We start from the raw sequence: 144,179 nt of genomic DNA on the forward strand, positions 1-144,179 counted from the left end.
TGGACTCAGATGTTTATTTTTAAAGCCCCCTTATCGCTTCCATACAGCCTTTAGTAGGCTCCCATGTGTGGTCACCCACTCCCTTGCCTACAGATTGGACTACTCTGGTGGAAAGTCCGCCTCTCTACAAAGGTAACATTTCAACGAGCGCGCTACTGATTGTATGTGATGCTCTGCACCAGGTCGTCTGAGAAGCTGTCGATGGGTTGTGCAGGGCCTTCATCATCCCAGTAGTGGATTAACCAAGGTTGCCCATTGGTGATAATCATCATCGTGTCCCTTGAGCTAGCAAACTCGTAAATGCCCTTTGCGAGTTGTTGACCACAATGTGTCCAATTTGATAAAACTGGGCCGATGGCTGGCTCAGTGTCCCACCGAGACACACACAGAGAAGGTAGGTGGCTGTTTTAACTTTACCAGGTAAGGCCCACTGCACTATATAGCTCTTTTTCAGAAGCGACCTGGCCACAAATGATTGCTCAACAAATTGGCTCATCATGTGGAAATTTATCGCAGCCAAACACTCTAAACGCATTTTTCTAAATGTGGAGGAAAAAACAGGAGGACCCAGAGAAGATTCCACGTGACCACTATAAGATAGACACGCAAACTCCAAATATACAGGCGTCAGGGTCGGGATCGAACCCACGACCCTGTATACCAGGCGACGTATTTAACATATCCTAGCCACTGTGAAGTCAGAGTCGAACCCACGACCTCCTGCATACCAGGCGATATAGTTAACATCTTGCCACTAAATTTCGATTTAAAGCTTTCGTGACTGCAGGGATACATCTTCTTGGTTCTTTCGGTAAAGTCACGTAGAATGGAAATAATAAAATAATTAAATAAAACATAATAAAATAATTCTCACGACGTTTCGGCCACAACGCAAGCAGCCGTCCTCAGGTGAAGACCAGATCTGTCGGGGAGACAGCGTCTTGCCACTGTGTAGCCCAGCTGACTCAGTCTGTGAGCGAGGAGCTGAAGTCGAATTATAAATATGTATATGAGTCAAGGTGTGGGCTGCCTTGACCAAAAGCATGATTCATATTTGATTTTTTGGATCAGATCTCGTAAGTAAAATGTGTGTCGTACACACCCCTCCATCTGGCATAGCCAATTATAATAATTTTCATGTGAACAAACAATGTAAGCGCATTACTGCTTCAATACACCATTGTATTGGAAAGTAATCTCACAACATTCCCGGTCACGACCAACACCTATGACAATCATCTGAATGGGTCCCTGGGCATCCTCTAGGTCGACTCAGGCCTCAAATGTGTACCTTCTGCGGTGTGTAAACATCGCCACTGGGGAGCCAAAGGCGGACAGGTGTGGTGATGGCCACCCACCTACACGGGAGATCGTTGTCGCTCTGTGTGTGTGTCTGTGTGTGTGTCTGTGTGCGTGTCTGTGTGCGAGTCTGTGTGCGTGTCTGTGTGTGTGTGTGTCTGTGTGTGTGTCTGTGTGCATGTGTGTCTGTCGGTGTGTGTGTACGTGTGTGTGTCTGTGTGTGTTGTGTGCGTGTCTGTGTGTGTCTGTGTGTGTGCGTAAATTGTGGGGACTCCGTATGTCCCTTCCGACAAGCAAGCCAGCTTCTCACTCACCATATGTAGCGAACCGTGTTAATCGGAAGTGATATATTTTTTATTATTATATTCCATGTTACTTATTACGTGGAAATGTACAATGTTTATTTTTATTCATGAGTTTTGCAATGCTTCCCTTTTTTGTTGTTGAACCGTTACTCATTGTAGAACACGGACCATATGTGCACTTAAATGCAGTACATTGTGTTACGAACGGCTCTCAGGAACGGAACCCATTCGTAAGTGGAGGACTGCCCGTGTATAAGTTAAGAGACAACGAGCGAGTGCATTTGCTATTACATATGAGCATAGTCTCATATTTTGAATGAGAATATTTGTCTATTATTATAATGTTATCAGGATATAAATGTGGCTCCAAACACATCTCCGTGCACGCATGACCGGGCACGGCCATGTCCTGGGTTCGACCCCGCGCGCGTGGTTTGTGGCTTCTGGGTTTAGCTCACCAGGTGAGAGTGCAACTCTGACAGCCACTGCGCTCACAACCATTGCTCAAACTAAACCAAACTATTTACATGGCTACCTAATGAAGGCCGCCTTTGTTTCCCTCGTGGCGATGTTTACACACCACACCAGAATTTCATTTAAGGCATAATAGATTTAGGGGAGGCCCAGGACCGGTTCAAAAATCATCACTTGGTGGTGGCCGTGAGCGGAAATCGAACTGTGGTCGTCGGGTTTGGAGCAGAGCACGCTAACTACTACACTATCGCTCACCCCAAAACACACGCACACTCGCTCACACATCGCCCTGCCCTTGGCTGTGGTAAATTACAACACGGCGATTTTTCCCCGATAGGAAATGGAATTTCTCACTGACCGAGTGACGCATCTGGCTCGACCACACGCCGTTGCTAACAGCGGCTATTGGGAAGGAGCTGCAGCTTGGAGCAAGACGCCAGGGCAGACAAAACGAGCGCTGCGCGTCCGTATGTATATTGTGTGTATGTTGTGTGTATGTTGTATGTATGTTTTATGTACGTGTGTTGAACTTCTTTGGCACCGTACGTAGCCAACCGTGCTCATCGGTGGTGCAGGGGAAGGACAACAAACTAAAGACGAAAGCAGTTCTAAAGCAATGAGTCGTCAATCTATTTGATTTAAAGTGCATAGCTCCAGTGGCTTCCTAATATCGGAAGGAAGAGCGTTCCAGACGGCTGCAGTCGCGCGATGCGGTGACCTTTCTCTATTCGATGGCTAGCCAAAAGTGTAGTTTATAGTGTAGTGTATGTCGTGTATATTGGTGTAGTATATAGTGTCGTGTAGTTTAAATAGCATCTGAAAGCGTGCGATGCGATGATCATCTTTGTTCGATTGCTATCCAAAGTCCGCTACTGCGAGGTTGAATTGAGTTCGTTTGATGTTTTATGCTTTTTGACGAGATCAGCGAGGTATTTTGGTTCATTTGTGGCAAGCACTTTGTGTGTGTGTAATGAGTGCGGTGTTGTCCACCCATCTCCTTCATAGGCGTTACTCGCTACGAGCGCACACTACAAATATATGGCAGGCGTTAGGGTCGGGATTAAGCCCACAATCTACTGCATACCAGGCGAGGTAGTTAACATCTCACCACCGTGGCGCCAAAAATGTCTGCTGACCACTCAGCCTCCCCACCCCTCGTGACAAAACACATTCACTTCTCTCTCTAAATACCAGCAATATAACAGGATTCATATTACTGGAACATCCTTATAGCTGTGTTTTTTCACAACTATAATGATATATTTCTTATGGGGGGCATTTAGATATTTGGGTTCAGGTAGTTTTATTAGGGTAATTTACCGCACTTCGTTTCTTTATTATTACTAAATATAGTGTTAAATTATTATTCACGTCTGAAACAAAAGTGTCTAAACATGTTCATTATGGACATCTGTGACAAAAAGAGCTTTAAGGCTAATCGGATTTCCTCCTGCAGTGTAAATTAAGATTTTGATTCTGAACCTGTGTTTGTATCTGTAGCCGGTCTGCCCTGCTGTCCCCTCTCGTCCCATGTTCGTAAATCCTTGCTAGGGAGGACAGGTAGGCTAAAGAGACAGCAGAAACAATAACAACAATACAACGAATATAGTTCTGAGACGATGATTCGATGTACTTTGCGTTGTGGAGGCAACTCCACAACAGCTGAGCCACCAGTGGTGGTGGTTGTTTGTGAAACGGCAACACTTTTTTCAAAAGTCGTCTTCAGAAGGGATATTGCCTATCTGCAATAGTTGATCAGACACACATCGAATGAGGGCACAGACTAAATAATTAATCTGTCAGCAGTAACGACATCTTGTCCAGCTGCGGCTGGGTAAACTACGCGTGAAGCAAATGGAGTGACGTGACAGTGGCCGTATTAACATGGGCAGTACCAAGTGTAGAAAGTTATCACTGAAAGCCTATGAAACAGAAGTTCCTAGGGCCTACAAGAACATTCATCCAGGCCTGAGCTGTCACATGTGCAGTTCACCAGCACAAAGTCCACGCAAATCTAAATTGGGGACGTAGCTCGTACTCTGCTTTGGACGTGGGGGGCTCGTGGTCCAATCGCTGATCACCGTTGGCATTCACTTACATAATAATAAAAAACACCTGCCTACCCGTAGCTATGATCAGAGTGCACACTTATACGTGTGATTAATCACAGGCGAGCTCATACCCAGCTACACTTCCATTGAAAGTGTTTTTCAAAGCGAGGCTTTTTGCTGACGTGCAGTGAACGTGGGGCGCCGCAGTGACGAGTATTTATCCCCCTTGCCTGGTTTGCAGGAGGTCGTGGGTTGGATTCTGACTAACGATTCCCGTTGTATATGTAGTGGGTTCACTGATAGACACACTAACTCAGGAGGCAATACTTTTATTCTACAACCACAACGGGATAACTACATAACCGATAACCACCACGGGTAACTACATAACCGGTAACTGCCACAGGATAACTATATAAACGGGTCCGGTCAGTAGGCACACTGCCTGACCCACGATGCCGAGCACGAAGACCGAAGACCCAGGGGAAGACGTAGCACGGCGAGTACCATTCCAGCAGACAGCCCCGGTGCAGCCTCAGAACCTCTCTTTTATACCCCCCAACGTGGCCTGGCCACGCCCCCTTCTGGAACCTACCAGAAGGTTCTGGGCCATACACCACGTGTCCCTTCTGTCACCTTTGGCCCACTTCCCTTACCCTGGCCTATCACGTGCCCTTGCCAGCCAATGGGGCTGCTACGTCGTCAGACGCCCCTCTCTGCCAGTCACCAGAACTATGCCCCTTTGGGACCCTTTCCATGACATTGCATACCCTGCTGGCAGAGAAAGCTACTTCACTCCAAGTTCCCCTCTCTATCAGTAACTGGCGCTCGGTGCCAAAGTGACCCATTATATGTCACTACATATATTTAGAGTTTGCATCTTTCTATTCCTCTCTTCCTGTCTCTGGGGTCCTCCGGTTTTTCCTTCCAAATTTAGAATCAACATGCCATGTAGATTATTTGGCTTCTGTAAATGTCCACATGACAAGTAACTTAGGTTGAACTGCTATCATTTGTGATGGCCAGGTGAGCTCACACCGGGCTACACATCACAGCCACTCCTGGGTTAGGGGACCGCACCTCTGAGAACCACTGCGCTAGAGAAACAGACACGCGGGCAGCGGTCGTGCAGAGCAATGTCGTTCTTCTGCACCAGTCCCTGGAGACAAGAATACAATGCAACGCAAGCACCAACTGTTTCATGCTATGCTTATGTGTATGTATTTAATAATAATAATCATTATTATTTCATTTCAAATAGCGTAATTCATGCAATTGCATCCCACAACGCTGCACATCTATTATCCAGTTCCGTACAAAAAGACGAAAATAAAACCCAACTACTTATCAAGTGAATGCGTAAACAATGAGAAAAAATGCAGATAACAAGAAAAAATCATTCGTTCTCAATGTAGTACAGTGCTGTAGTGGAGTGTATAATCGCGTAGTGTATAATAGTGTAGTGTGTTGTGTAAATTAATGCAGAGTATAGTAGTGCAATATGTAGTGTAAAGTGTAGTGGATAGTCGTGTAGTGTATAGTAGTGTATTGTAGTGTAAAGTGCATATAACTGGTCACAACAGGACCCTGTGTGTTGTGCTTGCCCTGTCCTCATCCCTGTCTCTTGTAACCCGCCCTAGGAGCTCCCAACCATGAACCACCGCGAGTCTGCCTTCCTCGTAATGGTAATGGTGGTGGCGGTGCACGTGACTAACTCAGGTAAGAAAGATGGAGTGGAACGTTCGTGAACAACCGAATTCAGCGCGCGTGCGTGCTCTCCAATGCGATAGTAATGGTCGCGCCCAGTGCCGGATTATCCTAGTGTAGGGGTCTTACGGAGGGAATATGTGTCGAGCTGATATGTATGGGATCCAACGGGAAACTAGCACAGTGGGCGGGGCTACGTCAGTGCACGGGCAGGTGCCCTCTACGACGTCCGCGCTTCGGACGTTACGATCCCCCGGGGCCCCACCCCTCAGGTATAAAAGGGAAATGTATCGGGGGGCTAGAGAGAGTTTTGGTTAGCTAAGAAGAGAAGACGGAAGGCGTCCCAGATAGAGCCCTGGTCTCCCCCTGCTACGCCGTCCTTGTCAGGACCGCGCAGGCTCGAGTCAGTGGCGTGGTGCCAGAGCCAGAGCCAGGGTTGGTCTGGACTCTGAGTACCGGGCCCGACTGACCAGTGTCGGGCCAAGATAGCCTCCCCTAGTCCACGAGAGGAGGACTCTGAGGCAGGCTAGGTTTAGCCTAGAGGTGTGTCCTCAGATAGACGGGTGAGGGGGCCGATACCCCCTCAGTGTGTATGTCACAACGTGGGGTGTTAAATAAACAAGTGTGCCTCCAACTCCGGTGTGAACGAGTCATAAGAGTACTACATCTGGCGTCAGAAGTAAACAACGAACATGGACACGCGCCGAACAGCTCGGGCCGGGGTACAGGAGGCGGAGGACACCGCGGGAAGTGCGGTACCAGAGACGGCTGAGGGGGCCAACGAGCAGCCGGGACCGAATGAGTCTTTACCGGGCCATCGGGAGGAAGGGGAGTCGCTGTCCGACGGGCTGCGGCTGGCGCACGCGAGGTTGGCGGAGCTGCTATACGCTGCTGCCGCCACACTCGAGACCATCACTCGGCTGGGGGCTGCTGGACCACCGCGAGGCGAGGACAGCCGACGGCCGTTGCACCTTCCCGCCATTTCTAACGTCGGCACTTTTGAAAGTCCCGCCATCGCCGCAGCAGCTGCCGAGGGCGTGGCCAACCTCAACTTGGGGTCCGACATCGACTCCGCTGGAGCTGCCGCGTCACCGCCTTCGGACGGAGCGTCACTATCTGCGCGACAGGCGATTACAGCTGCCGTTCGTGCTGACGCTCGGCCGAGTCGCGGGGACATCAAAGTGCGGTCCTCCACGGCGGTCGCGGCACTACACCAAAGACTACCCCCGCTGAAGGAGTTCGTGGCTGAGGAGGGCGACTGGGGGGGATTTCAGCGGCGCTTCCTCGCGCATCAAGAGATGGCGGGGTGGTCAGACGACGAAGCCCTCTGCGCACTACCGGCGCTCCTGGACGGCGACGCCCTCGCCGCTCTTACGTCCGCATCGAGGGACAAGCGCTCTACTCTTCAGATGGCGCTGCAATTGCTGGCTGGGGTTTACGGACCATCGGCCGAGTGTAGGCAGCGATTCTACGACCGCCAGCGGGGTGCGAAGGAGTCGCCCCTCGCCTACCGTACCAGCCTTCTGGCGCTCGCAAAGACGGCCTTCCCTCGTATGGATGACCAAGGCGTCGACGCCATGGTCACCGAGAAGATCCTTCTGCTGGCGGACGACCTGGACGTCGCCATCGTCGCGCAGGAGGACGTGGAGATGGGTTCCCTCCAAGCGGCGCGCCTCCTCCACGCCAACCTCCTGTCGCAGCGAAGGAAGGCCAGCAGGGCAGCTGCCGGCCGTACGGTGGCTGCCGTCACCTCACCGACGGAGGAGGTCTACGCCGCCGACTTCCGACAGCAGCAACGGATGGGAGCGCGGGCGGACCGGGATGGCCCGACCCGCCCCGACCGCCCGTCTTCACCACCTGCGCTCCCGCGCTGCTATAACTGCGGCGTCCGGGGCCACGTCGCCTTGGGGTGCCGTTCTCCTCGACAGCGGGGGACGACGCCTCGCCGGGACGCCGGCCCTCCTCCTCCTCCCAAGCTCCACCGACATGACCCGGCGAGTCGCGGCACCCCACATGTTTGGCCAAAGCACACACCCGTTACACATGTACACACCGCAACGAACGGGGGGCCAACATTGCACGCCATGGGGCCAACACGAACCACTATGGGGACCAAATTCGAACCAGCCCAGTGGTCCGTGTTGGCCCATCGCGTTCTAGCTGCGCCGTCGGGCTCGTCGGCCGTAGTAGGGTATATTGACGGGATCGAAGTGCGTATCCTCGTCGATACAGGTGCGTCGGCAACCATCATTTCGGAACTAATATACAACATTCTCCCTGTCCAAAGTCGTCCCTTGCTACCGGTTAATGTGCCATTCTACGCTGCTAACGGGGGCTCACTGGGTATCATGGGGCAGATTCGCGCGCAAATTTCGATCGGTGATATTAAATTGTCCGGCCCTATTTTTGTGTCCTCCTCGCTGGCGGTTCCGTGCCTGCTGGGGACGGATTTCTTGGGCAAAATGCCGATTCGGATCATGATTAATCAGGGTTGCATTGAACTCCCGTCGGGACGGCGGATGGCGTTTTTGCCTTCCCCTACTACGGATCGTTCGGCGCTCGCGACGGTACCCGCGTTTGTAGTTCAGACGGTTCGCGTGCCGCCAGGGGCACAAATGTTGGTACCCCTGAAGCTTCGTAGGCCCTTCGCTAAGGGTCTTGGGGACCAGGGTGTCCTGCTCGGCCCATCTAGGGCTGGGGTTAGCGGGCCGCATTTGATTCCCGCTCAGACCATTGTGAGGGGGGACGGGGACCCCTTCATCGCGGTCCTCAATGTGGGGTCGCAGGCCGTGGTAATTCCCCAGGGGACCGTGCTTGCTCACGCAACGCCGGTGCCCTGTGAGGAGTCTGTCGCAAATCACGTGCATGCTGCCACTCTGCCGACTCCACATTCGGACACCGATGAAGGGTGGCTTGAGGCGCTTTGTGCGGGATCGACGGACCTGTCGGATGTAGAGCGTCAAAAACTTAGGACACTGTTGCGCGAATTCGCCGATGTGTTTAGTCAAAACAAATTCGATCTGGGCTGCACCCAATTGCTGCGTCACCATATTGATACTGGTGACAGCGCGCCCATACGCCAAAATCCCTTCCGGCTGAGTCCCGCCGAGAAGGAACATGTCAAATCGGCTGTTGATGACATGTTAGCCGCCGATATCATTTCTCCCTCTACCAGCCCGTGGGGAGCACCGATCGTTTTGGTAAAGAAACAGGATGGATCGTTGCGGTTTTGCGTCGATTTTCGCCGCCTCAACAAAATTTCCGTTGCTGACGCATACCCGCTTCCCCGTATTGATGAATCACTCGACGCCTTGGCGGGGGCGCGATTCTTCTCCACATTGGATTTGCTTTCGGGATTCTGGCAGCTTCCTCTGGATGATGAATCTAAGCCTAAAACCGCTTTCCGTACGCCACATGGTCTCTTCCAATTTAACCGGTTGCCGATGGGATTACACTCGGCGCCGGCGACTTTCCAGCGATTGATGGAATTGGTTTTGGCTGGATTGCAGTGGGATTCGTGTTTAATCTATTTGGACGACGTTATCGTCTTTAGCAGAACATTCGACGAGCATCTCCAGAGGTTGCGGGCCGTTTTCCTCAAAATGCGGGCTGCTAATTTGAAATTTAAACCCCAAAAGTGTCATTTGTTGCGCGAATCGGTACGTTATTTGGGGCACATCGTAGGGCGCTCGGGTATTGCTACCGATCCCGCCAAAACGCAGTGCGTCAGCTCCTGGCCGACTCCCACCTCGGTGGGAGAGGTCAGGAGCTTTGTGGGTTTCGCGTCATACTACCGACGTTTTGTCGCGGACTTTGCCACCATTGCTAAACCCCTGCACGCTTTGACGTCAAAGGGGGTCCGTTTCCATTGGGGACAGGAGGAGGAGGCTGCGTTTCGCTCACTTCGGGACGCTCTGGTTAATGCCCCTCCCCTGGTTTATCCTGATTTCTCAAAACCCTTTGTGCTCGATACTGACGCGAGCAACACAGGTATTGGGGGCGTGCTGTCCCAGGTGGTCGAGGGCGTCGAACGGGTGGTCGCGTACGGTAGCCGAGTGTTGTCTCCGGCGGAGCAACGATATTGTGTCACGCGTCGGGAACTGCTGGCAATTGTCTACTTCATCCAGCAGTACCGGCCGTATCTGTACGGACAGTGTTTCACCGTCCGTACAGACCATGCAGCGCTACAGTACGCCCTGCGAGTCCAACAACCATCGGGACAATTGTCTCGATGGCTGGAGGTTCTCCAGGATTTTGATTTTCAGACCACGTACCGTAAGGGCGTTCGCCACACCAACGCGGACGCCCTGTCACGCATGCCGACCACCCCCGAATGCGCATGCCTCCTGGGGTCGGGTCGGTGCAGGCATCCTGCTGAATTGCCTGTCCCGGTCTTGGCGGCTGCTGATGACGCAGCATCAATGACTAATTCTATCGCACAACAGGGTTCTGATTCCCTGTTGGGGTTGCCTGCTACGGAATGGGGCCGGTTGCAAATGGAAGATACTTCCCTCCTTGCGTTGCGCCGCCGCGTCGGGGACCGGGGGCGGGGGAGGGGTGATGCCGACGCATGGGAAATGCTCGGTGGGTTGTTAATGCATTGGGACGAGAAATCCCATCGCCACCGGCTAGTGGTCCCTTCGGGGTTACGGGGTAGGGTGGTGTGGGCCGCTCACGAGCGCCTCCTCCACCTGGGTACCCAAAAGACCCTGGCCTTGCTCCAACTTGATTTCTTTTGGCCGGGCATGACAAGGGATGTCGGGGATCTGCTAGCATCGTGCCCTAGATGTGCGCAGCGCAAACCACCAGCGAAGGAGTCGAACCCGCCCCTGCAATCTATCAGGGTTTCCCGGGTGAACGAACTCGTCGCGCTGGACATTCTAGGACCGTTCCCCGCCACCCCTAGGGGAAATAGGTATTTGCTAACCGGGGTTGAATATTTCACGCGCTGGCCTATGGCCTGGCCCCTGGCCAACCAGTCGGCGGCAGCCATCGTGGAGGCCTTTGTCCAGGGATACGTCCTTGACAAAGGTGCTCCCGAGAGGCTGCTGACTGACCAGGGTAAAAATGTTTCAAGCAAATTGCTCAAACAGGTCTGTGACATCCTTGGCACTAAAAAGATTCGCACCTCTCCATATCACCCACAAACCGACGGGATGGTCGAGCGGTTGCATCGTACCATCACGTCGATGCTGTCGCAGCACGTTTCTGACTCACAGACGGATTGGGATTTGAAAATTCAGGGGGTCCTGTCAGCATACCGGTTGGCCCCCCATACTGCGACGGGATTTTCCCCCTTTTTCCTTATGTACGGCCGCGAGCCGGAGCCACCTGTTCAGGCCCAACTGCAGATCCCGGCGCCGCACGGAAAGACTCAATTGGCCGAACACGTTAAATTCAACCTGGAAAAATTAACGGAGGCTCGGGATGCTGCCATGCAAAATTCTGCCAGGCGGCAGAGGGCTAATGAGCGCCTCAGAATGGGTCGCGCGCATGTAATACAGTGGAAGCCGGGGGACAGGGCGTGGTTGCACTGTCCCCAGGTACCGCTCGCGTCCTCCTCTAAACTGCTGCGACCGTGGCGGGGTCCCGTCGAGGTGGTTGAGGTCCTGAGACCTCAGTGCGTGCGCATTCAATGGGGGAGGCGCCGGTGGTTTGTACACCCTGCCAGGCTAAAACCCTTCGTTGCGGTGCGAGATCCCACTACACACGCGCGTGGCCAAGCATGTGGGGGGGCGTCCGACTCAGAGGGGTCTTCTCCGTTGCTCCCGCCTAACGTGCTGCCGGCTGTCCCACCCCCAGGCGCACCGGGAGTGACGGGCTCACGCCCGACGACCCCCGCAGGGGATGCTGAGGGTCTTGCGACGTCGGCAACAGACTCGCTCTGTGACGAACACCTGCCGGCCAACGACCTGCCGGCCGACGACCTGCCGGCCGCGCCTGTCCCGTGTGACGGGCCGGCGGCGAGAACGCGCGCAAAAATGCGCAGACTCTTGTGAAAAAAAAAGAGAGAAGAAAAAAAAAAATTTTTTTTTTTTGGGTCTTTTGTGCTTTCTCTTCCGGTGTACATTCGCATGTTGTGCTCACGGTGTGGGGCGTCCGTGCTGTGTTCCCGGCACGTGCCGCGCTGCGTTGTACGATTATTGTGTTGTGTGTGTTGTGTGTGTTGTGTGTGTTGTGCGTCGTCTGTGGGGGGGCTGGAGGGGGACTCCAGGTAAAGATACACGTGTATATACGCTCGTCCTACGGTTTTCGTATTTATTCGCGGGGGGGGGGTTCGTCGGATTATTTTTTTTTTCTTTCTTCCTGGTGTTATGCTCGTTGCGTTATTGTTAAAAAAAAAAATGAGGCACACGCTGGGGTATCGAGGGCTGAATAAACTTTTATTGTCGATGTTGCAGCCGGGACGGCTGCGAGCTGTACAGGGGGGGGTGATGTAGGGGTCTTACGGAGGGAATATGTGTCGAGCTGATATGTATGGGATCCAACGGGAAACTAGCACAGTGGGCGGGGCTACGTCAGTGCACGGGCAGGTGCCCTCTACGACGTCCGCGCTTCGGACGTTACGATCCCCCGGGGCCCCACCCCTCAGGTATAAAAGGGAAATGTATCGGGGGGCTAGAGAGAGTTTTGGTTAGCTAAGAAGAGAAGACGGAAGGCGTCCCAGATAGAGCCCTGGTCTCCCCCTGCTACGCCGTCCTTGTCAGGACCGCGCAGGCTCGAGTCAGTGGCGTGGTGCCAGAGCCAGAGCCAGGGTTGGTCTGGACTCTGAGTACCGGGCCCGACTGACCAGTGTCGGGCCAAGATAGCCTCCCCTAGTCCACGAGAGGAGGACTCTGAGGCAGGCTAGGTTTAGCCTAGAGGTGTGTCCTCAGATAGACGGGTGAGGGGGCCGATACCCCCTCAGTGTGTATGTCACAACGTGGGGTGTTAAATAAACAAGTGTGCCTCCAACTCCGGTGTGAACGAGTCATAAGAGTACTACACTAGTAGCAAAAGTAGCTATTACATATGTAGTAGCTACGGGCCCCTCACTTTCAAGGGCCCGCGCTAAATACTTTCAAGCTTTCAATTCCGGTTCAGTGATTCTGCACTTGCTCTATTACTATAGTACTACACTGCCCTCAACTTTTATGAACAAGTGGGTGTTTAAGGTTAGCGATTTGTTGTAATATATGGCTGTATAGCAATTACAATTACTTTACTATGAAAGTAAAAAATGTGTTTCAATATTTATGGTTTTTTTTATTTAGGGCCCCTTTATAACATATGCTACAGGCCCCGCACGAGGTTAATCCGGCACTGGTCGCACCCATACCATGGTGGCTAGGAGATGGTAATTGCCTCGCCTGGTATACAGGAGGTCGTGGATTCTTTTCCGATCCTGACGCATGCTGTATATTTAGAGTTTGCGTGTCTCTCTGATCATCATCACGATGACTAGGAGATGTCAACTACCATGCCTGGTATGCAGGATTGTCGTGGGTTCGATCCCGACACTGATGGCTGCTATATAATTGGAGTTTGCATGTCTCTCTCTCAGGGCCGGCCCTAGACTAGCTGCCAGCAACTGGCGCCCGAGGCGAACCATGCAATCAGCGCTCCCACCCCCAAGCTCCAAAGAGATGTTAACTACCTACCTGGTATGCAGGAAGTCGTGGGTTCGATCCCGACCCTGATGCCTGCTATATATGTGGAGCCTGTGTCTCTCTCTCTCTTATCATCATCACGGTGACTAGGATATGTTAACTACCTCGCCTGGTATGCAGGAGGTCGTCGGGTCGATTCAGACCCTGACGCCTGCTGTATATTTGAAATTTGCATGTATCTCTTTTTCCGTGGTGGACCTTAACTGGTAAAATCATATCTAAAAACACATCTCAGGCCCTGTCGTCCGCGGTGAGACCACAAGGCTTGCATAGCGGCTCCATTACTTTGTGCAACAGGCAGGAGTTGTGTCGGCCGTGTCACTCATAGCAACCACGCGCATTTTGATGTGGGGCATGGGATGTGAGTTAGAAATAGGCTACACACACCTAATAAGTTCCGTTCAGTCATAGCATCATTCGTTTCTACTGTAGATTAATGATAGAGCTGTATTTATATCAATACGTTTGTGATTAAAATAAGCCGAGTTAAGAGTGGTGGTGCAGTGGTTGTATGTACGTGTGTATGTATGTTGAGCCTCTTTTGCACCGTACGTAGTTAACTGTGCTAATCGGAGGTGAGGGGGAAGAACAACAAATGAAATGCAAAAATGTGTTCTAAAGAATTTAGTTGTCAATCTATATCATGTAAAAGTGCACACCTCCAGTGACTTCCCAATATCGGAAGGAAGAGCATTCCAGACGGCCCCAGAAGCCCATTCCAGACGGCCCCAGAAGCACATCTGAAAGTGCATGATGTGGTGTACATCTTTGTTCGATGGAGAGCCAAAAGCTGCCACTGCGAGGATGATCGGAGTTTGCGTGATGGTTTATGCTTTTTGACGAGATCAGCAAGGTATTGTGGTTCATTTGTGGCAAGTGCACTGTGTGTAATGAGTACTCGGCGAACACCGTGACTGACAGTGGCATCAACGGCATTGGCAGTGACGGCCTCCTCAACCGCGCGTGACACTTTTGTGTCTTCAATCGTTTCCCCCAAATGTGTTATCAGCGTAATATCACGAGATGCGCAACCTCACAGCTACCGCTAAAATCCCCCTTAAAATAACATATCACTATCACAATAGGGGGCAGCACTTCCCCACCCACTCTGCCACCCAGAGTAATGTTCGTCAGTAAACCCTCTCTCGATGCGCGAGCGTTACATTCTTGAAAATTTCTCGCAATTCAGAATTTTCCGAATCCAGAAACCTTGGTTCCATTTGGGGGAAAATGGGGGGAATGTTCCTTTTATGAGTGAACATTGGGTGAGAAATTGGAAAAGTTTAATAACAATGGCTAAAAAAACTGCACAGAACATGTTTTTTATTACCTTTTACGATGATTATTATGATTTGACAATGGTTCAAAAAATGTATAACCAAATCAAGTGTAAGTACGTATAAAGTAAAAAATGCACAATAGCGAGTTCAGGACTCAGCGGACCATTTCAAATGTAGTAAAATTCTGCGGTCTGTCGGAACTTTCATAGAACTCTCGAATACTGAAGTTTGGTAGGTTCGTGAAAAGGGAATTAATATGCATTTAGTAATTCGCGAATGTGCGAAACAAATTTTTTCCATAAGCTTGCGCATACGGAGGGTTATACTGTATTCATTTCCCAGAGATGGGATTTTGAAAAGGTATCTGTGTATGTGTGGAGATGGCATGGTTTGTTGACGCTTCCAGGCTGCTTATATACAGCCAGTTCAATGTTGACGGTCTCTGCATTCGTTTTGCACATTGGTATTTATGTAGCAAATAGCCCCATTCAGCACATGGCGGCTGTCGAAGGCGAAGATGTGCTCTTTAACTGTTCGACATCGTCCACAATAGACCGCTTGCGATGGAGATATGGACAGTCTAATACAACGGTGAGTATTGCAATATCTCTCATTGCACGTGGTGTTACCTATTTAGCACACTTTAGGGATTATCAGCCCAGTGCAATATCCGTCTGTATTGCTACACAGCGTGAATATACTAGTGCAGAGTGTGCCGTATTTAAAATAATGTTAACAAATACATTACGAGTAAATGGTCTTAGGCCAAGGTTCCTTTTAGAGATCTCTCTCGTTAGTCTAAGCCCGTGTTTCTTAACCTTTACTGCACCCCTGCTTCTCAATCGTTAAACATGTATACTGTTCATGAATACATAGGTTTGATGAAACAAAGTAGTTGTAATTACGTGCCCGTGCCTAATTTGTCTGTCGATGATTTACCTTCGAAAACAACCTGGGCATGTCTCACACCCCTAGAAAGAGCATCTCGCACCCCAGGTTAAGAACCACTTGCCTAAGCTGTCCAGAGACCCCATTCAGAGATGGGGGTCCGTTAGCAATGTTAACACGAACTCTGTGGCTTTTTGGCAGCAGCTGGTGGTACGGACATCAAGATGGGTTGACCTCCAACTTCCTTTGGGCTCAATGATAGCGAGACAGAGTTACTTCTAGCAGCACTAAAGATCAACTGCCCCCTGCTTGCCAGCGCTCCCAGGCCCAGGGATGGTGGGGGAGGGGGGATTATGGGGGCTGTTATCTGTATTGTAGTGTATAGTATAGTGTAGTCTGTATGTGTGTGTGTTGAACTTCGTTGGCACCGTACAATGCCAACCACGCTAATTGTAAGTGCGGAGGAAAGACAAAACTAAAACACAAAAAATGAATAAGTTGTCAATCAGCCGCATTTGTTATAACAAATGGACATGTGTGAAAAAGATCTCCATGGCGCATCAGATTTATTCTGTCTAAATAAATGTTTTCATTCTCTTAATGTTGCTGGCTACATTCATAATTTGTGCAAAGCTTTGACATCGCCATTAATATCAATGCTAATTTAGAGGAGTGATTCTCATTTGTTGTTAGCTCAGCTTTCTACAATTTCAGAAATGTAGCCCAATGTGCCCCTTTGAAATCAGAGCGATGTCGAGATTGTATGTCACGTGCTACTTTAACCTCTAGGAATCAGGATTGCAAATCGCTGTTTACTGGACTGCCCGAATAGCTTCTTGATTGGCTCCATCTTGTGCAAAATGCGGGCTGCTAGGGGTTCTTGGTGGACAAGGTGAATTGAGATCAAACATCCCCCAGTGCTCAGAGTTCTGCAATTGGCTACCAAGTCCCTGGTTTTGCATGTCAGTCAAAATACGTCTGTTAACGCAAGGGGATTTTTTATTGCTGCGAGGTGCGCAATGTAAAAGAATATACATTCAAATTTTACCGATGTTTTATAAGCGTTAAAAATAATAAGTCTGGCAACTGATATAGTTGCGTCAATGTTTTACTTGTAAAAAATCTAAAAAATATTAAGTTGTCGATTTTAATCCCAAATCCTTAATAAAATCTAGGGATGAAATACGTTTTCTTTTTTACACAATTCAACGTTACTTCCCAACAGACGTTGTGAATGGCTCAATCTGAATTTAACAGCAGATTGCCAATAGAGCTCTTCCGCATAGTTTTCGGGAGAGTGTGATGCCAGCCTACTGGTACGAATAAACAAACACTAACGTGCATCAATTAATAACATTGCTAAACGTGTAATAAATATTGTTCCACAGATATTATTTCGTAGCAATCAATCTGTCACACCCTGCAACCCACTTTTCTGCTACGTGGTTTTCTCTGGGAACCTGAGCAGTGGAAATGGTTCCATCGCTCTGATTTCAGTCCCAGTGAACGCGAGTGGAATGTACCTCTGTTTTCTGGAAACAAGCACAGCTGATCATCATCATGGCATGGTTTACAACTTGACGGTAAGCTCTAAAGGTAATGTCACTAAGCTTGAGCTATAATGAAACTCACTGTAATAAAACTACACACGCTGTGGTTTAAGTTTCCAACTATTTTTTATGATGCATCGATTAATATATCTTAACATCACGAAACATTAAGATTATTTGTGTGTGCAAGAATCGATTGTTTACCTGCATGTGTGTGATCTATGTATTCAGCTCACTTTTCCCTGGAGATACTAGAGACCGCTATATTCCCCAAATGTAAATAAAATTGATTCCTGAATGAAAATCGCGAACCTTTGAATCACAACAACACATCACACTATTACTCTTCATCATCACCATTGTATTTCTCTCTCCCAACGTTATCTCAATTGCACTGCAAAATCTCAAATTCGCTCGGGCGGCTTGGCACCCAGAGTGAGCAGCTCACAATCAGAAGGTCCCAAGTTGAAATCCTTGGTTGGGGGGATGAACTCAGCCATCATCCTTGAAAGGGTTGGCTAAATGAGTAGCACTTTTAACTTATATGCTATGTATTTCACGGTGGCGAGATGTTATCTTCGTCGCCTGGTATACAGGAGGTCGGAGGTTCAATCCTGACCCTGACACCTGCTGCTGTATATTTGGAGTTTGCTTCTCTCTCACCCTCCGTAGTTGCCTACATTTATCTCCTAATCCTCCACATATTAATCAACATCACGTGTTTAAATAATTTAGCTGCTATACGTTTCCACGTGATGAGCCCCTTTATTAAGCTATCATTTGTGGCCAAGTCACTTCTGAAAAGAATAGCTACATAGCTTAGTGGGGCCTGACCTGATAAAAAAAAGTTTAGTTTTCATATCCCCGTCAACTCAGGAAGGTTCGTTAATTTCTCTGCATGACATGGGCTCAGAATAGGTGGCACGTGGTTCCAGCACCACAATATTCACATGCCTGGAGATCAAATCATGGCCAAATACAGAAATACCATTGACTGCGTACTTTTTAACTCTTGATGGAAAAATCTGCCAAATCTTAGAGCATACTGTAGCCTGGAGTTTGATACAGACCACCGCTAAATTATCGTAACAATAGGTCCTAAACAGCGCCTATGCTATTATATAAATTAAAAAAAATCTTCAACATCAACTGATTCGTAACTCTTTAAAAATGAGCAACTAACAAACTAGGATCCAGTTTCTTCTCGACTCTGTAAAACAACAGTGCAAAGACTCGCCGCTCTGAAACTCCTGGCAATTATTAGGAAGGAATTAAGTGACGATGCACTGTGCTTAATTGAGAAAAGTAATAAAGCAAAACGCAAAACACGACTACAAGTCTCCACGAAAAACTTCACGAGGACCCGAGGGCAAAGCAAGACTCAGATCTGGGACGGCCGCCAAGGTGGGCAAGATGAGAAATCTGCAGCGACACGGGAGCGGTGACTCTCCGATGGGTAACAAAGCGAGCCATTCCCTTTAACTCACTTTGGGCATCTGTGGCCGGAGCCTACCGCAATGCGTTCCTACCACACTTACGAATGCGAAGTGGCCACCTGGGTCAGTGAGGTGAATAGCTTGCTGGGGGGGCAGGAGGGGTAAAGTGGGCGATGCACATGGCGGTTCTTTGCCCTCGCGTCTGTTCACCATTTGCCCTTGTAGAGAGCCGGGGATGATGACCTCACCATCGAACGAAGACAGTCGTATGCATTCATGTATGTGGAACTTCTTTTGCACCGTACATTTCCAACCGTGCTAATCGGAGGTGCGGGAGGAGGTCAAACCGCATCGCACGGCGCTTTCAGATGCTGCTGCTGCTCCTTTTGTGGGGCCTCTCCGGAACGCAGTCCCTCTCCTCCCTCTCCTCCCACCTTTGTTTATGAAACGTCTGCGCGATCTAGCCCACAACAGCTTAATAATATAATATTGGTCGCGGAAGCCTACGACGTGTTGAATCAAAGTAATACCGTGCACATGCAAATGGGTAGATTGTTTAAAGCTTGCCGATGCACATTTGTCCTTGAAAGTGTTTAATCAGCAGTACGGATCCTGTACTGGTATCTTCCAGGACAAAACACTACTTGCGATTTTGCAATTAACACTTTTTTGCTCTGGCGTGTACCTCAAACGTTTGTACACCACTTTTATACATTTCATTTTTTTCACAATTCGGTAAGCCCCTAATAGCAACATATAATTTTGCTGAAGCTTCGTTCATGTAGGATAATATTTACAAGGGTCGTCGTGTTACAGACAGGCAGAACGGGCTTATGCATTACTCCCTTCAACGTCAGTTGGAGAAATTTTAATCTAAACTAAATAAAAAAAAGGCCCACTGTGTTACGTAATATATATGCCAACCAAAGAGCAACAGTTAGATTAGAGTATGGGGAGACGCAAGAATTTGACATTGGGAAAGGAGTAAGACAGGGCTGTATACTGTCTCCTTACCTATTCAATTTTTACAATGAGCGTATTATGTGAGAGACAGGCCTGGATTCTATTGAAGCAGGTGTGACGATTAGAGACAGAAGAATAAACAACTTAAGAGATGCTGATGATACCACCCTACCATAATATAGCAAAGCTAAAATTATGACCCTTGGTAAATATTAAAGAAGCTATTGAGGAGGCTGAGCTGTGCCTCAATCTCCAAAAGACAAAGATTATGGCAATAGAACAAGTAAACTCATTTAGTCTGGAAAATGCATCAATAAAAGTTGCAAAGAACTTTGTATTCCTGTGCTCCTTGACTGCTAAAGACTGAAAATTTAGCCACGAGATCAGTAGGCGGTCAGTTCTCAGTAAAATAGCCATGTCACAGCTCAATAAGATATGGAGAGACAAGGGCATTACCATAAGCACCAAGAAGAGGCTTGTCAAAGCTCTGATATTTCCTGTTGCCATATATGGATGTGAGTTTAAGCGAGCGAAAGAGGATCAGCGCATTTGAGATGTGGTGCTGGAGAAGAATGCTACATAAACTAAAGGCTGCCAAAATATCACACATATATCCATCCTGAGAGAGATCGGTCCCGCTCTTCCACTCGAGGCCTTTTTCATGAAGCATAAATTAATTTACTTTGGACACGTTATGAGGACCTCTGGACTAGAGGAATCAGTCTTGTTCGGGAATGGAGAAGGTAGCAGGGTCAGAGGTCGACCTCAGAGATGGATGGACGACATCAAGAACACCACTGGCCTTACACTAACCAAGCTACGAGAGGCAGTGACAGACAGGTTTTGATGGGGGAGTCTGGTCGTGGATGTCACCAGAGGTCGATTTCGACCTGATGGCACAGGGTGAAGACGTGAAGGCCCACTGAGCTATATAGCTCTTTTTTCAGAAGCGATTTGGCTACAAATGATAGCTCAACAAAGTGGCTCATCACGTAGAAATGTATAGCCGCCAAATACTCTAAATGCGTTTATGTTGATTCTAAATGTAGAGGGAAAAATCTGAAGGACCCAGAAAAAAATCCACGCGACCACAGGGAGAGAAACACACAAACTCCAAATATACAGCAGGCGTCAGTCGAGATCGAACCCACGACCCCCTTTATACCAGGCGGTATATTTAACATCTCCTAGCCACCATCAATCGCGGTGTCCCTTTCTCTGCAACAGGTACCGCTGCTACGACATGTGCAGTGACATGGCCGGTGCCATCACCTGTGCCATCGACGGTTTCACCTTCGCGCGTCAAAGCGTCCCTCGCCATAACGGCATGGTCTCTAATCTTCCTTCTGGTGCTGATGGTGCTTCTCTACCGGTGCCACCACCGCTACCACAGCAGGAATTGGTGTTGTTGGAGGAAAATGAGAAGTAATTTCAGCCGTGGTGGTGATGGTATTGATGATAGTGGTGGTGGTGGTGGTAGAAGGAAGGGAGACTCGGGAGGAATGCAGCACCCTGTTGGAGAGACTCGTCCCTTGGATGAAATGGAGACGAGTGAGGTGCGTGAAATCTATCGATCTCATTCTTTTGAAGACTCTATTTTTCTTCTTCTTGGTTCTTTCGGTAAAGTCACGTAGAAGGGAAGTAATAAAATAATAAAAATAAAACATAATAAAACAATTCTCACGACGTTTCGGCCACAACGCAAGCAGCCGTCCTCAGGCGAAGAATGAGAACATTATCAAGCTAGGAGCTTATATAGGTGTAGCGAGGAGGAGCGCCTTAACAAAAGAATGTGCATATGAAGAGGAATTTAGCATACCAATGGGCAATGAGTAGGAGGTGGGCGGAGGGGTTTCAAAGTCCCATTATGCCCATGCATTATGCAGGATCAACAGCACCACGGGGGGGCGCAAGGAACAGCGTTAATAAAGGAAAGGAATGTTAATGATATGTAGCTGCATTTACCAAACAACCACGTAGAAAACCAAAGTAAAAACTACATAAAAAACTAAAATATAAACTGATACTATACTCTACAATAAGCTGAATTACTAACAACAAATAATAAATTACAATTGTACGTCGTAAGAAGTATATAATATACTTCTATCTAAACTTTATTCTCTTAGCATATACAGTACTATATACTGCCATAGATAAACCCAACATAAAATTATATACTGTATTGCTGTAAACCACCCTATTCTTTATACATTTTAATATAACACTATGTATTATTCAACTCACCCTAATGTGTATCGAAATGGTTTATTACGTCCTTCCAATGATTGCTAAGCCTGAATCCATCTTCTCGGTTAAAATTGTCTCTGTGTTTGTATATGTGGATCGCCTCATGAACGAATCTCTCATGATAGCCAGATGGCTTGCAGAGAACCTCCGTCTTGGAGAAGTCAATGTCATGTGAGCCCACTGAGTTGTAACAGTGGTCTGCCACGGCTGAGGTGTTTGTCCTACCGTGTTTTAGATCAGCTTTATGATCACGAATGCGGTCTGAGACGTGTCGTTTGGTTTCCCCAATGTAACTGCTACCACAGAGGCAACTTAGTTTGTAGACGCCAGGGTACTGTATGTCTGGAATCACATCTTTTACAGACGGTACCAGATCACGGATTTTATGTACTGTGTTGAATCGGACCTGGATCTTGTGTTTAATCAGGATTTTGGAGATCTTTTTTGTGACCCCAGCAATGTAGGGTAAGGTGATGGTCTTGAAAGGCTCCTCAACAGGATCTTTCTTGATGGTTGGAGTGATGGCTTTGCGGATTGTGTAGTCGGAGTAACCATTAGCCTTAAGAGCTTGGCGTACGTGTTTGAGTTCACTGGAAATGTGTTCATGGTCGGAGATGCATTGGGCTCTATGATATAGAGTCTTGATGAGGGAATTCTTCTGGGATGGATGGTGTTGGGAATCCGGTTTTAGATAAGCATCCGTGTGGGTGGCTTTCCTGTAGACAGAGTGGCTCATTGAACCATCAGGTCTCCTTTTGATTAGGACATCCAAAAAGGGTAGCTTGCCATCATTTTCGACTTCCATGGTGAATCTGATGGCTGGGTGTATGGAATTGATGTGGCCGAGAAATTGGTCTAGAGCAGGCCGGCCATGTGGCCAGATGACAAAAGTGTCGTCTACGTACCTCTTCCATAAGGTCGGGCGTAGAGTGGCAGTCTGGATGGCGTCCGTCTCAAATTTCTCCATGAAGATGTTGGCTACAACCGGAGATAGGGGGGAGCCCATTGGGGTGCCCTCAATTTGCTTGTAGAAGGTTCCATTCCAGGTGAAGTATGTATTGGTTAAGCAGTGTCTCACCAGGGGGGGTACCCCAGCATTTAGTCCTTGATGAACCAAGTCTTCAATGATTGCGATGGTGTCAGGCACAGGCACCTTGGTGAACAAGGAAACCACATCAAAACTGACAAGCAGGTCGTCTGGGGACAGGGCAATCCCCTTGATTGTCGATACCAGGTCAGTAGAGTTTAGTACTGCAGAGGTGGTTTTTCCAGTGAAAGGCCGTAGGATTTCGGACAAAAAACGAGCCAGTTTGTAAGTGGGGGAGTTGATAGTAGAGACAATGGGACGAAGAGGTGTATCTTCTTTATGTATCTTTGGCAAGCCGTAAAATCTTGGTGGCCTGGCTGCAGAAGGTTTCAACGAGAACTGTTTGGTCTGATCAATTAATGCGGTTGAAGCAGAAATTATGTTGTTGGTTTTGGAGACAAGGCTGTTGGTGGGGTCTCTTTTTATTTTTGTATAGCTGCCATCGTTGAGTAGTTCTTGAATTTTGTTGTTGTATTCTATTTTGTCCATGATGACAGTGGCATTGCCTTTGTCGGCTGAGAGGATGACAATGTCATCCCTCTTTTTTAATTGAGCTAATTCAAAACGCTCATCTTTGCTGATGTTGCTAGCTGGCATCTTAGCGTTTTTGAGGGTTACAGAGATTTCAGATCTTGCTACGTCTGCAGCGATGTGACTCAAGCCCTTGAGAGCTACATCTACTCCAGCAATTATATCATTAACTGGTATGTGTCTAGGTGTGACTGCAAAGTTTAGTCCTTTAGCTAAAACGGATTTCAAACCTTCAGAAATAGGACTGTTACTGCGATTAATTACGACTTTGTTAACATCTAGCTTTTCAATGTGTGGGTCCGGTTTCTTGTTTGAGAGGCGGTTGAATTTGGAAATCAAGTTGTCCTTACATTTAGTCGACATAGCGGCAGCTGAAGAGGCAGTCATTTTTTCCACGTGTTCCCAATCCGATGTGGACATTGTTGCACTCAAAGATAAGTGTGATTTGTAGAGTGTCTTGTCTAACTGATCTAGTTCGGTGCGCGTAAGTCTGATTTTCTCTGAGATAAGAGCTAAGCTAGTTCTAGACAGAATTCGTTTCGCATTAGAAGAAGTTACAGCAGCAGATGTTAGTGTAAATGCGTTTGGTATTACCTTAGAGTCGCGGCATCTCTTCAGAAAGGTGAGAGACTCGATTAGCTGAGCCTTCTTATCCCGGAGCTTGTTGAAGGATCTCAAAGTTATGTGGAAACCCTCCCCGTAGAGGCGGTTAAATTTCGATTTAAAGCTTTCGTGACTGCAGGGATTCATCTTCTTGGTTCTTTCGGTAAAGTCACGTAGAAGGGAAGTAATAAAATAATAAAAATAAAACATAATAAAACAATTCTCACGACGTTTCGGCCACAACGCAAGCAGCCGTCCTCAGGCGAAGAATGAGAACATTATCAAGCTAGGAGCTTATATAGGTGTAGCGAGGAGGAGCGCCTTAACAAAAGAATGTGCATATGAAGAGGAATTTAGCATACCAATGGGCAATGAGTAGGAGGTGGGCGGAGGGGTTTCAAAGTCCCATTATGCCCATGCATTATGCAGGATCAACAGCACCACGGGGGGGCGCAAGGAACAGCGTTAATAAAGGAAAGGAATGTTAATGATATGTAGCTGCATTTACCAAACAACCACGTAGAAAACCAAAGTAAAAACTACATAAAAAAACTAAAATATAAACTGATACTTACTATACTCTACAATAAGCTGAATTACTAACAACAAATAATAAATTACAATTGTACGTCGTAAGAAGTATATAATATACTTCTATCTAAACTTTATTCTCTTAGCATATACAGTACTATATACTGCCATAGATAAACCCAACATTAAATTATATACTGTATTGCTGTAAACCACCCTATACTTTATACATTTTAATATAACACTATGTATTATTCAACTCACCCTAATGTGTATCGAAATGGTTTATTACGTCCTTCCAATGATTGTTAAGCCTGAATCCATCTTCTCGGTTAAAATTGTCTCTGTGTTTGTATATGTGGATCGCCTCATGAACGAATCTCTCATGATAGCCAGATGGCTTGCAGAGAACCTCCGTCTTGGAGAAGTCAATGTCATGTGAGCCCACTGAGTTGTAACAGTGGTCTGCCACGGCTGAGGTGTTTGTCCTACCGTGTTTTAGATCAGCTTTATGTTCACGAATGCGGTCTGAGACGTGTCGTTTGGTTTCCCCAATGTAACTGCTACCACAGAGGCAACTTAGTTTGTAGACGCCAGGGTACTGTATGTCTGGAATCACATATTTTACAGACGGTACCAGATCACGGATTTTATGTACTGTGTTGAATCGGACCTGGATCTTGTGTTTAATCAGGATTTTGGAGATCTTTTTTGTGACCCCAGCAATGTAGGGTAAGGTGATGGTCTTGAAAGGCTCCTCAACAGGATCTTTCTTGATGGTTGGAGTGATGGCTTTGCGGATTGTGTAGTCGGAGTAACCATTAGCCTTAAGAGCTTGGCGTACGTGTTTGAGTTCACTGGAAATGTGTTCATGGTCGGAGATGCATTGGGCTCTATGATATAGAGTCTTGATGAGGGAATTCTTCTGGGATGGATGGTGGTGGGAATCCGGTTTTAGATAAGCATCCGTGTGGGTGGCTTTCCTGTAGACAGAGTGGCTCATTGAACCATCAGGTCTCCTTTTGATTAGGACATCCAAAAAGGGTAGCTTGCCATCATTTTCGACTTCCATGGTGAATCTGATGGCTGGGTGTATGGAATTGATGTAGCAAGATCTGAAATCTCTGTAACCCTCAAAAACGCTAAGATGCCAGCTAGCAACATCAGCAAAGATGAGCGTTTTGAATTAGCTCAATTAAAAAAGAGGGATGACATTGTCATCCTCTCAGCCGACAAAGGCAATGCCACTGTCATCATGGACAAAATAGAATACAACAACAAAATTCAAGAACTACTCAACGATGGCAGCTATACAAAAATAAAAAGAGACCCCACCAACAGCCTTGTCTCCAAAACCAACAACATCATTTCTGCTTCAACCGCATTAATTGATCAGACCAAACAGTTCTCATTGAATCCTTCTGCAGCCAGGCCACCAAGATTGTACGGCTTGCCAAAGATACATAAAGAAGATACACCTCTTCGTCCCATTGTCTCTACTATCAACTTCCCCACTTACAAACTGGCTCGTTTTTTGTCCGAAATCCTACGGCCTTTCACTGGAAAAACCACCTCTGCAGTACTAAACTCTACTGACCTGGTATCGACAATCAAGGGGATTGCCCTGTCCCCAGACGACCTGCTTGTCAGTTTTGATGTGGTTTCCTTGTTCACCAAGGTGCCTGTGCCTGACACCATCGCAATCATTGAAGACTTGGTTCATCAAGGACTAAATGCTGGGGTACCCCCCCTGGTGAGACACTGCTTAACCAATACATACTTCACCTGGAATGGAACCTTCTACAAGCAAATTGAGGGCACCCCAATGGGCTCCCCCCTATCTCCGGTTGTAGCCAACATCTTCATGGAGAAATTTGAGACGGACGCCATCCAGACTGCCACTCTACGCCCGACCTTATGGAAGAGGTACGTAGACGACACTTTTGTCATCTGGCCACATGGCCGGCCTGCTCTAGACCAATTTCTCGGCCACATCAATTCCATACACCCAGCCATCAGATTCACCATGGAAGTCGAAAATGATGGCAAGCTACCCTTTTTGGATGTCCTAATCAAAAGGAGACCTGATGGTTCAATGAGCCACTCTGTCTACAGGAAAGCCACCCACACGAATGCTTATCTAAAACCGGATTCCCACCACCATCCATCCCAGAAGAATTCCCTCATCAAGACTCTATATCATAGAGCCCAATGCATCTCCGACCATGAACACATTTCCAGTGAACTCAAACACGTACGCCAAGCTCTTAAGGCTAATGGTTACTCCGACTACACAATCCGCAAAGCCATCACTCCAACCATCAAGAAAGATCCTGTTGAGGAGCCTTTCAAGACCATCACCTTACCCTACATTGCTGGGGTCACAAAAAAGATCTCCAAAATCCTGATTAAACACAAGATCCAGGTCCGATTCAACACAGTACATAAAATCCGTGATCTGGTACCGTCTGTTAAAGATGTGATTCCAGACATACAGTACCCTGGCGTCTACAAACTAAGTTGCCTCTGTGGTAGCAGTTACATTGGGGAAACCAAACGACACGTCTCAGACCGCATTCGTGAACATAAAGCTGACCTAAAACACGGTAGGACAAACACCTCAGCCGTGGCAGACCACTGTTACAACTCAGTGGGCTCACATGACATTGACTTCTCCAAGACGGAGGTTCTCTGCAAGCCATCTGGCTATCATGAGAGATTCGTTCATGAGGCGATCCACATATACAAACACAGAGACAATTTTAACCGAGAAGATGGATTCAGGCTTAACAATCATTGGAAGGACGTAATAAACCATTTCGATACACATTAGGGTGAGTTGAATAATACATAGTGTTATATTAAAATGTATAAAGTATAGGGTGGTTTACAGCAATACAGTATATAATTTAATGTTGGGTTTATCTATGGCAGTATATAGTACTGTATATGCTAAGAGAATAAAGTTTAGATAGAAGTATATTATATACTTCTTACGACGTACAATTGTAATTTATTATTTGTTGTTAGTAATTCAGCTTATTGTAGAGTATAGTAAGTATCAGTTTATATTTTAGTTTTTTATGTAGTTTTACTTTGGTTTTCTACGTGGTTGTTTGGTAAATGCAGCTACATATCATTAACATTCCTTTCCTTTATTAACGCTGTTCCTTGCGCCCCCCCGTGGTGCTGTTGATCCTGCATAATGCATGGGGGCATAATGGGACTTTGAAACCCCTCCGCCCACCTCCTACTCATTGCCCATTGGTATGCTAAATTCCTCTTCATATGCACATTCTTTTGTTAAGGCGCTCCTCCTCGCTACACCTATATAAGCTCCTAGCTTGATAATGTTCTCATTCTTCGCCTGAGGACGGCTGCTTGTGTTGTGGCCGAAACGTCGTGAGAATTGTTTTATTATGTTTTATTTTTATTATTTTATTACTTCCCTTCTACGTGACTTTACCGAAAGAACCAAGAAGATGAATCCCTGCAGTCACGAAAGCTTTAAATCGAAATCTATTTTTCTTCTTCTGCAAAATTCTGGCTATCACCTGATGAAGCTGGTTGTTGATGTTATCACCAGCGAAACATCACGGTACTTGAATTGTAAATGTTGTGGCGTGACTTTCCAACACACCGGTGTGCTGAGGTAGTAACTAATTGGCACGTTTTGTTGACATGACAATCCTTAATATTTGGCTGTCAGATCGTGGCGGTTTTAATGACATTTATATTTAATCGATCTAACCCACAAATGTTTTATTATTGATAATATTGGTCGCGAAAACTAATTTCTTGAGAACTGCTTTTTGTATTTAGTTTGTTGTCCTTCCCTAGCACCTCCGATAAGCACGGTTGGCTATGTACTGTGTGAAAGACGTTCAACAGCCATAAATGCATAAACTCAATACTGCACATAGACGTAACACTGCCCATAGACTCAACGATTCCCATACACTCAACACTGCCCATGGAGTCAACTCTGCACCGCGGCAGCATCCTGCATCACATTGGAACCGTGTAGTTTGCTGTGCTGCCCTCTGCTGCCCTATGTGAATGAGTGGGTCAGTGAGTGGGTGAGTGAGTGGGTGGATGAATAGATGAGTGAGTGTGTAAGTGGTTGGGTGAGTGAGTGGGAGGGTAAGTGAGTGAGTTGTAGTGACCTACAGTGTGGTGAACATTGGGTGAGACAGTCAGTTTCTGGTAGACTATAGGTGGGGGGGGATCAACAAAGTGAGTCTTAGAGGCAACTATGACCATGTTCGTAGCTGGGAAAAGTGTTAAGGAGATGAGTGAGCGAGTGATTGGAATACATCAGTGAGCGCTGGATGATCAATAAACCTAGAAGCTGCTTTACTCTAAATTGTTAATGAGTGAGGCGGGTAAATGAACGGCTGACTGGGTGAATAAGTGTGGGTGAGTGAGTGACTGGGTGAATGAATGGGTGAGTCATTGTGTGAGTGGCTGAGCGAATGAGTAAATGGCTGACTCAGTGACTGGCAGTGCGAATGACTGGCTAGCTAGTTGAGTGAGGGAGTGATTGAAGTAAATCAGCGAATGCTGGATCATGAATCAACCAGACTACTGCTTTACTCTGAATTGTATGGGTGAATAAGTGGGTGAATGAGCTAATAAGTGACTGGGTGAATGAATAAATGCAGCGTGATTAAGTACAAAAGTGAATTAGTTAATGGGGAAATTGTTAAGTGCCTGGCTGTACGAATGACTGGCTGAGTGAGTGAGCGAGTGACTTGAGTAAATCACTGAGTGCTGCATAATTGGTCACCCCGACTGCTACTCCCATCTGAATTATACTGGGTGGAGCAGTGAGGTAGCAACTGGCAGCTCCTGCTGCTGCTGCTCCACCACTCGAGATACGGTGAAGCAGCAGCAAGATTCCATCTTCGGCCGAATTACTCCGTGTTGTGTGGCTGCCTAATATTGGAAGGAAGAGCATTCCAGACGGCCGCAGAAGCATATCTGAAAGCGTCCGATGCAGTTACGTCTTTATACGATAGAAAGCCAAAATCCACTGCATAGATGACCGGAGTCTGCTCCTTAAGGAAATTACCGAGCTATTGTGGTTCATTTGTGAGAAGCACTTTGTTTGTGTAATGAGTGCGACCTTATAATGTAGTTATGTGGCAACTGGAAGACAATGCAGCTCAGCGAGCACTGGAAAGACACGGTCGAATCTTGCAGTACCCATTACACTAGGAATTCAGCGACCCGAGGTCTATTACAGCTCACGGCCAACACGATTATTTGACCCTTAGATAGACTCAGTCTCAAATGAGTACCTGGTGTGGTGCATCAAAACATGGCCATTGTAGAGACAATGGCGATTGGGCGTGGTGTTGGCTACCCACCTTTTGTGTGCCTTCCCGGCTTTCACAGGTGCTGCTTGCAAAGAGTACTTGCCCTTACAATCTGTATATAGGCGATATCGAGGATCTTTGTCTTTGGACAGATCGTGTACGCAAGCCTTCAAATGGAGCATCTACTGCCTTGCACGCAGCCTCGCCGACCTCTCGGAGAAGACGTCACGGTGTACGTGACCATTGCGGCATTCAGTGGGGAGAACGAACTTCCAGACTGAAGGGAGTCACGAGAATAAACAACAACAGCAGCAGTTGGACAATGCCTTAACCACCAAACTGAACTTTTATTTTACCAGATGAGACCCCACTGAACTATATAGATAGCTCTTTTGCAGAAGCGACCTGGCCACAAATGACAACTCAACGAAGTGGCTTATTAAGTGGAAATATATTGCAGCCAAACTAAGCGCATGTTTATGAATGTGGGGGGGAAAAACAGAGGACTCGGAGAAAAATCCATCTGACCACGCTGAGAACATGCACACTCCAAATATACAGCAGGCGTCAGTGTCGAGATCGAACCCACGACCTCCTGTAAACCACGTGAGTTTGTTAATATCTCCTAACCACCACGGCAGGAAGAAGAACGACAATCTGCTGTCTACCGTCTGTCAAGAGACTGGCCAGGGGAGGCTCTCCTCCCCCATGCGGCCTGTTATGCACCATACTTTAAAGCTGTTCAACACCGGGTTTGGTGGAAGACTGGGAGGTGTCCACCACTGATGTTCGAATGTCATCAGCGATAGCCTCTGGACTGTGTGTGTATGTAGGGAGCGGTAGTGTAGTGGTTAGTGCGCTGCGCTATGAACCTGGCCACCCGGTTTTGATTCCTGATCACAGCCAATACCTGTAACGATTAATCTGAACCGGTCCTGGGCCTTCCCTAGGTCGACTCAGCCTCAAAACGAGTACAACGCCACCTCGGGAGACACAAGCTGCCGAACGTGGTGCTAGCCACCCACCCCATTGTGTACCGCGTGTGCTTTCATTAGGTGCTCGTTAACAGCAATAAAATAAAACAAATCACGACGTTCGATCGCAACACAAGCGATCTTCATCAGGTGGGACAACCACAGCAAGAAAATGCTGAAGTAATTTATTCAGAACGTAAACTTTACAATTTGGCCTCCAGAATAAACCCCCCCCTCATAGAAGATGTGAGTTAACCGGTTAAAACCGGTTATGAACAACTAAACACTGCGCTTTGCAGGTCGGAGGGTGAAAGTGGAAGAGGTCGCAGTAGCTCAGCCCGTGACGCCAGCAGACACTGAGCGAGGTCCCTCAGCCACTCTGTGAAACGTCTCAGGCACAAAGCTGCTGCTGCAGCTGCTGCTACAGCTGCTGCTGAAGCACGGCGACTCTCTACGCAGTCAGCACGCCACGGGCTTTAGGTGAGAAGGGTGCACGTGCTAAGACTCCTCAAACATAACCAGACAATTCTAACTTAGTGTAAAGGAGAGCCGACACAAGGTTGCAGGGGGTTCGTCTTATATTCCTTTTCTCCCATCTGTAATAAAGGACTCGATCACTGGGTCTGTCTCCGTTGTCCTTTATTTGGGTTCTTTACACTTGTCCCACACGGCCCTCGCTCAGAGCCTCCCCGCTTGGCAGCTCCACAGCTGCCTTAGCTCCCGTAGCCTTCTCGCTCCTGCAGCTCTGCTGCAGGTCCCCTGTGCAGTCCTCCGGCTGCTCTCACTGCAGCTCCACCGCTGCTCCTCGTTCCTCCGTGCTCGGTCACCGCTGGCCGACGGTGCCGAGTCTTACTCTGTGTGTGTGGCGATCTCGCCACTCTCCAACCTCCGCCCTGCGTGGCCTCACTCTATCTCTATCTCCAACACTCCCCCGTCTCTTCCGGTATCTCTCCCTTAAGACCTCACCCCTCTCTCACACGTGACCTAACTCCTCCCTCCCGTGACGTCATATCCGGGAGGCCGTTTACGCCCGCATTACACATCCACACCTGCCCCCAGCCGTCCCAATCTCGTTACAGGAAAGATTTCCTCTTTCCGCCCGTTCTCTCCCTTATATCTCCTCGCTTTCTCCTCCCCCTTCTCCTGTCACCGTCCCACTCCCCCTCCTATTGGTGGGAATCCTTCCCCTGACACCCCTACAATAGACAGATAAAGTCACGTAGGTAAAAAATAAAATAAATTCAAAATGAAAACAACTAAATTAAATCACTAATTAAATTTAGTTGTTTTTATTTTTATTTATTTAATTTTTTACCTACGTGACTTTACAAAAAAAAAACAAAGAGTATGGATCCTTGCAGTCACGAAAACTTCAAATCTAGAATAGACACAGATACTTATATATATATTTTCATATATGGATAGGCAGTGTATGGGAGTGAAGGAGGCCAATTGTCTGCTTGTGTATCGGTTTTGACAGGGGGATTGGCGTGAAGAGGGAGATGGTCTCACGCCCCGACCGTCAAAACGACTCCTCGACTCTCCTCGCGTTCACATCGATCAAGCGGCTTGAGTCACGGTAACGCAATGGATAACTCCTTGATTTGTCATTAAACCCCTCGATTGGTTTAATAACGTTGTGCACTTACCAACGTAATGGAACGTCTGTCACTGCGAATTGTTGATTGTGATAGCGGATGCGGGGAGAATGGGAAATTGTCGTGTCGGTGGGGGCCAAGTCGATTCTGGGAATCAACAACGAATGGCCTCGTTCTCTCTCACAAGCGTTCATCATATTCATCATATACAGATGGAGAAAGTTGTTTATATATAATTATCATTTCACATCTGGAAGACTTCATTGAAAACAACATTTCGTGTGGATTTTCTGTCGTCGTATTAAACATTTCTGTTGCTTGGGGAGCGATTTAGAGCTCAAAGTTTTAAATGAACTCGGCCCCTCAGACGGAGCCTGAATCGACGTTGGGCAACGATTGGCGAAGCTTTCCTCCAGCAGTGGACTGAGCTTAGCTGCTGCTGGTGGTGATGAATGGGAAGCGGTGGTGTAACAGTTAGCGCGCTGCGATACGAATCCCGTGACCCAGTGACGATTATCTGAGCATCCCCTAGGTCGACTCAGCCACAAATGAGACCCTCGTGTAGCAGTGTACAAACATCGCCACGAGGAAGACAAAGGCGGCCGGGCGTGGCGCTGGCGACCCACCCCGTCGCATGCCGTGCCGGCCTGCATAGCTGCTCGCTACGAACATCACTCGCCCCAACAGTCTGTTAGAGGCTGCACGGGAGGGGCATCTTTGGTGACGGTGAAGTCCACGGCTGGCGAGTGAGGAGCCCTGCAGAGGGCGAGGTAGCAGCGCGTCGTGGTTCTTCACCTCACGGAGTCGCCGTCTCGGCACCCCCGTGCAGTCGTGGCCGTGAGTGCCGCGCCGAGCTGGGGCCACGGCGCTCTCTGTGGGCGGCGTCGTCTTCGTGACGGGTGCCACCACCCGTGCCTTGCCGTTTGGCCATACTTCACCGCGCTGGTCGTGGATTAGTGTATTGTAAAGTACGGCAAAATAAGTTGATTATTTATGTTCAGCAGTCAGTGCGGTGGTGATGGTGATGTTGTGTCTAAGCTGCGTGCAGGGCCGGGTTAGCCCAGAGGCTCGTGAGGCCCTCTCGCGTTACGATGGCATCACTCACGCACGACTTTGCTACGGCTATGATGTCAACTTGTTTTGTTTGTTTGAAGAAATGGAGATTAATTTACCTGGAGTCGAATAAATGTGTTCATTTTAACATCGGCAAATACATATATTTGACCAGTTCGTTTTTTCCTGTATGTAATGCATACTTAGGCTGTAACTCCCTATCAGCTAGAGCCCCCTCGTAACTTCATTTCGGCCCTGCCTGTGTGAGTTGTCTAATCCACGTGTTCCTCGCTGTGATCCCACGCATGCATCTCTCCATGTTATCATCATGGTATATCCACTCCTGGATGGAGATAAACGTTAGGATGGCGTCTCTACCCTGCAAATACAATCTAATCCACGTGTTTACGTCTTTAAATTTAATAATAATCATGATCTATCCACTGGAGGATGGAGATCAATGTGATGAATCTACCCTGTGTGTGTTCTCTACTCTACGTGTTCCTGTCTGTCTCTCAGTGTAATTTTTTATGTTAATGTTTCCACGTTTTTTTGCGTCCTTTTCAGCTTGTCAGAGAATACTGTTCCCAATACCTCATATATATTATAACAAACTTAAATAGGAAAATATCACCTGTTTAATTTAGAATGAATTGCATTTCACTCGATATTATTTTTCACACACTGTCCTGCTGATTTTTATTGTTTGATTGTTTAATACCTAGCGTTATTAGAATATTTGCTTTGGAGTACATTGCCTTTATAATTCCAATGTACATCGAGTTCCTCAGACTAAAAAGACAAATGTGTATAATATTTTGTCTGAGTTTGCTTTCCATACTGATTGAACCACGGGTTAGGAACACTGGCTTAGGGCATGTGACCTAACGAAATGGCCACGGTAACATCAATCAAGGGATGTCACAGGGGATCATCGTGAAGGTGACTGGGCCCAGCAACAGCTCGTTCACCACTTGTTGGGGAGGTTGGCGGTTTGATTCCAGCAGGCCGTCCTGGTCATAACTGCGGTTGTATGCAATATTACTCTCCCGTCTGATTCAGAGTGGACATCAGAGATCCCCTGACGTAATTAGAACCGAGTGAGCCATTGTTTGCCAGTGTCATGCTCCAAATTTGAACAATTATCTGTAAGTGTCTTTTATAATAAAAAATAATGTGTTTAGGACAGTGTATTATCGGTTATCATCATTATTATAATATCATTATTATTAGTATCGTTATTGTTATTATACGTTGAACTTTACCAGTGGGCAGGTGTAGTGGCAGCCAACCAGGATAAGTGTTCTCACAATAATGTTCCACCAAGCACCAATGATGACATGTATCTCGTGTAATTCGAGAAGAATTAAATAGAAGTCAGGGCATTTCAATGGCTTTACCACAATAAAAGGTAAATTTGTAGCTCTGCAATTAATTGCGAATGAACCTCCATGATAGGGAAATATTCAGAGCCCAGCTTGGGTGCAATGTTCACAAACTCTTCCATGTTGGCCAGATGTCCTGGAAGAGGTGGAAGTAGCCACACTTTACTCCACAGCACGCGACTTGCTGATAGACTGTGGTCCACCTATTTATACTGCTGATATGTGAACCCACTATTTCACCTAGTAAATGGAATAGAACCGTGACCCTTGGATTGCAAGTCTAGCGTGCGAACCATTGCACCACAACAGTAGCATTCTGACAGCAACTTCATTTCCCCAATGTAGCTGCGATGAACTGGCAGCAGGCAGTGACGTGGCCCATCAGTAGCGGCCTTGTTAGAGGATTGCAGATTGAGCCGGGCGGCCGCCAATCATTACAGCTGCAGTGCTTATCAACCACAAAATACGGCTTTGTGCCGTCCGCTTCACAATGGACAATAAAGATCCCTGGCAACATTCAGGACCAGGTCATTGTGTGTCGGCTACATTGTCCAAATTTTCCAAGTAAAAAATTTGCCCACAAATTACACAGCAACATCGCCCCCTGCTGTGAAACTATTGCAGCCTGTATCTGTGAAACTTTAGTGCCTTTGTGATAGCCTTCAAACATGTGTGACATGGAATGGGTCACTGTGGCTATGGCGCATAGCACTGGTTGCTGGAACAGAAGGGGATCGGAGGTGTAGTAGTCCTGCCTGCCAGCATGATGTGATGAGCCGGAGAAAGGGACGTGAGGCAAGTGGGACAGGGGGGTACGTGTGGTAAAGCCCGGGAACCTGGTGGGTTCTAGAACGGCGGCGTAGCCGATGGTGGAGCGCGGACATGCTGGGTGTATAAAAGAAAGCCCCGAGCGAGGGTTTGGGGCTGTTTGGAGTGGAACCGTCGTGCTGCTGCAGTCCTCGTCACCGTCTACACCTCGTCGGCATTGTTGGTCAGGCAGCCTGTTAGCTGTCCTGACTGTAGCACAGTTATCTCTTGTACCTGTGAAGGTTATAATAATTATAGTGCCTCCTACTGTTAGTGTCTCCGAGTTATACACTACACATGCATGAACAAATGTACTAAATTACTTTTTCTCAACTTGTCCCGAGTCGTGCCAAGCTCAGAAGTGGGCAGCAGTGAGCCTCTCAAGATGGCTGCTTCCGAATGTTCACCAACAAGGTCAGCTGTTTGCCAACGCAAAATAATCTAATACCTCTGCAAGACAGTTTCCAGTGTGTTTCACCTACACACCATTGCAGACAACTACGAGCTAAAAGTGCATCTGAACGCCCGGTTGCTAATGTAGGATGCAGAGCCTGGCTTCTTTGGAGTTACGTTGGAGAGGAGTCTTGACATTCCGTCAGCTTAAAAAAAGAATACAGCAAGTTATGCTCACGGAATGGTCTGGCACAACTGGCCGGCTCAACATCGGGCGGGCCTCACTTTGTGCTAATCTGTAGAATAATGATTATCACCCCTATGGCTAACAGACAATCGGTGGACATTCAACGGAAGGTCACCATGAGAACAATCTCTGGTGCAATGGCGACAGCCCCTCTAACGTGGTTGCCAGTTCGCCACCAAGCGACAGTGACCAAGGTGCTGGACAATGCGCATGCAGCACTGGAGTTATCTCTCCACGTCGATATTTCAAAGCCTCCACTTGTACCTCTGAAGTCCCGATACCCAGTTTGGGTGTCGCCACAGCCCCTACACCTGAGGATGCGTGATGTCCACAGTCCCAAAGGCGAGGACTGGAGATACGTCGGTCTGCAAAACCAGAACCTCATTGGTGATCCCTCTGTGCACGTGTGCGGCTTTCAACATCCTAAGTCGTAAGTGGGCCCAGTTGAACCACTTCCGCTGTGATCAGGGTGTGTGTGCAGCTTTTAACATTGATGGGTCCTACTTCATGACAGTCCGCAGTGCGAATGTGGGCAGCAGGAGACTGTGGCACACAGCGTCTCTGGACATGAAGTGCGACAGGGCGAGAAGGGTGTACCGGCTCCCCTGCACGCATTGGAGGAGGATGTCGATTTGCTCTGTCGCTGTGTCGGCTGACGTCTACTTCAAGGATGATTCTCCATTTATTTTTTATAACGCTGTGTCACGTAGAGTCACGTGTAACATAATTCACTCAATAACAGTACATTGTGACTATGAATAACGTAGGGCCCCTAATCAATCTTACGTATTATAGGTCTTTCCACTGTCTCAGTCATTGGGACTATTTGACTATACTGCATCACAATGGTTGGTGCTTGATGGTGACGGGAGGGTGGGGACAGAGGACTGTTTCAGAAATTTCCCACCATTGATGGTACCCATGGCTGGAAATCTAACTCAGGTAAAACACGAAATATTCAGTTATTTCCGTCATGTAGTCTTAATAATTAAATAATCAGTTTTGGGGATGGTTTATTACGTATTAATCATTAAACCTCTGCAGTTCAGAGACCTCACCAACAGGAAACCTCAGAAATGTTGATCGATACATTTGTAATGTGAGGTTATATCCGGGTCGTTGACAGATTACAACTCGTCACGATGATTGGCTCTGTCGGTCCTGGTCTATAGCCAATGGGGGGAAGCCTAGGGGCGTGGCCCTGACGTAATGGAAAGGTGACAGCTGTAAGGATTGGTTCTGCTGGCTTTGGCCACAGCCAATGGGGAGATGAGTCAGGGGCGTGGTCCCAGGAGCATACGAGGGAGCCTGGAACATTCCATGGAGGCTAACCAGGATTGGTGGAAACGTACCACGTGACCCGGGTATTAAATAGGGGTGGAGACGAACGACACGTGGTCAGAACGGGAACGAACGGAGGAAAGGGGCCACGCGGGAGCGGGGCTCCGGGTTGCCACGGGGCAGTGCGTCTCTTAAGTTGAATAAAAGCCGGATTCCCGAAGTCGCCTCAACGAGCTTTATTACACATTGACTAATAAACCACACAAGACCTACGCAAGTCGTAATAAAAAGTGATTTAATAACGTGACATTTTCAGTAAGTGCTGCAATTAGCATTCAGAACTGCACTTGTTCAAAGTCAAACGATAACAAAAACTGGCTGACGAACATATGTGAATAGACGTGTAACCAAGACAACCCAGCCTACCATGACCACCTCCTCGTGTCTCTTCGTGAAAATACCTTTGGTGCCCAAGAAGAGATGTCTCAGTGTACCACCCAGTCTCTCTGCTGCCCCCACCTGTGCTGATGGGTGACTGTCATTCTCACGCAGTGAATTCCTGTGTTGCACCCAGTGTGACTCTACATTGTTATTAGCATGGCTAATAGTAATGTTGCAATTCACTGAGACAAAAAATTCAATTCTCTAAAGTGTGCTCGAAATATGACTGCATATGTATCAAAGTAGATTATCAGATAATCTGTGATATATATCCAAGAAGATCGTGTGGCATGCGTTCAGCACAAACACTCTGGATCCAGATTCCACATTAAATGTCTGATCAGTATAATCTAAACGAATATTTCTACGAGGAGTAAATGCTCAGAGCCTACTCAGAGCAAAAGCTGAGGCGTGTTCTGTGTTGAAGCTTTAAAGGACTCAGAATGAGTTACACCCAAATAAAGCTGGTTTCAACAACTACATATTCAACAACCAGGGATATTTACACCGAGCACGCCTCCAAGCCATTCGCCATCACCATAAGCACGGCGATGTGGGGTGTCGCCCGTCCTCCACAAACGATCTGGATTGTTTAATATGAATGGTCGATATCGTGAGGACAAGGGCGTTTTGTGATTATTTTCCAAGGACTGTTACAATCAATAAGTCGCAATAGTTCTAGAAGCAGTTGTGAACCAGACTTAGTCACTTCCTCCCACCATGAATAAATAATCAGAAATCACAGTCAAAGGTGCCCCACAACACCGAAGTTAAACATATGACAAAAAGTATTTCCCTAAATTCATGGAATTACTAATAATGATGATTTTACATTTATGCAACTGCATCCCACAATGCTGTATATTTCACAAACACAGGCACAGAGATGAATGTTTTCAGAGAATGAATGAGTGCTCATGCATGTCGGGAAACTGGAGTATCTGGAGAAAATTCACATGTGCAAGGGGTAACACTCCATCCCATAGAGATAGGACAGGTAATATTAGTCAATGTTATGAATTCCACTGCTTCAAAATTTAATTGGTTATTTGTCTCTCTCAAGCACAATTTGATATGGAGCTGTCGATTCTGTATGACAACTTCACTTGTAAATATAATTGATACAGATCTGATTACATTCTAAATCAATGTTTTTGTAACTTAACTTTGCAATTGAGTTTTAAGTTATTTATCTAAGCTAATTTTATTATCGGAAATGTATTTAATTCAATATCAATTTATATTTATGCATTTTATGTTTTTCTGTTACATTTCTTTTTGCACGAATTTATGTTTGCTTCACTGTTGTGTTTTATTTTATTGTGTTTGCCATTTTGGTTACCGAGGTCACTCTTACAAATAAGACTCATCATGGTCCCTTCACTTCTCACCTGGTTAAACAAAATGCATTTGAAACGCAAAGCTGAACATTCCAAATGTGCAATATTAACTTATGTTTCATTTTACCTCATGCTCCATTTGGTCAAACATCTAATTGACAAATATATTTTAAAATTACAATATAACACAAAAGGCACAAAAAGACAGGAAATGCCCGAAAAGGCAATTGTCCAGCAACAAACCGCACTGCTGAAGGTGCAATAGATTGGCGTTAATAAGATATGATGGGTCGTTTTGTAATGTGGGGGCACAAAAACTCTCATGATGGATTTGCAGTGAGTCCACCTGAGTCACAGACCTTGTTCCTTAGAGGCAACCCATATATTTGTAACACGTATACACAAATGGGTAACTGCCCCTTTACCAGATACAGCCTAGGTGCTGACCACCCAGCTAACTACACTATACAGAGGAGTTACTGCTACGAAGGGTCGGACCCTCACACGTGTTGAAGCCTTGTAGGACGTAGAGCTTCCTCGGCCCCACCCACCTTTGCGAGCGTTCCATCTCCCTCTCGATCTCCCTCGAGAGCTCTCCCCGGACACATGATCACTGTTAAGCCCCCTAATCTGGGGAGCTCTCTGTGGACGCTCCGTAACACGTGTATACGGGGTCAACCAGAGTGCCGTGGCCCGGGGCAACCCTGTCCCTGGGCTGACACTCCCGCTCCCCCTTGTGGGAGCCCGCACTGCACGCTATGCGTGGTGTCTGCGCTATCCCAGCGCTCACCAAGCCCCGCTATGGCTGGTACTCCACCCACCTACGGGGTGTATGCAATGACGGTGCATCGTACGCCGTGCTCTGCTAGAGCCGGCCTCACACAGCCACTCACACGGTCCACTATGTAGGAACATCGCATGGCACGGCTCTTCTGGGCCGGCACCATACAGTGACATCCCTGATGTCACTACAGATTGATCAAGGTTTTTACAAGAACTTGAGAAAATAGAAGATGGTGGGGTATTCCACAGACAGGTAGTGCGAGGGAAAAAAGATTTACTGCACCAAATGTTTCCTGCTCCTCAGTTAGAATTGCTCAAAAATGTCCTCCAGGTGTGGGCAGGTTGTCCAGAGACCCCACAGCACCATCCAGAACTGCTTGATCTTTTGTTGACTTTTCAAAAAAACCAGCTCCAGCAGGTATTCAGTCGCCTTCTCGCTGCCTTGCCACTGCTCCTTTTCTTTCACTTCCTGCACCGACACAGGCACATAGCGTGTTGCTTAGAACAGAGCGATGTTCCAGGCATTGGTAAATTTTCAGACCCACTGCCAGGCTAATCTGTGTGTTTCAGTTAAATGGCAGTGCTAATGGTAAAGGTTTGACTTGGCTTGATGCTTGTGTATCGATGACAGCACACTCCGTTGATGATGTTAACATTATCCAACTTAAGGTGTAAAGATTTAACTCATTAACTCTGTTCGTCTTGTAAAGTGGGGGCACAAAAACTATTATCAATATGACTCAATGTGAACAAGAGTTTATTATAAAGTGTTGCTGCTATTAGGGACTCATCATGCAGGATGTTGGCCAAATTGATTAAAGAGTCACCATAGAGTTGGAGGCAAGCTCGTGCCAAAAGGCTTAACTTTGCATCTGGCCTCGTGGCCAAGGCGCGTGCACCTCCCCATGTGCTCTCAATGACGTCTTCATGCGTGAGGTTATCTCAGAACGTTACCCATCATGTGCCGTGTGAGGTATTTTTATTCTGCAGATAAGAACGTGATGGTATTTTTTATACTGAAATACTTCCCAGGACAAAAGTTAGACATTTTAACACGTAGGCTTTCGCGACCAGTGTTATTCATAATCAACGTTTTTGGGTTTAGATCGCGTTATTTATAAATGTGTCGTAACCCTCCACCACCCGACACGGCCAATCAGTGAAAATGTGTCACGTTGACAAAAGACAAATAGTTCACTGCTTTAGCCCACAGGTGTGTTGAAGCCACAACATTTACAATTTTAGTACGACGTTTCGCTGGTAATTGCGATTTAAAGGTTTTTATTAACTTCTCAGCGGGTACAAGGAAAACCAAAGAGAGTACTGAAAACCACTCCTTCCCGGGCGCCCCCGTTGGCCCCTTCGAGTCTCCGTCACATCCACGGGCTCCACCCACATACAATGCAACAAAAAAAGCTCGCCGCCATAATGCACACCGCCCCGTTCCCCTTATTCACATTCATCACCACCATTCACCCATGCGCTGCTCCATCACATCGCCTTCCCCCGATCGAACACGTACATTCCTCGCCCACACGACTTAGCAGGCTGGCTAAAATGTGCATGGCCATCCTTCACTATCCCTTCCCTATACCCGCCGGTCCCCTCGCTACCCCACCCCGGGTAGGGGCCACTTCCACTTCACACCTGCGGCCTTGTATCCCAGCCTAACCCGGTCTACTTCCATCACCCTTTCTAGCAACCTCCTCGCCCAGTAGCACACCTCCAACGGTGATATAGGGGACCCATCCAACTCTTTTCTGCGAGCTCCCCACAAGACCTCCTTTGTCGCGCCTATTATGGCCCACGTTCGATCTCTGTCATCTCCCCGCACCTCCCTTAAGACTCCCCACATAATGTCCCGACTTATCATATGCGACGGGTAAAACCAGGACAACAGCGGACTGCTCAGTCTCGACACCTCCTGTGCGAAGGGACACTTCACCATGACGTGCACCGCGTCCTCATCTGTGTTGCAGCCCCTCGGGCATTTGGGCGAACGTGCCATTCGGCGAGAAAACATGAAGCCCCTCGTCTCCAATCTATCCCACACCGCCAACCAGGACAGATCTCTCTGTTCTTTTGTGAGCGCCGTTGATGAAGTGTTCCTCCACACTTGACGGTACATAGTCCTCTTTGCACCCATCACCCCCTCGCAGGCCACACCTTCGTTTACTTTGGCCAATACCTCCTTGGAGTTCCACGGTCCCCCTCTCTGACTCAAATTGTACTCTTTTATGTAGTCACCCACCGCCGCATTCAGCCATCCTTGTGGCCAGGCCAAGGGCGTGCCCGCCGGTAATTGGGTCATCCCAAGCCCCCTCAGGAGCCACATCAAGTGATACCTTAAATAACAAGCGGCCTTCCCCCGGGGCTCTTCGGAAAAGAATAACCTCAAAGTGTTGCACACAAAAATTGAGGACAGCACACGTGCAATATTTGGGGCACCCTTCCCCCCGTTCTCGACGCGTTTACACATCACCACCCTCTTCACTCTATCCATCCCGCCTCCCCAAATGAATTGAAACAACAGCGATTCCAGGATTCTTGCCTCCCTCCTACCTGGCGGGTACACATATGCGAGGTAGTTGAGTGTTGGTAAAACCACCACCCTCACTACCAGAATCCTCCCTTCCATCGTGAGCCGTCTCCCGGCCCACTTGCCTAACTGTCCCTTTACCTGCTTTATCCTCCCGTCCCAGTTTCGTTCCGCCGACCTCTCTCGGCAAAAGGACACTCCCAAGACCTTGACTTCCTCCGTCTTTATCCCCAACTCAGGCGGCCGGCCCTCAAATAGTCTCGGGTCCCCGAAGGCCATCAATTCGCTCTTCCTCTCGTTCACCTTCAAGCCGGAGGCCAGGCCGAAGCGGTTTGTCTCCTTCATGGCCTCCCACACTGATGCCACGTCCCTACAGAGCACGACTACGTCATCCATATATAGCGCCACCTTCCCCTGTTCCTTATTCCCGGGGATGGTCACTCCCTTAATCTCCTCATTGTTTCTCATTGCCTGTGCAAGGGGTTCCATACACATTACAAATAGAACCGCGGACATCGGGCAACCCTGTCTCACCCCTGACTCTACTGGAATTGTCCCCGAGAGCTCCCCATTTATCAGTAGTCTGGTCTTGAGCCCTTGGTAAAGACGCCTCACCCAATCGACCAAGGGTCCCCTCACTCCTATTTTTTCCAACACTGCGAACATATACTCGTGCGAGAGGCAGTCGAAAGCCTTCTCAAGATCCAGGCTAAGAAGCCCTAGGGGGCATCCCCTCTCTCCTTCTACCTCTATTGCCTCCCTTAATAAAATCAGGGAGTCCGAAATCCTTCTTCCTGGCACCGCACACGTCTGGTCGGGTTCGACAACTCCCTCCACCACCTTCCCCAGGCGCGTCGCAGCTATTTTTGCCATAATCTTGTAGTCCGAGTTCAGGAGCGTAACTGGACGCCAGTTTCCCAACTCTCTCCGGTCCCCCTTCTTATACATCAGTGTGATGAGCCCCTCACACATTTCTTCTGGCACCAGTCCGCCCTCCAGCATTTCCCTATACATCTGCAGCATGTCCCCTTTCATTAAATCCCAGAATGTAATATAGAATTCTGCTGGAATTCCATCCAGTCCTGGCGTCCTATTCTTATTCTGCCTCCTCACCTTCCTCCATCTGGATCCTCCCTCCCAGTACCTCTGGGTTCTTAACCTCATGTCTTAGCTCCCCTAGTAGTGCCTCCCTTATTCCCTTATCCGTTCCCTTCCTCCCATACAACTCCCCATAGTACTCCTCTGCTATCTCTATCATACCCTCTGTTGTTGCCTGCCTGCCTGCCTCTGACCGGACTCACCAATTCCCTAAGTGTGTTGTCTCCTGCCTTGCATTTCTTAAAAAAGAAACTCGTACATTTCTCTCCCTGTTCCGTTGCCCTGACCCTTGCCCTGTATGCCATTTGTTTGACTCTTTTCTCCAATACCGAGGATAACCTTCCCTTCAATCTCCGTATATCCTTACCCACCGGGAATCCCAGCTCAAGTAACTTGTGCTTCTTCTCGATTCTAGCGTTCCACAGCTGCAGTTCCCTGTTTACACTCCTTCTACTATGTGTCTGGAAGAGGGCCTTTATCCGGCCCTTCACCATGCTCCACCACTCCACCCTCGTGGCAAAGCATTCCTGCAGGGTCGTCCAGTCTTCGTACTTCCTTACAAAGTCTTCCACGACCCTTCTGTCTTCCAACAGGCTTACATTCATTTTCCAGGTTCCCTTCCCCATCTTCCGGCCACCTGGAATACCGAGCTTTGCCTTCACCAAATTGTGATCTGACAAGGGGAAGGGTTCCAGGTCTGCTCAATCCACCTTCACATTGGCAGACACAAAGATGAAATCTATTCGTGATTGCGTTCTACCGCCCTTATCCGACCACGTGTATCCCGGTCTCACCGGGTGTACCTTTCTGAAGGTGTCAGTAATTTTAAAATCCTCTATCAGCTCCTTCAACTTCCTAGAGGAAGGGTCGAGCCTCCTCCCAGCCACGGATAATAGGTCTGCCAGGCACAACGGGCAGTTAAAATCACCCCCCATTATGACTTGCCGTCTCGTCACGAGTAGGGTCACTACATTATTCCATAGGTCCACTCTTTCTGTGCACGTCGTGGGGGCGTACACATTTATTAGTCTCAGGTCTGCCTCTCCATAAGACACGTCCACATAATGGAGGCGGCCCGGGATCACCTCTTGGGACCCGACTATCTGTATACCCCTCCTGCCTAGGAGGTTAACCACCCCTGTGCATCGATTTTCATTACTCCTGGACCAAAAGTAGTAGCCATCCCAGCTCTCCAACAGCTCCTCCCGGCCCAGGGTGTATGGTAGGTGGCATTCCTGGAGGAAGACCACCTCCCACTTGGTAGCCTGTAGCAGTTGTATTATTGCTCCTCTCCTCCCCTTTCCCTTCAAGCTCCTCACATTTACGGACGCCACGGAAAGTTCCATGTTGGGATGTGTCTCAGTCCGAAGCGGCCTTCTCCGCTTGCACTCCGTAACCATCTTCATTCGCCAGTTCCCGCAATTTCATTTTGCCCCTTGTTCTCAAGGGTTTCCCCCTGCGCCGGCTCTCCACCCTTTCCTCTGTAGTGGTGGTATTGACGTGCGCCGACTGTGACAGTGATGGATCACGGGGCGGCGCGGGGTGCGGGGTTGGGCACGCGTTGTGGGCGTGGTGTGGACGCGCGCGCCGGGAGTGACAGATGACGAGGCGGCGCGGAGTGAGTGGTGAGGCACGATGAGATGTGGGAAAAGAGGATCGTAGCCAGCGTCCGGCGATTGGTCGAATAAGTGGGTGCTCGCAGCGACGTCCGCAGGTGGGGTATAAAGGGGGACGCGCGAGAGCACTCGAGAAGAGTTACCCAGTTGAAGACCCGAAGACGGAGCTGAAGACCTAGTGAAGCCGAGTAGCTCAGTGGCGTTAGTCGCCGAGTAGCTAAGTGGATGTTGGTCATCCGAGTAGCTCAGTGGCGTTAGTCGCCGAGTAGCTAAGTGGATGTTGGTCATCCGAGTAGCTCAGTGGGCGTTAGTCGCCAAGTAGCTAAGTGGGTGTTTGTCACCCGAGTACTAAGTGGATGTTGGTCATCCGAGTAGCTCAGTGGCGTTAGTCGCCAAGTAGCTAAGAGGATGTTGGTCATCCGAGTAGCTCAGTGGGCGTTAGTCGCCAAGTAGCTAAGTGGGTGTTTGTCACCCGAGTACTAAGTGGATGTTGGTCATCCGAGTAGCTCAGTGGGCGTTAGTCGCCAAGTAGCTAAGTGGGTGTTTGTCACCCGAGATACAAAGTAGGTGTTAGTCACCTGTAACCAAGTTTGATAAAATAAAGAGTGTGTTACCCGTGAAGTCGTCTCCCGTGGAGTTACTACATTACAACTGGCGTCAGAAGTAAACCTGTCTTCAAGAAGTATGGACACAAGGAAGACTACCCGTACCCATGAGCGAGGTCGGGATGACGACGGCGTACCGGGGACACCGACCTCGGGAGTAGAGGACGAGGAGTTGCCGCCGATGCAGCACTTCGCGGTGATGGCCGACGCTCCGCTTGCCTCCGACACCGGCCTCCAGGACGCGCACGCCCGCTTGGCGGAGTTGCTACTCGCCGCCGCCGCTGTCTTGGCCGACATCTCCGTTCCGGCGAGCGGAAAAACGGCTGCGGGGGTCGTGGAGGAAGCGACGGTGGAGGATTCCCGCCAAAGGGCGCTTCGCGCCAAAAGCCTGGAAGTTGCCGCCGTTTTTGGGGGGCCGCCACCGATTGGCGGGAAAGACGGACGCCACGTGGCCGGACACCTCCGCGCAGCGCAGCCCACGTCATCGGCGCGCGCCGGAGCCCTCCATTTTGCGCCTGACAACCGAGCCGACATTTTACACAACTCCAGCGGAGCGCGGGAAAATCTCTCCGACGTCGACGACGATCGGGTCCTCCAGCAAAGATTGCCCGCGCTGTCGGCGTTCAAGGCGGATGGGGGCGACTGGGGAGCCTTCCAACGAAGGTTCCTCGCTCATCAGGAGATGTCGGGGTGGTCCGACACCACTGCCCTGCGTGCGTTGCCAGCGATGCTTGACGACGACGCGCTTGCAGCCTTCACATCTGCTGCAAGGTCGTCCCGCTCTACGCTCCAGGCCGCACTACACCTGATGACGAAGGTGTTCGGGCCGCCCTCCACGTGCCGCCACCAGTTCTACGATCGGCGGAAGGTGGCTGGGGAAACGACGCTAGCCTACCGCACGGCACTGCTCGCCTTGGCGGACGCGGCTTTTCCCCGCATGGATAAGGAGGGGAAGGACGCCATGGTGACGGAGCAGCTGCTGGTGTTGGCCCACGAGTTGGGGGTCCCCATCAACGTGGCAGACGAGATGGAGATCTGCTCCCTGGCGATCGCCACGAGCATTCACGCGTACGAGGTCCTCAAACGCAAGCCGGGGGTCGTCTGCAAATGGCCGGGGAATGCGGCACTGGCCGCCACGATCGCCGAACCTCAGCCAGCTGCGGTGCAGGAGCGGGGCTTCGCTGCATCGTGTCCGGGGGAGTGGAGAACGGGAGGTCGTTCGCCCACACGTTCGCCCCGCAAGCTGGAGCAACCGAAACCTACGACGTCCGTCGTCTGCTACAACTGCGGCCTTCGGGGTCACGTCACAGCCGGGTGCCGGGCCCCGCGTCCGCGCGCCGCAGGACCACGTCGGGACGACGACCAGGGCCACAAGTCATCCCAACAAAACCCGGCAAGTCGCGGCACCTCACACGTTCGGTCCACAAACACGGCACATTCGGGTCGCCGCTTCGCGGTGGGGGGTTCGCGGCTGGGTGCCGGGGGTTCAATTCGGCGAGGGGGGTCCGTACGCGGCCCGCAAGCAGTCGAGTGGTCCGAATTGGCCCACAGGATCGTGGCTGCGTCAGCCGGGTCGTCCGTGGTAACGGGGTTCATTGACGGGGTTGAGGTCCGGGTGCTTGTTGACACGGGTGCGTCGGCCACCATCATCTCGGACCTTATTTATAACATTCTTCCCGTCCAAAGTAGACCCCTTCTGCCGGTAGACGTGCCATTTTATGCGGCGAATGGGGGATCCCTGGGGATCATCGGCCAGATTCGGGCGACTATTTGCATTGGGGACATTAAATTAGCGGGCCCTATTTTTGTATCATCATCGCTGGCCGTTCCCTGTTTGCTAGGTACGGACTTTTTGTCAAAAATGCCCATCAAAATTCTTATTGATCAGGCCTGCATAGAGCTTCCGTCAGGTCGGCGGGTTGCCTTCTTGTCGAGCCCTATCAAAGTGCGCACGGTTTGTGCGACGGTGCAGGCGCTGGCGACTCACACTGTACGGGTACCCCCGGGATCGCAAATGTTAGTACCCCTTCGGTTCAGGAAGCCACTCGAGGTGGGTGCGGAGGCACAGGGGGTGCTGTTGGGGCCGTCAAACAGAGCCAGTAAGGGCCTCGACTTAGCGGTTGCTCAAACCGTGGTGAGAGGGGACAGTGAGCCGTTCGTAATGGTCCTGAATACGGGGTCGCGGCCGGCCGTAATTGCGCAGGGAACGGTGCTGGCTCACGCCGCGCCGCTGCCCGTTGAGGAACGGCTCGTGGCTCAAGCAGATTTTACTGTCGAGTCGCATCCTCAAAGTGATGAGGGGACTGAGTGGTTGGACTCGCTGTGTGCGGGTTCTGCTAACTTGTCCGGGGTGCAATTGGGAGCATTGAGGGGTTTGCTCATCGAGTTTGCTGACGTGTTCAGCAAACATAAGTACGATATCAGCTGCACTGACCTGTTGCGCCACCACATAGCTACAGGGGACGCGGCCCCTATTCGTCAGAATCCCTTCCGGCTCAGCCCGGCCGAGAAGGAACATGTGCAATCGGCGGTTAATGATATGTTGGCGGCCGATATCATTTCGCCCTCTTCTAGTCCGTGGGGTGCTCCTATTGTCCTAGTAAAGAAACAGGACGGGTCCTTGCGGTTTTGTGTCGATTTCCGCCGCTTAAACAAAATCTCGATGGCGGATGCGTATCCGCTCCCCAGGATGGATGAGTCGCTGGATGCCTTGGCGGGAGCGCAGTTTTTTTCCACACTCGATCTGCTTTCTGGATTTTGGCAATTGCCACTCGATAACGAGTCTAAACCTAAAACTGCTTTCCGGACACCTGGGGGCCTTTTTGAATTCAACCGTTTGCCCATGGGCTTACATTCCGCTCCCGCCACGTTCCAGAGACTCATGGAATTGGTTTTGTCGGGCCTCCAATGGGATACCTGTTTGATTTATCTTGACGATATTATCGTCTTTAGTCGGACTTTCGAGGAGCACCTCCAGCGACTGAGAGCGGTGTTCCTCAGGATGCGTTCCGCTAAGCTAAAATTTAAACCGGCTAAATGTTTTCTGCTTCGGGAATCGGTCAGGTATTTGGGCCATATCGTGAGTCGTTCAGGGATCTCGACGGACCCTGCTAAGACGCATTGCGTCAGCTCATGGCCAACGCCAACCTCGGTCACGGAGGTTCGTAGTTTCATTGGTTTTGCCTCCTATTACCGTCGTTTTGTCAAGCAATTTGCCACCATAGCCAAGCCCCTGCACGCTTTGACGGCTAAGGGTGTGAGGTTTCACTGGGGGGCAGAGGAGGAGGATGCGTTCTGCTCCCTCCGTGACGCTTTGGTGCAGGCTCCCCCCTTGTGTTACCCCGATTTCACACAACCGTTTTTGCTTGACACGGACGCCAGCAATACGGGTATCGGGGGGGTGCTCTCACAGTTGGTCGGGGGGGTTGAACGGGTGGTCGCCTACGGTAGTAGGGTTCTTTCCCCCGCAGAACAACGCTATTGCGTAACTCGTCGTGAATTGTTAGCCATTGTGTTTTTTACACAGCAATTCAGGCCGTATCTTTACGGCCGTCATTTTACGGTCCGGACGGACCATGCGGCTCTACAATACGCTATGCGCGTGGCGCAGCCATCGGGCCAATTGTCCCGATGGTTGGAGGTCCTTCAAGACTACCAATTCACGACGATTTACCGAAAAGGGTTGCGGCACTCAAACGCGGACGCCTTGTCGCGGTTGCCGCCGTGCACGGACTGCACATGTTTGTTGGGATCAGCGCGGTGCAAACCCCCAGTCGCCGGCACCCCGGGAGTTGCGCTCGCCGCCACTGACACCCCGGGAGAGGACGCCCCCACGGGGAGGGATTCGCTGTTGTCGTTGCCCCTCATTGAGTGGGGCCGCCTCCAGATGTCCGACAGCTCCCTACTTACGCTGCGTCGGAAAGTTGGCGCTCCCGAACAAGGGGAGGCGCGGGTCGGTTCCTGGGTGTGCAGACAGGGCCTGTTGATGAGGTGGGACAACATGTCCCGGCGTCACGTGCTCGTGGTGCCTGTTGCTATGCGGGGTAGGGTTGTTCTGGCAGCTCATGAACGGCTCATGCATCTGGGTTTTCACAAAACGCTCGCCCTAATCCAGCGAGACTATTATTGGCCGGGGATGGGTAACGACGTGGCGAATATTCTTAAGGGATGCGTAGGGTGCGCCAAAAGGAAACCGCCACCATTGGCAGCTAATCCACCGCTGCAATCCATTCAGGTTTCGCGTATAAACGAATTGGTAGCGTTGGACATCTTGGGGCCCTTTCCGGTTACACCAAGGGGAAATAGGTTCCTGCTGGTTGGCGTGGAATACTTCACCCGATGGCCTATGGCATGGCCGCTCGCCAACCAGTCGGCTGCGGCGGTGGCGGACGCCTTTGTCCAGGGTTATGTGTTGGACAAGGGCGCCCCCGAACGCTTGCTGACGGATCAAGGGAAGAATTTTTCGAGCGTTTTGTTGCGCGAGGTGTGCGACCTGTTGGGTACAAAGAAAGTGCGTACTTCCCCCTACCACCCGCAGACTGACGGGATGGTTGAGCGTCTGAACAGAACGATTACGTCTATGTTGTGCCAACAGGTCTGCGACGATCAGGTTGATTGGGACTTACAGGTGCCGGGGGTACTCGCGGCCTATCGAATGGCCCCTCATGCGGCGACAGGGTTTTCCCCATTTTTTCTCATGTATGGGCGGGAGGCCGATCCGGCCATGGACGTCCAACTGGGGATTTCCCAGCCACGTGCAAAATCTAAATTGGCAGACCACATCAAATTTAATATCGCCAAATTGACTGAAGCGCGGGAGGGGGCAAGGTTGAATTCGCGGTCGCGGCAAATTGCAAACGAGAAATTGCATGAGCGGAGGGTGCATACGCATGATTGGAAACCAGGCGATAAGGCCTGGCTGCATTGTCCACATGCACCGTTGGCTACGTCCCCCAAGTTGTTGAGACCTTGGAGGGGACCGGTGGAAATTGTGCGGGTTGCACGGCCTCAGAGTATACAGATTAAATGGGGGAAACGCCGTTGGTATGTGCACCCCTCCCGACTGAAGCCCTATGCGGCACCGTGTGACCCCGTTCTGTGCCGTGACGACCGGGCGTGTGATGTGACCGTCGACTCGGGGAGGGAGGTGTCGCAGGCTGATCCTCACGTGTCTCCACCTGACCCACCCCCAGGTGCCTCGGGCTTGACGGCTGCTGACCGTCGAGAGCCTGAACCCCGGGGCACGCACGAGTCCTCGATGCCTGGCCGATGTCTTCCTGAACCGCCGGCACCACCGGACGTTCAACCGCGTCTGGTGCCGTACGACGGACCGGCAAGGCGGACTCGGGCTAGGTCTCAACAATTTTCATGAGGACGGTTTTTTTGTGCTCTACACCGAGCTCGCCCGGTGTTCCCCTCTGCCGGGGTAATGTCCCGTTGTAGGGACGCTCGGAAGAAAAGGGGACACTGCACGAGTCGAAAGAAAAAAAAAAAATTTCCATTTATTTTTTTTGTATACACATTGCTATTGTCACTCGCCGGTTTGTATATATTGTTCTATTGTCGCGGTGGCATTGGTTGAGGGTTGCGGATGGTGGTGTTCGCGTCGTGTTGTGTTGTTAGCTTAGTTGTTGTTCTTGTTGTTGTGTTGTGTTACGGGGCACACAGGGAGGGTTTGTATATTTTTGTAGCAGCCGGGGCGGCTGCGAGCTATGTGGTAGGGGGTGATGTAGTGGTGGTATTGACGTGCGCCGACTGTGACAGTGATGGATCACGGGGCGGCGCGGGGTGCGGGGTTGGGCACGCGTTGTGGGCGTGGTGTGGACGCGCGCGCCGGGAGTGACAGATGACGAGGCGGCGCGGAGTGAGTGGTGAGGCACGATGAGATGTGGGAAAAGAGGATCGTAGCCAGCGCCCGGCGATTGGTCGAATAAGTGGGTGCTCGCAGCGACGTCCGCAGGTGGGGTATAAAGGGGGACGCGCGAGAGCACTCGAGAAGAGTTACCCAGTTGAAGACCCGAAGACGGAGCTGAAGACCTAGTGAAGCCGAGTAGCTCAGTGGCGTTAGTCGCCGAGTAGCTAAGTGGATGTTGGTCATCCGAGTAGCTCAGTGGCGTTAGTCGCCAAGTAGCTAAGAGGATGTTGGTCATCCGAGTAGCTCAGTGGGCGTTAGTCGCCAAGTAGCTAAGTGGGTGTTTGTCACCCGAGTACTAAGTGGATGTTGGTCATCCGAGTAACTCAGTGGGCGTTAGTCGCCAAGTAGCTAAGTGGGTGTTTGTCACCCGAGTACTAAGTGGATGTTGGTCATCCGAGTAGCTCAGTGGGCGTTAGTCGCCAAGTAGCTAAGTGGGTGTTTGTCACCCGAGATACAAAGTAGGTGTTAGTCACCTGTAACCAAGTTTGATAAAATAAAGAGTGTGTTACCCGTGAAGTCGTCTCCCGTGGAGTTACTACATTACACCTCCATCCCCTCCCTCGAGGCCTCTGTGTCCGGCGAGGAGTCCGAGGATTCCGTGCTGCCTGAAGGGGCGCCTCTTTTTGGGGCTCTCCGTATCCTCCTTTTCCTTCCGATTGGCCCCTCCCATGTCTCGCTACCGCCTTCCTCCTGCTGTCGTTCCCCTTTTCCTTCATCCTCCTCCACCGCCTCCGCCCAGTCTTCCACGGTCGTCTCGGAGATGCTGCCCATGCCGTCGCTCCCCTCCCCCGCCAGCCCCTCTTCCTGCTCGCGCGATGTCGATTGTGCTCTTTTTGCATGCCTCTCCCCTTCTCCCCCTTTGTCCGTTGCTGGTGGCTGCTGCTCAGCCACCTCCCCACGTCCTTCCCTCACCAGTTCCTTATCCGGGTCCAGTTTTGGTCCCACACCCTTCCTCATCCCTCGCTCCTCCTACCCTATACGCCCTAACCTTGTTGGCGTACGACTCCGGACAATTTTTGTACAGATGTTCTCGGCTACCACAGAGGTTACATTGTGCCGGAACACTGCATTCTTCTACCTCGTGGTCCAGTGCCTTGCATCTATAGCAGACTTTTGTCTTGCACACTGCGGCCAGGTGACCGCTGCCCCCACACCTCCGACACAGTTTAGGTTGTCCGGCATACACAACATATCCCCGGTTGCCTCCTATGTTCAGGGCACTCGGGATGTGTCTCAAGGTCCCTCCCTCTGTTTTCAGCCGCACCCTCCATTGTCTTGCCCCTGTCCATATCCCCACTGAGTCCCTCACCTTTTTACAGCCCGACAGTACCGAGCAGTGCTGTCTTAGCCAGACCTCCACGTCGTGGTCATGTAGGGCTTCATTGTATAGGAAAATAGTCACCACCTTCGTGTCCAGCTCTGATAACAGTTGTAGCTTCATTGATATCAATGGCTTCTCCTCCGCCTTTTCCTCGAAGCGGGTCATAAATCTTTGTAGCAGGGGGCTTGAGTTGAAGCTTACATCAAACGCCCTCCCTCCCGGCAGAGTTATCAAACAGTACAAGTCTGTCGGTTCTATTTGTAGCAAGCCCATCATTATTGACCGTACAAAGGTTGCTCGGTCGATGGTCACTTCTTCTGCTACCTCGTCCTTCATCATTACTCTGACGCAATTATGTCGTTTGACATGAGGTGGTGTCAGACTCACCCCTGCCCCGCCTCGCCATTTCCCGTCTCGTTCCCGGGGCCTCCCAGCTCCCACCGGTCCAGTGTCCACTGTCGCGTTCTCCCTCCGGGCCTCCCCCTGCCCCAGGGTTGCTGGCGTCTCCCTGGCTTCGTTCCCCACCCTCCGCTCGGGGGCACCCGCCTCTCTGCTTCCGGACGCCATACCTTTTTCTCCTCGGCCTCCCTCACCCACTCCATCAGCACCCACCCTCCCATCCAGTTCCTCCATCCTCTCCTTCTGCCGTGCCTCCGCCACGTTCCCCTCCATCCGTCTCCGTGCCTCCTCCACGCATCCCCCTGCTGCCAGCGGGTCGGTCTGGTTGCCCCAGTCCCCTCCGGCGGCACAGGTGGAGTTGGTGGCCCTCTGCTTTCGCCACGTCTTCTTCTTGTCTCCTGCAGTCACCGTCTGGCCGACTCTGTCGTCCCTGGCTCCCTCAGCAGTGCAGGTGGCATTCATTTCTCTTGGCGCTCTCCCTGCTTCCTTTTCATCTGCTGCGAGCATAAGCTAGGCGGCTCGGTCATCCCGGTCTCCTTCAGCAACTCGGGTGGCCCTCGTGGTCCTTGACTCTCGCCGTTTCCCCTCTTCGTCTGTTGCGATTTCCGTCTCCATTCTCCTGCAGTCCCCGCTTCTTGGCAGCGTGGTCATCCCTGGCCACACGTTCAGGGCCCTCGCAGGCCTCGGGGCTGGTGGCTAGGTCTCACTTGAGATCCGGACGGGCTGGAAGGATCACATCGATGCTCCTGGTGTCTCCCCTGGCAAGCCAGGGCAGTTTCCCCCTCATCGGGCAATTCGCCAGAATGGTGAGGCTCTGCTGTGTCTCCCGTTCTTATATAGAGCAGCAGCAGGGTGACGTCATCATTAACTCATTAACTCATCAGGTGCAAAGATTCAAGGGGGGAGTGATTGTAATTATATACTAGATTAGTAATCAGGCTGTTGTTACGATGCGAGTTGTAGATTAGTAATCATTTGGAATGTGTTTTATTGTGATTATGCTACATTAGTAATCAGTTAGTGTCTGTTTCCCTCATAAGGAATTGTAATGTATCTTATTTAATTTTTTATCTTATTTTTTATTAAATAAGATACATTACAATTCCTTATAAGGGAAACAAACACTAACTGATTACTAATGTAGCATAATCACAATAAAACACATTCCAAATGATTACTAATCTACAACTCGCATCGTAACAACAGCCTGATTACTAATCTAGTATATAATTACAATCACTCCCCCCTTGAATCTTTGCACCTGATGAGTTAATGAGTTAATGATGACGTCACCCTGCTGCTGCTCTATATAAGAACGGGAGACACAGCAGAGCCTCACTATTCTGGCGAATTGCCCGATGATGCTGGATGCAATTACCAGCGAAACGTCGTACTCAAATTGTAAATGTTGTGGCTTCAACACACCGGTGGGCTAAAGCAGTGAACTATTTGTCTTTTGTCAACGTGACACATTTTTACTGATTGGCCGTGTCGGGTGGTGGAGGGTTACGACACATTTATAAATAACGCGATCTAAACCCAAAAACGTTGATTATGAAAAGTTAGACATGTTCATAGAATACTTGGATCACCGACAATGAACATGTTAATGAGGGCCGTCTTATCTCCATGTTATGCATAGACTGCACACCATTCTACTCTCTCAACTTGTAATTTAACATTTTCAATTTGATCCTGATCCCCCTTCAATTAATACACCAGACCATGGACATACCTGCACATTGATGTCAGTGAATATATTTCGGCTCTGTAGTTGGGACAGCAGGGGTACCACGTTGGAGTGCAGTGCCCGGATCAGCTCACATTTGTTAGATGTAATTTTTTCTTGCAGCGAATAGTTGGTATACTTGTTCAGAAACAAGCTCGTCTTCTCGCAAAGCCTTTTGAAAAACACTGCAGTAAAAAAAGACAAAGTCAATGCTGTTTCAACCTTAGAGGTGGACAAGAGGAGGTTGGAGTGCTTTTGGAAAACAGAACTCAATCCTGAAAAGTAGCACTCATTTTCCTGAAGAATAACAATTTAATTAATCGTACATTACCTGATATGACATTGACCAGATACATGGACATAGACAGAAAGTGGAACACATGTATGCATATTATTGGTTCTTCTGGTAAAGTCACGGAGATAGAAAAAAAAAGTTACGTTAAAAATTAAAAAATTAACTGAAAATAATAAAAGCTGTGTATGGTCTGAAAGACGTTCAACATACATGCATACAATTGTGGAAGAAGATGTAATGTTTTAGACTGCTAAGAAAATTAATTAGGCTTTGTTGGGACAGGTCACTAGAAGGATTGGGAGCCTGGTGGTGGAGAATAGCGATGGATTGGTAAACAGAGGAGGCAATGCACCCAAGGGTGTGCACAGCGTCGAGTTGGAGGAGTTAAATTGGCTAAGATTCTGGAGCTATATGGATTGTAAAACATGATTATGTGGATTAACAGCGGCTTGGGGATGCATTCAGTCAGCAGTGTATAGAGTATAGCTGAGGATGCCACGTAGAAATCGATTACTGGTCTATAGTAGCAGGGTTAAAACTGTCGACTCGTTTAAAACAGACTCCTTCGTGAGTGTGCTGAACACTTGGTCACCCAGTGTTCATATTGGCAGTTCTTTACGTAAAAAGCAGGAAGGCATTTGAAATGTAGTAATTTCTCACCAAGAGAGTCCAGCCACTGCGCGAGTTCAGGATACTCAACCTGCACAGCTTGCAGAGCAAACAGCAGTTGGAGGCAGTCTTCATTGCCTCTGCATATGAAGTAGTTGATCAGTGCCTCTGCAGACTTCTCACTAGGATTCATGCCCTTGGCTTGAGTGAAGATCTTATTGGGAATTTGTCCTTGAATCATCAACTGCAGCAGGAGATGTCGGGGGTCTCTAGCGATCCACAACTTCAGATCCAACTTCTTCTCTTCAATTGACCGCACAGACTCACCTACGACAAACAGCTTTAAATGCATTTTACATTTATCTTTTCATATGCATTGTCTTTTCGTGATACTATCCTGTTCTGCGAAAACATGTGCCCACAGAATAAATGAACAGGCAACATATGTTAATTACGGTATTCAACCATTTTGAAAATTAACATTGGAAAGTTGTACAGTACTTGTGCATATGCAGGATGTATTATTAATGTGGGTCATACCGTGCTTCTGAAACCAGCTCCGTAGTTGCTCGTAGTTCCTCCTCACATAGTAGAAAACTGTCCACAGTTCCCACAACGCCGTCTCTTCTTGATTAAGGAAGTGATCTAGTAGGACCTCCACACACTCTTCTCCATGCTTGTTCTTGGCTTCTTGGTAAACTTCGTGTGGAATAGAATGTGAGTCTTCAAAATATTTCAGGAAGTGCGATGTATCCGCTCCAATCCATTCCTTGAAATTCTCCTTGTTTTCTTTGATGAGTTTCAATGTGCCACTCTGATGGAGGTCATGAATTAGAGAACATGGGAGTTAAGTTTTTTTTCTATGTGCAATGGATTCTAAAGCATATTTCATCCTAAGCATAGATACTAAACAAATGAAGAGTATGTTCAATGTGCATGCAAACTGCATCTAGTTTACCTGAACTCCATTGGACACCACATCAACACGTGGCACACTGATTTCATTGTTCTTTGTTTTGTTACCACCTGTGAATAAATACAGTAGTACTAGGTTGGTGTGGTTAAATAATATTTTCTCATTTTATAGCAGCAAATGACATTATTATAACCGAATAATAATGATGCTAGACACAGAATGTGAGACACTGAGATAAGAGTGAGGGAGGATATTTACATTACAAACTTTATAATATACTCTACAGACATGAACGGGAATTGAGGTTGAACAATTGCAGTAAAGATCAATATGTCTTCATCATGCTACCTCGCATCCCCAGTACATTCTACATTCTGCCAGATCATGCAGTTGCTGTACAATTGTTACCCGACCTCAAGATCTGCTGAAAATGCATCTCACTATCTACTCTTAGGTCTTCCCCTTTGTTGTTGCACTTCAGGAGACCACTCCAATGCCTGTCTCAACGATTGGCCATGACCCATTGTGTACACATGTCCCACCCAGCACAAACGTGTCTAACGATATCTAAACCGCTTACCGGTCATGTTCTCTTCCCAACTTATGCAATGCTTATGCTATCTTGTCATTACATTTCTAGAATAATTTTCATACATTTATGATCAAATGCCAACATCATCTTATTTTCAGACGAGAAGTAATGTTTGTCGTCACTATCATGGTGTGGTTGCTGGAACACAGCATCATATGGTAACTGCTCCTTTTCCATTGTGTTTAAGTTCCATTGGTCTCTGAGTCTCATCTGCCTCTAGTAACCCACATTACCAAGGCTCCCAATGCCCTGTTGTGGACGCTATTGTCTATTGTGATCATTGTCTGCATGTTAGGACTATACCAAGTGTCCCACACTCATGAAACCGATATCTGTAGCCATCACTTCCAGAAAAACCACTCATGACGTTGTCCATCTTCCACAACAAGGACAGGGAATTGTTTTTCTGGAGAGTAGAGCATTCTCAACGAACAAGGGAACCTCACCTCTTGACAGTTACAGCAAGTTTGTGCTAAACAGAAGCAAAACAGAATTAAAATAAAAGTGTAGCTAAGCACTGTCTCATCAGGTTAAAAGCTTGGCTGTGTCGGGTGGTGGCAGGTTTAATGACATATTTATATATTTATGCGATCTAACACGAAACAACCTCTATTATGGAGGTTAAAATCTACTCAAGAATATACTAGCCTGCAGTAGGATAGCATTATATGGTCACTAAAGATTGAAACTAAGTGTTAAATTTGGTATAACAATTTTTGTTGAATATTACACTGGATTTACACATGTATATACTTTCAAGCCGCACTTAACTTATCAGCTCAAATATGTATTATGTACATGTTCTCAATCTCAGAGTGTTCATCAGTTATTTTTAGCAAATAAAAAAAATAGTTTAGGTAACAATGCCACGTTCTTAAAGTAAACTTTGTGGCATTCCTCCATTATTATACCAAATAATTAAAACTTCCTATGATCTATGGATAACCAAACATCCACAAACATCATTAGTAGTTGTACTGCATAATACGTATAATGTTGTGGGTTTACCCTTCAACACACCGGTGTGCTGAACTTGTTACGAATTGGCATGTTTTGTTTACGTGACAAACCTTACTAAATTGACTGTGTTAGGTGGTGGTGGGTTTAACGACACATTTATATTTACGTGATCTAACCCAAAAACCTCTTATGGTCATTATACCTATTTAAAAAGCTGTGTAAGGTGACATTGTGAGTATAACTTCTAGAATCTTCTCTTGACGATGTTTGCTGTTTTTAATTAAGTTAATCGAATTGATAAGTTGGTATTAAGGATTGTTCTACAACTCATTAGTGAGGTTAATCAATAATGATTGGCGTATTAATCGCTAGTACACGGGTCTTAACGACACAGATTTGGTGATATTATTCCGTGGCCTAACACAATTCAATTATGAATCATAATGTTTCCTGCGAAAAGCTATGTGTTTAGATTACAGGGTTTCTGTGGCAGAGTTACGACTGTCCACTTGTCCTCCAAATGTTCATATTTCCAAAAGTTCACATGAAAGAGGTATAAGGCATACTCTTTGGTTCTTTTGGTAAGAACCAAAGAGTATGGATTCCTGCAGTCACGAAAGCTTCAAATCAAGGTATAAGGCATTTTATATAAAATAAATTCTTACCAAGAGAGCTCAGGAACTGTTTGACTTCAGGATACTCATCATGCACGGCTTGCAGAGAAATCAGCAGCTGGAGGCAATCATCATTGCCTCTCTTGATGAAGCAGTCGAGCAGTAGCTCTGCACACTTCTCGCCGCCATTCATGTCTATGGCTTTAGTGAAGCGATCATTAGGGATACATTTTTGTCTCTTCAGATGCTGTAGGAGATGCTGTGGGTTCTTACCGATCCACAACTTCAGAGCTGACTTATTCTCTCGAATGCACTGCATTGCATCGCCTGTGATTGACAGCTTTGAATAAATGTCACGGGTATTTTTTCAATTTCTATTCACTTTTACCACAATTGTGCTAAAAGAATAAAGAGGCGAAGCAGAGATGGGTTTATAATTGTGCTCAAGCATTATGGCGTTTAACATTAAGTTGTTCAGTCACACGCCACATGGTGTGTACCATCTTGTTTTGCGGCACGGAACATAACACCGATTAATTATTTACAAGGGCAATCACACATGCTGCAAAGCTGTACAGAATACAAGCATATGCATTCATTTTATTCCTTGCTTATTGTAAAAAAATCAATGCAAAATAAATTAACTGCCAGTACACAACTCTTGTTGTAATTAACGTGGGTCATACCTTGGTGCTGAAGCCACCTCCACAGCTGCAAATAGTGCTTCCTCACAAAGTAGAGTGCTTCCCACAGTATCTTACAGTCTGGCTCTCCTTTGTTAAGGAAGTGGTCCAGTATGAGCTCCACAGACTCATTTCCATGCCTCTTCCTGGCCGCGTTGTTAACGTGGTGAGGAATCCACTTATAGTCCTTGAGATGCTCCAGGAGGTGTGAGGGATCTACTCCGATCCAGGCCTTGAGATTCTCTTTGTTCTCTCGGATGAGATTCATTGTCCCACTCCCTTGGCTCCCCTGTGGTGAAGAACACGGCATCTGATTAATGAGGGATGAAGCCCACAGCATACTTGTGAGTAAGCCTACACACTGATTAATTATGAAGGTTGGAGTAAATGTGAAAACATGCTGCGTTGATATTACCCGAACTCCATTTGACCGAACAGCAACAAGTTTTTCGTTTTCATCATTATCCATTCCATAGGTAATGCCTGAGAAATGAATCCAATAAAATTAAGTTACCACTGATTCACGTGTAACAGTTGATATGGTTGATAATTTCCTTCTGGTAGCAGAGCAAAACATTCAATCATTGGAACCCATATTTAATTCAAAGAGGCCATCTATATTGCAAACATTTTCCAACTGTTATAAAAATGTAACAAATATTTGGTTGTAGAATGAAAAGTATTATTGAACGTTAATGTTAAACCAGAAATAAGCAGTAGGAAACAGGACTAAAATAGAAGTGTAGTGGAGTGCTGTGAGCCTGCAGACCAAGAAAGCAGCAAAGTCGTTGCCTGCATTGTGCTGAAGACAATTAATAAATATAACCTCATGTAAAAAGTATAACCGGTTCATGGGAGCACATGTTTGAAGGTGATTTTTAAATGAAGAAAGGTTGCTGAAAAATATGGCCTTGGGAAACCTCTAAAATGTTTTGTCGTAGGTGAGAAAATCTCAGCTCATAGTCGTCAAATATAGGTGTCCATGTAAAATGATTTTGGGTTAGACTGTGCATATATAAATGTGTCGTTAAACCCCCCACCTGACACAACCAATTAGCAAGGTTTGTCACGTAAACAAAACATGCCAATTGGTTACTAATTCAGCACACTGGTGTTGGAGATTAAACCCACAAAATTTACAATTTGAGTATGAGGTTTTGCTGGTGATTACAACCAGCTTCATCAGGTGATCAGCCAAATTTGTGAAGAAGTATTCCTGTTTCAGTCTTAAAAAGAATAAAGGTGAAGTCATCATTGTGAGCCAATCAGGTGCTAAGACCATAGGGGGTTTAATGTAGTAATATAAATTACAATGGATCATGTTAATCTGAGAATATGCAGTACCCATTATTAGTTGGGTTATTCACAGGTAACATTCAGTGGAATGCTTTTATGTTTACTTTGTTGTCCCTCCCCGCACCTACGATTAGGATACATTAGATCTGAGAATATTCATATTGGTCGGGAAAGCCTACGTGCTGCCAAAATGGTTATATTGAGGGTCAAAAGATTCATATCCTATAAAAAATATTATTCATTGAAGTAAAATATAAATGTCAAAATATATTGGGGGTCACAGCCATTTTATGTCCAGTACACACCTGTCATAGATAGTGGCAGAACGATAGATAATTAAAATTTTCATAATATCTAGATTTGCAAGTTATCAACATTTTAAAGGAAAAGTTTTATGTTGGAAACATTAGTCAGATTGTACTCTCATCTAATAGTCTCCAATGCATGAAGTGCTCTCTCAATTACATATTCTTAGTCATTATTGGAGTCATCTTCTTGGTTCTTTCGGTAAAGTCACGTAGAATGGAAATAATAAAATAATAAAAATACAACATAAAAAAATAATTCTCACGACGTTTCGGCCACAACGCAAGCAGCCATCCTCAGGTGAAGAACAGGTCTGTCGAGAAGACAGAGTCAGAAGACACAGTCTGTCGAGAAGACAGAGTCACACAGAGTCAGACAGAGTCTGTCGAGAAGACAGTCAGACTTTTGTCTTCTCGACAGACCTGTTCTTCACCTGAGGTCGGCTGCTTGCGTTGTGGCCGAAACGTCAGAAGACAGAGTCTGTCGAGAAGACAGAGTCAGACAGAGTCAGACAGAGTCTGTCGAGAAGACAGAGTCAGACTCTGTCTTCTCGACAGACCTGTTCTTCACTTGAGGACGGATGCTTGCGTTGTGGCCGAAACGTCGTGAGAATTATTTTATTATGTTGTATTTTTATTATTTTATTATTTCCATTCTACGTGACTTTACCGAAAGAACCAAGAAGATGAATCCCTGCAGTCACGAAAGCTTTAAATAAAAAATTATTGGAGTCAGTTTGTATTAGATTCTGCAGCAGATTCTGCAGCAGATTCTGCATCATGTTACTATTTATATTTTATCTTGTTCAACAATATCACTGAGGCTGTTTGGTAGAGGTGCCCTTGTCTGTTGGAGTGATGAACATTTCCCTCAAGGTGCGCTGCGATGAACTAGAGGTTGATCAAGAGTTATCTGCGTTTGTTGTGAAAGCGATTCATATTGTTAAAAATATCTGTTATGTCTTTGGCAAAGTTGGGAGTGAAATTCATGCAGTTGACTAAACTACTGATCATGAGTATGCACGCATTAAGAACTTATGATTTGGAGTCATGCAAGGTATCATTGAGATTGACGTGGCAGTAGCTGAAAATATACAACAATGAAACATATGCAAGACGGCTCATTAAGTTCTGGTCTCGAGATTATCTGTCTGCCGTATGAGTTAGTAAAGTACATGGGGTATGGTGTACTTTCACAATCAAATATAGGGAACACTTTACTCTTTTGTGCCAAAATATGTATGGTAGAGAAATATCAATAAACAATGATCAGAATATGTAACAGTCTCTGAATATCATTACGTAGAGAATGCACCCGGAATATCTCAACGGTGTCGCCATGGTAGCATAAGGATACAATTTGATAGATTCATCCCTTTTTGTTACTTAATAAAGGAACACTTTACCTACCACAATGCTCCAATGTTTTTTTCAAAGTAAGCCATTTCCCTTTTCTCATAAGTCGAGAGAGAATCAATGCAGGCAGTATCAGTGCAAGGACACATCCCAATACGATAGCTGCTGTAGCTGCAGTGTAGTTTCCTAAAGGATAAGAAACAACAAGCTGTCACAACCAGAATGTTTACAGTCTAATGTACACCTACTTGTCAGAATTGATCAATTGAACTGCATGTTAATCAATTACGTTTTAAGGTCATAACCCGTATCAGATCAAATAATTGGTACATTCAGTATGTGCACCATTATCATGGTGAAAGACTATCATGAAGGAAAGTGCTGTGTTTCATAGCCATTGTCTGCAATGGGTTCTCATTAGGGAGCGATGCTGGTATGTGGCTTTATGTACTTAAGTAATTTGTGGGTACAGTAAACCCTCGCTATGCGCGAGTTCTAGATGTGTGAGTTTTTCGAGTAACTAAATGCAAACTAATTCCTTATTCGTGACCCACTGGACTTCAGTATTTGCGAGTATACGCAGTACCAGACCACCAACACCGGTGAGGGGTGCACAGACTTGTATATTTGAAACAGTCTGCAAAGATTAGGCATGCCTCCTCGGCTGCCCGCTTAAGTCCTCAAGTCTTGACGTGATCCCACTCGGAACTCGCTATTGTGCATGCTTAATTAATACGTACTCACAGTCCACTCGTTTATACATTCGTTTATAACTGAATCAACTGTGAGATGCATTTAAAAGAATGCAGAAAAGTGTTGCGGCTCGTGTTCTCCAAATTATAACTGTGCGTTGCTATCAAACACCTGCATCTTCTGATGAGTCATCCTCCTGAGCTCCTCAACATCACCACCACCTCCATCGTCGTGAAATCATCATCGTCAAAGGTAGTTACCAAAAACACATTGTTTATTATTAAACTAAACCATTAATTTTTCCAGGTAATGCCCATTATAGCTCTTTTTTAGAAATGACCTGGCCACAAATGATCACTCAACGAAGTGGCTTATCACGTGTACATTTATATAGCAGCCAAATCCTCTAAATGCATGTTTTTAAATCTGGAGGGAAAAACCGGAGGACCCGAAGAAATTCCATGTTTCGATTTAAAGCTTTCGTGACTGCAGGGATTCATCTTCTTGGTTCTGTCGGTAAAGTCACGTAGAAGGGAAGTTATAAAATAATAAAAATAAAACATAATAAAATAATTCTCACGATGTTTCGGCCACACCGCAAGCAGCCGTCCTCAGGTGAAAACCAGGTCTGTCGAGGCGACAGCGTCTGAATGAAACAGCACACGAGCTTGGAGCATATACATATAAGCTGGGCGCCTTGACAAAGGAATTTGCATATCAATAGGAATTTAGCATATTTATAGGAAATGCAGGAATGTGATTAGTACTACATATGCCTGTGCATTATGCAGGATTAGCAGCATCAAAGGGAGAGGATATGGGAAATGCAGGTATGTGAATAGTGCTAATTCAGCATCAAAGGGAGGGGGTAGGGGTAGCATTAATAAAGGGAAGGAGTGTTAATAGTATATAGCTGCAGTAACTAAAACCAACACGTAAACAACTAAAGTTTAAACTACATAGTATCATCAGTATGCTTACTATACTCTACAATAAGCTGAGTTACTAACAGTAAGTAATACATTACAATTCTACGTCGTAAAATTATATAATATGCTTCCATCTAAACTTTATTCTCTTACATAACACGAGTCTACACCGTACTATGTACTGCCATAGACAAACCCAACATTAAATTATATAATGTATTGCTATAAACCACCCTATAACTTATACATTTTAATATAACACTATGTATTATTCTACCCACCCTAATGTGTATCACACTGCTATGTATTTACTATACAATTACGATACTATATATTACTGATCACTCCAACCATCAAGAAGGATCCTGTTGAGGAGTCTTTCAAGACCATCACCTTACCCTACATTGCTGGGGTCACAAAAAAGATCTCCAAAATCCTGATTAAACACAAGATCCAGGTCCGATTCAACACAGTACATAAAATCCGTGATCTGGTCCCGTCTGTAAAAGATGTGGTTCCAGACATACAGTACCCTGGCGTCTACAAACTAAGTTGCCTCTGTGGTAGCAGTTACATTGGAGAAACCAAACGACATGTCTCGGACCGCATCCGTGAACATAAAGCAGACCTGAAACACGATAGGACAAACACCTCAGCCGTGGCAGATCACTGTTACAATTCAGTGGGCTCACATGACATTGACTTCTCCAAGACAGAGGTTCTCTGCAAGCCATCTGGCTAACATGAGAGATTCGTTCATGAGGCGATCCACATATACAAACACAGAGACAATTTCAACCGAGAAGATGGATTCTGGCTTAGCAATCATTGGAAGGACGTAATAAACCATTTCAGATCTTAACTGATTGTGTTCACGTTTACGGTGACTTTCAGACCGCCTTCCACTCACTGGCATTGTATTCTCCGCAGGGAATGGATTCTTTGCTCCGCTGCAAGTTTCCCCTCCTCTACTCACCCATTGACACAACGGTCAATGGTACAGTGTATGATAACAAATAGTATAACATTCATATGCGTAATACAATGTACAACGTAATATATAGTATCGGAATGGTTTATAGCAATACAGTATATAATTTAATGTTGGGTTTGTCTATGGCAGTACATAGTACGGTGTAGACTCGTGTGATGTAAGAGAATAAAGTTTAGATGGAAGCATATTATACAATTTTTACGACGTAGAATTGTAATGTATTACTTACTGTTAGTAACTCAGCTTATTGTAGAGTATAGTAAGTATACTGATGATACTATGTAGTTTATACTTTAGTTGTTTACGTGTTGGTTTTAGTTACTGCCGCTACATACTATTAACACTTTATTAATGCTACCCCTACCCCCTCCCTTTGATGCTGAATTAGCACTAATCACATACCTGCATGTCCCATATCCTCTCCCTTTGATGCTGCTAATCCTGCATAATGCACAGGCCTATGTAGCACTAATCACATTCCTGCATTTCCCATAAATATGCCAAATTCCTCTTGATATGCAAATTCCTTTGTCAAGGCGCCCAGCTTATATATATGCTCCAAGCTCGTGTGCTGTTTCATTCAGACGCTGTCGCCTCGACAGACCTGGTTTTCACCTGAGGACGGCTGCTTGTGTTGTGGCCGAAACGTCGTGAGAATTATTTTATTATGTTTTATTTTTATTATTTTATTACTTCCCTTCTACGTGACTTTACCGAAAGAACCAAGAAGATAAATTCCATATGACCACGGGAAGAATATGCAAACTCCAAATATACAGGTGTCTGGGTGGGGATCGAACTCAAAACCTTCTGTACACCAGCAAAGCATCACCGGTCGGCCTTATTGTTATTAAACATTTGCCATATCCCCCCTATGTCCACTCGTAACAGGAATGTCACCCCAATTTACCAATTGGAACGAGGCTTCTGCATGGGTGAATTCTGTAATCGTGACCGTTTTCAAGAACGTATCCCTGGCGGATAGAGAAAGGGTTTACCATGTACTTCAAATTTTGCATAATTTGGAAGCCAACATATGTGCCACAATCTTTAATAATAATATCACGGGATCTCTAATGTTAAGTGTGAAGCAGATGCCATGTAGTATTTATGGATATATACCCATACTATTAATTAGTGTGGTTGCTGGTTTCGAACCCTGAACTTCGACAACGACGCACCATGTCCTTGACCATAGAAACTGTCTCCTGACGATATCCTCGTCAGTTTTGATGTGGTTTCTCTGTTTACCAAAGTCCCAGTGCCTGACACCTTAACAATAATTGAAGACTTGGTCCAACATGGTCTGAACTCGGATGTACCAGCGTTGGTTAGGCATTGCCTCACCAACACTTACTTTACCTGGAATGGCACCTTCTATAAACAGAATGAGGGTACCCCTGTAGGCTCCCCCTTGTCACTAGTGATAGCAAATGTTTTCATGGAGAAGTTTGAATCAGACGCCATCCAGACATCTACCCTGCATCCTTCCCTGTGGATGACACTTGTGTCATTTGGCCACATGGCCTCCCAGCATTGAACCATTTCCTGGACCACATCAATTCCAGACACCCATCCATCAGATTCACCATGGAAGTGGAGAAAGATGGCAAACTACCATTCTTGGATGTTCTGTTTGAGAGGAGACCTGATGGCTCCTTGGGACTTTATGTTTACAGGAAGGCCACCCACACAGATTCCTACTTGATACCTGATTCCCACCACCACCCGGCTCAAAAAAATTATCTGATCAAAACACTATACCACAGAGCTCATTGCATCTCTGACCAACACCACCTGACCAGTGAATTAAAACATGTACATCTGGCCCTCAAGATGAACGGATACTCTGACCGTACTATCTGCCAAGCTGTTTCTCCCACCATACAGAAAAAAACACCTGAAACTCCGATCAAAACCATGACGTTACCATACATAGCAGGCGTGACCAAAAAGATATCCAAAATTCCAAACAGACATAAGATCCAGGTCTGATTCAGTACAGTACATAAAATCCGTGATTTAATCCCATTAATGAAAGATATAATTCCTGACTTGCAATAACCCTGGAGTCTATAAACTGAGTTGCATCTGTGGTGATTGTTACATTGCGGAAACGAAACGTCATGTCTCCGATCGTGTCCGCGAGCACAAGTCAAATCTGATACACGGCAAAATTGAGTCTTGCGCCATTGCCATTCATTGTTACAACGATGTGGGCTCTCATAATATTGTCTTTTCCGAGACCAAGGTGCTCTGCAAACCTTCTGGCTACCATCAAAGGTTTGTGCATGAAGCCATCCAGATATACAAACATAGACATAACTTCAACCGTGATGATGGGTACAAATTGAGCAATCATTAGAAAGATGGTATTAACCATGTAAAAAAGATTGAACTCCTCGTCAAAGCCACCTCTTAGACACACTTAAGCTGTTGTGCTTACGCTTCCCAGTCCCCACCTGAAGAAGGATGTAATTAACCAAGTTTAAACTTTAGCTGCCGTGCATTTTACTGCTAAACAGCCAGTTTATATTTACTCTCATAATCATATCCATATTGATTCTTATAATGTTACAGTCATATCCAGCCTGATACACCACCATCACTAAGAAAAAAAGTCTGATTTACAACAGTGTTTCATTCCCATTCGCCATTCAGCGTCCAGGCACCGTACAAGTACCGTACATGCAGTGTACAAGCACCGTACTTGCAGTGTACAAACACCGTACATGCAGTGTACAAGCACCGTACTTGCAGTGTACAAGCACCGTACATGCAGTGTACAAGCACCGTACATGCAGTGTACAAGCACCGTACATGCAGTGTACAAGAACCGTACATGCAGTGTACAAGCACCGTACATGCAGTGTACAAGCACCGTACTTGCAGTGTACAAGCACCGTACATGCATTGTACACACACCGCACATGCATTGTACAAGCACCGCACATGCATTGTACAAGCACCGTACATGCAGTGTACAGTACTGCACCGATATGGTTATTCCCCCCCCCCCCCTCATTGGCTCCTCCCTGCCCAGCACCCTATATAAAAACATGTGTCTTGAATAGCTTTCTTCACACGCTACAGTAATTTTACTGGAGCAGTTACACCTCATGACGGAGACTGTTGTTGCTTCCGAAACGTCGTGATTTAATTTAGTTATTTTCATTTATTATTATATTTTATATTATAACTTTTTTTTACCTACGTGACTTTACCGAAAGGACCCAAGAGTATGAATCCTTGAAGTCACGGAAGCTTACAATCTAAAACAATGAACCCTGTTTTGGATTTCACCTTTCAAGGCTAGAAATATAATTTTACAGTACCCTTGGTGATGTTCACATTCAAACACGAGTTTGTATTTTGCCTTCATTCCTATGCAGCAAGAGTCTGCTATTTAAGTTTCTAGGCTGTTGTTGCTTTGACTGTCAAGCCAACAAATCAACTTCTCTACTGCATAACTGATGTCACCGGCTCGAGTGGCTGGTTAGCTCACCTGTGTGCTGTTCTTCATACAGACAAATCCCTGAGCCAGGGTCTCTCTTGAGTCCCTCCATGCACTGACACACGGTGTCCTGTGCCACGGAGCAGGCGTGAGCCACCTCCTCATCTGTAATGAGAAAGCATTGTACCAAGCCACCAACCCCTCCATTCAAGCCAAAGTTACTTAAATAGTTTTGTTTTGCATCATCAGTCACTGAATGAGAGGAAACAAATGGTTGCCAGTTTGCCTCACATATAGAAATGTCTATAACAATAAGCGTACCATTTAAGACTGGGAAACAAAAGGAACCACCGCATTGTAAGGTTAGCACGCTGTACTTGCAACCCCTAGGTCACTGGTTACATTAATAATTTAATCAATGTGAAGTATTGGAAATGACGGCAGGAAACTCCTTGACGGGTAACACACTTCTTTTATTAAATCTTCACTTATCTCGATACAACGTGTAGTCTCTATTCTTCCGCGTACGGTCACCAGACACCGGTACAACTCGTAACCTCTTCTCTTCTTATAACACACCGTACTGAACTCGTGTAGACTCCAAGCCTCTAGCTACACACGCCTCACTCGTCTCGTGTAGACTCGCCTCGTGTAGACTCTTCTCGTGTAGACCCTATGCCTCTGGCTACACACACATCACTCGTCTCGTGTAGACTCTTCTCGTGTAGACTCTATGCCTCTGGCTACACACACATCACTCGTCTCGTGTAGACTCTTCTCGTGTAGACTCTTCTCGTGTAGACTCTATGCCTCTGGCTACACACACATCACTCGTCTCGGGTAGACTCTTCTCGTGTAGACTCGTCTCGTGTAGACCCTACGCCTCTGGCTACACCCATATCACTCGTCTCGTGTAGACTCTAGGCCCCGGCTACACACTCGGCATGCTGACACTGCATGCTCACACTACCCCCGCCTCTGGGTTACACAGAGTCCCGGTCCTCGCAGGACAGCAGGACTAGGTGCCGCAGGGCCCTGGCTCTTCTTCCCGTCTTCAGTCTTCGCTGGTTACACTCCACCCGTGCGCCTCTGCGCATCCCCTTATATAGTCGTTCCTCCCGGGAGACGGAGCGGATGCGGACCTCGATGCGAGCATCGCTTGTTAGTGAACCAATCACACCGCGTTATCTGTACAATCCTTTTTCCCCAACGCGTGTTTCCACTCACCAACCAATCACGCCGTGCTGCCACTCGATCACTCCCACACCAGCACGTCACCGGCACCCAGCCAATCAACACCACACAACCCACGATCCCGCGCTGACCCCTGATCCCTCACCGTCAGCGCGCGTCACCACCCACACATCCAATCACAACGCGCTGGCACCTGATCGCTACCCCAGCGCGTATCACCACTACATCACCCCCCCCCACATAGCTTGCAGCCGTCCCGGCTGCTAACCAACAACCTCCCACATCGTTAACACAACAAAACCCCCCCCCCCAGTGTGCCCCGTAACACAACAACAACACAACAGCAACCTATGTACAATTTGACAATAACCGCAAGAAAAGTTAACAATACCACACACAACACCTTATATATAAAAAACTATATACAGCCCGATGAACAACATAATAAAAGCGATTTCCAGAAAACGAACGCTCTCCGCGTCTCTGCAACTAACGCAGTGACGAGGCGCTCCCACTGCCTCGACTCCTCACGTGGCAGGTCAAACAAAGTAGCGCGACCTGGCGCGAGTCCGTCTGGCTGGTCCGTCATACGGGACGGGACACTGACGACCGTCAGGCGGCTCCGGCTGCTCTAGACGGCGTGGAACGGGCCTGAAAGGCCCGGCCCCGCCGCGAAGATCTGGCCGCCGGTGGTCGGCAGCTGTCAGTTCCGAGACACCTGGGAGCAGATCAGGCGGAGACATGTGAGGATCAGGCAGAGACATTTCCCCCTTTGGGTCGTCGGTCACGTCACATGCTCGGCCCTCACGACACAATGGGAGGCCATATGGAGGCGAGAACGGTTTCAGTCGGGAGGGGTGGACGTACCACCGTCGTTTTCCCCATTTTATCTGAACGCACTGGGGCCGACGTAGCCAAGGGCGCCTGAGGGCAATGCAGCCAGGCCCTGTTACCCGGTTTCCATTCGTGCACGGACACCTTCCGTGCCCGCAGTCGTTCGTTAGCAATTTGGCGAGCCCGCGAATTAAGCTGTGCGGCCTCCCTTGCCTCTGTTAGCTTGTGAATATTGAATTTAATATGTTCCGCCAATTTAGAATTGGTTCGTGGAGCGGACAGGCCAAGCTGCGTTTCCATGGGCGGGTCGGCTTCCCGACCGTACATCAAATAGAATGGGGAAAACCCTGTCGCTGCATGGGGGGCCATTCTGTACGCGGCAAGGACCCCCGGGACCTGCAGGTCCCAATCTACATGTGCCTCACACACCTGCTGGCACAGCATAGAAGTCAAAGTCTTGTGAAGTCTTTCCACCATCCCGTCTGTCTGCGGGTGGTACGGGGAGGTACGCACCTTTTTAGTACCCAATAAATCGCACACCTCTTGCAACAATTTACTCGAAAAATGTTTACCTTGGTCGGTCAGCAAGCGTTCGGGAGCCCCCTTGTCCAGGACATAGCCCTGGACAAAGGCGTCCGTCACAGCCGCTGCCGACTGGTTGGCGAGAGGCCACGCCATAGGCCACCGGGTGAAATATTCGACCCCCACCAACAGGTATTTATTCCCTCTAGGCGTGACTGGAAAAGGCCCCAAAATATCGAGTGCAACGAGCTCGTTAGTGCGCGAGACCTGAATCGATTGCAGCGGTGGATTAGCTAGCACGGGCGGTGGTTTCCGTCTGGCGCACTCAACGCACCCCTTCAGAATATTTACCACGTCACTCCCCATTCCCGGCCAATAATAGTCCCGCTGAAGCAGGGCAAGAGTTTTGTTTACTCCCAAATGCAAGAGGCATTCGTGTGCGGCCAAAACAACTTTCCCCCTTACAGCAGAAGGCACCACCAGCGTGTGCCGCCGGGACAAACTGTCCCATCTCATAAACATGCCCTGTTTAAGTACATAGGAGCCAGTTCGCTCCTGGTCCTCTTTAGGACCACCCACCCTGCGGCGCAATGCTAGCAGGGAGCTGTCCGCCATTTGGAGGCGGCCCCACTCGCCCAGCGACAATAAGAGCAGCGAGTCCCGATCCTGACAAGTAGCGGGGACCTCCCCGATTGGCGCGCCCGCAGTTGCAGCCAATGTCCCCTTATCTTCCACAACCGGCGGTTTACAGCGCGCCGATCCCGATAGACACGCACATTTCTGACACGGTAACAATCGCGACAGGGCATCGGCATTTGTGTGTCGCAACCCCTTACGGTATGTGGTCGTGAACTGATAGTCTTGGAGGACTTCCAACCATCGTGACAATTGGCCCGAGGGTTGGGCGACCCTCAATGAATACTGTAGCGCCGCGTGGTCCGTCCGGACCGTAAAGTGACGCCCATAGAGATACGGTCTGAACTGTTGTACAAAAAAAACAATGGCGAGCAGTTCACGACGGGTGACGCAGTAGCGCTGCTCAGCCGGAGACAACACCCTGCTACCATAAGCGACCACCCTTTCGACTCCCCCAACGACCTGGGACAGTACCGCCCCAATGCCCGTGTTGCTAGCATCCGTGTCTAGCAAGAAGGGACTCGCAAAATCCGGATAACGCAAGGGTGGGGCGCCCACCAAGGCGTCCCGGAGGGCGCAGAACGCGGCCTCCTCTTCCGGTCCCCATTTGAACTTCACACTCTTCGCCGTGAGAGCGTGCAAGGGTTTTGCAATAGTGGCGAAGTGCTCAACGAATCGGCGATAATACGAAGCAAACCCAATGAAACTGCGCACGTCTGCAACCGACGTGGGTGTCGGCCATGAACTGACAGTCCGTCTTTGCGGGATCGGTAGAGATCCCCGAAGAGTCGACAATGTGACCCAAGTATCTAACGGACTTACAAAAAAGGTGGCATTTGGCCGGTTTAAATTTCAATTTAGCCGATCGCATTCGCAAGAACACCCCTCTCAATCGCTGGAGGTGTTCCTCAAATGTTTTACTGAAAACAATGACATCGTCAAGGTAAATCAAGCACGTCTCCCATTGCAAGCCTGACAAAACCAACTCCATAAGGCGCTGAAACGTCGCTGGAGAGGAGTGAAGTCCCATGGGCAACCGGTTAAACTGGAACAGGCCCCCTGGAGTCCGAAATGCTGTCTTAGGTTTAGACTCTTCGTCGAGCGGCAACTGCCAGAATCCCGATAACAAATCAAGAGTCGAAAAATATCGCGCACCAGACAATGCATCGAGGGACTTGTCCATCCTGGGGAGCGGATACGCGTCAGCCACAGAGATCTTATTCAGGCGACGGAAATCTACGCAAAATCGCAAGGAGCCGTCTTGCTTCTTAACCAGCACAATAGGTGCTCCCCATGGACTGGAGGAAGGCGAAATAATGTCGGCTTCAAGCATATCGTTAACGGCCGACTGAACATGTTCCTTTTCGGCAGGACTCAGCCGGAAGGGATTTAACCTGACCGGTGCCGCATCACCCGTGTCAATGTGGTGGCGTAACAAATCCGTACACCCAATGTCATATTTATGCTTGCTGAACACATCAGAAAATTTCATTAGTAACTCGCGCAGCGCACCCAACTGCACCCCTGACAAATCGTCCGAGCCCGCGCACAGCGAATGGACCCATTCAAGGTCCTCCCTCGGTTCAATATTCTGCGTGGGGCTCGGATCAACATGCGCAACCAGCCGTTCCTCCGCAGGAACCCGCGCCGCGTGAGCCAGCACGGTACCCTGCTGAATGACGGCTGGCCGCGATCCAGCGTTTAAAACCATCACAAACGGATCCTTGTCCGCCCGAACCAAAGTGTGAGCCACCGACAAATCGACCCCTCCTACAGCCCTGTTAGAAGGACCCAAAAGCATGCCTTGTTCCGAAGTCCCCTCTACCCATGGTTTCCTTAACCGGAGGGGAATTAACATCTGTGAACCCGGGGGCACGTGCACGGTCTGCGTCGCCAATGCTTGTATCGTGGCGCACGCCGTCCGAATCTCAGTAGGGCTCGTCAAAAATGAAATGCGGCGACCCGAAGGTAGTTCAATGCAACGCTGATCGATTAGAATTTTAATGGGCATCTTAGCCAAAAAATCAGTGCCCAATAGACAAGGAACCGCCAAAGAAGACGAAACAAAAACGGGTCCCGACAATTTGATATCTCCAATGCAAATGGACGCCCTAATCTGACCGATAATGCCCAACGATCCCCCGTTTGCGGTGAAAAACGGCACATCCACTGGGAGCAGTGGACAGCACTGGATGGGGAGAATGTTATAAATGAGGTCAGATATAATCGTCGCCGACGCCCCCGTGTCCACCAATACCCTGACCTCTACCCCATCAATAGAACCCGCAACGACGGATGAACCCGCTGAAGCAGCCACAATTCTATGTCCCAACTCCGACCACTCAATGTCTCTCCGGTCCCGGCCGAAACCCCCTCGCCGTACCGAATCCCCGAACCCTAACCGGCCCACTTCCGTCGCTCCGCGACGGCCCATGCGTGTCGAGTGTGTGGGCCGAGCATGTGAGGTGCCGCGACTTGCCGGGGTTTGTAGGGATGCCTTGGGGCCTTGGTCGTCGTCCAGCCGAGATCCCATGGTGCGCTGACGGGGCGCGCGGCAACCGGACGCCACGTGGCCCCGGAGGCCGCAGTTGTAGCACGTGATGAGGGTCGTCGGTGATCTCGGTTGCTCCAGCTTGCGGGTCGATCGCAGAGCCGACCGACCCCCCGACCTCCAGTCCCCCGGTCGTCCCGCGGTGAACGCCTCCTCTCGCGGACTGACGACTTGTAGTTCGGTGATCACCGGACCCGGAGTTGAGGCCACAGCAGCGTTGCAGACGACCCCCTGTTTGCGTTGAAGGGCCTCGTGCGCTTGTATACTCGTAGCGACCCGTAAGGAAGAAATGTCGATCTCGTCGGCCGTGTTGATGGGGATCCCCAGGTCCTGCGCCAACTTAAGCAGCTGCTCCAAAACCATCGCATCCTGGCCCTCCTCGTCCATCTGAGGGAATGCAGCATCGGCAAGAGCCAGCAACGCCGTGCGATAGGCGAGCGCGGTCTCCGTGTCCGCCTTCCGCCTCGCGTAAAAATGATAGCGGCACGCCGAGGGAGGTCCGTAGACCCTGGCCATGAGACCCAGCGCTGCCTTAAGCGTGGATCGGTCCGACCTCCGAGCTGACATGAAGGCCGCGAGCGCGTTGTCGTCCAACATGGCAGGCAATGCCCGCAGCGCCGTAGCATCGGACCAGGCCGACATCTCCTGATGCGCCAAAAATCTGCGCTGAAACTGGCCCCAGTCCCCGCATTCCGCCTTGAAGGCTGACAATGCGGGGAGGCGCTGTTGAAAAATGAAGTCGTCCTCCGCGTCGTGGTTCCTTCCCGCCGCGCCGTCGGTGTGTAAGATGGCGGCTCCAATGGCGGACGCCTGATGGCGGTCCGCAGCGCGCGTCGATGACGTAAGATGGCACGCTTGGAGACCCGCACCCACGTGGCGGTCACCGTTCCCGCCAAAAGTCGCCGCCGATGAAATGGCGGGAATCGCCAAGTCATTTTGGCGGGAATCTGCAGGGCGACCCTGTAGAATGTCCGCTGCCGTCTCCGCTCCTGCCGACGAGCTGATCTCCGCCAGGATGGACGCGGCGGCGAGCAGCAGCTCCGCCAGACGAGAGTGCGCCTCCCGGAGCACGGCCTCGGTCCCCCGCCGCTCCTCCGGCGCCGCCGGCGGATCCTGCAGCGTGGGCCATTCTTCGTCCTCACCCCCCGACGGCAGCTGGCCCGGGTCGTCAAGGTTGTCCTCGCGGTCACTCCCGTGGGTCCGAACGGTCTTCCTCGTATCCATGCTTGGAAGACAGTTTCACTTCTGACGCCAGTTGAAGTATTGGAAATGACGGCAGGAAACTCCTTGACGGGTAACACACTTCTTTTATTAAATCTTCACTTATCTCGATACAACGTGTAGTCTCTATTCTTCCGCGTACGGTCACCAGACACCGGTACAACTCGTAACCTCTTCTCTTCTTATAACACACCGTACTGAACTCGTGTAGACTCCAAGCCTCTAGCTACACACGCCTCACTCGTCTCGTGTAGACTCGCCTCGTGTAGACTCTTCTCGTGTAGACCCTATGCCTCTGGCTACACACACATCACTCGTCGTGTAGACTCTTCTCGTGTAGACTCTATGCCTCTGGCTACACACACATCACTCGTCTCGTGTAGACTCTTCTCGTGTAGACTCTATGCCTCTGGCTACACACACATCACTCGTCTCGGGTAGACTCTTCTCGTGTAGACTCGTCTCGTGTAGACCCTACGCCTCTGGCTACACCCATATCACTCGTCTCGTGTAGACTCTAGGCCCCGGCTACACACTCGGCATGCTGACACTGCATGCTCACACTACCCCCGCCTCTGGGTTACACAGAGTCCCGGTCCTCGCAGGACAGCGGGACTAGGTGCCGCAGGGCCCTGGCTCTTCTTCCCGTCTTCAGTCTTCGCTGGTTACACTCCACCCGTGCGCCTCTGCGCATCCCCTTATATAGTCGTTCCTCCCGGGAGACGGAGCGGATGCGGACCTCGATGCGAGCATCGCTTGTTAGTGAACCAATCACACCGCGTTATCTGTACGATCCTTTTTCCCCAACGCGTGTTTCCACTCACCAACCAATCACGCCGTGCTGCCACTCGATCACTCCCACACCAGCACGTCACCGGCACCCAGCCAATCAACACCACACAACCCACGATCCCGCGCTGACCCCTGATCCCTCACCGTCAGCGCGCGTCACCACCCACACATCCAATCACAACGCGCTGGCACCTGATCGCTACCCCAGCGCGTATCACCACTACAAATGTAAAAACAAAACGCCTCTGTCCACCCAGCACAATGTTATGTATCGTGAAACATCAATCTATTCTCACATTGACAATTCAACTGAAGCATTTTTTCCCCATTAAAAATACTAAATGTAAAAGAGTAAAACTTATAGGCTGGTGTTTCATGCTGCCACCCTTGGAGTTACCATTGAGAGGTGGAACACCTCTTCCAAGACATGTGGGAAGTGTGCAGGAGTCGGTCAAATACCCTCTAGATGGGCTGTCGTTGGCTAGAACAAAATAGTATGCTAACCAGTTTCAAGATAGCTGGTCTTCGTGGAAGAGTAGGCCAAAAGTCCGGTAATTAATTGCGACAATTAACGGTTTTGATTTCACAACTCTGGTAGGAATGCAGACAACTGATTTGACCAATTTGAGAGGTAACATTCATGTTATTCAATATATACCTGCGAAAACATCGCAGAAAAATAGTCCTCTTTGTCCGATGTTTGAGGTTGTTTGTTCATACTTCACTACACAGAACAGGTTGGTAAAGGTGAGGAACATAGATGTCGGAGAATAGCACAGAGAATAGTACCGTGCAATTGATATTACTGCACTCTCTATATCACGAGTTCTATGCATGTGAAATAAACCACTGCGATGACGATCTGGGCTTGTGTCTTTGTCTTTATTATTTCTTTCCACAGCTGGACAGCGTCGCTCTCTGTCTCTCTCTGGCATGTCTGCACTCCGTCCTGCACGGCTGGTGGTTACTCGCCTCTCTCTCTCAACCTCTCCCGCTCCCGCGCACCGCTGACAGGCGGTGCACTGGGAGGAAGCCTCCGGCCCGAGCGACGTGGCCCCGCTCTCTGACTCCACACACTGACCCCGAGCTCTCTTCCGCTTCCCCTTATATCCCCTGGCCTACGTCACCAATCCCCGCCTACAGCCACGCCCCCTCACGAACCTTCGAGATGGTTACTTCCCCCAAGTATTTTGAGCTCCGCCCCTAACCTCGGCCCATCCCTCTAATTGGGTGATGGCCCAAGCGGCGGAGCCTATCCACTGATCGGCGCTCATCGATGAACTCTCGTATTACACATGGTTGACGCCCATTCAAGCACTTTCCAGACTGAAACTTGTTTAACTTCTAATATCTGATGAGATCAGGTACATGCCCGATAGTGTTATTGGCAGAACATTATTGATTACAACAGATTCACAAACCAGGATATCAGCACTGCCGTGTCAGGGATCACATCAACATTGCTGATATCCTGGTCTGTTTGATATCCTGTTTCGTTTGCTCACTGTACACTGTACACTCCAAATATAACTTATCTGTTGACTTAAAGCTTTAGTGACTGCAGGAATTCATATTCTTGGGTATTTCGGTAAAGTCACGTAGATAGGTTCACCCCAACCATTGGGAAAGAACCATCTGAGGACTCAATGAAAACCATCACCTTGCCATACATAGCAGGGGTCACTAATATACTTACAAAATCATGAGCAAACACAAGATCCAGGTTCGATATAACACAGTACATACAATATGTGATCTGATCCCATTTGTGAAGGATGTGATCCCTGACATGCAATACCCCAGCGTCTACAAACTAAGCTGTGTCTGCGGCAATAGTTACATTGGGGAAACTAAGCGACAGGTATCGTACCGTGTTCGTGAACATAAGGCATATCTGAAACATGGTAGGACCAATACCTCGGCTGTGGCTGATAATTGTTTTAATGCGATGGGCTCACACAACATTTATTTCTCGAAGAAGAAGGTACTGAATATCAACAAAGATTCGTTCATGAAGCCATCCATATTTATAGACAGAAGACACAATTTCAACCGAGAAGATGGGTGCAAACTGAGCAATCATTGGAAGCACTTTATCAACCAGTTTAAGTCATAATTGGCTATGATGTTTCCATCCTACCACCTTCTGATGTTAGTTGTGCTTTACACCCATTTCAAACTTACACTTTCACAGGGTTCACACTAGCAGTCACTTCGCGTGCCGACCCCTTGGTTGCGGCTCTGCGATCTGCCATTAACATGCTAATCTCTTATTAACATGCTCATTTTCATCTGGCAGCCCTTTGATTGGTGAAAAAACAACTATCGTCGGGTTGGCAGCCCACCACTTACATTATCATTGGCTGCTGATATTTAGGCTACGCCCATTTCAAACCCTTATAAAAAGTTTGCCTTGGAAGCTAACCCCCCTCTTCCTGAAGACGACCGCTTGTGTTGCGATCAAAACGTGGTAGTTTTTTGTTATTTTCTTTGAACCTATCTTCGTGACTTTACCGACAGACCCAAGAATATAACATATCTGCTCTATTACAAGATGCTGATGGCACAATTTGAATATGATGCATACAATGAGATGAATCTCAAAAACACACAATCCAGATATGGAAGTAACCTACTTTCTGTGCTGTCATTTACCTGGTCCGCAGCTGCTGCACTGTGCACACTTATCTTCATGGTTGACTCTGTTCATGAAGCTGCCCTCAGGGCATAGATCACACGCCACTCTCATTTGATCAGTTATGCAGTCGATCACCTTGTACGTCTGGAGGACAAATCAGCGTGAGCAGGCCAAGAGATAAGACTTCACTTTTGAATGGGAGTTCGGACTTCACGTCAAACCAGGAACTGATTGTTTGGGAGAGAGCCGACACACTTTACACACGAGCCTTTTAGGAACAATGCATCAACTCGAAGTGTAGTGCTGTGTTTTTCTTTATTACAAATTAAACCATCTGGTGGGGCCACTTGGAATGGCAACACCCATTGGAGTTCTTTCCGTAGTGTGTCAATCTGGCCAGCAAACAGGCACCTGGGTGCCACGCTTTTTGTTTCACACGGGAGTAGGCGTAGGGCAACGGTTCTCAACCTGTGGTCCGCAAAGCCGTGGGAAGTTGTCCACAGACTTCTGCTGTTCTTGAATGTTATCGTGACAATCGAATGGCGAGGGGAGGGAAGTGTTATGAGCCTGGATAGCCATGTCCGTGTGGGATTACCTGCAGAGCACAGCTCACAACAGACTCCTCGTTGTGATTTGTAGAATCCATCAACACACTCCTTGGCGAGACACAACTTGTGCAGTAAAGAAATCTGTGGAGGGGATCCACACAACATGGAGAGATTGGGCAATCAGGGGGAGGAACTAAACAGCAAGAAGGCACAGCCAAAAGAAGGACAAAAATGCGCTGTCTGCTTTACTCACAGTGGATCTGAATATCTTCTGACATTTGGAAGGAGGTGGCCATTGTGTGCCATGTCATAGTCCACATTTGATAAATACATTTAAAAAATACTCAATTGTGAAAAACATAGCAATCATCGCCCCGATTGACAAATGATTACCCATTTGCAGCCCAGGTCCCGAGTCACCTCATGGCCACAGGGACAGCTGCCACTAGGACTGCCCTTTTTACATGTGTAATAAACGACTTCCACGACGACTCTTGAAATGGTGCTTCTTTATTAAACTGTAGTACTGCACAGCTCCGCTCCTTCTTTCTCCGGGTAATTTCCTTTTTATCAATGCTGTGGATGAGGAGTTCTCTCCGTCCCACTATCGAGGTTCGCCACTCTCTCCGATCACGCCGCTGCCTGGCGGCGTGTCGGGGAGAAGAGGCGAGCTCCGCTGGGGGATCTGCCACGTGGTTGGTGGCGAGTAGAGGATGAGCAGCGACGCAGTCTGGACCCAAGGCTTCCCACACCGACCACGAGTCCTCCCCTGCCTCTGCTTATCATCCTCCCAGCGGAGCTAAGCTCCGCCTCGTGAAAACTTCCCGATGGTTCCCGAACATCTTCTCCGACTCCGCCCATCACCTTTGGCCCAGATATTATCCCCGCTTAGGATTGGATGCCGATTATCCAATAGTGCCCGTACAATTACACCCTGACACCCACTAGATAGTGACCTCTCTTATCCATTATTATGTTGCTCTGGTACATGCCGACCTCAGTGCACCCAGCAGTATAAATTGGTTCACCACAGTTATCCGAACAATGGGCAGGTTCTGGTGGTTAAACTATAAGTCCTCCGACATCTTCCGAGACATGTGACCAAACTGAAATAGTAGGCAAAATACCCTCTAGAATGGATCTCTAGATCTCCCTCTTGTGGAAGCCCTTCCGCCAGCATTGGATTAAGCAATCAATTGCTGGGCTGCACCTCTACCTTTTACCATGTTCGGGTAAATTTGTGATATATTTAATAATTCAAATTATATGTGTACCTTTAATACAGTATTCCTTTCTCAACGTTTTATCCATCTCATATATTTTATTCCGATATGAATGTCTTGCACAAGCTACAATACACAGCAATTTATATACTGCACCACAGTGTATATAGATGTAATAGTGTTCCAGGAGACCTTGACACCGGGGTTGGAGGCACACGTATTTATTCCGTGTCGGTACAGTACAGCACTGACATACAACACTGGAGGGGGTATCGGCCCCCTCACCCGTCTAACTGGGGATACACTTCTAGCTACGCCTAGCCTACCCCTGGGTCCTCCACTAACGGGCTAGGGAAGGCTAGCTAGCCCGACACTGGTAAGTCGGGCTCACGGTACCCGGAGTCTCAGACCAGCTCTTACAAGAGCACCGGCTCTGGCTCTCGGGACCACGCCACTGGCTCGATCCTGTTCGGCCCTGATAAGGGCGGCGATCCAGGGGAGTCCAGGGCTCTATCTATGACGATCTTTGGTCTTCACTGGTTAGCTTCAACATCTCTCTCTGAGCCCTCCGGCTCATCCCCTTTTATACCAAAACCCCCCGCTCCGAGTCAGCCCCCCAGGCTGCCCGATGCGGACGTCGCTGGGAGCACCTTCCCGTGCACCGACATAGCCACGCCCACTGTGTTTCTTTCCCATCTGATCCCATTGTATAACAGCCCCTCCGTAACACCCCTACATATATACAAAGGTTTGCCAAACACACAGCATTTCTATACATAATGTGAGAGTGTCAGGCTACCTAAAATCGACTTGTCACTGTGCATATATGTGTAAAGACCGAAACACAACAGACGACTTACCTGACGATGAGTAATGCCATGCGTGCAAAGACGGGAGTAACTAAACAAAACAAGGCCCCTGATCAGTGCCCCTAATCTGGGAGAGGCCACGTGGGGTGGATGACGGAGAAAAGGAAAGTGCAGAGGGGGTTCCTGGAAATGAATTGGCTAGAGACAAAGAATTGAAGGGATTGGAGGAAAGATACAAATGCAAAGGGCGGGAAAACGACGGTTGACCGAGAGGAGAACGGTTGACAACCGTTGTAAGAGGAGGATGGGGATTGACTGAGGGAGATAGGTCGAGGAAACCTTCGAGAAAGGAGGCTTGAGGGGTATAAAAAGGGATACAACAAGGGGAAGAGACACTTGGAGAGAAGACGAAGCTCGTATCTGAAGAACCGAAGCTCGTGCTTGAAGACAGTATTCGTGCCAACCAATAAAGGCTCTTAATAAATTGGCAATAAATTGGCAATCGTGTGTCGGTCGTCACTTCGTTGTTAACTATATCCAGAGCGAAATTAGTTATATGTGTAGTGGCATCGCGGATCTCACTGTGTGGTGACTGCCCTAAAGAGGCACGGCATGCGATGTACTCACATCGCGGATATCACGTATGTAGCGACATCGTGAATGTCAATAAGGAATGCCAGCTTGAGCGAGGCACGACGTGTGATGCATTGTCATCGCGGACACCCCGTAGGTGGGTGTAGTACCAGCCCTAGAGGAGGCTCGGTGTGCGTCGGGATAGCGCTCAGTGGCACCACGCGTGGAGTGTCGTGCTGACTCCTACAGGAGGGAGTGTGGGAGTGTCAGCCATGGGATGAGGTTACCCCAGACCATGGCACTCTGGTTGACCCTGGAAGGCACGTGACGGATAAGATCTACACAGGGGCCCCAAGTGGGGGCTGGGGGTGGTCACGTGCCAGGGCGAGATCCTGCTAGATGTTTCGAGAAGGTGGTCGTGGCCAAGGGCAGGGCCAGCCACGGCCAGCGAGCATATAAACCGTGTCCCTGACAGGGACCGGGGTTCAGCGTTGCTGTTGTCATCTGGAGATCTACGATCTACGTTCTACGTCCAAGAAGAAGTCACCAACACTTGGACGAAGACCCAAGCCAGGGTCCTGTCCATTGTAGCTACTCCCAGTAACTAGTGTAGCTAGCCTGGTGGTCCACCACCAAAGGTTATCTGATAAAGGGGTAGTAACCCCTTTGTAGTAGGTTTTTACCCTTTCAACTGGTACAAAAACTGACACCTTTATACAAGGCATCATGTTTGCTGGTAAATGAGATGTCCCATAGTGTAAATGCTTACCCCGAGCTCTCAATACTCTGATAGTGCACTGTCTTTGAGTTGTACACCTTTTGGCGTCATCTGGTCCAACACCAATGGAGACTAGGCTCTAAGAAAAGCTGTCTCGGGTGTGGACCAATCAACTTCAAGGACAATGCATATCATTATCATCATCAGAGTTGTTTCTTTTTGTTTGCATTTTTACTGCTTGTGTTGTGGTTATTCCAAACATGATGCTTTGTATAAAGGTGTCAGTTTTTGTACCAGTTGAAAGGGTAAAAACCTGCTACTCTATTTTGCCACTGGTAAAGGAGATGTCTCATAGTATAACCCCTTTGTGTTAATGTATTGGTGTTAATACATGTGTTGCTTCCAAAGAGTACGTCTGCGACTAAGTAGAATCCACTACACATGTATTCATACCATGTACCTTGCATATTCTCAATACATTTCCCCCCTTAAACTTACTATTTTAGTTGTTTCTTGCCCCACCCCTACCAATACCCGCCATTTATCACTCAGTGACGATGTCACCACGGCGCCTGTGACAGGCCAGGTGCACTTTGAGGCCAAGTGAAATGCCGAAGGCCCTTTGCTGACAGGAGGTATCGGGACCAGCAGGTGCCATAGGTTGACTGACTGAGATGACTACTGGCAGGTGCACCATCCGTCCCCCCTACTGTCCCCACCTACCACTACAACTGCTGCCCATACCCACTCTACTCCCACCACTATCCACTCACGCTGCTTCTCACTCTAATTCAATTGGCTTTATGGTTGATTGTGCCTGAGCCTGCAGCTGGAATTTGCTGCATGATGTGACAATTGACATTTGGGTAGCAGGCTCTCCTGTAATATCACGGGCTCCTGAAAATACAATTTTATCAAAACGACTAAAATGTAAAGATTGTATTGAATATGTTGAATCAAACACATCTCTGTATATAACATTTGGTGTAAATTGACGATCATTTCCCAAAAGTTTTTCTTGAGATGAGGTCTCTTGAATCACCACTTGATTTGGTTGGATTATTGCATCTTGACAACGCAACATAAAGTTGTCCATGGGAAAAAAGAGGTTCGTTAAAATTAAGTCCACAATACTCATAAGTTTGTCCTTGTGACTTATTGACAATGGTATCAAATTCACATCATGTGGTGCCAGATCTATTCTGGGAATGAAGTCAATATCTCTACGATTGGATTCTGAAATGATTTCAGCCACAACAAAATTCCAGTTTCTTTCACGAATCACCAGACGTGTGCCAATGCATAATCAATTTTGGGGGATGAGATTTCGAATCAGCATTACAATGGTTCCTTTTTTCAAAATCAATTTGTGAGGTGGCATTCCAGATGGTGTTAGCGTGTGCAGAAATTCGACTTGATAATTATTGACGTCACTCGGATCCACATAGCCTAACCAGGGTTACACACAGCATACAGTGTCAAATGGTAGGCACAGATCACACAAACTACGTGTTTAATATTGAGGAAAGAGGGAAGGCCAAGCTGTGGAGTTCTGGTAAATGTGTAGGGTCTCTATTGCCTCACAAAACAGAAAACATAAATCCGATAAGAAACACATTATGTATTCTTACACAATTGTCTATTCATTAAAGGAGCATATTAGTGGACTACATTAGGGAAGAAAGAGCAGAAGAGAAGGGGAGGAATAGGGCCCAGAGGGCCGGGGGCAGCCCTGCTTTTCCTGTTGGCCAGGGAGTGAGCGCCACTCCTGTGCTTGTGAAGCTGCTCTCGATAGAGTTCAGCAGTGGAGAAGGTGTAGTGGTTCAGCAGTGTAGAAGGTGTAGTGGTACAGCATTAGAGAAGGTGTAGTGGTACAGCAGTGGAGAATGTGTAGTGGTACAGTAGTAGAGAAGGTGTAGTGATACAGCAGTGGAGAAGGTGTAGTGGTACAGCAGTGGAGAAGGTGTAGTGGTACAGCAGTGGAGAAGGTGTAGTGGTACAGCATTAGAGAAGGTGTAGTGGTACAGCAGTGGAGAAGGTGTAGTGATACAGCAGTGGAGAAGGTGTAGTGGTACAGCAGTAGAGAAGGTGTAGTGGTACAGCAGTAGAGAAGGTGTAGTGGTACAGCAGTAGAGAAGGTATAGTGGTACAGCAGTGGAGAAGGTGGAGTGGTATAGTATTAGAGAAGGTGTAGTGATACAATAGTAGAGAAGGTGTAATGGTACAGCAGTGGAGAAGGTGTGGTGGTACAGCAGTGGAGTGGGGATAGTGGTACAGCAGTGGAGAAGGTGGAGTGATACAGCAGTGGAGAAAGTGTAGTGCGTTCATCATGGCGGCGCACACAGTTGCAGCAGCTCAGTGTCTACCCGGTCGGGGCCTTGTATGGTTGTTTATGTTCGCGTTATGTCTTGTTTTGTGTTCATTTTGCCGGGCAAGTAACACCTTTAGCCGGCACGATCTCCTTAAGATCAGACTATGTTACGATCGGAGTGTTACAAGCGAGTTTCTCCGTCTTCACAAGATTCCAGTGGAGTTAGCGAGGAGGCCCGGCTCTCCGTGGATTATCATCCCGGCGGGGAGGAGGCGAAGGCGGCGTAGAGAGAGAAGACAGAGGCGAGGCTGCAGGGCCGGTGCGCTAGCCAGGCTACGGAGGCAGCCACTCAAACCACCGCTACCCAGCCTATTTCTCACGAACGCCAGATCCATCGCGAACAAAATGGATGAATTGAGGCTACAGACTACAGCGAACAACGTAGTGAAGGACAGCTGCATTCTGCTTTTCACAGAAACCTGGCTTCATTCATCCATCCCGGACTCTGCTATTGAGCTCGCAGGCTACACAGCACAGCGCCAGGACAGAACAGTAGACTCCGGTAAGAGCAGAGGAGGGGGGCTCTGTGTGTACGTGAATAAGAGCTGGTGTACTAACACTGTGACTGTAGACAGCCACTGCTCCCCAGATCTGGAGTATGTGACTGTTAAATGCAGGCCGATTTACCTCCCAAGAGAGTTTACTGTGGTCATGATAACTGCTGTTTACATCCCACCGGATGCTAATGCTAACTCAGCTATTGGACTTTTACATGGCAGCATTAGCATTCAGCAGAGCAAGTATCCTGACGCTGTGCTGATTATAGCAGGGGATTTCAACCATGCAGACTTAAAAGCAGCACTCCCTAAATTCCACCAGCATGTTAAGTGTGCTACTAGGGGAACTAAGATTCTGGACAAGGTCTACACCAACATCAAACTAGGCTACAGGGCTAGACCACTACCACACCTGGGCCAGTCTGACCATTTGTCCATGCTTTTGATCCCTGCATACGCCCCCATCAAGAAAACGGCTCCTACCATCACAAAAACTGTCGCCATCTGGCCTGAGGGTGCCACCCAGCAGCTGCAGGACTGCTTTGATAGGACCAACTGGGGGGTCTTCGAACATCAGGACCTGGAGGTGTTCACATATAGTGTATTGTGCTACATTAAAAACTGCATAGACACTGTCACTGTGGACAAACGCGTTCGGGTCTACCCCAACCAGAAGCCCTGGATGACCCGGGAGGTCCAGCAACTGCTGAAGGAGAGGAACATCGCCTTCAACTCCGGAGACAAAGCTCTCTACAGCACAGCCCGAGCTAACCTGAAGAGAGGCATCCGCGAGGCCAAAGCAGACTACAGGAGGAGGATTGAGGAATGCCTGGACAGTAACGACAGCAGGCAGGTGTGGCAGGGAGTCCAGCACCTCACCAACTACAGGGCCAACCTCGGAGCTGCTGATGGTGACACCGCTCTGGCAGAGGAGTTGAACCTCTTCTTTGCCCGCTTTGAGGTGACACCACAAGGGACAGCATCACCAAACCTCACGGCCCACAGCAGCTTAAACCTCACAGTAGAGGAGCATGAGGTGAGGCGCACGCTGCGGGCCGTCAACCCGAGGAAGGCTGCGGGACCTGATGGCGTCCCGGGACGTGTGCTGAGGAACTGTGCTGACGAGCTGGCTGGAGTCTTTACAAGGATTTTCAACCTGTCTCTGGAACAGTCCACTGTACCACCCTGCCTAAAGTCCTCCACCATAGTCCCCCTGCCCAAAAAAACCCACATTTCCAGCTACAACGACTACCGGCCAGTAGCACTCACGCCAGTGGTGATGAAGTGCTTTGAAAAACTGGTCCGGAGTCACATCATAGGAAGCTTGCCCCGAAACCTTGACCCCCACCAGTTTGCCTACAGAGCGAACCGATCCACGGAGGACGCCGTGGCCACAGCACTACATGCTGCACTGTCACACCTGGAGCAGCAGGGGAGCTATGTGCGGATGCTCTTCGTGGATTACAGTTCTGCGTTCAACACCATCCTCCCACACAAACTGGTGGAAAAACTGGGCGACCTGGGGATTCCACATTCCACCTGCATGTGGATACATAGTTTCCTCTCGGGCCGCAGACAGAGGGTCAGAGTGGGCCGTCATACATCCACAGCCCTGAGCCTCAGTACCGGCTCCCCCCAGGGCTGTGTACTGAGCCCCCTGCTCTACTCCCTCTACACACATGACTGTGCCGCCGTCCACCATAGCAACACCATTGTGAAGTTTGCTGATGACACCACAGTGGTGGGGCTCATCTCTGGGGGGGATGAGTCTGCCTACAGGGACGAGGTGGAGCGGCTGACAGCATACTGCAGGGGCAACAACCTGCTCCTTAACACCGCAAAGACCAAGGAGCTCATAATAGACTACAGGAGAAAGAAAACGGACACTCCACCACTAATCATCAGCGGGGACTGTGTGGAGAGGGTGGCAGACTTCTGCTTCCTGGGAGTCCACATTGGGGAGGGCCTGACCTGGAGCGCCAACAGCACTGAGCTTCTGAAAAAGGCTCAGCAGAGACTTTACTTCCTGAGAATCCTCAGGAATAATAACATCACACAGAAACTGCTGGTGTCCTTCTACCGAGCCTCCATCGAGAGCATTCTTACATACTGCATCTGTGTATGGTACACCAGCTGCACAGTGGCTCAGAGGAAAGCGCTCCAGAGGGTCATCAACACAGCCCAAAAGATCGCCGGCTGCCATCTCCCCACACTGGAAGAACTACACAGTTCACGTTGCATCAAAAAAGCACAGATCATTCTAAAGGACTCTTCACACCCTGGACACTCACTGTTTGAGCTGTTGCCATCAGGCAGACGATTCAGATCAGTCAAAACAAGGACAAACATATTCAAACAGAGCTTTTATCATACAGCGATCACCACACTCAATAATGCTAATTAATTATTAAGTAATAGTGTTTACAATTGAATGTGATTAGAGATGTGCAATGACAAAATGTAACCTTATGTGGGTATGTGGGTATACTTGGGCTGTTTTTATATATAGTATAAATTGATTATCTTTCATTTAATTAAATTTTTATTTTCTTGTTTTATTTAATTTAAATTTATGAATGATGCCCTGACTGGTGAGCATTTTAAATTTCGTTGTACTGGTGACAATGACAATAAACGATCTATCTATCTAGAGAAGGTGTAGTGGTACAGCAGTAGAGAAGGTATAGTGTTACAGCAGTAAAGAAGGTGTAGTGGTACAGCAGTAGAGAAGGTGCAGTGGTACAGCAGTGGAGAAGGTGTAGTGGTACAGCAGTGGAGAAGGTGTAGTGGTACAGCAGTAGAGAAGGTGTAGTGGTACAGCAGTAGAGAAGGTGTAGTGGTAAAGCAGTAGAGAAGGTGTAGTGGTACAGCAGTAGAGAAGGTGTAGTGGTACAGCAGTAGAGAAGGTGTAGTGGTTTATCAGTGGAGTGGGTATAGTGGTACAGCAGTATAGAAGGTATTGCAGTAAACCAGTGGAAATTCTCAAAACCAATTAAATGTTTTCCAGGTGTTGAATGATATAGAGCCGACAGGTACGGCAAGTCCTATTAAGGAAACTTAAAGTGAGAGATGTGGAAGAAATATTGGAGGAAAATTACAATGTATTTGTGCCTACCGAACTGTGCTCCAACCGTGCTCTGATTTTTTTGTTGTTGTAAACAAGAGGTTATTAAAATCTGCCTTTGTGTATGAGGTTGAACAGTGTATTAAATCCATCCAATACATTGGAGATATCTAAGAATCTAGACAATACATTTTCCTTCTGTCATTGTGTTCACATAATTAATCATACATCAAATATTAAATAAATACGGATACCTGCTAGAAATACACTGGCTCCACGGTCTGCTGTGACCCTCATTCATGGCGTGCACTCGTATCGATATCTATATTATTTCACTTTTTAAAACAGTTAAGGTACGAGGCAAACCATGTCACTTTCAAGAATTCAACAGTAAAACATATATTCAATCAATCAATATATCACTATCAAATAATTTTTATTCCCCATTGGCTTCCTTATGAATTGACTTAATTTGTACACTGTAAGTTTGTGTTGAAGTCGAAGCAATCAAACACACGACGAACGGACGTGTTATCCATGTACATCCTGAAAATCGAATATCTCGAGTAGTTTTTATTCAACCAATAGAATATGAAATCAAAACGTTTAAATATTGAATTAATTTCTGATCACAGACTCCAACTTTAGATCAACAGGACAACTTAACCACAACAGTAAAATTAGGAATTTAACCCTCACAACCACCACGCATAACATCACTTCAACAAATGAAAGGAGACTATTAGCTGCTGACACTTGAGAACCTCGTTTAATAACAAAGTCCGTATGAGTCACTTGGTCTCTCTGCAAGCCTATGCGTCTCTGAGTCATTATGTGTCTCTGTGTTTGTTTGTGTGCTTCTGTGCGAGTCCCTTGGTCTTTGTAAGAGTTTGTGGGTCATTATGTGAGTCAGTGAGTCTTTGTGAGTTTCTGGATCTCTGTGAGTTACTGATGTTCAGGCTGAGACCATAGTCACTAAACTTGAGGTTCCAGTTTAGTCACAGGCAGTTGAACATTGGATTATATACCATAACCTCAGCAACACATTAACCCTTTAATTAACAAACTAATTAGAGAATGTGATAGGTCGTCCTCACCATGAGCAGGAGTTTTACTCCCATCATGAGCCCTGCTGGGTTCCTTCGCGAGGTCATGATGCTCCCCTCTCCTCGCCACAGACTTCCAGACTCCCACATCCAATGTTCAGCACTCGTCCCGCTCAAAACCCAAGTCCCGAACTCATGACCTCCATTCACTGCCCCCCTATGTCCCTTGGCTTTGCATAAACAGTTGTTAAGAGCGAACTTAGATGTGATTTTTGTCCTTGCAGATATGAGTGTCTATGGAGCATCAGAATCGCCTCGCGCTGCTGACGATGAACGTTGAATGTGGCGTTTAGGTTCAGCTTCCGTGAGTGTTTGACGTGATAGCGTTTATGAGAGGGAGGGGGTAATTTCAAAGACCTTTGCACATGCAGTAAAGAAGATATGTTTCAAACCAACAGTTACAACTTAGAAACGAGTAGAGTTTATGGAGGCAGTTTCCACCACCTACAAAGAAGAAACGACCCGTTGGCCACAACAACATCATCACTGTAAACGTCTCTATGCCTATAAGCCCAAAAAACTCCATCTAAAATCAACAAATATTCCCTCACTGAAATGTTGTTACTTAATAAAAAGTCCATGGAAATCAGAAAAATACTCAATCACAAGGAGCTCAGCCTATTATACTTGAGACGTAGAAAAATGCTGGTGACCTACACCCCCGCATCCTGGTGTAATGCGGGCGTAAACGACCTCCCGGAAGTGACGTCATGGGGGGAGGAGTTACGTCACGTGGGGGAGAGGGTAGAGGTCTATAAGGGGGGTAGCCGGAAGCAGTGGGGAGAGATCGGAGACTGGGAAAGTGTGAGGCCACGCAGGGCGAAGGGTGAGAGAGAGAGAGTGGCGAGATCGCCACACACCCGGGCCACGAGGATCGGCACCGTCGGCCAACGGTGACTGACCCCCGGGCAGCAGGAGCAGCGAGGAGGCTGCAGAGAGCAGCGGGTCTGCAAGGGAGGAGTTGGGCAGCAGGGGTCTGCGCGACGAGACAACAGCGGGTCTGCTAGGAGGGAGTTAGGCTACGTGAGCGACAGCAGCCTGGGTCTGCAGAGCAGAGAGTATATAGGGGAGTGCCGTGAGGGAAAAGAGATCGAACACAAATAAAGGACACAGGACAGAGAGAAGCGTCCGAGTCTTTTATTACACTGGTGTCAAAAGTGTAACGGCATGGCTAAACAACTGAGAAAAAAGAATATTCCGTCTCCGGCATCGGCTTCATCTTCTGACGACGATGACCTTCCTCCTGCGGTGGACCCGACTCCGGCAGAGGAGGAGATCCGTGCTGGGACGAGTGCGGGTCCGGGGGTCCAAGATGTCGCCGCGTCGGCGGACCAGTCTGCACCAAAGGACGCGGATTTAAGATGGAGTCAGATGGCGGAGCAACTTGAAACTCTCAAGAACGTACTTGCACAGTTGTGTGAGCTCGTTACGCCGAGGGCGGCGTCGGAAGGAGATGTTGGTGGTCCGCAGGAGCCCGGGTTGTCTTCGATGTCGACGCCATCAGCCACGCGGCACGAAGACGCCATCTTGGGCGTGGTGCACGACGAAAGGCGGGAAGCCGCCATTTTGGGCCCTCCGCGACGGAAGGCCGCCATCTTGTCGACACCACGCTGCGACGCCATGTTGAACATGCCACCGGATGAGTCAGCGGCTGGAGGGAGCGCGCCAAGGAGTCGCAGTCGTCACCTAACGACTGTCAAGGAATTCTCCATCGGGGGCGATTGGAGTGCGTTCGCCTGCAGATTTTTGGCAGCGGTACGCTCGGCGAGGTGGACTGACGCCGAGGCATTAGAAGTTCTTCCGACTCTCCTTCATGACGAGTCCGTTCGATTCTTTCGCTCTATAAAAGCCGCGAAGAAGAAAACATTGCGTGGTGTGTTCGACGAAATGGCAGACGCTTACGAGCCGCTGGATGATGCTCATCGCCGGTTTGTGCAACGACAACGCGCACCCGAGGAGTCTCCGGTGGCGTATAGGGGCGCGGTACTGGAGCTGGCAATGGCCGCATACCCGGAGATGGAGCCTGACCTGTTGGAACCTCTCATCCTGGGGAAGATGCTGGAGTTGGCCCCGGATCTCGGCATTCCCATGCCGGTGTGCGGTCACGAGAAGCTCACATCCCGGGCTGCGGCTAAGTGTCTGGACGCCCAGTTCAACCTGCGCCGGTGGAAGCAAGTTACGGCGTGGACGGGGGGGCCCATCGTCGAAGGGGGAGCCATGGGTTGGGACCCCAAGAAGGCAGTTTATGTGCCGGACGACAGGAGCCCGCAGGAGCTATCGGCTGCCGCTGCTCCGTGGCCGGGGCCGCGGGCTGCGCCACCGACACGGCCGCGTCAAGGCGGGGCGCCCGCAGCAAGGCGCAACAACATCGACTGTTTCCGCTGCGGGCGTAAGGGCCATTATGCCAGGGACTGCTGGGCCCGCGTCCCGGGTCCGCCCCAGGAGGAGGCCTCGACAGCGGCCGCTCCAAGAAAGGATTCGCCAGCACAGGCAAGTCGGTGCGCACCAGACACCCGGCAAGGCTTGACACCTCACTCATCACCGTTGTCATGCGATCCGGGTGTTGTTAATAACGGGAGGCCATTGACTGCGCCTTGTCGTTCGGTAACGCAGTGGCATAAGTTGGCTCGGCGGGTCGTCGCGGCCGCTACCGGTTCGTCCACTGTACCTGGGTCGATACAAGGGGTGGACGTACGGATTTTGGTAGATTCCGGAGCGTCCGCGACCATTTTTTCGGATGTAATATTCCATCTCTTGAACATCCCACCAGAGGCCGTGAGTCCGGCTTACGCTTCCTGCATCGCCGCGAACGGGGGTAGCATGGGCATTGTGGGCTAGGTTTACGCTACAATCGCTATCGGGGGAGTGTCGGCCTCGGGAATTGTGTTAATTTCGAGGTCTCTTGCGGTTCCTTGTCTATTAGGGACCGATTTTCTGGCCAAAATGCCCATTCTAATTAGAATTAAAGAGAACTGCATTCAATTACCGGAAGGCCGTAAAATTGCGTTTTTGCCGTCGCCCTGGGGGCGACCTGCTCCTGTCGCACAGGTGCAGGCGTTGTCCGAAGTGTCTGTTGATATTCCACCTGGCTCACAGATTCTCATTCCTTTGCGTTATCGGAAGCCTGTACCTGGTCGTCAAGGAGCGGTTGGGGTTTTGTTGTCGCCGTCCGCCACCATCACGGGTGGATCGGCGCTGGTTGGGGCACAAACTATTGTTCGGCCAGACCAGCAGCCGTTTTTGCAGGTGCTTAACGCGAGTGCCGAAAGCGTGTGTGTGCCGGCGGGTACCGTTGTGGCACATGCCACTACTGTGTTTACAGCTCATGATGATCTGTCCGTCCGGGGGTTTGTTGGAGGTGTTTCGGGCCCCGGAGCTGCAGATGACCGCTGGATTGCTGAATTGTGTGGGGAGAATTCAGCTCTTTCCGGGGAACAACGTTGTGCGATTCGTAAATTATTATCGAGCTATTCTGATGTGTTTAGCTCCGACGATTTGGACTTAGGACGCACCTCGTTGCTTTACCATCATATTGACACAGGGGACGCTGCCCCTATTCAGTTGAACTCGCATCGGATGAGTCCGGCTGAGCGAGAGCATGTTCGAGGGGCAGTGGATGACATGTTGGCTGCGGACATAATATCTCCGTTTAACAGCCCATGGGGCGCACCTGTTGTTTTGGTCAAGAAGAAAGATGGCAAATTGCGATTTTGTGTAGACTTTCGTAAATTAAATAAAGTGTCGGTGGCAGATGCGTATCCCCTGCCGCGTATAGACGACTCTCTCGATGCCTTGTCGGGGGCGAAGTTCTTTTCAACGCTAGATCTCTCTTCGGGCTTCTGGCAACTTCCCCTTGACGAGTCCTCGCGAGAAAAGACTGCTTTCCGTACGCCGCAGGGGTTATTCCAATTTAACTGTCTTCCGATGGGGCTGAATGCGGCCCCTGCCACTTGTCAGAGGTTGATGGAGTTGGTATTAACGGGGTTGCAGTGGGAGACATGTCTTATATATTTGGACGATATTATCGTCTTCAGCCGCACATTTGACGAGCATTTATCGCGGTTGGAGGCTGTGTTCATCAGGATGCGTTCTGCTAATTTGAAATTTAAGCCTAAGAAATGTCACCTACTGCAACACTCCATGCGTTATTTGGGGCACATCGTCAGTGCGGACGGGGTGGCCACAGATCCGGACAAAACTGCGTGCGTCCGTGACTGGCCAACCCCTGCCACGGTGGGGGATGTGCGTCGGTTTTTGGGGTTCGCCTCATATAATCGGAGGTTTGTTCCAAATTTTGCTACGATCGTGAGGCCTTTGCATCTCCTGACGGGTAAAGGACACAAATTTGCTTGGGGACCGCCAGAGGAGGCGGCGTTTCGAGGCCTACGCGATCTATTGGCTACGGCACCGACGTTGGATTATCTGGATTTTGCACATCCCTTCATTCTGGATACAGACGCGAGTGACACGGGCATGGGGGCAGTGTTATCTCAGTCCAAAGGTGGTGTGGAACGCGTGGTGGCGTATGGTAGCCGGGTTTTGTCTCCCGCTGAAACCCGCTACTGCGTCACTCGCAGGGAACTTTTGGCTATTGTTTTTTTTCTCCGCCAATTTCGACCATATCTGTACGGTCATTCGTTTATTGTTCGCACGGATCATGCGGCCTTGCAGTGTGCTCTTAATATGGACCAACCATCCGGCCAGCTGGCGCGGTGGTTGGACACGCTGCAAGAATTTTCCTTCCAAATTCACCATCGGAAGGGAGTGCGTCACGCTAATGCGGATGCACTTTCCAGGCTGCCGCAGCGATCCCCTTGCGCGTGTGCGTCGGGGACGCATAGGTGTGGCCCGATTCAGCACCCCCCTCAGCCTGTCGCGCTGGCAGTCGAAGTGCCTGAAGCTCCGCTTGAGGCGGGGCCGGCTGATGCGGGGCCGGCTGATGGGGGACCGGCTGATGGCATTCTACATCTCCCGAGGTCTGTGTGGATTCGGGAACAAATGTTGGATGATTCTTTGGTAACGTTACGTAAGCGGCCTGTGAAGGGGAGTGGGAGACTCTGTGCGGGAGGCGTGCCGGAAACCGCTCTCCATGATGGCTTGCTGATGTGGAGGGAAGGGATGCAGGAACGCTGGCGTCTTGTTGTACCGGCATCATTGCGGTACGAATTGATTAGGACTCTGCATTGTGACACGCTTTTACATCTGGGGGTGCAGAAGACGCTATTGACGCTGCAGCGAGACTACTATTGGCACGGCATGACGACGGATGTCGTCGGGCACGTTCGCGCGTGTCCCGATTGTGCCCACCGTAAGCCACCTAAACATCCATATGTGCCGCCGATACAATCTATTCAGGTGTCTCGAGTTAATGAGTTGGTGGCGTTAGATATTTTGGGACCCTTTCCGCCATCCACTAGGGGAAATGAATATTTGCTGGTAGGGGTGGAGTACCTCTCCCGCTGGCCGATGGCCTGGCCCTTGCCTGACCAGTCAGCGGCGTCTATCACAGACGCCTTTCTATTTGGGTATGTTATGGACAAAGGGGCGCCGGAGAGGCTCCTTACAGACCAAGGCCGGAATTTTTCCTCTAAATTGTTGGGGGAGGTGTGTGCGGCTCTGGGTACAAAAAAAATACGGACATCTCCCTACCACCCACGAACGGATGGTATGGTTGAACGGCTTAATCGGACCCTGTCCGCCATGTTGTGCCATACGGTTAGTGAAAAACAATCGGATTGGGATTTGCATATCCCTGGGGTGCTTTCAGCGTACCGGATAACGCCGCATGCGGCTACAGGATATTCGCCGTTTTTTCTAATGTACGGTCGTGAAAACGTACCGCCGATTAATGAACAGTTGGGAACCGGAGCGAGGGGACCTGTCAAGCCTCTTCCTGATTATATTCAGGACACCGTTCGCAGAGTTACTGAGGCGCGGGTAGGGGCTCGCATGGCTACGGCCAAAGCCCAGGCTTGGAACGAGCGGTGTGCGCGACGTTCGAAAAGGGAATGCCCCTGGAAAACGGGGGACCTGGCCTGGCTCCATTGTCCACAGGTGCGGCCAGGTACCTCTCCTAAGTAACATAAGCCATGGCAAGGGCCGGTTCGCCTCATCGAGGTTCCCAACCCGCAGTCGGCGCGTGTTCGGTTTGGTTCTCGGCGTTGGTTCGTCCATACATCTCGGTTGAAACCATACGTGGCCCCTCGCCCGGATGCGTCATCTCCTGAGGTTGCCTTGCCGGGGTCTGTTGCTGCCGACTCGCCCTTGCCTGTGCCTGCTGACTTTGCTAGAGCGCCTGTCGTGCCTTTCACAGACGAGCCGGCCGTGACGCGGCAGGGGAAAGAAGACTCAGCTCGGGGTGCGCCTACCACGGCTGCGGAACCCTTGAGGCCCGCAGCCCTTCCAACCCCGCCGCGGACACGATTGCGGGACGCCTCTGATGCTGCGCCTTCGAGAATAGGGGACCGGGACGTTGCCAGGCTTCCAATAGCGACAGACGAACTTCAGCCTGTCGCTCTTAAAACCCTGCCACGTTCCCGCTCGGCGGGAGGGCCACCGACCATCCGGGATGGCCCGGCGACCCGCACCCGCTCGAAATCCCTCACATTTCGTTAATTATTGTGTTGTGTTCTTGTTCTTTCGGTATATTATGGTGTGTTCTGTGTCCTTTTTCGTATTCGGTCGTGTTCGCTCGCATTGCTTATTGGAGTTGTGTTCAGCCGAGGTCGGCTGGATTTTCTCTACGTGGGAGGGTGGTGTAATGCGGGCGTAAACGACCTCCCGGAAGTGACGTCATGGGGGGAGGAGTTACGTCACGTGGGGGAGAGGGTAGAGGTCTATAAGGGGGGTAACCGGAAGCAGTGGGGAGAGATCGGAGACTGGGAAAGTGTGAGGCCACGCAGGGCGAAGGGTGAGAGAGAGAGAGTGGCGAGATCGCCACATACCCGGGCCACGAGGATCGGCACCGTCGGCCAACGGTGACCGACCCCCGGGCAGCAGGAGCAGCGAGGAGGCTGCAGAGAGCAGCGGGTCTGCAAGGGAGGAGTTGGGCAGCAGGGGTCTGCGCGACGAGACAGCAGCGGGTCTGCTAGGAGGGAGTCGGGCTACGTGAGCGACAGCAGCCTAGGGCTGCAGAGTGAAGAGTATATAGGGGAGTGCCGTGAGGGAAAAGAGATCGAACCCAAATAAAGGACACAGGACAGAGAGAAGCGTCCGAGTCTTTTATTACACTAGCAACCCCAGTAGCAAACTTTGACTTCTATGGACAAGCACGTGTTTGTGCCTCAAGGAGGCCGATTGGCATCCACAAATCACGAGTTACGAGTGGCTGCACCTCGTCCATTGTTTCCGACGAGCAACCACCGCATAAAGACAACTCACAGAACTCCCTTCTGAAAGGTCAAAAAACCACCCACAACACAGGATAGTGAGACCGTAGGCGATCTGTGGATCACTAAAGGTGGATGAACCTCAAAGGCAAATTGCGCCCACAAGTAACAACTCACAGAACTCTCTACAAAATGTCACATGGATTGGCAATGTATAGAGAGCCCGCTTAGGCTCTGCGGTGGCTGTAATGAGCCTGCGTGTGGACCCTACCCCAGAACTCTGGAGTCATAAACGCAATGCTTAAACAAAGTACACAAGTGTGTAAATGGTTAACAGAGATGTTGGTTTACAATCCTGTTGACGATTGTGTTAAGGGAATCCACGACACGACAGTGAGACTCTATGTAATGTGTTGATGACTGATGCGGATGAACTCTGCCTCTCCAGCAGTGGAGTCACCGTTCGGTGGCAGTACAGCCACTGAAACGATGAAAGAAAATAAGAGGAAAGGAGATCCAAAGGGATTATAGTGGCAGGGATGAAGGTAAATGGCATCAAGTAGGCAGAGAGCCCATACTGGCACTGACAGTTAATATATTTACAGATGACTTAGGGAGCACAATGACATCTGCCTTGAGTGGGTGGTTGAGTGAGTGTGACCTGCAGGGTAGACGAAGTCCTCAACATAGATAGGGATCACATCCTTCACAGATGGGATCAGATCGCGCAGTGCCAGGCTAGGTGCACGTGGATGAGGCTATTGGGTAATTGGAGGCATCTTCTTGGTTCTTTCGGTAAAGTCACGTAGAAGGGAAGTAATAAAATAATAAAAATAAAACATAATAAAATAATTCTCACGACGTTTCGGCCACAACGCAAGCAGCCGTCCTCAGGTGAAGAACAGGTCTGTCGAGAAGACAGAGTCTGAATGACAACCCTAGGCTTGGAGCGTCTTTTTAAGCTGGGTCGGAGGGGGGGAAGAGCGCCTTGACAAAATAATTTGCATATCAAGAGGAATTTAGCATATATATAAGCTGGGTTGGAGGTGGAAGAAGAGTGCCTTGACAAAATAATTTGCATATCAAGAGGAATTTAGCATATTTATGGGAATGCGTAGGAGGTGGGCTGGGGGGTTTCAGAGTCATATTTTGCCCATGCAATATGCAGGATTAGTAGCATCAAAGGGAGGGGGTAGCATTAACAAAGGGAGGGAATGTTAATAGTATGTACAAGCAGGAGAACCACAGTGGAGCAAATAATGCATTCCCTGTGGAGAACACAAGATACACACTCAATGCCAGTGAGTGGACTGCGGTCTAAAAGTCACCGTTAATGTGAACAACAATCAGTTAAGATCCGAAATGGTTTATTACGTCCTTCCAATGATTGCTGAGCCAGAATCCATCTTCTCGGTTGAAATTGTCTCTGTGTTTATATATGTGGATCGCCTCATGAACGAATCTCTCATGGTAGCCAGATGACTTGCAGAGAACCTCCGTCTTGGAGAAGTCAATGTCATGTCAGCCCACTGAATTGTAACAGTGATCTGCCACGGCTGAGGTGTTTGTCCTACCGTGTTTCAGGTCTGCTTCATGTTCACGGATGCGGTCCGAGACATGTCGTTTGGTTTCCCCAATGTAACTGCTACCACAGAGGCAACTTAGTTTGTAGACGCCAGGGTACTGTATGTCTGGAACCACGTCTTTTACAGACGGGACCAGATTACAGATTTTATGTACTGTGTTGAATTGGACCTGGATCTTGTGTATAATCAGGATTTTGGAGATCTTTTTTGTGACCCCAGCAATGTAGGGTAAGGAGATGGTTTTGATAGGCTCCTCAACAGGATCCTTCTTGATGGTTGGAGTGATGGCCTTGCGGATTGTGTAGTCGGAGTAACCATTAGCCTTAAGAGCTTGGTGTACGTGTTTGAGTTCACTGGCAATGTGTTCCTGGTTGGAGATGCATTGGGCTCTATTGTATAGAGTCTTGATGAGGGAGTTCTTCTGGGATGGATGGTGTTGGGAATCCGGTTTTAGGTAAGCATCCGTGTGTGTGGCTTTCCTGTAGACAGAATGGCTCATTGAACCATCAGGTCTCCTTTTAATTAGGAAGAACTCCATCTGAAACCTGGGAATCAGGTTTCAAGTAGGAATCTGTGTGGGTGGCTTTCCTGTATACAGAATGTACCAAGGATCCATCTGGTCTTCTCTCAAACAGAATATCTAAGAATGGTAGTTTGCCATCTTTCTCCACTTCCATGGTGAATCTGATGGATGGGTGTCTGGAATTGATGTGATCCAGGAAGTGGTTCAATGCTGGGAGGCCATGTGGCCAAATGACGAAAGTGTCATCCACATACCTTTTCCACAGGGAAGGACGCAGGGTGGACGTCTGGATGGCGTCTGATTCAAACTTTTCCATGAACACATTGGCTATCACTGGTGACAAGGGGGAGCTCATAGGGGTACCCTCATTCTGTTTGTAGAAGGTGCCATTCCAAGTAAAATAAGTGTTGGTGAGGCAATGCCTAACCAGCGCAGGTACATCCAAATTCAATCCATGTTGGACCAAGTCTTCAATTATTGTTAGGATGTCAGGTACTGGGACTTTGGTAAACAGAGATGCCACATCAAAACTGACGAGGATATCGTCAGGAGATAGTGTCATGTCCTTGACCATAGAGACCAATTGGGTTGAGTTAAGTACTGTTGAAGAGGTCTTGCCAGTGAAGGGAAGCAGAGTATCTGATAGAAAACGGGCTAGTTTGTAGGTAGGAGAGTTGATCGTGGACACGATGGGCCGTAGTGGGGTGCCTTCTTTATGGATCTTGGGAAGACCATAGAATCTTGGAGGTCTAGCAGCCGAGGGTTTTTTGGAGGGACGTTTGGTTGGTTCGATTAGGGAAGTCGAACTCGAGATGATATTGTTGTTTTTTGTCGTTAGGCTGTTAGTGGGATCGCTTTTAATTTTGGAGTAACTCCCATCATTGAGTAGATCCAGAATTTTGTTGTTGTGAAGTACCGTTGATGACTCTTGGACACCGTTGGTGAGGCACACGTATTTATTCCGTACAAGTAGTCACAACTGTGGACATACAATACTAGAGGGGGTATCAGCCCCCTCACCCGGATAGCTGGGGATACTCTGCTAGCTACCCCTGACCTACCTCCTAGTCCTCCACTAATGGGCTAGGGGAGGCTTCCTGGCCCGACACTGGTCAGTCGGGCTACGGTACCCGGAGTCCCAGAGTACTATCTCTGGTTCACGGGACCACGCCGCTGGCTCGGTCCTGCGCGGCCCTGACAAGGGCGGCGTCCCAGGGGAGTCCAGGGCTCTAGCTAGACGATCTTCGGCCTTCCCTCCTTAGCTAATGCTGAGCCCCGAGCTCTCCGGCTCATCCCCATTTATACCCCCCGGAGGATCACAACTCCGGGCAACCCCCCAGGCTGCCCGGTGCGGACGTCGTTGCGGGCACCTCCCCGTGCACTCACAGAGCCCCGCCCACTGTGCTTGTTTCCCGTGTGATCCTATGCATACAGCCCTACACATACAGCCCCTCCCGTAACAGCCCTACATCACCCCCCCCTGCACAGCTCGCAGCCGTCGCGGCTGCAACAATTCCAATAAAGGTTTATTTACCCCTTGAGCCCCGCGTGTGCCTCAATTTTTTCAACCATAACGCGAAGAGAACAACAACAAGAACCAGAAAACCCCGAAGGGAAAATAACCCGACGCACCCCCCCTGAATAAATACGAATTCCGTAAAAGCAACGTATATACAAATCGCAAGGAACCCCCAACACACACACAACACAACAAAATGTGCCAGGAGCACACCACCGACGCAGAACACAGTAACCATACACGTGAAAATAAAAAATAAAAAATAAAAATTCTTCTTTTTGTGCATCACAAGAGTCTGCGCATTCTTGCGCGCGTCCTTGCCGCAGGCCCGTCACACGGGGCAACCCCGGATGGCGGACCATCCGGTGGCAGCTGTCCATTTCGAAGTGAGTCTGCGCTTGATGTCGCGAGACCCTCGGCATCCCCCATAGGGGTTGTTGGGCGGGAGCCCGTCATTCCTGGTGCACCTGGGGGCGGGACAGCCGACAACACGTCAGGCGAGAGCAGCAGAGACGGACCCTTTGAGTCGGCCGACCCCCCACATGTTTGGCCACGCGTGTGTGGAGTGGGGCCTCGCACCGCAACGAAGGGTTTCAGTCTAGAGGGGTGCACAAACCACCGGCGCTTCCCCCATTTGATGCGAACGCACTGAGGCCGCAAAACCTCGACCACCTCGACGGGGCCCCGCCACGGCCGCACCAGTTTTGAGGAGGTCGCGAGTGGTACCTGGGGACAGTGCAGCCATGCCCTGTCCCACGGCTTCCACTGTAGCATGTGCGCATGACCCAGTCTGAGGCGCTCATTCGCTTTCTGACGCCTGTCGGAATTTAGCATGGCAGCATCCCGTGCCTCAGTCAATTTCGCAAGGTTAAATTTAACATGGTCGGCCAATTTAGTTTTTCCCAGCGGCGCAGGGATCTGCAGCTGTGCCCGAACAGGTGGGTCAGGTTCGCGGCCATACATGAGGAAGAAGGGTGAAAATCCCATCGCAGCATGGGGGGCCAATCTGTATGCTGCCAGGACCCCTTGAATTTGCAAGTCCCAATCGGTCTGTGAGTCCGAAACCTGCTGCGACAACATAGACGTGATGGTTCGATGCAGACGCTCGACCATCCCGTCAGTTTGTGGGTGATAGGGAGAGGTACGAATTTTTTTCGTTTCCAGGAGCTCACAGACCTGTTGGAGGAGTTTGCCGGAAAAAATGTTTCCCTGGTCGGTCAGCAGCCGCTCCGGAGCACCTTTGTCCATGACGTAACCTTGGACAAAGGCCTCCACGATGGCTGCTGCCGACTGGTTGGCCAGGGGCCAGGCCATAGGCCAGCGCGTAAAGTATTCCACCCCGGTCAACAAATATCTATTGCCCCTAGGGGTGGCGGGAAATGGGCCCAGAATATCCAGCGCGACAAGTTCGTTCACTCTGGAGACTCTGATAGACTGCAAAGGCGGGTTTGACTCCCGTGCTGGTGGTTTTCGCTGCGCACACCGAGGGCATGATGCCAACAGATCTGCGACATCCCTCGTCATGCCTGGCCAAAGAAAATCAAGCTGGAGCAAGGCGAGGGTCTTTTGGGTACCCAGGTGGAGGAGGCGCTCATGAGCAGCCCACACCACCCTACCCCGTAACCCAGAAGGGACCACCAGCCGGTGTCGATGGGATTTCCCGTCCCAATGCATCAGCAACCCCGCGTGCATTTCCCATGCGTCGGCATAACCCGTCCCCCGCCCCGCCTCCCCGGCGCGACGACGCGACGCGAGGGGGGAGGTATCCTCCATCTGGAGGCGCCCCCATTCATTAACGGGCAAACCCAGCAGGGAATCTTTTCCCTGTTGTGCGATAGAATTTGGAAGCAATGTTTCGTCGTCGTCGGCGGCCGCCAGGACCGGAACCGGCATGTCCCCTGCTGGCTTGCAACGTCCCGACCCCAGGAGGCATGCACATTCGGAGGTGGTTGGCATGTGCGACAGAGCGTCCGCGTTGGTGTGGCGAACGCCCTTACGGTATGTGGTTTCGAAATCTAAATCCTGGAGGATCTCCAACCATCGGGACAATTGTCCCGATGGCTGTTGAACTCGCAGGGCGAACTGCAGTGCCGCATGATCTGTGCGGACGGTGAAATGCCGACCGTACAGATATGGGCGATACTGTTGGATGAAATAGACAATTGCCAACAGTTCCCTACGGGTGACACAATATCTTTGCTCCGCTGGAGACAACACCCGACTGCCGTACGCAACCACCCGTTCCATGCCGTCAACCACCTGGGAAAGCACGCCCCCAATACCCGTGTTGCTCGCATCGGTGTCGAGCAAAAATGGTTCCGAAAAATCGGGGTAAATCAAGGGAGGAGCTTTTACCAGGGCGTCCCGAAGGGAGCAGAAAGCAGCCTCCTCCTCCTGACCCCAGTGGAACCGAACCCCTTTTGATGTTAAAGCGTGTAGGGGTTTGGCAATCGTCGCAAAATCAGCGACGAACCGTCGGTAATACGACGCGAAGCCAATGAAACTCCTGACCTCTCCCACCGAGGTGGGAGTCGGCCAGGAGCTGACACACTGCGTTTTGGCGGGATTGGTAGCAATACCTGAGCGCCCCACAATGTGCCCCAAATAACGCACCGAATCGCGTAACAAATGACATTTTTGGGGTTTGAATTTCAAATTAGCAGCCCGCATCTTTAGGAAAACCGCCCGCAACCTCTGGAGATGTTCGTCAAAAGTTTTACTAAAGACGATAACGTCATCCAAATACATCAGGCACGACTCCCATTGCAATCCAGCCAAAACCAATTCCATCAAACGCTGGAAAGTTGCCGGCGCTGAGTGTAAGCCCATCGGCAACCGGTTGAATTGGAACAGGCCGTGCGGTGTACGGAAAGCAGTTTTAGGCTTTGAATCATCGTCCAGAGGAAGCTGCCAGAATCCGAAAGTAAATCCAGTGTGGAGAAGAATCGCGCTCCCGCCAAGGCGTCCAGCGATTCGTCCATCCGTGGGAGCGGGTATGCGTCGGCAACCGAAATTTTGTTAAGCCGCCGAAAATCAACGCAAAACCGCAACGAGCCGTCCTGCTTTTTAACCAGGACGATCGGCGCTCCCCAAGGGCTGGTGGAAGGAGAAATGATGTCGGCGGCTAACATGTCATCAATAGCCGATTTGACATGGTCCTTTTCGGCGGGACTTAACCGAAACGGATTCTGGCGTATTGGCGCGCTGTCACCCGTGTCAATATGGTGACGCAGCAGATGAGTGCAACCCAAATCGTATTTGTCCCGACTGAAAACGTCAGGAAATTCCCGCAGTAGCGTTCTAAGCTGTTGGCGCTCTGAATTTGACAGGTCCGTCGATCCCGCACAAAGCGCATCGAGCCACCCTCCATCGCTGTCCGAATGTGGGTGCGGCCGGGGAGCAGTGCCGACGTGATTCGCAACAGGTTCCTCGCAGGGCCTAACACTGTCTGTGACCCCACATTGAGGACCGCGATGAAAGGGTCCCCGTCCCCTCTTACGACGGTCTGGGCCGGAATCAAATGAGGTCCACTAACCCCGGCCCTAGATAGTCCCAGCAGAATTCCCTGGTCCCCAATGCCCTCAGCGAAGGGCCGACGAAGTTTTAGAGGCACCAACATTTGAGCTCCCGGCGGCACACGAACTGTTTTAACGACGAACGCTGGTACTGTTACGAACGCCGTCCGAGCCGCAGTAGGGGAAGGCAGGAACGCCATGCGTCGTCCCGACGGGAGCTCAATGCATCCCTGATCTATTAAAATACGAATCGGCATTTTGCCCAAGAAGTCCGTCCCCAGCAGGCACGGAACCGCCAGCGAGGAGGAAACAAAAATCGGGCCCGACAAATTGATATCCCCGATACAAATTTGCGCTCGAATCTGTCCAATGATGCCAAGAGAGCCCCCGTTAGCAGCATAGAATGGGACGTTAACCGGCAGTAAAGGACGGCTCTGGACAGGTAGAATATTGTAAATGAGTTCGGAAATGATGGTCGCCGATGCCCCCGTATCGACCAGGATGCGTACCTCAACCCCGTCAATGTGTCCCACCACGTCCGACGACCCCGACGACGCGGCCACAACGCGATGGGCCAACACGGACCACTGCCTGGGTTCGATTTGAGTCCCCATAGTGGTGCGTGTTGGCCCGTCGCAGCGCAATGTCGGCCCCCCGTTCGTTGCGGTGTGCGAGTGTGTGACGAGTGTGTGCTTGGGCCAAACATGAGGGGTGCCGCGACTCGCCGGATTATGTTGATGGAGCTTGGGAGGAGGAGGGCTGGCATCCTGTCGAGGCGTCGTCCCGCGCTGCCGAGGAGAACGGCACCCCGAGGCGACATGGCCCCGGACGCCGCAGTTGAAGCAACGCGGGAGCGCCGGCGGCGATGACGGACGGTCGAAGCGGCTCGACCCATCCCGGCCCGACCGTGCTCCCGTCCCCTGCTGCCGTCGACGGTCGACGGCGTAAATTTCCTCCGCCGGGAGGGTGGCTGCAGCCACCGCACGCCCGGCCGCTGCCCTGCTGGCTTTCCGACGCTGTGACAGCAGGTTGGCGTGGAGGAGCCGCGCAGCCTGGAAGGAACTCATCTCCGTGTCCTCCTATGCAACGACGGCGATGTCCAGGTCGTCTGCCAGCAGGAGGATTTTTTCTGTGACCATGGCGTCCACGCCGTCGTCGTCCATTCGAGGGAAGGCCGTCTTCGCCAGTGCCAGGAGACTCGTCCTGTACGCCAGGGGCGACTCCTTTGCACCCCGCTGGCGATCGTAAAACTGCTGCCTGCATTCCGCTGAAGGTCCGTAGACCCTGGCCAGCAACTGCAGCGCCATCTGTAGCGTGGAGCGCTTCTCCCTCGGCGCCGATGTAAGGGCGGCGAGTGCGTCGCTGTCGAGGAGCGCCGGCAGCGCGCAGAGAGCCTCAGCATCCGACCACCGTGCCATTTTTTGGTGGGCGAGGAAGCGTCACTGGAAGCCGCCCCAGTCGCCCTCCGCGCCAACAAACTCTTTGAGTGGAGGCAGCCGTTGGTGCAGCGCAGCAGTCGCCATGGAAGCTCGCAGGCTGCTGTCCCCGTAACTCGGCTGCGCTTCGGCGCGAACGGCAGATGGTATCGCCTGTCGCAGCCGTGATGACGCTCCCTCCGCTGGCGGTGACGCGGCAGCCCCAGCGAGAGCGATGTTGGACCCGAGGTTCAGGCCGGCCACGCCCTCAGCAGCTGCTGCGGCGATGGCGGGAGATTCAAAGTTTGAATCCGTTGAGATGGCGGGAAGGCGCATCGGACGTCGGTTCTCCTCGCCCCGTGGTGGTCCACCAGCCCCCAGCCGCGTGATGTGTTCGAGTGTGGCGGCAGCGGAGTAAAGCAGCTCCGCCAGCCTCGCGTGAGCCAGCCTCAGCCCTTCTGATGGCGGCTCCTCTTCATCCTGATGCCCCGGTAAGAATGCGTCCGGCCCCGGCTGCACGATGTCTTGTTGAGCCGTCTCGGGCTCGACAATTTCAGCGGTGTCTTCCACCTGCGGTACTCCGGCTCGAGCTGTCCGGCGCGTGTCCATGTTCGTAGTTGTTCTGACACCAGATGAAGTACCGTTGATGACTCTTGGACACCGTTGGTGAGGCACACGTATTTATTCCGTACAAGTAGTCACAACTGTGGACATACAATACTAGAGGGGGTATCGGCCCCCTCACCCGGATAGCTGGGGATACTCTGCTAGCTACCCCTGACCTACCTCCTAGTCCTCCACTAACGGGCTAGGGGAGGCTTCCTGGCCCGACACTGGTCAGTCGGGCTACGGTACCCAGAGTCCCAGAGTACTATCTCTGGTTCACGGGACCACACCGCTGGCTCGGTCCTGCGCGGCCCTGACAAGGGCGGCGTCCCAGGGGAGTCCAGGGCTCTAGCTAGACGATCTTCGGTCTTCCCTCCTTAGCTAATACTGAGCCCCAAGCTCTCCGGCTCATCCCCATGTATACCCCCCGGAGGATCACAACTCCGGGCAATCCCCCAGGCTGCCCGGTGCGGACGTCGTTGCGGGCACCTCCCCGTGCACTCACGGAGCCCCGCCCACTGTGCTTGTTTCCCGTGTGATCCTATGCATACAGCCCTACACATACAGCCCCTCCGTAACAGCCCTACATTTGTATGAGCCTTTATCCATGATGACCGTAGCATTGCCCTTGTCGGCCTAGACCTAGAGGATGACTATATCATCTCTCTTTTTTAGGTTCGCGAGTTCAGAGCGTTCGTTTTTGCTAATGCTGCTAGTGGGTTTCTTAGCGTTCTTAAGAATAGTGACAGCGAAATTTTGTCCTTTGGCCAGTACCATTTTTAGATTGTCAGAAATTGGGATGTTACTCTGATTAATAACGGTCTTGTTGGCATCCAGCTTTGTGATGTGTGGCTCTGGTTTCTTCTTTGATATGAGGTTGAATTTAGAGATCAGGTTAGCTTTGCATTTGGCTGACAGCGAGTCAGCAGAAGCAGCAGTCATGTTGTCAACGTGGTTCCAATCAGTAGGTGACTTTTTACGTTAACATAAAATGTGTTTGTAAGATGTTTCTGTATGAGTGTATGATAATGTATATCTTTGTGTGAGCCTATGCGTCTCTGTGTGAATCTGTACAGCTGTGTGAACCTGTATGTGCATCAACTATACATCATAAAACTATTGGGCCCAAATCAGGATCACATTTTAAGATTTGTTTCAGATGAAGCGTAACACTGCCTTACAGAAATAGTACCTGGCACAACATGTTTTTCAGTGCATTCAAATCTGAAGCCATCCTGATCGGCTTTAGACAGTATCTCGCCCTATCCATGCTTCCTTCTAGGATTTAATCGTTGGCTCCAGCATCCATTCATCTGTGCCATCCTTAGCTTCTTTCACGACTCATGAGGCACAGATTTTCAAATAGCTCCAGAGTTTTTATTGCATTGAATTAACCCTGCAAAAAGAATTCACTCCCAGAAGACCATGTAGCTGATGGGGTGTGTACACATTCTCCAATTTCTATGTGGATGGACAGATTTATGCGGAGGCATATTGTCTGAGGAGGAATGTTAACATATTGTATTTGAATGTCGCTTTGGCATTTGCTGTTCGATAAAAGTGAGAAATCAATATATTATGCAGACAAATGTGTATTCCAATAGCAGGTGGACTTTGAACCTTCAATGGGGACCTTGCAGTCTTAGCCTCCATCTGCTACCTAATAACTTCCACTGGTGATGGAACCGATGAGCTGCCACCTTTACCCTCCATATTATGGCCAACTACATTTCAAAACTCCTAGCTCATGCATTTAACCTTACCATTTATGAGGTATATGTCCGTTTAGAATATAACGCAGTCTTCATACTCCAGCTATATGAAGGCAGTGTTACAGGTGACCCAAATAACTACAGCTCCATTTCAATTCTCATTAAGACATATAAACGGACATTTAATTAGCTAATCACCAACTACAAACAATTACCTATTCCATCCAAAGCAATGTGGCTTGCAGAGAACCTCCGTCTTGGAGAAGTCAATGTCATGTGAGCCCACTGAGTTGTAACAGTGGTCTGCCACGGCTGAGGTGTTTGTCCTACCGTGTTTTAGATCAGCTTTATGTTCACGAATGCGGTCTGAGACGTGTCGTTTGGTTTCCCCAATGTAACTGCTACCACAGAGGCAACTTAGTTTGTAGACGCCAGGGTACTGTATGTCTGGAATCACATCTTTTACAGACGGTACCAGATCACGGATTTTATGTACTGTGTTGAATCGGACCTGGATCTTGTGTTTAATCAGGATTTTGGAGATCTTTTTTGTGACCCCAGCAATGTAGGGTAAGGTGATGGTCTTGAAAGGCTCCTCAACAGGATCCTTCTTGATGGTTGGAGTGATGGCTTTGCGGATTGTGTAGTCGGAGTAACTATTAGCCTTAAGAGCTTTGCGTACGTGCTTGAGTTCAGTGGCAATGTGTTCCTGGTGGGAGTTGCATTGGTCTCTATGGTGTAGAGTCTTGAGGGAATTCTTCTGGGATGGATGGTGGTGGGAATCCGGTTTTAGGTACGCATCCGTATGGGTGGCTTTCCTGTAGACAGAGTGGCTCATTGAACCATCAGGTCTCCTTTTAATTAGGACATCCAAAAACAGTAGCTTGCCATCTTTCTCGACTTCCATGGTGAATCTAATGGCTGGGTGTATGGAATTGATATGGTCGAGAAGAGCAGGCTGGCCATGTGGCCAGATGACAAAAGTGTAATCTATGTACCTCTTCCATCAGGTCGGGCGTAGAGTGGCAGTCTGGATAGCGTCAGTCTCAAATTTCTCCATGAAAACGTTGGCTACAACTGGAGATAGGGGGAGCTCATTGGGGTGCCCTCAGTTTGTTTGTAGAAAGTTCCATTACAGGTGAAGCATGTATTGGTTAAGCAGTGTCTCACCAGGGGGGGTACCTCAGTATTCGGTCCTTGATGAACTAAGTCTTCAATTATTGCGATGGTGTCAGGTACAGGAACTTTGGTGAATAAGGAAACCATCAAAACTGACAAGCAGGTCGTCTGGGGACAGGGAAATTCCCTTGATTGTCGATACCAGGTCAGTAGAGTTTAGTACCGCAGAGGTGGCTTTTCCAGTGAAAGGCCGCATGATTTCAGAAAAACGAGCCTGTTTATCGGTGGGGGAGTTGATAGTAGAGACAATGGGCCAAAGGGGTGTATCTTCTTTATGATCTTTGGCAAGCCATATAATCTTGGTGGCTTGGCTGCAGAAGGTTTCAACGAGAACTGTTTGGTTTGATCAATTAATTCGGTTGAATCAAATAATTTTGTTGGTTTTAATGACGAGGCTGTTGGTGGGGTCTCTTTATTTTTGTATAGCTGCCATCGTTGAGTAGTTGAATTTTGTTGTATTCTATTTTGTCCATGATGACAGTGGCATTGCCTTTGTCGGCTGAGAGTGACAATGTCATCCCTCTTTTTTAATTGAGCTCATTCAAAACGCCCATCTTTGCTGATGTTGCTAGCTGACATCTTAGCGTTTTTGAGGGTTGCAGCGATTTCAGATCTTGCTACGTCTGCAGCGATGTGACCCAGGCCCTTGAGAGCCACACCTACTCGAGCAATGATATCATTAACTGGTATGTGTCTAGGTGTGACTGCAAAGTTTAGTCCTTTAGCTAAAACGGATTTCAGACCATCAGAAATAGAACTGTTACTACGATTAATTACGACTTTGTTAACGTCTATCTTTTCGGTGCGTGGGTCCGGTTTCTTGTTAGATAGGAGGTTGAATTTGGAAATCAAGTTGTCCTTACATTTGGTCGACATAGCGGCAGCTGAAGAGGAAGTCATATTGTCTACATGTTCCCAATCCGATGTGGATATTGTTGCAGTCAAAGATAAGTGTGATTTGTAGAGTGTCTTGTCTAACTGATCTAGTTCGGTGCGCGCAAGTCTGATTTTCTCTGAAATAAGAGCTAAGCTAGTTCTAGACAGAATTCGTTTAGCATTAGAAGAAGTTACAGCAGCAGAGGTTAGTGTAAATGCGATTGGTATTACCTTACAGTCGCGGCATCTCTTCAGAAAGGTGAGAGCCTCGATTAGCTGAGCCTTCTTATCCCGGAGTTTGAAGGATCTTAAAGTGTTGTGGAATCCCACCCCGTAGTGGCTTAGTTGCTGCAGCTTCATACTGCCCTGATGATCTTTGAAAAGTCAATGGATGATTACAACTACAGCAACAACAGGCCTTTGACAATCTTCAGCTATAACTTAATGTATTAAAGTTAGTCCTCGATGACAAAAAAACAATATTGTCATGTTCTCTTTGCACATTATCTCGGGACTGGCATCCCATTAAACAGGTCGTAAACTTGAAGTATCAAGCTGTTATCTTGGACATAAAACTGTCTTTGATGTCCCACATTAATTTACTCCAGACAGTAAATTAATGTGGGACATCAAAGAGTAAATTAATGCCGTCATTCAATTTGTTCACAATGTTTATCCAGCACCACAATTAACTAATAACAGCAAACAGCCCTCTCCATTCAGGACATCAGACTAATCTATCCAAGATGATAAACTACCCATATCTGTCAATAAAAACCAACAGACTCACACTGGTACTTGATGTACACATCATCACACCTGTTCACACCTTTCCACATCTCCTCCACCACTAACTACGAATAATTTAGTGTTCCAACCATAATGCAATATTCCAATAGCATTTTCAGTTTAATGGAAACAGGTTTCTTTATTTCTATGTTTTTTTATCAAGATTGAAAACTCATTTCTTTACAACTGTTTTGTATGTTTACTTTGTTGTCCTTTCCCTGCACCTCCCATTAACGCGGTTGGCTATGTACGGTGTAAAAAAAGTTCAACATTATTCGATTACTCAATTTCTTCTAACATGTAGTTAATCATATGCCAATTTACAAATATTTAACCAGGAAAAAAATGAAATTCTTATCAAGCCCCATGGTGTAAACTCCATCTCTCTGACCTTTTTATTTATCTTATATAATACCAATAAGGCGCCACGCACTGCAACCAAATGGGACTCGTTAACATCATTTTATACTTAGCACCATCACACAGGCTGGTTGGCTGCTTGCTGAGGGCTTCCTTACCTATAAATTACCTGTAAACGTGATACAAACTTCCGATTATAAAATAGTAGCGGTAAGTTCCCGGCATTGCCCGGGTGAAAAAGACATGCACACATCGACTTACACACACAGACATCGACCCACACCCATATAAACACATCGACTTACATACACAGATGGACTCACAAACACAGACATCGACTTTAGACACACACACATCGACACACACACACACACACATGGACTTAGACATACACGTAAATATAAAACACACTCACCCACCCACTTAACTCACTCGCCCATTTATCCACCCACTCACTCGCTCACCCACCCACTCGCCCATTCTCTCACTAACCCACTCAACCACCCACTCACCCACACACCCATCCACTCACTGACTCGCTCACTCACTTGCCTACTCACCCACCCACCCACTACACCCACTCACTCACCAATTAACCCACCCACTTACTCACTCGCCCACTCACCCTTAATTGAATGAACACAGCTGTACCAATTAAATTATATCTGCGTTTAAACATCCCGCTGCTATTTGTAAGTGTGGGAGTCAAGTTCTGTGTTTGTTTGGTTAGCCTGGTTGTATCATCATACTCATTGACACATTGAGACCCATTGCTCTACATAGAGACCCATAAACACCGATAGAGATACATGCACGTCGATAGATGTACATACAGGCACGTAAAGGTATAGAGATACGTAGCGACCCATAGAGATACAGAGATCCATAAAGACACAGATACCCTTAGGGATACTCATATACCCATAGAGACACACATATAGCCATAAAGATACACAGACATACACAAAGACCCATAGAGATACTCAGACACATTAAAATGCACATGTATACACAGATAGACAGAGATGCATAGATACCCAGACATACACAGGGATACATATACACAGAGATATACAGAAACCCATAGAGATACACAGAGGTCCATATATATATATATATACTCAGACCCATATAGATAAACAAAGACCCTGAGAGATACATAGATATACTCAGAGACCCTGGAGACACAGATATACACAGAGATCCATAGAGATACACAAATATACACAGGGACTCGTAGAGCTACTCAGATATCCATATAGATACACTGAGACCCATATAAATACACAAAGACGCATAAAGATACACATAGACCTATACAGATACACAGATATACACAGAGACCCATAGAGAGACCGATATGAATATTCAGAAAGGTGTTAAATGATTAATGTATGTGTTAGTGTTTGTGCATGCCTAAACAGCTTTTGTTCGGCCGGATCGAGGGGGCTAAACGGGCGCGGTACGGGATAAAGAGGAGATGGAGTGATGCAGTACAAGAGGATGTGGAGCTGAGTGGATTTGCCGATGACTAGTACCAGCGGTGTCAAGAACGGCCTCTGTGGAGGAGGCTTTTGAACGACGCTGTTGGGCAGTTGTAGGCATTCTCCCTCCAACAACAACAGGGTGGAGGAGCGACGCTCACAACAACGAACGGAGCGCAGGGTGGCTAAAGCACAGCAAGTTGGCACAGTGGGGTCACAGGTGGTGCATCAGCCAGTCATCTCAGTCAGTCGACCCGTGGCACCTGCTGGGTCTGCCCCGTGACGTCCTGCCAGCGGGCGTTCGACACTTCGTGGCCTCAACGTGCACATAGCCTGGTACAAGAGTCATGGTGACGTCATCGCCACTTGGTGGCGAATGGTGGTTGTTGTTGCGTGTGATTGTGGTGTCTAAGGGTATTTATGTGTTATTATTATGTTGTGCGATTTTTTTTATTGGCTCTCTCGTGGTCTCGGGGTATGCATCAAGATCAACGATTCTCGCTTTAACATTTATGATTTTCCCTTCAACATTTATGATTCTCGCTTCAACATTGATTCTCGCTTTAATAGTTACTTGGGAAATTATCTCAGGTCTTTGGGATTCAGATCTCACCACAGGATACAGTTCGGTATTATGACAAACGAATTTGGGAAATAAGCACTCGGAAACCTGTTTTTTAATCTAAGCAACTTTAATCTCAACCTAACATCCAACAACTCTTATCATCAGAATTCCAACAGTGCCCATGCAAATATACGTACTCCTCAATCCGTACTGGATGGCCATAAAAGCATCAATGATCATATGTGGCAATCTATTTAGTACGTACCCATGGATGTGGGAGAGGGCTTAATCAAAATGCGTACGCTTGCGTATGGGGGGTATACTGACAACGTGCGTACGCATAGGACACGGAGGGGGGGGGGGGGGGTGAAGCCTCGATAATATTTGTCTAATTGGCTTTCAAATAAGCCACAGTTAAGTTTCTTCAGCTGTCAGAAAGTACTGCCGGGAGAAGTAAGACTGTGGGAGAGGTGTAATTTGTATTCCACCGTACCCCTGACTGCGAGCTATCACGCAACTTAGCAGTAAGTCTGACATAGTCTGGCGGCCAGCCCCATGGATGACACATCCTTCAACCTGGCCTCACTGCAGACTGCCGCTGGCTCAAGATTTTAGCTGCCGCGGTGCTCTCTGTTCGTGCTGCTGCTGCCCGGACTTCAGTACTAACACTAGTCTGTGCATCGGTCTACTGTAACAGCAAATGTTCAGTCGACACACTTTATAAAGACTAGTTCAGAGTTTTAATTGTGTGCGGCGTGTATCACTCGTCGCAGGTCAGTGTTAAACGACACTAGCATATTCACACTGCTGAATCTTCTGACAGTGAGGACAATCAAAAGCTGGATGATGATATCAGCGACGCGGTTGATATTGAGACGGCGGCCCAGCAGACTGCAGCTGGCGCTGCTGTGCTTCAGCCTGACATTGCGCGTGTTGACGAAATTTCTATAATATGTAATCTGTTCGACTGGGTTCAGTCAGCGTTTGAACCTAGTGGACACCAGACAAACTTTTTCAAGGTTGTTAACTTAATTATTTAATGCAGCCGACGGTGGGACGATCTGTTTGCTTAAACACGTTAATATTATGAATCCTTGATCGTTTCTGCGTGGATTCAATAGCGGCAATTCTATAGGATTCGGTGGGGGGAGGGGGGGTGGTGCGTCAAGCGTACGTACGCAGGTGGGGGGGGATATAAAGTACGCGTGCATACAGGGAGGGGGGAAGGGGTCAATTAGACACATGTTTGCGTACGTACTAAATGTATGGCCCCTAACATCAGACGGGTTGGGTACAAGTGCAGCCGAAATGGGCATTTCTGACCTCGGAGTAATTCTAAAAGGTAGAGCTGAACTTGACATGAGATGCAAGGGCCATCCAATAACGTGGGGCATCAGCATGGAAGGATGTGTCTCCAAACCTGGGTTTGATTGTTTTTTGAGAATAGTGGGCGTCAAGGGCAAAGCAGATGGCTTAGCGGTAAAAAAGGATAAAATGTTTTAGAGTGCTGTTTTGGAGGCTAGGGGCTATGTTTCATGCACAATTACTTCTCAAATAGTAAGAAAAAAAATACCAAATAAGCAATATAAATTGATCCACGTGTGTATAATAAAAGTAAGATTTTAACGCAACAAACCCCGAAACCTAGGTTTTAACAAAACCAACCTCAGGGAAGCCTAGAAGCCAAGATGTTGCAACCTATTTTAAAAAATGTTAGCCATTTTACTAAATAATTCTGACAAGTAAAAATGCTGACCTTTTTTAAATTATTCAAGGAATTCAAAAAATCCTGTTTCAGCTGTCGAGATTGACATGTATATGGAGACACTGCCTGGGGTATGCACCATTGTGTGTAAGTGGCTATAGAGTGCATACCTCTGTGATGAGATATTTTGTTTTTCAAGGCAAAATGAAACTTTTTCCACCATATCCCTTCCCTATCTTCACTTATAGGGTACCGCATAGGTTATCCCCAACGTCGCCAAACTGCACTGACCATTGTGGTGAAGTGCTGTCAAATATTTCCACAAAGTGTACGGTGTGATGAGGCAATCATCGAGAAGATTTTTTTTTTTTTTTACCAAAAACTCAGTGATTAACACATCGATTTACAGAGACTCGTAGACTTCGCCAACCACGTGACTTCATGGCTTTCTACATGTTTCTGTACGAGTGTATGATAAATTGCGTCTCTGTGCGAGTCTGTATGGCTGTGTGAACCTGTGTGGGCATCAACTGTACATCATTACACTATTGGGCCCAGATAAGGATCACATTTTAAGATTGCACTCTGACCACAAGTATTGTGGTTAATGTGTAATAAAGGACTCGACCGCTTGTATCTGTCTCCGTGTCCTTTATTTGGGTTCGTATACTTTTCCCAAACGGCTCTCCGCTTGGCAGCCCCCGCTGCTGTCGCTCTCGTAGCCTCCTTCTATCTCTTAGCAGTCCCGATGCTGAACTCTTCGTGCAGACCCCCGCTGCCGATCTCCCCTTGCAGACCCCCGGCTGCTCTCTGCAGCCTCCTCGCTGCTCCCGCTTCTCCGGGGTCGGTCACCGCTGGCCGACGGTGCCGAACCTTACTGTGTATGTGGCGATCTCGCCACTCTCTCACCCTCCGCCCTACGTGACCTTTCTCTATCCCAGTCTCCCACAACTCCCCTTCCTCTTCCGGTTTATCCCCTTTTAGACTTGAACCCTCTCCCCCACGTGACTTAACTCCTCCCCCCATGACGTCACATCCGGAAGGTCGTTTACGCCCGCATTACAAATGCAGACATGATTCCTTGTCAAAGGTTTTCAGTTTGGTGTTTTAACATCTTCTCACCTGATTTGTTGCCAGAAAAAAGGGGAAAACCTATTCTCATAAGTTGCAATATCGTGGCTTCAAGACTTCCCAGGAGGCTGGTTTTGCTGTTAAAACCATGATTTGGAGGTGTGGTGCATTACGTTTTTTCTTTATTTTAGCTACACGCATGAACTAACTTATCTCGCCTATTTGATATTATTTGATAAGTATTTATGTATCAACAGTTTTATGCACATACAACAAAGATAACCCCCGCGATGGGCGAGGTGTGCCTATACTGACTTGAACACAAGAGGTTGCCCTTTTACTGCTGTAATAAAAGACTTCGTCACACACTGCTGGTCTCCGTTGCTCTTTTATTTAGCTTCCTTCTCGCACCCCGCTGGTCCTGACAGCGGACCAGCGTCTACTTGCGTGCGCCCCGCACGCGCTTCCTCATCAGCGCCTCTGCTCCCCCACTTCGCACACCGCTGGCCGACGGTGTGCCGAAGCTCCTGCAGCCACGTGGCTGATGGCGCGGATCCCCTCCGGCCACCCAACGTGGCTCAGCTTCTTCACTCCAGCAACTGACCCGGAGCCCTTCCGGGCTCCCACCTATATCCCCTTTACCATGTGATCCTGACTCCTCCCCTTCCGGATCATCAGATCCGGCCTTCCCATAGCGCCCTGCTGGCTCCACCCCCATTACCCCGGGCCGTATGATTTGGGCCAGAGCCCAGCAGCGAACCCCGTTTATGCTCGCATTACACTCCCATTCATTTTACAGAGTATGACTGACAACACCTTAATAGGAATGGAACAATATTTTAACTAATCGGCGTTTCTTTGCCTAACTTTGATATTATAATTGTACAACCTTACTTTTGGAATGAGGCCAGGGCTGTTGGTCTTTCGTCGTGGAGTCATTGTCTCCGAAACCCGTTGAAGGGTGAAATGCATGGGTTCCGAGATGGTAACCCTCGGCTTCCTAGGAGCCGTATTTAGCTGGACATAAGTGTGTGTGGGGGGGGGGGGGGTTGTTTCTCTCCTTTACATTAGAAAGAATGGCGAGTATCCGGTGGCAATGTGCGGAGCCATTCTGTCGGCTGAAAGTATCCCTGGAATTTGCAGATCCCAGTCTTTCTAGGACTCCTCGAACTACTGACTCAAAATAGAGGTTAGAGTCGCGTTAAGTCGCTCCACCATCCCATCCGTCTGGGGATTATAGGGCGACATGCGGACCTTTATGCCTTAAAGGTCACAGACCTCTTGCAATAATTTTGATGAAAAATGTTTACCTTGGTCAGTAAGGAGGCACTCCGGGGCCCCTTATCCCGCACGTATCCGTGCAGAAATGCCTCGGTGATGTCGGCAGCCAATTGATTGGGGAGCTGCCAAGCCACAGACCAATGGGAGAAATACTCCACACCCACCAGCAAATATGTATTACCTCGGGCTGTGATGGGAAAGGGTCCAAGTATATCGAGTGCGACAAACTCATTGATACGGGAAACCCGAAATAGATTGCAAGGACGGACAGCACTTAGCAGATGGCGATTTGCAGCGAGCACACTGCACACAACCCTTCAGGATGTTCTTGATGTCACCCACCATTCTCGGCCAAAAAAATCTAACTTAAGGGTAGCCAGGGTTTTGTGAACTCCCAGGTGCATTAGTCGCTCATGGATGGCCAAAATTAGTCTACCCCTGAGGCTGGTAAGTACCACAATACTATAGCGACACAAGCCGCCATCCCAACACGTTAAAATACCTTCCTTGAGAATGACCCGTCGCCCGGATCACTGACGCGGCACCGCAATTTCAATAGGGAGGCGTCCTCCGCCTGGAGGCGCCCCATATTCATCATAGCTCAACCCCAGGGTAGCATCGCGTGCAACGGAATCACCAGGATTATCAGGGGTGGAGGTCCCTGCCGACGTGACAACTGGAGCAGGCACAGCCGTGGTAGTCAATCTGCAGCAACCCGAACCCAAGAGGCACATACATTCATCGCCCAGAGGAAGCCGCAAAAGCGCGTCCACATTAGTGTGCTGTGCACCCTCATGGTAAGACACCCGGAATGAGTAGTCCTGCCGGGATTTCCAACCAGCGGGAGAGCTGGCCGGATGGTTGCTCAACACGTAAAAAAGGGCGAATCACCTGCCATACAGATAGGGCCGGTACTGCCGTATGAAGAAGACTATGGCAAGCAGTTCCCGACACGTCACGCAGTAGCGTTGCTCAGCTGGGGACAGCACTCTGCAGCCATACACCACGACCCTATCCGCCCCTTCACCACCTGGGACAACACTGCGCCAATGCCTGTATTGCTAGCGTCAGTGTCCAGGATGAATGGTAATGAAAAATCTTTGTCTGAGGGGGAGGTTCGTCCACCAGCCCATCGCGGAGCGCAACGAATGTAGCCTCTTCCTCCGCTCTCCATCTAAATTTTTGGCCCTTCGCCATCAGGGCATCGAGGGGTTTGGTAATGGTGGCAAACCTGGGCACAAAGTGGCAGGAGTAAGATGCAAATCCGATAAAGCAACGCACCTCACCCACCGACTTGGGGGTTAGCCATGTGCACATGCACACCGTTTTATCAGGATCTGTCGCAATACCCGACTCACTGACTATGTGACTAAGGTACCGAACGGACGTCTACAACAGGTGGTATTTCTGAGGTTTATATTTGAGGCTAGCCGCTCGCATAAAAAAAAAACAGCACGTAGCCAGACTAAGTGCTCATCAAATGTGCGGCTAAATTGGATAACATCGTCCAAGTATATCAAGCAGGAGTCCCTTTAGAGTCCTGCCTGGACCAACTCTATGAGCCTCTGGAACGTCGCCAGGTCCGAGTGGAGGCCCATCGGAATCCAATTAAACTCGAATCACCCTTGTGGTGTACATAAAGCTGTCTTAGGCTTTGAGCAAACATCCAAGGGCAGTTGCCAGAATCCCAAAAGCAGGTGGAGCATTGAGAAAAATCGCGCCCCTGCCAGTGCGTCCAGCGAATCATCCATACGTTACAGAGGATACGCGCCTGCCGCAGATACTTTGTTAAGCTTGCTGAAGTTGATGCAAAAGCGGAAACTCCTGTCGTGCTTCTTCACAAGCACATTCGGAGCACCCCATGGGCTCGTGGATGGGGAAATGACGTCGGTGGCCAACAATTCGTCGACTGCCTGGTGCACCTGTTCCTTTTCAGCAGAACTCAAGCGGTAAGGGTTTTTGCCAAATGGGGGCAGAGTCACCTGTGTCAATATGGTGAGTCATGAGGGTCGAGCGACCAATGTCAAATGTACCACTGCTGCAAATTTCCTCAAACTGGAGTAACAGTGCACGCAGCGCAGACCGCTAGGTGCTGGACAAGTTCTGATTTTCGAAGCGGAGGGCATCCGCCAAGCTGTCCTTGCCATTTAGCCCTTGGTTCGTGTTCAGCACGACCCCTACACCCCCCACTACGTTACCGTCTACCTTCATGGCTGACGCATTGGCAAGCACCGTGCCCTCCTGTATAATTGACGCGTCCGGCCAAACATTAAGCATTTGAATGAACTGCTGCTGTGTCATCCTCTGGACTGCTCTGTTAGAGGGTCCCAACCTGACCCATCCCACGGTGGCCTCCTAATCGAGCGGCTTCTGCAGCCGCAGGGAAACAAGCATTTGCACAAGTGGGGGGGGATCGTAACCGTGACGGTCGCTAGCGCCTGGATGGTCGCGATAACCGTATGCAGACAAGTGGAGGAAAACAAGAACACAATGCCCGAGGGCAATTACAAACATCCCTGATCTGTCAAAATCTTCAGGGGCATGTTACCGAGAGTCTTTCCAGCAGACAGGGCATGGCTAGGGAGGCAGAAACCAGCACAGGCCCTTGCAATTAATGTCACCAATGGACACTTCTGCCGATATCTGGCCAATAATGGCTAACGAATCTCCGTTAGCGGCAAAGTACGGAATGGTAGTGGGGTGCATGGAACGACAATCCCGTGGCAAGATATAAAAAATCAATTCAGAAATAATGGTGGCGAATGCCCCCGTATCGATGAGCACCCGCACCTCCACCCCCTGTATCTTCCAATGACTGCTGATGATCCCGCTGCCACGGCAACAACACGGTGGGCCAACTGCGACCAATAGATCATCTGGAGGGGACAGCCTTTACCCGACACAACTGACGCAACACGCACCGCGATCCAGCGAGAACGAACAATGGCCGGACGTGGATCAACACAAGGATGAGATGGGTGAGGTGAGAACGAGGGCTGAGTGTGTGGTGCACCGCAACTCACCTTAGGACCCCTTGAAATCGACGGCGCCTGGGAAGACCACGATGGCGGCCCGAACCGTCCACGACGTGCAGCGCAGGACCCCAAGGAGACGTGTCCAGGCACCCCGCAGTTGTAGCAGATGATGCGGCTGTAGCCCGGATGAGGGAAGGTCCCCTGAGGATGATCGCGTCTCTCTCGTTGCTTAGCATCGGTCCTCCGCCGTCTACCGCAGCACAAGCCAGGGCGGGCTCATCCTCTTCCGATGCATCTAACATCCACAGGAGTGGTGCATGCCACCAGCCCCATTCGTTCGCTTCAGAATCAGGTGATGTTTAACTCCTTCGCCAACGCCAGCAATCGCTCCAGGACCAATTAATCAACTCCCGCCTGCTCCATCGTCAGAAACACTGTTTGCGCCAAGGACAGCAGAGCACTATGGAAGGCGAGGGGCGTCTCAGCTTCCCCTCGCCTTCGCTCAGCGAAGGCGAGGGGAAGCTGAGACGCCCCTCGCCTTCGCTCAGCGAATCTGTGTCGAACGCACGATGGCTGGTCGTACACCGCAGCCATCTGAGAGAAGGCCGGCGCTAGCGTGGTCCTCTTTTCTGGTGGGATGGCATAAAATGCTGATAAAGCGTCGTCATCGAGGCAGGTGGGAATCGCCTTCAACGCCTCCACATCGGTCCAGCCCGCCAACGTCCAGTTCGTTGGGAAGCGGCGTTTGAACGCCTCCCAATCCCTGCAAGCCGCTGTGAACTTCCGGATGAATGGGAGTCGCCGTTGTAGCGCTGGAATGTCCCGCGGCGAGGCTGGTTGCTGGAGGGAAATGGTGGCCTCTGCTCCGCGTGTTCCAGCCAAAATGGCGGCCGAGCGGTCGGGCGGCGTGGCAGGAGAATCGCGCGTGTGGACGGCAGCAGCAGCGAGGTGGACGCCACGTGGCTCCGGGGCTGCCTCCTCCATCGGTGGAAGCTCATACGTCGAGCTAGGCGACCAGCTCGGCCGCGGCTCCCAGCAGCTCCGCGAGGCGGGTGTGGGCATGATGGCGAATCTTCGATGGCGATTACGCGGCTGCTTGAGTCGCGCAACGCAGCTCTGCCAGTGGCGAAGTTTCGTCTGAACTTTTCGGGGCAGCCATCCCCGGGGCTGTTCTACGTTGTCTTCGTCACCCGAGGAGTGTTTGGTAAGTTGCCTGCGACGTGTGAACATATCGCCTCACTATAGTTAAGTCTAGACTTAGAACAATTGTGCCACTTCTGTTGCCAGTTGTAATGGGTTTGATTGAGGTGCACACTCAACTTGGAGGCAACACTATTTATTAACACATACCACCAACGTGAACACTATACATAAGGTGGTGACCACCATTCCTAATCTCACGGACACTTGGGGAACCCTACACAGCGTGACCAAGGCAGGTGATGGCTGCCTGGTAATGAACGATTTTTCATGGCGTCTTCATCCCGGAGTAGAACAGCCCAGCTCCCCATTCACACCCCGCTTATAACCGCTCCGGTGTGGCCGGCTCCGCCGTAGGCCACGCCCCCCTTCTCGATCCGGGCCCCCAACCACGTGACCTCCAAGCTCCCTTCTGGGGCTCCTGGCCCCCCTTTATCTGGTCCCGTGTCCTGTTGGGTTCACGCGGTGTGCCACGGCCTGACACAACTCCCGTGACACCCGCCAACAGCCCCCATACCGTGCCGACACGGTAGTAACATATCTCCCTTTGCTCGTACATTCCCGACATAGTAGTGACGTCATATGTCACCACTTGTATGCCACCGTACCCCTGACTCCTAGCTATCACGCTGCTCAGCAGTGAGTCTGACATAGTCTGGCGGCCTGCCCCATGGATTAGGGGCCATCCATAAATGACGTTATAAACCTAGGGGGGGGGGAGGGTGGTCAGACATTTATGACGATGTGTGACAAGGGGGGGAGGGGGGGGTTTGAGAAATGTGACGTCACATCAACATGCGCAACTTTAAATAAATATAAACAATAGAATTGTTATAACAACACTAATTTTGATTAATTTTCATTAACTATTTCAGGTCCCCTTTTATTTATTCCATGAAGGAGCATATTTCTTCTCCATGGGAGAATGGAGAAGCATAAATTATGTAAATTTTTGGAATGATTATTATTAAACATTTTTATTTTAATGATTCTATCAGGGTTTTTCATTCTGGGGAATGAATAGGTGATTGTTATAATTATACGCTCCATTTTGCTTCGTTCTACTACGAAGATTCAAGTATTTTAATAGTTATAATTATTTTTTATATTTTATAATTAAAAGAGAATTTCAATATAATATTCTGAACATCTGTGTTTTAGTTAGACGTTAAATATTTTCATGTGAATTTCATGCTAACTTTCAGCTTTCCAACGCCTTTTTAATACGTGTTTTCTTCTACAACATCAGAGTGCAGCGCCACATTAAATACGCACTAAGATGACAATAGTTGAAAGTGATTTGAAACCTGTTTTAGTTTCAAAATAGAAATATGGTTTGGGGGGGGGGGCAGAGCTTTGTGACGTCATATTTGAGGGGGTTCTGACTTTTTATGACGCCGTGTGACGAGATAGGAGGGGGGTTAAAAATCGGCCAAAATCGCGTGACGTCATTTATGGACGGCCCCTTACACATCCTTCAATCTGGCCTCACAAGATTTTAGCTGCCACGGTGCTCTCTGTTCGTGCTGCTGCTGCCCGGACTTCAGTACTAACACTGGTCTGTGCATCGGTCTACTGTAACAGCAAATGTTCAGTCGATGCACTGCTGAGTCTTCTGACAGTGAGAACAATCAAAAGCTGGATGATGATGACGTCAGCGACTCTGTGGATATTGAGACGGCGGCCCAGCAGACTGCAGCTGACGCTACTGTGCTTCAGCCTGACATTGCGCGTGTTGACGAAATTCCAATAATACGTAACCTGTTCGACTGGATTCAGTCAGCGTTTGAACCTAGTGGACACCAGACAAATCTTTTCAAGGTTGTTAACTTAATTATTTAATGCAGCCGACGGTGGGACGATCTGTTTGCTTAAACACGTTAATATTATGAATCCTTGATCGTTTCTGCGTGGATTCAATAGCGGCAATTCTATAGGATTCGGTGGGGGGGGGGTGCGTCAAGCGTACGTACGCAGGTGGGGGGGATATAAAGTACGCGTGCATACAGGGAGGGGGGAAGGGGTCAATTAGACACATTTTTGCGTACGTACTAAATGGATGGCCCCTAACATCAGACGGGTTGGGTACAGGTGCAGCCGAAATGGGCATTTCTGACCTCGGAGTAATTCTAAAAGGTAGAGCTGAACTTGACATAAGATGCAAGGGCCATCCAATAACGTGGGGCATCAGCATGGAAGGATGTGTCTCCAAACCTGGGTTTGATTGTTTTTTGAGAATAGGGGGCGTCAAGGGCAAAGCAGATGGCTTAGCGGTAAAAAAGGATAAAACGTTTTAGAGTGCTGTTTTGGAGGCTAGGGGCTATGTTTCATGCACAAATACTTCTCATCGTAAGAAAAAAATACCAAATAAGCAATATAAATTGATCCACGTGTGTATAATAAAAGTAAGATTTTAACGCAACAAACCCCGAAACCTAGGTTTTAACAAAACCAACCTCAGGGAAGCCTTGAAGCCAAGATGTTGCAATCTATTTTAAAAAATGTTAGCCATTTTACAAAATAATTCTGACAAGTAAAAATGCTGACCTTTTTTAAATTGTTCAAGGAATTCAAAAAATCCTGTTTCAGCTGTCAAGATTGACATGTATATGGAGACACTGCCTGGGGTATGCACCATTGTGTGTAAGTGGCTATAGAGTGCATACCTCTGTGATGAGATATTTTGTTTTTCAAGGCAAAATGAAACTTTTTCCACCATATCCCTTCCCTATCTTCACTTATAGGGTACCGCATAGGTTATCCCCAACGTCGCCAAACTGCACTGACCATTGTGGTGAAGTGCTGTCAAATATTTCCACAAAGTGTACGGTGTGATGAGGCCATCATCGAGAAGATTTTTTTTTTTTACCAAAAACTCGGTGATTAACACATCGATGTACAGAGACTCGTAGACTTCGCCAACCACGTGACTTCATGGCTTTCTACATGTTTCTGTACGAGTGTATGATAAATTGCGTCTCTGTGCGAGTCTGTATGGCTGTGTGAACCTGTGTGGGCATCAACTGTACATCATTACACTATTGGGCAAGATAATGATCACATTTTAAGATTGCACTCTGACCACAAGTATTGTGGTTAATGTGTAATAAAGGACTCGACCGCTTGTATCTGTCTCCGTGTCCTTTATTTGGGTTCGTATACTTTTCCCCAACGGCTCTCCCCTAGAGACTCTCCGCTTGGCAGACCCGGCTGCTGTCGCTCTCGTAGCCTCCTTCTATCTCGTAGCAGTCCCGCTGCTGAACTCTTCGTGCAGACCCCCGCTGCCGATCTCCCCTTGCAGACCCCCTGCTGCTCTCTGCAGCCTCCTCACTGCTCCCGCTTCTCCGGGGTCGGTCACCACTGGCCGACGGTGCCGAACCTTACTCTCTGTGTATGTGGCGATCTCGCCACTCTCTCACCCTCCGCCCTACGTGGCCTTTCTCTATCCCAGTCTCCCACAACTCCCCTTCCTCTTCCGGTTTCTCCTCTTTTAGACTTGAACCCTCTCCCCCACGTGACATAACTCCTCCCCCCATGACGTCACATCCGGAAGGTCGTTTATGCCCGCATTACAAATGCAGACATGATTCCTTGTCAAAGGTTTTCAGTTTGGTGTTTTAACATCTTATCACCTGATTTGTTGCCAGAAAAAAGGGGAAAACCTATTCTCATAAGTTGCAATATCGTGGCTTCAAGACTTCCCAGGAGGCTGGTTTTGCTGTTAAAACCATGATTTGGAGGTGTGGTGCATTTGTGATGCCGCCGCCACGAAGCCGTTCGGCAGGCGCCCAAACCCCCGACTTCGCCACCACCAAGCAACGGAGCCAACCCCGCGTCCCCCTCACCTCACCTCACACGAACACACCCGCATGCATTTCCCCCCCCCCATAGAGCTCCGAGGGGAGGTCACCTGGCCGACCGGTTTTTATCCGAGAAACCCTTATCGGGGTTAACTCTCATGGTTTCCGGCGATCAGGGAATTGGACGACCTCCCCCGTGCTACGTTGCGCCGCGGCGCTGCGACCAGCCGTAATATGGTGTGGTCGCGGCATGGGGCATTCGGCCACCGCGGTTGAGGTGCATTTTCCCCCCACACACACCCCCACGGGTCGACGGGGCAAGCAGGGGAGGGACGGGACAGCACGAATAGCGGGACCGCAGGAGCTGTAGCGCATAGTCATGGAGGGTTGGGATAATTACGCTTGAGCGCGCAGGCACCATTGTTAGGGGAGTTAAAGGATAAGGCTATTAGTATAAATAATTGGGAGAGGGGAGGCGCGCGAGGAGCCATGCACAGCTTCCCACGACGGGCCTTTGTGATGGACACCGCCGCATGAACCTCGATGATGGGGGCCTGCGTGAGAAAAGGATTGATTGGAATTTGCGCCGTGCAGGTCGCTCATTGATAAGCGGAACAAAGGCACCGCGGAGCTGCCTGGCCCGGGCGAGGGGGGCGCGTGCCATTGTTTGGAGTTCACGCCGCGCGGGCAAAGGATTAATTAGCATAGCGAAGGCGCACGGTGCGTGGGAAGGGGGTAGGGGTCCGGGAATCAGGATAAATGGGGAGCGCAAAGGGGAAATCGGACTCTTCTCTCCAGGCCAGCGGACCCGCAGCAGCTCCAGCCAGCGACCCGGACGTCCGTGCGACGCGTCGAGGTGCGCTGTTAGCACCGGGAGCAGCGAACCACCGCGGGCACCAAACAGTGAGTGGGGAGGTGAAGTAGGGTAGCGCAAGCCGATAAATAGGGAATAGGTACAGGTTTGGGTGGAATAGGCCAGCCTCGTCGACTCACTGATTCAACATCAATTCGCAGGTAGCATATAATAAATCATTAATAGCGAAGCGTGGTCTCGCGTGATCTTGTTGAGCAGTGTGTCGCGTGGGGAGCTGCGTGTGTGTGCGTGCGACCACCCCGTGTGCGATACAGGTGCGCGATCATAACGTGAGTTGAGTTGGAGTGCGCGGAGCGGCGTGTGTGTGTGTGGGCGTGCGTACGTTTGCTCCGTGTGGGTTGCAGGCGCGCGATTAGGACAGGGAGGTATCGTAGTAGGGAGGGGCAGAATACTACTCGGTAATTAGCCATGCCGGCTACGCGGACCCGCGGGGGAGGGGTATCCTCGGGCGATGGTTCCCACGCCACGGGTGAGGAACCTAGCAGCGGGGGGGCGATTGATGATGCTAGCCCGGCCGTTAGCATTATCGAGGGAGGGATCTCGGGGGCTAGCGACCCTCACATATTGGAGTCAGAAGCGGGACGATCCCCCGCACCCCCAAGGGAAAGAGGCCCCCCAACCCAGGTTAAAATCAAATGCACATTTACGGGCAAAGGAATTCCATCATGGAAATCGTTTGCCCGCAGCATCAGGGGGGCTAAAAAGGTTAATGGGTGGTCGGATGAGGAGGCGTTGCAGCAGTTAGAGATACATTTAGATGGACGGGCAGCTGACTTTGTGGAAGCTTTGCCCGCAAGCGTACAAACTCAGTGGGAAAAATTAATGTGCGAACTCGAACGGCGCTTCGGCGCCTATGACGAGGAGGATGCGCAGGCGGCCTTAGAGGCACGCCGACGCCAGCCCGGCGAGGATCTGCGAGATTACGCCGAGGACGTACGCATGTTGACCCAGCTCGCGTACCCGGAGCACGAGGCGAAAGTAATTGAGAGCCTCGCCGCCGGGAAGGTCCAGCGATATTTGGCACGCACCCCGTGGTGGCAGCCAAATATAGACGGTGCATGCCTCTCCTTTAACACACTTGTTGAGCGCGCGCGTAAATGCGAGAAGCTCTCTGGTGAGCGCGCGCAGCCTCGAGGGAGAGGACGAGAGTGCGCCGTAGCGAGCCTACTCTCGGACGAGGAGGAGGAGCTCGCCATCGCAGGAAGGGGACGGGCAAGGGAGCCCCAGAGACCCAGCGAGACTACCCCGGGGTGGGTAGCCGGGTTACAGACCGGCATTGGAGATATTGCTGGCCGGGTAGACCGAATGGACGGTAAGGTAACCCACGTAGGTGAGAGGGTAACCCAGGTACGCGAGGAAGCAAATAAAAATATGAAGACCCTCCAGTCTGAGATGGGTGAACTACGCTCGACAGTAGGGGGACTAGCCGGGAGGGTGTCCCAATTAGAGTCCGATTTGGGACAACTGCGTACTGGGGGAGGGAGAGGGAGCGGGCAGGGGGCCCACTACGGAGCTGCCCCCCCTCCCCGGGCATGTTATATGTGTGATCGCCGAGGGCATCTAGTGAGAGACTGTCCTGAAATCACCCGAGCTAGGCAGGCGCGGGGGTTAAACTCCAACGCCCCCTAGTGAGCGGACCAACTAGGGGTGCAATCGACGCGGTCCCGATACAAATAGGCGATAATGAGAATAATGGCGAGCGAGTGATCTCCACACAGGTTCCAACAACAACGCCCACGGAAACGGTGACTCCTGGCGACTGGCTATGGGAGCTGGTGGCGGGGATCACGGGGGCCACGTCGCTGGTGGAAGGGGAGGTAAACGGAGTGCGTACCCGAATTCTGCTGGACACGGGGGCGGTGGCCTCGCTCGTGAGCGCAGCGCACTGCAGCGCGATCGGGGTCGACGTGCGTCACCTGCAGGCCCCGGACCGCGCGCTGCACACGGCGAGCGGAGCCGGAATGGGGCTGCTGGGGAGAGCCACCCTAGAGGTCCGCATAGGCAGTCAGGTGTGCACCCAGGAGTTCTACGTGTCGAGTGCGTTGTGTCACGAGTGTATTGCAGGTACCGACCTCTTAGAACGGCTGGGACTCAACGTGCAACCCCGCCAGCGATGCGCCACCATGGAGAGCAACGGCGAGCGGATACCGTTCCTGGGACGAGAACCAACGCGCCCCCGCTTCGCACCTGTGGCAGCTATCCTGGCGACGGCAGTCACCATCGGCCCGCTCACCGAGATGCTGGTGCCGGTGGCAACATCCCCCACCGACCCCGCGCTCCGACCATCAAGAGAGGTAATGCTAACTCCTCACCCGGAGTTGGCAAAACGGTATGGGGTCGTGGGATCCGCCACGTTGGTAAACGCAGATGGGGACCGATTGTTTATGCGGATGTTTAACCCCCACAGTACCCCAGCGATACTGCGGCGGCGCACCCCGATAGCCACCGTACACCCCCTGCACGCACGCCACTCTAACGACTCGGTGTTCGTACTCTGGGCTGAGGACCCCGGGCGTCCTGAGGGTGACCAGGACCTGGCCTGGCGAGTCGGCCCGACTCCCCGAGCCGAGGTCGTTCCCCTGCTCGACGCGTTACATGTACCATGGGCGGATTTACCTAAGGGAGAGGCCGATCGGCTGCGCGAGTTACTGCGGGAGTATGCCGACGTATTCAGTGAACACAACTCGGACGTGGGTCGGACCGATCTTGTTAAGCACCAAATTGACACCGGTGCAGCCCGACCCATCAAACTCCCTGCGTACCGAGTGGGCGCACCCGAACGCGCCCAAATCAAAGAGGCAGTTGGGGACATGCTTCGCGATAACATAATTCAGCCCTCGGCGAGCCCCTGGTCAGCCCCAGTGGTACTAGTGACGAAAAAGGATGGGTCAACCCGGTTCTGCGTCGATTACCGTAAACTAAATGCAGTCACGCTCGGCGATGCCTTCCCCATACCCCGCATCGACGACACCTTCGACAGCCTCGCTGGAGCGCGATATTTTTCCACCCTCGATCTCGCGTCCGGGTACTGGCAGGTGGAGATGGCGGAGGAGGATCGGCCGAAAACCGCATTCACCACCCCGATGGGGCTATTCGAGTTTCGAGTACTCCCGTTGGGACTCACCAATGCGCCCGCGACGTTCCAGCGGCTGATGGAGTTGGTGATGCGGGGCTTGCAATGGGAACAGTGCCTGATTTACTTGGACGATGTGATAGTGTTCAGTAGATCTTTGTCTGAGCATTGGTCCAGGCTTTGAGAGGTGTTCCAGCGACTGCGAGCGGCTCATCTCAAGCTCAAGCCACGTAAGTGTTACATCGCACAACGCGAGGTGGGGTACCTCGGGCATCGCGTCAGCGAGGCAGGTGTGCACACCGATCCGGAGAAGGTACGCGCCGTAGTGGAGTGGCCACGGCCAAGGAATCTGACGGAGATCAGATCATTTTTGGGGCTCGCCACCTATTATCGCCGATTTGTAAAGGGATTCAGCGAGATTGCACGCCCCCTCACCCAACTCACCTCCCCTAAGCACCCCTACCAGTGGACGGGGGCCTGCCAGACGGCCTTCACCACTCTCAAAGACCACCTCACCCACGCCCCCACCCTCGCTTTCCCCGATTTTACCACCGATTTTATTTTGGACACCGACGCCTGCAGCAGCGGGCTGGGCGCGGTGTTGTCACAGGTACAGGATGGGACGGAACGAGTCATCGCGTACGCCAGCCGGACCTTGAGTGGGGCCGAGCTTAACTATTGCGTGACCCGCCAAGAGTTGTACGCCGTGATTTTCGCATGTAAGCAGTTCCGGCCGTATTTGTACGGCAGGAAATGTCGCGTACGCACTGACCATTATGCTCTGCAGTTCCTTCTTACATTCAAGGAGCCGCGGGGGCAGATGGCCCGGTGGTTGGCGCAGTTGCAGGAGTACAACCTGCAAATCGAGTATCGGGCTGGCCGGACGCATGCAAACGCGGACGCCTTGTCGAGGCGACCCACGGTGGACGCCGAGACAAGGGCGGAGGAGGCCTGCCCGTGCTTCACGGGGGGACGCTGCCGGCAGGCAACAGACCCCCGAGCGGCCGCAGCCACTGACCCCCCCCCAGCGAGAGAGAGTGCAGTGTGCGCCACAGAGGCCCTCACAGGTGGCACCGAGGATCCCGTCGACCGCACGGCAAGCGCGGGACCCGCGGCTCGGGACCCGATCGGACGGATCCAGGAGGACGTCGGCTGCGCCTTCCCGGGCCTGAACGACGAGCAGCTGAGACAGACCCAGCAGCGAGATCCCGATCTGGCGGCAGTGGAGGCGGCACTGCGGGAGGAAAAGAGCGCCCTACCAGGACCCTGGAGCGGTTTGTATGCCCGGTTGTGTGTGCAGAACGGAGTGGTACGGGAGTTAACCGAGGCCGGCCAGCCGGGGTGCATCTGTGTTCCTGTCCAGGTGCGACCCCAGCTGCTTCGGCTGGTGCATGACCACCCACTCGGGGGCCACGATGGGGAACGACGCACTCGAGAGACCCTGCGTCGCCAGTATCTCTGGCCCAAATTGGCACAAGACGTGGCGGCCTGGGTACAGGGCTGCCGCGCCTGTCAGCAGTGCGGGCCGAAACCGGCACGATACCAGGTACCCCTAAGGCCGTTCCGCGTCAGCCGCACGAATCAGCTGGTCGGGATTGACCTACAGGGGCCATTCCCACGATCCCATCGAGGCAACCGGTATATTCTAGTCGCAGTAGAGTATTTCACCCGCTACCCCGTGGCAGTGGCCATCCCTGATAAAACGGCCTTGGTGGTGGCCCGGGCATTCGTGGAACATTACGTACTCAAGCACGGGATCCCAGAACGAGTCCTCACCGACCAGGGTAGCGAGTTCGAGGCCGAGCTGTTCCAGGCACTGTGCCGAGAATTCGGAATCCAGAAAGACCGAACCACAGCGTACCACCCCCAGGCGAATGGTATGGTAGAACGCATGAATCAGACCCTAGCGGGGAAACTCAAACGTATGGCGGCTGCAAATCAACGGGATTGGGACGAACACCTCCCCTACGCCCTTTTCGCCTACGCCACCACCGTACACACGTCGACGGGGCAAACCCCGTTTTTAATGATGTTCGGCCGTGAGTCTCGTTTACCCGCAGATCTGCTATTCGGCGTCCCTTCCCCCCAGCCGGAGGAGGGAAGCCGCCCCGTGGAACACCTGTTGGAGACCCTGCGAGAAGCCCGAGGCCGAGCATACCCGCAAGGGGAAGCCGCGCATCGGCGGCAAGAACAGGGCACCCGACCCCGCATGGAACCCCCCTTATTCCTGACAGGTGCTAAGGTGTGGCTACACACCCCTCGCGTCGGGGCCGGGCAGGTGGGGAAACTGACGACCTACTGGCGGGGACCCTGGACCGTGGTGCGGCAGATATCCCCCTGGACGGTACTAATCTATGGCGGGGAGAGGGATCGAGAGACGGTGGTCAACGTCCGCCGCTTAAAACCGTGGAAAGCGGCCCCGGCGAGAGAGGACCCCGTCACCCGAAGGCTCCGAAATCCCGGAGTACCCGCACCCCTCGTGTTGGGGGGCCTCGCACACTACATGGGCCCCGCCGGGCCCCCGAGACGCCCCGATCCAGTCCGGAGAAGACGCGGACGACGGCCACTAAACCCTTCCGCTGCTGAGTTTGTGCCCCAGCCCACAGGTGCCGGAGGACGGGGAGAGCCGCTGGAGTGGAGGAGGAGACCGCCGCAGGAGCTACAGAGGACGGAACCACCCGCCCCGAGGCCAGCCACCAGGTCCGGACGGATCTCCCGGACCCCGCAACGTTTCCTCGTGGGCGCGGCCCAAGCGAGGTGCTCCAGTCAACCCGGGACGGGGACTGGCACCTCGGGGGGCTATGTGATGCCGCCGCCACGAAGCCGTTCGGCAGGCGCCCAAACCCCCGACTTCGCCACCACCAAGCAACGGAGCCAACCCCGCGTCCCCCTCACCTCACCTCACACGAACACACCCGCACGCATTTCCCCCCCCCATAGAGCTCCGAGGGGAGGTCACCTGGCCGACCGGTTTTTATCCGAGAAACCCTTATCGGGGTTAACTCTCACGGTTTCCGGTGATCAGGGAATTGGACGACCTCCCCCGTGCTACGTTGCGCCGCGGCGCTGCGACCAGCCGTAATATGGTGTGGTCGCGGCATGGGGCATTCGGCCACCGCGGTTGAGGTGCATTTTCCCCCCACACACACCCCCACGGGTCGACGGGGCAAGCAGGGGAGGGACGGGACAGCACGAATAGCGGGACCGCAGGAGCTGTAGCGCATAGTCATGGAGGGTTGGGATAATTACGCTTGAGCGCGCAGGCACCATTGTTAGGGGAGTTAAAGGATAAGGCTATTAGTATAAATAATTGGGAGAGGGGAGGCGCGCGAGGAGCCATGCACAGCTTCCCACGACGGGCCTTTGTGATGGACACCGCCACATGAACCTCGATGATGGGGGCCTGCGTGAGAAAAGGATTGATTGGAATTTGCGCCGTGCAGGTCGCTCATTGATAAGCGGAACAAAGGCACCGCGGAGCTGCCTGGCCCGGGCGAGGGGGGCGCGTGCCATTGTTTGGAGTTCACGCCGCGCGGACAAAGGATTAATTAGCATAGCGAAGGCGCACGGTGCGTGGGAAGGGGGTAGGGGTCCGGGAATCAGGATAAATGGGGAGCGCAAAGGGGAAATCGGACTCTTCTCTCCAGGCCAGCGGACCCGCAGCAGCTCCAGCCAGCGACCCGGACGTCCGTGCGACGCGTCGAGGTGCGCTGTTAGCACCGGGAGCAGCGAACCACCGCGGGCACCAAACAGTGAGTGGGGAGGTGAAGTAGGGTAGCGTAAGCCGATAAATAGGGAATAGGTACAGGTTTGGGTGGAATAGGCCAGCCTCGTCGACTCACTGATTCAACATCAATTCGCAGGTAGCATATAATAAATCATTAATAGCGAAGCGTGGTCTCGCCTGATCTTGTTGAGCAGTGTGTCGCGTGGGGAGCTGCGTGTGTGTGCGTGCGACCACCCCGTGTGCGATACAGGTGCGCGATCATAACGTGAGTTGAGTTGGAGTGCGCGGAGCGGCGTGTGTGTGTGTGGGCGTGCGTACGTTCGCTCCGTGTGGGTTGCAGGCGCGCGATTAGGACAGGGAGGTATCGTAGTAGGGAGGGGCAGAATACTACTCGGTAATTAGCCATGCCGGCTACGCGGACCCGCGGGGGAGGGGAATCCTCGGGCGATGGTTTCCACGCCACGGGTGAGGAACCTAGCAGCGGGGGGGCGATTGATGATGCTAGCCCGGCTGTTAGCATTATCGAGGGAGGGATCTCGGGGGCTAGCGACCCTCACACATTACGTTTTTTCTTTATTTTAGCTACACGCATGAACTAACTTATCTCGCCTATTTGGTATTATTTGGTATTATTTGTAAGTATTTATGTATCAACAGTTGTATGCACATACAACAGAGATAACCCCCGCGATGGGCGAGGTGTGCCTATACTGACTTGAACACAAGAGGTTGCCCTTTTACTGCTGTAATAAAAGACTTCGTCACACACTGCTGGTCTCCGTTGCTCTTTTATTTAGCTTCCTTCTCGCACCCCGCTGGTCCTGACAGCGGACCAGCGTCTACTTGCGTGCGCCCCGCACGCGCTTCATCATCAGCTCCTCTGCTCTCCCACTTCGCACACCGCTGGCCGACGGTGTGCCGAAGCTCCTGCAGCCACGTGGCTGATGGCGCGGATCCCCTCCGGCCACCCAACGTGGCTCAGCTTCTTCACTCCAGCAACTGACACGGAGCCCTTCCGGGCTCCCACCTATATCCCCTTTACCATGTGATCCTGACTCCTCCCCTTCCGGATCATCAGATCCGGCCTTCCCATAGCGCCCTGCTGGCTCCACCCCCATTACCCCGGGCCGTATGATTGGGCCAGAGCCCCCCAGCGAACCCCGTTTATGCTCGCATTACACTGCCATTCATTTTACAGAGTATGACTGACAACACCTTAATAGGAATGGAACAATATTTTAACTAATCAGCGTTTCTTTGCCTAACTTTGATATTATAATTGTACAACCTTACTTTTGGAATGAGGCTAGGGCTGTTGGTCTTTCGTCGTGGAGTCATTGTCCCCGAAACCCGTTGAAGGGTGAAATGCATGGGTTCCGAGATGGTAACCCTCGGCTTCCTAGGAGCCGTATTTAGCTGGACATAAGTGTGGGGGGGGGAGGTTGTTTCTCTCCTTTACATTAGAAAGAATGGCGAGTATCCGGTGGCAATGTGCGGAGCCATTCTGTCGGCTGAAAGTATCCCTGGAATTTGCAGATCCCAGTCTTTCTAGGACTCCTCGAACTACTGACTCGAAATAGAGGTTAGAGTCGTGTTAAGTCGCTCCACCATCCCATCCGTCTGGGGATTATAGGGCGACATGCGGACCTTCTTTATGCCTTAAAGGTCACAGACCTCTTGCAATAATTTTGATGAAAAATGTTTACCTTGGTCAGTAAGGAGGCACTCCGGGGCCCCTTATCCCGCACGTATCCATGCAGAAATGCCTCGGTGATGTCGGCAGCCAATTGATTGGGGAGCTGCCAAGCCACAAACCAATGGGAGAAATACTCCACACCCACCAGCAAATATTTATTACCTCGGGCTGTGATGGGGAAGGGTCCAAGTATATCGAGTGCGACAAACTCATTGATACGGGAAACCCGAAATAGATTGCAAGGACGGACAGCACTTAGCAGATGGCGATTTGCAGCGAGCACACTGCACACAACCCTTCAGGATGTTCTTGATGTCACCCACCATTCTGGGCCAAAAAAATCTAACTTAAGGGTAGCCAGGGTTTTGTGAACTCCCAGGTGCATTAGTCGCTCATGGATGGCCAAAATTAGTCTACCCCTGAGGCTGGTAAGTACCACAATACTATAGCGACACAAGCCGCCGTCCCAACACGATAAAATACCTTCCTTGAGAATGACCCGTCGCCCGGATCACTGACGCGGCACCGCAATTTCAATAGGGAGGCGTCCTCCGCCTGGAGGCGCCCCATATTCATCATAGCTCAACCCCAGGGTAGCATCGCGTGCAACGGAATCACCAGGATTATCAGGGGTGGAGGTCCCTGCCGACGCGACACCTGGAGCAGGCACAGCCGTGGTAGTCAATCTGCAGCAACCCGAACCCAAGAGGCACATACATTCATCGCCCAGAGGAAGCCGCGAAAGCGCGTCCACATTAGTGTGCTGCGCACCCTCATGGTAAGACACCCGGAATGAGTAGTCCTGCCGGGATTTCCAACCAGCGGGAGAGCTGGCCGGATGGTTGCTCAACACGTAAAAAAGGGCGAATCGCCTGCCATACAGATAGGGCCGGTACTGCCGTATGAAGAAGACTATGGCAAGCAGTTCCCGACACGTCACGCAGTAGCGTTGCTCAGCTGGGGACAGCACTCTGCAGCCATACACCACGACCCTATCCGCCCCTTCACCACCTGGGACAACACTGCGCCAATGCCTGTATTGCAAGCGTCAGTGTCCAGGATGAATGGTAATGAAAAATCTTTGTCTGAGGGGGAGGTTCGTCCACCAGCCCATCGCGGAGCGCAACGAATGTAGCCTCTTCCTCCGCTCTCCATCTAAATTTTTGGCCCTTCGCCATCAGGGCATGGAGGGGTTTGGTAATGGTGGCGAACCTGGGCACAAAGTGGCAGGAGTAAGATGCAAATCCGATAAAGCAACGCACCTCACCCACCGACTTGGGGGTTAGCCATGTGCACATGCACACCGTTTTATCAGGATCTGTCGCAATACCCGACTCACTGACTATGTGGCTAAGGTACCGAATGGACGTCTACAACAGGTGGTATTTCTGAGGTTTATATTTGAGGCTAGCCGCTCGCATAAAAAAAAAACAGCACGTAGCCAGACTAAGTGCTCATCAAATGTGCGGCTAAATTGGATAACATCGTCCAAGTATATCAAGCAGGAGTCCCTTTAGAGTCCTGCCTGGACCAACTCTATGAGCCTCTGGAACGTCGCCAGGTCCGAGTGGAGGCCCATCGGAATCCAATTAAACTCGAATAACCCTTGTGGTGTACCTAAAGCTGTCTTAGGCTTTGAGCAAACATCCAAGGGCAGTTGCCAGAATCCCAAAAGCAGGTGGAGCATTGAGAAAAATCGCGCCCCTGCCAGTGCGTCCAGCGAATCATCCATACGTGACAGAGGATACGCGCCTGCAGCAGATACTTTGTTAAGCTTGCTGAAGTTGATGCAAAAGCGGAAACTTTTGTCGTGCTTCTTCACAAGCACATTCGGAGCACCCCATGGGCTCGTGGATGGGGAAATGATGTCGGCAGCCAACAATTTGTCGACTGCCTGGTGCACCTGTTCCTTTTCAGCAGAACTCAAGCGGTAAGGGTTTTTGCCAAATGGGGGCAGAGTCACCTGTGTCAATATGGTGAGTCATGAGGGTCGAGCGACCAATGTCAAATGTACCACTGCTGCAAATTTCCTCAAACTGGAGTAACAGTGCGCGCAGCGCAGACCGCTAGGTTCTGGACAAGTTCTGATTTTCGAAGCGGAGGGCATCCGCCAAGCTGTCCTTGCCATTTAGCCCTTGGTTCGTGTTCAGCACGACCCCTACACCCCCCACTACGTTACCGTCTACCTTCGCAGCTGACGCATTGGCAAGCACCATGCCCTCCTGCATAATTGACGCGTCCGGCCAAACATTTAGCATTTGAATGAACTGCTGCAGATCCGTCGAGACCAGCATTTGTTCTCCCACGAGTGTCATCCTCCGGACCGCTCTGTTAGAGGGTCCCAACCTGACCCCTCCCACGGTGGCCTCCTGATCGAGTGGCTTCTGCAGCCGCAGGGAAACAAGCATTTGCGCATGCGGGGGGGATCGTAACCGTGACGGTAGCTAGCGCCTGGTTTGTCGCAATAACCGTATGCAGACAAGTGGAGGAAGACAAGACAACATCCCTGATCAGTCAATCTTTAGGGGCATGTTACCGAGAAAGTCTTCCCAGCAGACAGGGCATGGCTAGGGAGGCAGAAACTAGCACAGGCCCTTCCAATTAATGTCACCAATGGACACTTCTGCCGATATCTGGCCAATAATGGCTAACGAATCCCCGTTAGCGGCAAAGTACGGAACGGTAGTGGGGTGCAAGGAACGACAATCCCGTGGCAAGATATTAAAAATCAATTCAGAAATAATGGTGGCGGATGTCCCCGTATCGATGAGCACCCGCACCTCCACCCCCTGTATCTTCCAATGACTGCCGATGATCCTGCTGCCACGGCAACAACATGGTGGGCCAACTGCGACCAATAGACCGTCCGGTTTGGACAGCCTTTACCCGACACAACTGACGCAACATGCACCGCGATCCAACGAGAACGAACAATGGCCGGACGTGGATCAACACGAGGATGAGATGGGTGAGGTGAGAACGAGGGTTGAGTGTGTGGTGCACCGCAACTCGCCTTAGGACCCCTTGAAATCGACGGTGCCTGGGAAGACCACGATGGCGGCCCGAACCGTCCACGACGTGCAGCGCAGGACCCCAAGGAGACGTGTCCAGGCACCCCGCAGTTGTAGCAGATGATGCGGCTGTAGCCTGGATGAGGGAAGGTCCCCTGAGGATGATCGCGTCTCTCTCGTTGCTTAGCATCACTCCTCCGCCGTCTACCGCAGCACAAGCCAGGGCGGGCTCATCCTCTTCCGATGCATCTAACATCCACAGGAGTGGTGCATGCCACCAGCCCCATTCGTTCGCTTCAGAATCAGGTGAGCCTGAATACATCGGGCAATTATGAGGAATGACAGATCATCCTCCTTCGTAGCTGGCAAGGTGATGTTTAACTCCTTCGCCAATGCCAGCAATCGCTCCAGGACCAATTCATCAACTCTCGCCTGCTACATCGTCAGAAACACTGTTTGCGCCAAGGACAGCAGAGCACTATGGAAGGCGAGGGGCGTCAGCTTCCCCTCGCCTTCGCTCAGCGAATCTGTGTCGAACGCACGACGGCGGGTCATACACCGCAGCCATCTGAGAGAAGGCCGGTGCTAGCATGGTCCTCTTTTCTGGTGGGATGGCATAAAATGCTGCTAAAGCGTCGTCATCGAGGCAGGTGGGAGTCGCCTTCAACGCCTCCACATCGGTCCAGCCCGCCAACGTCCAGTTCGTTGGGAAGCGGCGTTTGAACACCTCCCAATCCCTGCCAGCCGCTGTGAACTCCCGGACGAATGGGAGTCGCCGTTGTAGCGCTGGAATGTCCCGCGGCGAGGCTGGTGGCTGGAGGGAAATGGTGGCCTCTGATCCGCGTGTTCCAGCCAAAATGGCGGCCGAGCGGTCGGGCGGCGTGGCAGGAGAATCGCGCGTGTGGACGGCAGCAGCAGCAGCGAGGTGGACGCCACGTGGCTCCGGGGCTGCCTCTATCGGTGGAAGCTCATACATCGAGCTAGGTGACCAGCTCGGCCGCGGCGCCCAGCAGCTCCGTGAGGCGGGCGTGGGCATGGCGGCGAATCTTCGATGGCGATTACGCGGCTGCTTGAGTCGCGCAACGCAGCTCTGCCAGCGGCGAAGTTTCGTCTGAACTTTCCGGGGCAGCCATCCCCGGGGCTGTTCTACATTGTCTTCGTCACCCGAGGAGTGTTTGTTAAGTTGCCTGCGACGTGTGAACATATCGCCTCACTATAGTTAAGTCTAGACTTAGAACAATTGTGCCACTTTTGTCGCCAGTTGTAATGGGTTTGGTTGAGGTGTACACTCAACTTGGAGGCAACACTATTTATTAACACATACCACCAACGTGAACACTATACATAAGGTGGTGACCACCGTTCCTAATCTCACTAACACTCAGGACACTTGGGGAACACTACACAGCGTGACCAAGGCAGGTGACGGCTGCCTGGTCATGAACGATCGGAGACTTGAGGACTTCTCATGGCGTCTTCATCCCGGAGTAGAACAGCCCAGCTCCCCATTCACACCCCGCTTATAACCGCTCCGGTGTGGCCGGCTCCGCCGTAGGCCACGCCCCCTTCTCAATCCTTCGGGAAGATCCGGGCCCCCAACCACGTGACCTCCAAGCTCCCTTCTGGGGCTCCTGGCCCCCCTTTATCTGGTCCCGTGTCCTGTTGGGTTCACGCGGTGTGCCACGGCCTGACACAACTCCCGTGACACTCGCCAACAGCCCCCATACCGAGCCGACACGGTAGTAACATCATATGTCCCTTTGCTCGTACATTCCCGACATAGTAGTGACGTCATATGTCACCACTTGAATGCCACCGTACCCCTGACTCCTATCTATCACGCTGCTCAGCAGTGAGTCTGACATAGTCTGGCGGCCTGCCCCATGGATTAGGGGCCATCCATAAATGACGTTATAAACCTGGGGGGGGGGAGGGTGGTCAGACATTTATGACGATGTGTGACGAGGGGGGGAGGGGGGGTTAGAGAAATGTGACGTCACACCAACATGCGCAACTTTAAATAAATATAAACAATAGAATTGTTATAACAACACTAATTTTGATTAATTTTCATTAACTATTTCCGGTCACCTTTTATTTATTCCATGAAGGAGCATATTTCTTCTCCATGGGAGAATGGAGAAGCATAAATTATGTAAATTTTTGGAATGATTGTTAGTAAACATTTTTATTTTAATGATTCTATCAGGGCTTTTCATTCTGGGGAATGAATATGTGATTGTTATAATTATACTCTCCATTTTGCTTCGTTCTACTACGAAGATTCAAGTATTTTAATAGTTATAATTATTTTTTATATTTTATAATTAAAAGAGAATTTCAATATAATATTCTGAACATCTGTGTTTTAGTTAGACGTTAAATATTTTTATGTGAATTTCATGCTAACTTTCAGCTTTCCAACGCCTCCTTTTTAATACTTGTTTTCTTCTACAACATCAGAGTGCAGCGCCACATTAAATACGCACTACGATGTCAATAGTTGAAAGTGATTTGAAACCTGTTTTAGTTTCAAAATAAAAATATGGTTTGGGGGGGGGGCAGAGCGTTGTGACGTCATATTTGAGGGGGTTCTGACTTTTTGTGACGAGGTAGGAGGGGGGTTAAAAATCGGCCAAAACCGCGTGACGTCATTTATGGACGGCCCCTTACACATCCTTCAATCTGGCCTCACAAGATTTTAGCTGCCACGGTGCTCTCTGTTCGTGCTGCTGCTGCCCGGACTTCAGTACTAACACTGGTCTGTGCATCGGTCTACTGTAACATCAGATGTTCAGTCGACGCACTGCTGAGTCTTCTGACAGTGAGAACAATCAAAAGCTGGATGATGATGACGTCAGCAACTCTGTGGATATTGAGACGGCGGCCCAGCAGACTGCAGCTGACGCTACTGTGCTTCAGCCTGACATTGCGCGTGTTGACGAAATTCCAATAATACGTAACCAGTTTGACTGGGTTCAGTCAGCGTTTGAACCTAGTGGACACCAGACAAACCTTTTAAGGGCTCGCAACTTAGTTATTTAATGCAGCCGACGTTGGGACGATCTGTTTGCTTAAACACGTTAATATTATGAATCCTTGATCGTTTCTGCGTGGATTTAATGTCGGCCGTTCTATAGGATTCGGGGGGGGGGGGGGGGGTGGTGCGTCAAGCGTAAGTACGCAGGTGGGGGGGGGGATATAAAGTACGCGTGCGTACAGGGAGGGGGAAAGGGGTCAATTAGACAGATTTTTGGTTACGTACTAAATGGATGGCCCCTAACATCAGACGGGTTGGGTACAAGGTGCAGCTGAAATGGGCATATCTGACCTTGGAGTGATTCTAAAGGGTAGAGCTGAACTTGACATGAGATGCAAGGGCCATCCAATAACGTGGGGCAGCAGCATGGTGGGGCAGCATGGAAGTGTAGGGGTGTTAGAGAGAGAGCCGTTATGCATGGCAGCTTATGGGAAACTAACACAGTGGGCGGGGCTACGTGAGTGCACGGGGGGGGTGCTCTCAACGACGTCCGCACCAGGCAGCCCGGGGCCCCACCCCTCAGCGGGGGTGGAGTATAAAGGGGGATGTGTCAGAGGGCTCGGGGCAGAATGTTAAAGCTAAACCAGTGAAGACCAAAGATCGTCTAGCTAGAGCCCTGGACTCCCCTGGGACGCCGCCCTTGTCAGGGCCGCACAGGACCGAGCCAGCGGCGTGGTCCCGAGAACCAGAGCTAGTGCTCTGGGACTCCGGGTACCGTAGCCCGACTTACCAGTGTCGGGCCAGACAGCCTCCCCTAGCCCGTTAGTGGAGGACTAGGAGGTAGGTCAGAGATAGCTAGCAGTGTATTCCCAGCTAGCCGGGTGAGTGGGCCGATACCCCCTCTAGTATTGTATGTCCACAGTTGTGACTACTTGTACGGAATAAATACGTGTGCCTCACCAACGGTGTCCAAGAGTCATCAACGGTACTTCAGAAGGATGCGTCGCCAAACCTCGTTTTGATTGATTTTTTTGTGAGAATAGGCGTTTTATATGGGGCGTCAAGGGCAAAGCAGATGGCCTAGCGGTAAAAAGGGATAAAACGTTTTAGAGTGCTGTTTTGGAGGCTCGGGGCTATGTTTCATGCACAAATACTTCTCAAATCGTAAGGAAAAAATATCAAATAAGCAATAGAAATTGATTCACGTGTGTAATAAAAGTAAGATTTGAACGCAGCAAACCACAAAACCTAGGTTTTAACAACAAAACCAGCCTCATAGGGAAGCCTAGAAGCCAAGATGTTGCAACCTGTTTTAAAAATAGTTAGCCATTTTACAAAATTCTGACAAGTAAAATGTTGAACTTTTAAAAATTGTTCAAGGAATTCAAAAAATTCTGTTTCAGCTGTCAAGATTGACATGTATATGGAGACACTGCCTAGGGCATGTACCATTGTGTGTACGTGGCTATAGGGTGCATTTCTCTGTGAAATATTTAGTTTTTCAAGACAAAATGAAACTTTTTCCACCATATCCCATCCCCCATCTTCACTTATAGGGTACCGCATAGATTATCTCCACCGTCTCCAACCTGCAGTGCCGATCGTGGTGAAGTGCTGTCAAATATCTCTCCACAAAATATATGGTGTGATGAGGCCATGATCTAGAAGATGTATGACAAAAACTAAGTGATTAACACATAGATATACACGGAGACTCGTACACTTCGTCAAACACGTGACTTAATGGCTTTCTACATGTTTCTGTATGAGTGGATGATAAAGTGTATCTCTGTGAGTCTATGCGTCCATGTGCGAGTCTGTATGGCTGTGTGAACATGCGTGTGTATCAATTATACATCATTACACTATTGGGCCCAAATAAGGATCACATTTTAAGATATGTTTTCAGATGAAGAGTACAGCAAGAGTAGCCTTACAGTAAGAGTACTTGGCTCAATGTTTTTCAGTGCTTCCAAATCTGAAGCCAATCCTGATCGGCACGAGACAGCATCTCGCCCTATCCATGCTTCCTTCTCGGAAATAGTCCTTGCCTCCGCCATCCATTAATCTGTGCCATCCGTAGCTTGTTTCACTACTGATGATACAACTTATTTTTCTAATAGCTCCAGAGTTTTGATTGCATTGAATTGACCCTGCTAAAATAATTAACTCCCAGAAGACCATGTAGCTGATGGGGTGTGTACAAATGATCACGTTTCTATGCAGATAGACAAATATATGCGGAGGAATATTGTCTGCGGAGATATTTTAATTTTTTGTATTTGAAAATCGCTTTGGCTTTTGATACATGTATCAATATTATCAGCCGTTATCGAATCCAGTGCTGGATGAAGGCCACATCCGAGTCGTGCGTGCTAACCATTGCACCATGGGCGAATGCGACGTGGTAGGTAATCAGTGTGGAATTTAGAGACGTAGTATCAGGTGAGACTGGCAAACCAATAGAAAGCTTCACATCTATATCAGGGTGGGTCCCGCGTCATCTCTACCCAGAAGTATAAATAGCTACACCACAGTTAGTCGTTAGGCAGATCCCGTGTGGTGTGGTAAAGTACGGGAAACTTCTAACTCTTCTTCCAAGACGTCTAACCAGTGTAGAAGAGTTGACCAACTACCATGCCTCTCTAGAGGGGCTCTCTGAAGCGCCCTCTAGTGTAAGTTTCTTTCACTAGAGGGAGGTCTGCATCTTTTTCTTCAGGAGAAGAGAAACAGGTAAAGGCACTTCCACGATCATCACTAATACCACCACCAGTGTTAATGACTGACGTTTACAGAGCCAGATTAACGACCCCATAGCGCTAAATATTAATCACCGATATTCCATGAGCCAGAAATAAGACTCCCATGGAGTGCACTGTTACCTATCG

At 49.8% G+C, this 144,179-nt stretch overlaps 4 protein-coding genes across 6 annotated transcripts in view; 3 read left to right on the forward strand and 1 right to left on the reverse strand.

Annotated features, from left to right (window-relative positions):
* The first annotated feature begins 2,466 nt into the window (after positions 1 to 2,466).
* On the forward strand, positions 2,467 to 30,992 carry LOC144737935 (uncharacterized). Its single transcript, XM_078620832.1, has 5 exons — positions 2,467 to 2,545; positions 5,770 to 5,848; positions 15,241 to 15,356; positions 17,042 to 17,236; positions 30,078 to 30,992. Exons 2-5 carry the CDS (start codon positions 5,782 to 5,784, stop codon positions 30,204 to 30,206), a joined length of 507 nt encoding a protein of 168 aa, XP_078476958.1. The 5' UTR covers positions 2,467 to 2,545; positions 5,770 to 5,781; the 3' UTR covers positions 30,207 to 30,992.
* Positions 30,993 to 37,884: 6,892 nt separating this feature from the next.
* Positions 37,885 to 90,879, reverse strand: LOC144737926 (uncharacterized). 3 transcript variants are annotated; one of them, XM_078620810.1, is made up of 13 exons: positions 90,433 to 90,757; positions 80,128 to 80,221; positions 79,550 to 79,676; positions 69,196 to 69,309; positions 63,129 to 63,260; positions 60,533 to 60,600; positions 60,121 to 60,406; positions 59,486 to 59,761; positions 57,311 to 57,378; positions 56,893 to 57,166; positions 56,404 to 56,679; positions 55,455 to 55,633; positions 37,885 to 40,696 (listed from the first exon to the last, which is right to left on the reverse strand). In XM_078620810.1, exons 2-13 carry the CDS (start codon positions 80,176 to 80,178, stop codon positions 40,532 to 40,534), a joined length of 2,016 nt encoding a protein of 671 aa, XP_078476936.1. In that variant the 5' UTR covers positions 80,179 to 80,221; positions 90,433 to 90,757; the 3' UTR covers positions 37,885 to 40,531. The 3 variants fall into 3 exon arrangements, with proteins under 3 accessions (XP_078476936.1, XP_078476934.1, XP_078476935.1); XM_078620808.1 differs by lacking the exons at positions 37,885 to 40,696; positions 55,455 to 55,633; positions 56,404 to 56,679; ... (5 more) ...; positions 63,129 to 63,260; positions 69,196 to 69,309 and having other exon boundaries at positions 69,597 to 80,221; positions 90,433 to 90,879; XM_078620809.1 differs by lacking the exons at positions 37,885 to 40,696; positions 55,455 to 55,633; positions 56,404 to 56,679; ... (6 more) ...; positions 69,196 to 69,309; positions 90,433 to 90,757 and having other exon boundaries at positions 69,597 to 79,676; positions 80,128 to 80,141.
* Positions 90,880 to 129,100: 38,221 nt separating this feature from the next.
* LOC144737921 (uncharacterized) lies at positions 129,101 to 133,086 on the forward strand. Its single transcript, XM_078620802.1, has one exon. It carries the CDS (start codon positions 130,698 to 130,700, stop codon positions 132,957 to 132,959), a length of 2,262 nt encoding a protein of 753 aa, XP_078476928.1. The 5' UTR covers positions 129,101 to 130,697; the 3' UTR covers positions 132,960 to 133,086.
* A 10,751-nt stretch (positions 133,087 to 143,837) lies between these two features.
* LOC144737901 (interferon-induced very large GTPase 1-like) overlaps positions 143,838 to 144,179 on the forward strand; it is a 14,293-nt gene continuing 13,951 nt past the window's right edge. Inside the window, exon 1 of the mRNA XM_078620786.1 lies at positions 143,838 to 144,024. The gene's annotated coding sequence lies outside the window, so the exon portion shown is untranslated. The remainder of the gene's footprint in view (positions 144,025 to 144,179) is intronic.

Source organism: Lampetra planeri, chromosome 75 (assembly GCF_965212315.1).
Source record: "Lampetra planeri chromosome 75, kcLamPlan1.2.h2, whole genome shotgun sequence".
In the NCBI taxonomy this organism is placed as follows: Eukaryota; Metazoa; Chordata; class Hyperoartia; order Petromyzontiformes; family Petromyzontidae; genus Lampetra; species Lampetra planeri.

Coding starts and splice junctions, on each gene's coding strand:
- LOC144737935 (XM_078620832.1), top strand. CDS start 5,782: ATGAACCACCGCGAGTCTGCCTTCCTCGTAATGGTAATGGTGGTGGCG. Junction 15,357..17,041: donor ATGGACAGTCTAATACAACG/GTGAGTATTGCA, acceptor ATTGTTCCACAG/ATATTATTTCGTAGCAATCA. Junction 17,237..30,077: donor GCATGGTTTACAACTTGACG/GTAAGCTCTAAA, acceptor GTCTTTGGACAG/ATCGTGTACGCAAGCCTTCA.
- LOC144737921 (XM_078620802.1), top strand. CDS start 130,698: ATGGCCCGGTGGTTGGCGCAGTTGCAGGAGTACAACCTGCAAATCGAG.
- LOC144737926 (XM_078620808.1), bottom strand. CDS start 76,105: ATGGATACGAGGAAGACCGTTCGGACCCACGGGAGTGACCGCGAGGAC.